Source organism: Myotis nattereri, assembly GCF_964212035.1.
Source record: "Myotis nattereri genome assembly, chromosome: X".
Taxonomy (NCBI): Eukaryota; Metazoa; Chordata; class Mammalia; order Chiroptera; family Vespertilionidae; genus Myotis; species Myotis nattereri.
The window spans coordinates 143,101,381-143,228,757 of NC_138078.1; the positions used below are offsets into that span (position 1 = coordinate 143,101,381).

Genomic DNA, 127,377 nt, shown 5'->3' on the forward strand with positions numbered 1-127,377 from the left:
GCCTGTTTTATTTTTAGTTAAAATCGTCTTTACTAGAGAAGGACCCGGTTTCGTTCACGCCCGTGAAACTTCCCAGGACGTGAACTCCCAGAAGTACCTTTGAGAAACTGCGCGCGGGGCTTTTCTGCGCATGCGCGACGCATCTGCTGGGCGGGGCCTCGGGGCTAATGACGCCGCGCCGGGAGCCTTGTGACGCAGTTGCGCGCTGAGGTTGGGAGACACCGCCTGGAGCCCAGCCCGCCCTCTTCCGCTAAGGCCTCCGGCATGGAAACATCTGAACCACGTGCCGGAAACCAGCTCACGCCGACGCCGCCGCGCCACTCCTTGTCTTTCGGCGCCGAGCTGCCACGCATGTCATCGCGAGACCAACTCGCCGAAATGGCCGCGTCCACTCAAGGTAAGGACGGGCACGCGCGCCGCCGGCGTCGCGGGAGCCGCCTTCCTCGGCTGAGGAAGCAGGAGGCTCCACAGCCCGGCAGAGCTCCCCCGGGAGCCCTAACAGCGCAGGGACGGGGTGGGTGCCCGGGGTTTGCCCCTGTCCCGGCCGTTCCCAGGGTCCGGCCAAGGTCAGGCGCCAGACAGGGGCTGATCGGCCCCGGGTGTTGCCTCCTGTTGGGCTCAGACTTCCGGCGCCGCCCCCAAAACCTAAGCCCTGAGACATTCCGTCCCTGTTCCGTCCCTGTTCTCCGTAGGTCCGGCACTTTGAGACTAAGGCGGCTTATTTCTCCCTTTGAACGCTCATGTCAAACCCCTGGCAAGTGTTTTTCTGTGTGCAAGGCGCCTACCCTGGCGCTGTTGATGATTTTTAAAGAGTAGTATCCTTGGGATGGTACTTTGAAATAGTCTTTTCTTTAGTCTGCGTAAAGGAAGATTCCCAAGAATATAATACGCAGGGGAACACGTCTTTAAATCATGCTCTTGCCCTACTTTGACTACTTCATAGTCATAGTCAATTCAGTACTTGCTTACAAGATTCAAGTACTAAACAGAGCCATGGAACAGACAATCTCAGGGAAAGGGAGTTGGAGTGGGTGGAAAGAGATTAACCAAAGAATTTCTATGCATAACGCATGGACGCAGCATCTGTAATACTTTAAACAAATATAAAAAAATATTTTTATTGATTTCAGAGAGAAAGGGAGAAGGAGAGAGAGATAGAAACATCAGTGCAGAGAGAGAATCATTGATTGGCTGCCTCCTGCACGCCCCACACTGGGGATCTAGCTCACAACCCTGGCATGTGTCCTGACTGGGAATCGAACTGTGACCTCCTGGTTCATAGGTCAATGCTCAACCACTGAGCCACACCATCCAGGCTAAAAATAAAAATTTAAAAATCAATTATATAAACTTAAAATTACATAAATTATGCCCTGGCTGGTGTGGCTTAGTGGATAGAGTGTCTACCTGTGGACTGAAGTGTCCCCAGTTCAATTCCGGTCAAGGGCACTTGCCTAGGTTGCAGGCGCGATCACCAGTGGGGGGTGTGCAGGAGGCAGCCGATCAATAAGTCTCTCCCATCATTGTTTCTATCTCTCTCTCCCTCTCCCTTCCTCTCTGAAACCAATTTTAAAAATTACATAAATGATGTTAAAACAAAGACAGTGAAAATAGTCAAAACTTATCACTTTATTATTTGCCATGTTTTACTGTTATTTATCTCTTAAGGCTATTTACATTTATTGTATCTATGTGATGGAAATGGCAGTATGGTGCACTACTGTATCTCTTCCCAAACTGTGTTCAGTGATGTCACAATTCAGTGATGTCACACTCACAGTGAGTGAATACACCAAGGAAATGGGCACACACTACAAATCAGCCCTCCCCCCAAACTGTTTGTTAAACATTTATAAACACACCACTGAATATAGATGACTAAGGGATTGCAATGCACAATCTAATTATTTTCCTGCAGAGCAGTCTGCCCTTACTCACTTCAAATGTGTAGTTTGATCAAGTATTTGCACCTAGGAAATTATTGCCAGAAATTTTGAGGTTGATATCATGAATTTCGATCTTTATCATAGTGATCATCACGTAACACGGTGATCACTGATTTCCCCCAGTGCTTAGCAGTGTTTGTTGAATGACTGAAGTTGTGTGAACTAAATGGCTCTAATTTGATCCCCCTTTTGACTGGAGCCCCTTTTGAGCTAAGGGGCTTGGTAAAATTACATGAAAGCAAAACTCAAAACTCACTCTTACTTTCAGTTTTATTTAACAAAGGGAAAGAGTTTTTTCAGCATAGCAGTAATGTCTTCTTTCTTTTTTCTTTAAATATATTTTTATTGCTTTCAGAGATGGAGAGAGAAACATCAATGATGAGAGAGAATCATTGATTGGCTGCCTCCTGCACGCCCCCCTACTGACAATCAAGCCTGAATCCCGGGCATGCGCCCTGACGTGGAATCGAACCACAAGCTCCTGGTTAATAAGTCAAAACTCAACCACTGAGCAACGCTGGCTGAGCAGCAGTAATGTTTTCTTATGTTAGAAAAAGGTTTTTCATTTAACTACTTGTGAGGCCATAGACAGCCCAGTTCTTCAAACATCCATACTTTAGATCTGGGGAATTGGGATCCATCATGAATTAATTCTTGAATTGTATTTTGTGTATGATAGCTAAGGTAAGGGTTGAGGGTTTCGATTTTACAGACACCTAATAGGTCTAATACAGTTTGCTGAAGAGTTTCATTACCCATTTAATTACCTTGGTGCCATGTTTCAAAAATCAAATGACTGTATGTGTATCCTTAGGTCAGTTTTACAGTCAAATATGGTAGCTTTGTAAGTCTTGAAATTCTTTGACTTTTGTTCTTTTCCCCCCAAAATTGCTTTGGTCACTTATGGCTCTTTGTGTTTTCCTAAATGGTTGCAGCAACATCTTCCATTCCACGTGCTTTCTTTTTTTTCTTTTTTTTATATTTTATTGATTTTTTACAGAGAAGAAGGGAGAGAGATAGAGAGTCAGAAACATCGATGAGAGAGAAACATCGACCAGCTGCCTCCTGCACATCCCCCACTGGGGATGTGCCCGCAACACAGGTACATGCCCTTGACCGGAATCGAACCTGGGACCCTTCAGTCCGCAGGCTGACGCTCTATCCACTGAGCCAAACCGCTTTCGGCTCCACGTGCTTTCTTTTCACTGTGACTTTGACATTCCTTCTGAGACAGGCTAGTAAGCCAGGATACACCCAATAGGGAAACTGAAACAGATAGTTAAACAGCAGTTTGCAGCCATCTAGTAATTTCTATCTTCCCTAAACCAGGGACACTAAGAGTAAATGGTTTACATTTCTCGCCCCCCCCCCCCCGAGGGAAAATAGCTTAAACCACCCTACTCACGGAGACAGCAGGAATCCAAATTAGTGCCATTTGCCAACCACACCCAAGGACAGATGGAGTTGAGACTAAATCTCTTTTGGTACATCAGCATAAAGCTGATGAGTATTCTATTGAGATCCTCCCCTAAATGTCGAGCCTTTAAAACCCCTCAAAAATAAAGGTCCACTCCCCCACTCCCTTCTTCCCCTGCAGGCATGCATCTCCTAAACTCAACCAGACCTCATTTCTTGTCTCCTTGAAGGAAAGATTTCGATCAAGAGACAAAATGCAGAGAAGCAAGCAAGAATTTATTGACCGAAGCAGAAACACGCTTAGGACAGTGGAAGGGCATAAAGAAGCAACAGGAGAGTCTAGGCTGGGCTGCTTTAACTCACAGGGAAGTCAGAGAAAGGGGGGCCTTGGAGACAGGTTCAGGGGTTAGCCCAGGACAAGCTGTCGCTGCCCACTGCTCCCCTGGTTGTAAATGTCATGAGGTCCCTTAGAGATTAGGGGATACATGCCTGTGGGGGAAAGAGGGGAAGGGAATGGCACAGGCATGGTCCCAGGAGGGAGAGCACCCTGGGACTGAGTTTCTGCTGCCCATTGCATCCCTGGTTGTAAGTCTCATGGGCTCCCTTATATGTTTGGGCATACGTGGCAGGGCATAAGGGGTGGGGAGGGGGAGCACACAGGAACCTTAATTTTCAGGAGTTAAGGGTTGGGCATTTAGGGGAGGTCTTAGGGGTGGATCAATAGAATATTCATCAGCTTTATGCTGACATACCAAAATGAGTTTCTCTTAATTTATCTGTCCTTGGGTGTGACTTGCAAATGGCACTAGTTGGATTTCTGTCATCTGTCTCGCTGAGTAGGGTGACTTAAGCTATTTATTCTCTGGTTGGGGAGAAGTGTCTTTGGTTTAGGGAAGATAGGATTTACTCGGTGGCTGTAAACTGCTATGTAACTACTACCTGTCTTAGTTTCTCCTATTCCACTTGTCCTGGAATTTTCCTAGCTTCTTACTATTCTATATCACTAAGTGACCCCACAAGGCTTGCAACCAGGGCAGTGAGGGGTAGTGGCATTTCATCCCAAGCAAACCCCCCTGAACCTGTCTCCAAGGCCTCCTTCTCTCTGACTTTTTAGAGAGCTAAAGCAACCCAGCCTAGGCTCATTTCCCCACCCAGTACTCCTCCTGTTATCCTAAGCCCTTCCTTGTCCCCATCTTTAATAAACATCCTCTAAAATTCACCTGGACTCCTGAAACGTTTCCATCATGAAGTTAAGAAACCACACACTACTGGCTGACTCTGGGCAGACCCTTAGGCCAGGTCCCCTTTCTGGTAACACTTCCATTGAGTTGATGGGGTCTGTATTCCCTCTTGAATCTGAGCGCGAGTTTGTGGCTGATCCAACAGGATGCAGTGGACGTAACACTGTTTGGCTTCTGAGGCTAGGCCTTAAATGGTCATTCTGCCCACCACTCAGACTCCCTTGTTCTCTCACTTTCTCCTTTGCAACAGGCATCCTTGAACCCTGACACCATGCTCTAAGGCAGTCCAAACTAACCACATAGAGGGGCAGCCTGTGTGTGTGACTGTAGTAGATGATTTCAGACCCCTGCCTGTCAGTCTTGTATTTGAAGCCTCATACATCATGCAACTGGCATGTGCTGTGATGCTGCGCCCAGTCTTAATGCCTGCTCTACAGAGTCTGAGAGCACAATCAATGATTGTTTTGCTCCATGAAGTTTTGGGGGTAATTTGTTTTATAGTCATAGTAACTGGAACAGAACGCTGGGCCCTTTGCATCTTCATATTCATTTTCGAAGCAGTTTGTCAATCTTATATAATAAAAGCCTAATATGCTAAATGTCTGGTTGTCCAGTGACTGGTAGACTGTTCAACCAATCAAAGCGTAATCCTACTATATAAAAAGCCTGGGGCTGTCACAACCGAAACAACTGGATGGAGAACCCAATGGCGGGCTGCGTGGGGTGACAAGGTTGGCATGGGGTTAGTGAGGGACGACCAAACGACTGAACAGCAGGCTGTGTGGGGCGACCAGGCCGGCAGCAGGGGGCAGTTGGGGTGACCAGGTTGGCAGGGGGGGCAGTTGGGGGTGACCAGGTCGGCAGGGGGGGCAGTTGGGGGTGACCAGGCTGGCAGGGGGGGCAATAAGGGGTGACCAGGCTGGCAGGGGGGAGAGTTAGGGGCAACCAGGCTGGCATGGGGGGCAGTTGGGGGGACCAGGTCAGCAGGGGGGCAGTTGAGGGTGACCAGGCCAGCAGAAGGGGGCAGTTGGAGGCGACTAGGCTGGCGGCGGGGGCAGGGGGCAGTAAGGTGTGATCAGGCCGGCCGGGGGGGCAGTAAAGGGGCGACCAGGTCGGCAGGGGGGTAGTAAGGGGCAACCAGGCCAGCAGGGGGGAAGTTGGGGGTGACCAGGCCAGCAGCGGGGAAGTTGGGGGTGACCAGGCCAGCAGGGGGGGCAGTTGGGGGCGACCAGGCCGGCAGGCAGAGGCAGTTAGGGGCGATCAGGCTGGCAGGGGGGGGGCAGTTAGGGGCGATAAGGCAGGCAGGCAGGTGAGCAGTTAGGAACCAGCGGTCCTTATTGTGAGAGGGATGTCCGACTACCGGTTTAGGCCTGATCCTAGGGACTGGGCCTAAACTGGCTGAGGGGACTCCCCCCCCCACCCCCCCGGACAAAATTTGTGCACCAGGCCTCTAGTATGTTAAGGCCGCTCAACTGCTCGCTAAGATGTGCACTGATCACCGGGGGCAGACGCTCCTACCTGTAGGTTAGCTTGCTGCTGGGCCAATCGGGACTGAGCGAGATGGGCTGGACATGCCCCGAAGCCCTCCTGTGGTCCCTCCCGGACTGGCCAACCTCCCGCATCCCTCCCTGGCTTGCCGGCCCCTATCTGCCCCGATCGGTCCCGATTGGGACTGGGCGAGACTGGGCTGGACATGCCCTGGAGCCCTCCCACGGTCCCTCCCCAGCCCCGATCATGCACTGGTGGGGTCTCTTGGCCTGGCCTGCACCCTCGCAGTCTGGAACCCCTTAGGGATGTCAGAGAGCCGGTTTTGGCCCGATCCCACAGGCCACTCCCCTTGGGAGGATGCCAGAGGCAGGGCTCATGGCTGGTGAGCACTGCTGGGGCAGCCCGAGCTGGAGATCCACATAATACTCAGAATCTAGCAATTTGTGGGCCATTGAATATTATTGAGTTACTCCTGAAAAGGAGAAGAAAATGAAGGAAATCCATTTAATTTAGAATGCATTATTAAGTATTATTAGCAGTTTTTCCTATGTCTTTTTGGTGGTCTTTTTAAAAATATATTTTTATTGATTTCAGAGAGGAAGAGAAAGATAGAAACATCAATAATGAGAGAGAATCATTGATCGGCCACCACCTCCACGCCCCCTACTGGAGATCGAGCCTGAAACCTGGGCATGTGTCCTTGACCGAAATTGAACTGGGGACCCTTCAGTCCTCAGGCAGACGCTCTATCCACTGAACCAAACCAGCTAGGGCTTTTTGGTGGTTTTTAAATTCTAGAGGAAAAACTAGAGTTACTGACTTTAAATCGTCTAGGTTGTTTTCCTCTAGGACAAATATTATTTGTTGATTTCAGTCAGATTTTCAAGAATTGCCAGTCAGAATTTCAGAACTAATTTACTATTGAAAATAGAATAATATTGGGAGGTTCTTATTCCAACTACGTCTTTTTAAATCTCTTAATCTAGTTAGGAATGGTAGTAATTTATTGTAAAAGTGGCCATGTTCTTATTCACTATCTTCATTCTTGTAGGTCATTTTGAGTCACTGGACCTTGCAGAATATGCTAAGAAGCAGCCATGGTGGCGCAAGCTGTTCGGGCAGGAAACTGGGCCCTCCGCTGAAAAATACAGCGTTGCAACCCAGCTGTTAATTGGAGGTGTCACTGGATGGTGAGTGATGTGAAAGGTGGCCGGTGCCTTTGCATGTTTTAATATCGTGGTGATGGGAATCACCTCCTTTAGCCAATAAAAGCACATTGGCTTCTGTGAAATCGATCACTTAATGTGTAGCATTTATCAAAACATGTTAAAGTGTGATTTAATGGTTATACAAAGTATTTACTACATGCCATATAATCATTTCCTTCTCACAACTCTGAAATCAGTACTGTTATTATTTATCCTCATGTCCCCTAGTTTTAGTGAGAAGTAATTGACATATATCACTATATAAGTTTAAGGTGTATAGTATGATGCCTTGATTTACATATATTGTGAAATGATTAGCACAGTAGGTTTGGTTAACATCCATTATTTTATATAGATACAATAAAAAAGAGGAAAAAGTCTCCTTGTGATGAGAACTCTTAGGATTGGCTCTCTTAATAACTCTCCTATTTATCATACAGCGGTGTTAACTCTAGTCATCATGTACGTTACATCCCTGGTACTTATTTGTCTTATAACTACAAGTTAGTATCTTTGGACCACCTTCTTCCAATTCCCCCTCCCCCTGCTCTCTATCTTTTCCTTTTTTCTTTCCTTTTTTTGTTGTTAATCCTCACCCCAGGATATTTTTCCCCCATTGATTTTTTAAAAAATATTTTTATTGATTTCAGAGAGGAAGGGTGAGGGCGATAGAGATAGAAGCATCAATGATGAGAGGGAATCATTGATCGGCACGTGCCTCCTGCACGTTGGACTGAGCCCGCAACCGAGGCATGTGCTCCCGACCAGAATGAACCTGGGACCCTTCGGTCTGCAGGCCGACGTTCTAGCCACTGAGCCAAACCGGCTAGGGCTCCTGCATTGATTTTTTAGAGAGAGTGGAAGGGAGGGGGAGAAACAGAGAGAGAGAAACATCGATGTGAGACCCATCGATTGGCTGCCTCCCCCATGTGCCCTGACTGGGGCAGGGATCGAGCCTGCAACCCAGGTACGTGCCCTTGACTAAAATCGAACCTACGGCCCTTCAGTCAGTGGGCTGACACTAACCACTGAGCAAACCAGGTAGAGCTCTCTTTTTCTAGGATTCCACATATAAAGGAGATCATACAGTATTTGTTTTTCTTTGTCTGACTTATTTCACTTAGCATAATGCCCTGTGGGTCCATCCATGTTGTTGTAAATGGTAAGATTTTCTCAAATTTTTAAGGCTAAATGACATATCATATCATATATATATGATATATATATATCATTTCATATATATAATTATTTTAAATATTTCATTATATATATATATATATATATATCAGAACTTTTTGTGTATTTAACAGCCTGTCGACTTGTCTGATGGTGGTTTGGTTTTTGTAGGTGCACAGGTTTCATATTCCAGAAGGTTGGAAAATTGGCTGCAACAGCTGTGGGAGGAGGTTTTTTTCTCCTTCAGGTCTGTATGTGAAATATTCCTCGGTGTTTGGAAATTCTGCTTGCCCATTAGGGATGTGGTATAAGGAGCTGTAATGTAACCCTGCCAATATTACACTAGAATAGTCTTTGCACTTATATACATGTACTATTTGAAATGCCAGCAACCTTTGAGTCAGACTTCATCAATTACTAGTTGCATTTTATTTTCTCACTTATAATATGGCCATATAAGTACCTATTTCTCTCTCTCACTCTAACCATGGAAACACCACCAGCCAGGGCTCTAACTTAAAACCTTTTAGAGAGGGGTAAGTGTATAAATAAAGTAAAAGAATTGCCAGGAGTCATTGAAGGGCTGTTTATTGAATTCTGGTGCCAGGCATAGGGCCTTGCACATAGGGTGGATGCCAAGTAGATGTTGAGTGAATATCATTGTCATACAAAGTCCTGGATGGCAAATGTCTCAATAAATGGAGTCAGAAGGGTTTTCGATAAAGCACTTCAGTGATTTATCCTGACAAAAAGAAAGAATGAGCCTATGTTTCCTATTTCTTGCTGTTGTTGAAACTATAGATTGCAAACCACACTGGCTACATCAAAATTGACTGGCAACGAGTAGAGAAGGACATGAAGAAGGCCAAGGAACAGTTGAAGATCCGCAAGAGCAACCACTTACCTACAGAGGTGAAAAGCAAAGCCGAGGAGGTGCGTCTGGTTTGATTTATGTGAAGTATGTGAAGGGTGCAGACAGTTTTGTGTGTCCAAAAATGGGCTTAGACATCTATTTGTCAACTTTGGATGGAATAGCTTCACCTCAGACATTTTTAAAAAATATATATTTTTATTGATTTCAGAGAGGAAGGGAGAGAGAGAAAGATAAACATTAATGCTGAGCAAGAATCATTGATCGGCTACCTCCTACACACCTAAACTGGGGATTGAGCCCACAACCTGGGCATGTGCCCTGACCGGGAATTGAACCATGATCTCCTTGTTCATAGGTCAGTGCTCAACCACTGAGCCACACTGGCTGGGCTCAGGCATTTCTTTTAATTCTCACCTGGGGACATGCTTAGAGAGGGAGGGAGGGAGAGAGGGAGAGGAGTGTGGGGGACAGAAATGAGAGAGAGAGAGAGAGAGAGAGAGAGAGAGAGAGAGAGAGAGAGAGAAACATCAATCAATCAGTTGTCTTCCAGAGAGAGAGAGAGAGAGAGAGACAGAGAGAGAGAGAGAGAGACAGAAACATCAATCAATCAGTTGTCTTCCATACATGCCGACTGGGAATCGAACCCACAACCTTTCAGTGCATAGGATGACACTTGAGCAACTGAGCCACTCCAGCCAGGCCAGAGTCCTTTTTTTGCAAAGCTGGGCAATTGAAGTGTTTGGTGACTTGTCAGTGAGTGAGAATGCAAAGTGATATGTACATGAGTCCATCATCTCTTGAACTAGTTCTTGTAGGGATGGGGGCAATGCAGCCAGTGAGGAGGATAATAAGGATGCAGATGGTACAGCCAATACAATCATTTTTTGTGTCCATGCAAAAAATGGACACATTTTTTTGTCCCCTCCCAGCCTCCGCCACCCCCCGGCACTTGCCCTCACCTCCCCCCCACCCCCCGCAGTTTCTTGCATCTATTGGTTGTGCTTATATGCATGCATGCTGGTATATGAAAACAGTTATTTTTATTGAGTTAAAGATTTTTTTTTAATTCAAGAAAAATGATCTTTAATGTCTAGCCTTGGGGGTGGCAACCTTTTTTTGTAAAGGGCCAATGGTAAATATTTTCAGCTTTGTAAGCCATGTGGTTACAAATACTGAACTCCACCGTGTAGCACGAAAATAACCATAAGTGATATTCAGACAAAGTGGGTGCAGCTTTGATGTGATGGAACTTGATTTTAAAGCACGCAGCCAGCTGGATTTGACCCATGGGTGTGGTTTGCACAAAACCAGTTTAGGTTATATTGGCTGGCACTGGAGAACAGGAAAAAAATTTTCCTTTTTAAAAGGATGTGTTTTGCTACTGCTTTATTAGCCTGGCTGGTGTGGTTCAGTGGTTGAGGGTCGACCTATGAACCAGGAGGTCACGGTTTGATTCCCAGTCAAGGCACATGCCCGGGTTGTAGGCTGGATCCTCAGTAGGGGGCATGCAGGAGGCAGCCGATTATTGATTATCTCTCATCATTGATGTTTCTATCTCCCTCTCCCTTCCTCTCTGAAATCAATAAAAATATATTTGAAAAAGAGAAATATGTTAGATGTCCCCAAGTAATAATTACAGTGAACTGTAGAGAAATAAATGGCTGGCACCTTCCATAGCCTGGAGCAATGGAGTTCTGGATTCACAGAGAAAGGGGAAGGATTTATGACTTAGGAGTAAACTGAATTAGGCCTTGTCTTTGAGGCACTCACACTCTAGTAGCAGTGACAGGAGAAAGTCATGTAATCAAATAGAATAGGTGGTAGTAGGTGAACTTGGGTTAAATGTTGGCAGATTGAACATAGCATTTCTCTGCTTCCTTCTGAAATATACCTAAATGACAGTAATAAAATAAAAGTGGTTAAACCCACAAGGACCAAGGGAACAGGAGAGGAATATCAGTAGACAGCAAATGTCAGCAAATTTGGGGGAGTTGGAAAGCACGTAGCTGAGTGGTAAATGACTTAGCAGACTAGAAAAAGGCTGAACACCGTTCCGCATAGCCAGGTATATGAAGACAGTTTTTTTTTAATTGAGTTAAAGATTATTTATTTATTTATTTATTTATTCAAAATTTATTTATATATTGTTTAAGGTATTACAAATAGTAGTACATATGTCTCCTTTTTCCCCCATTGACCCTCTCCCCCCCCGACCCTCCCCTACCCCCCAGCACTTGCCCTCAACCCCCTCTGCAGTGTCTTGCATCTATTGGTTGTGTTTATATGCATACATACAGGTATACGAAGACAGTTTTTTTTAATTGAGTTAAAGATATTTTTAATTTTTCAAGAAAAGTGATCTTTGATAATGTTACATGCAATAAACATTAATATCTCAAGAAAAATGATTTCAAATATACTGTTGCATGCATTAAACACCCATTATTCAAGAAAAACATTCTTAAATATAATAATACTAGAGGCTCGGTGCACGAAATTCGTGCATGGGTAGGGTCCCTAGGCCTGGCAGTGATCAGGGCCGATCTGCGGGGCAACTGGTCGGCGATCGGGGGGCGGGGGGAGGGCCTGCTGGTACCCACCTTGGCCGGCCTGAGCGTCTGCCCCTGGTGGTCAGTGCACGTCAGCGACTGGTCGTTTCACCGGTCGTTCAGCCATTCGGTCAATTTGCATATTAGGCTTTTATTATATAAGACTAGAGGGTGGGGTCTGGCTAGGCCTGTGGGGAAGAGGAGGTGGTGGGAGGTTGGCTGGCGGGCCCCACCCCCAATTGGGGTAGGGGAGCCGATTGCGGTTGGGACTGGCATGGGAGGGGCTGTGGGCAGTGGGCCCGCCAGCCCAGCCCCTGATTGGTGTGGGGGGGCGATTAGGGGCGGAGCTTGCTGGAGGGAGGGTCTGTGGGCTGATTGGGGTGGTGGAGGCTGATGGGGGGGCAGTACTGGCTGTGGGGAGGGGCAGTGAGCCGGCCAGCCCCGCCCCTGAATGGGGTTGGGAGGCCGATCAGGGGCCAGTGGCCTGAGGGAGGGGCCATGGGTGGTTGGCCAGCCAGCCCTGCCCCTGATTGGAGTGGGGGGGCTGATCGGGGGCAGAGCTGGCTGAGGGGAAGGGCCATGGGCCCATCAGGGTGGTAGGGACCCACCAGGCCCCACCCCCAGATCAGGCCAGTTTGCTTTAAAAAATATAGTTGAAAGTATCACACTTTTCCCTCTTTTCCCCCCATTGACCCCTTCTAGCCCACCCCCGCCCCAGGCCTTCACCACCCTATTGTCTGTGTCCATTGGGTTATGCATATATGCATACAAGTTCTTTGGTTGGTCACTTCCCACCCTCCCACCTTCCCACACCTTCCATCTGAGATTCCTCAGCCCATGAACACTTTTTAAAAATGTTTTTATTCAAAGAGAGGAAGGGAAAAGGAGATAGAAACATCAATGATGAGAGGGAATCATTGATTAGCTGCCTCTTGCACGTCCCCTACTGGGGATTGAGCTCGCAACCAGGGTATGTGCCCTGACAGGGAATTGAACTATGACCTCTTGGTTCATGGGTCCATGCCCAACCACCGAGCCATACCAGCCAGGCCCCATGAACACTTTTTTTCAAAATATATTTTTTTATTGATTTCAGAGAGGAAGGGAGAGGGAGAGATAGAAACATCAATGCTGAGAGAGAATAATGGATAGTCTGCCCTGGACTGGAATTGAACCTGGGACCCTTCAGTCCTCAGGCCAATGCTTGTCCACTGAGCCAAACCAGCTAGGGCCCCTTGAACACTTTTGAAGGTGGTGGTTCTACTTGGAAGAAAGTTCTCTTACCAACATTCTGAAGTGGAGATTATAGAACACAGACGTGGGAGCTTCAGATGAGTAGGAACTAACTTGACTGGATGTAGGAAGCTTTGGGAATTTAAGAAAATAAGGACCTCATCTCTTAGTCATCCTCTGATATAGTGAAGTGTGAGAATAAGAATACATAGCATCTCCTTGAGAGATGGTCTCAGAGGGGTATGGGTGGATAGATGGACAGATGGATGGATAGGATGAATGTATAGAAAAATTTGGAGTTGAGATTCAGAGTGAACAGCCTCCACTGGATAGCAGGTATTGAAGAGAGTGGAAGGAGTGAAATTGGAAATCTTGAAATTTGGAAATTGCTCTAACCAGTTTATTGAATACAGCTCTGCTCTTTCCCCATAACTGCCCCCATGAACTCCGTCCTTCCCTGTCCCTGTGTGAACTTTTGGGCGGATTTCTTAGCTCTCTTCCTAAAGACAGAGTCCACTGGTGGGGGAGGCAGCCAGTTGATGTGTCTCACATCGATGTTGCTCTCTCGTCTCTCCCCCTCCCTTCCGCTCTCACTTGACTTCTCCTCAGCCTCTATATGACCAGTTATGTGGTCACACAAAGTCCTGTCTTGAAAACATCTGTTGAATTTGATCACTGTGCACTAGCACCCCTGCTACCACCTTGATCCAAACACCTACCATCTCACCTGATCTGTGTCCTACTTCCTACTGGGCTCCCTGTAGTCTTATTCTCCCCACAGCAGCCAGGGCTCTTTTTCACATGCAGGTCCATTTATAGCTTCTCTTACCCTGTGGGTAAAGTACAAACTACTCAACAGATGAGTGGATTGACATTGTCAAGATGGCAAAGATAACAGAGACAATCTCTATATCGTGATGGCGAACCTTTTTTTGTTTTTTTCTTCAGAATATATTTTATTGATTTTTTACAGAGAGGAAGGGAGAGGGATAGAGAGTCAGAAACATCCATGAGAGAGAAACATCGATCAGCTGCCTCCTGCACATCTCCCACTGGGGATGTGCCCACAACCAAAGTACATGCCCTTGACCAGAACCGAACCCGGGACCTTTCAGTCTGCAGGCCGACGCTCTATCCACTGAGCCAAACCGGCTAGGGCGATGGTGAACCTTTTGAGCTCGGCGTGTCAGCATTTTGAAAAACCCTCACTTAACTCTGGTGCCGTGTCACATATAGAAATTTTTTGATATTTGCAACCATAGTAAAACAAAGACTTATATTTTTGATATTTATTTTACATATTTAAATGCCATTTAACAGAAAAATCAATTAAAAAAATGAGTTTGCATGTCACCTCTGATGCGTGTTGTAGGTTCGCCATCACTGCTCTATATATATAAAAGCGTAAGATGCAAATCGACTGGACAGTGGAGCAACTGGTCGGCTATGTTGTGCACTGACCATCGGGGCAGATGCTCAACACAGGAGCTGTCCCCAGCCTGCAGGCCCTAATCACCCGATTGGGAACTGGGGGTGGGTGGTGGCAGATGCGGGCAGCGCCAGGGCCCAGTCGCCCCCCACACACAGGGCTACCGGTGGCAGTGGCAGGCGGGGCCAGCTGCCACAGCCGGGGAAGATCAGTCCTGATCTCAGGCCAGGCCTATGGACCCCTTCCTGCGCATGAATTCCATGCGCCGGGCCTCTAGTTTCTAATAATAGTAAGATCCTTAGCAAAATAGCTTATTGCCTGTCTCTTGTTTCCCAGGTGGTGTTGTTTGTGAAGAAGAATGTTCTAGTGACTGGTGGATTTTTCGGAGGCTTTCTGCTTGGCATGGCATCCTAAGGAGGACCTCCTCTCTACCGTTATTCCCGGTTTCTGTACCTAAACCAGCCTCTACACTCCATCATAGGACATCAAGTCTCCTCCTCTTCTCCTGTGCCTTCTTCCCTGCTCTAGCATATCTGAATGGCTTCTATAGGCATCTGTTGATACGAACTGATAATGACCCTACTGTGAGCCTCATGACAACAACGGAAGATACAATAGACCACCTGTCCTCCCAGAACACTCCCCACTTGACTGAGCTGTAGGTCAGGAACGTTCCTTTCCCCCCGACATAAGATACTTACTAGCACAGTGCAGTATAGCTCACTGTGGAGGATGAGTGGATCTTCAAAGGTGCCCCAAACTTGAATTAGAACAGGAATAACAAGCACATAGATACCTTAGTATGTGCGGCATGGAAAGGAACTGAATACATTTGCATTTAAGCATGAAAGATTTTTGGTGTCTACTTTCTTTTTTAGTTGGTTTTGGATTACAGAAAGGTATTTATAACTGTTAAAATTATCCTGACAAAATGGTGGGATAAACAGTATAATTGAAACATTATGAATGTAGAATGAACTTGTGCTAAACATATGTTGAACTGAAGATAGGGTGTTTGGTGGGACAAAGTTTAGGGAAATCAACCAATAGATACATCATTGGATAATCAGACTTAATGAATCATTTTGGGGCATTAAGATGTTATCCGGGGATGGGGGGTTTCCACCATACAGGATAATACGTCTCATGGCTATTCCCAAAGCGTTTATTTATGGTCAAATAAATGACTTTAGCTGGGAGGAGGAAGCTCTTGGATTTTTATTTCATACAAACAGTTTTAAGCTTTGAAATGTGAAGTATTTACTTCTTGACAAAGCATTACGGGTAGTTAGCTCCTCGGTGCCAGTTGTTTCTTTATCCAGTTAGTATAAAATACGTTAATGTTTGAACCAGTTTTAAAGAGGTAGCATCCTTGTCCTGGCCAGTTTGACTGGCAGCAGTTCTCAACCTGTGGGTCGCGACCCCTTTGGCGGTCGAACGACCCTTTCACAGGGGTCGCCTAAGACCATCCTGCATATCAGGTATTTACATGACGATTCATCACAGTAGCAACATGACAGTTATGAAGTAGCAACGAAAATAATTTTATGGTTGGGTCACAACATGAGGAACTGTATTTAAAGGGCCAAAAGGTTGAGAACCACTGGGTTAGAGTGTCAGCCCATGGACTGAAGGGACCCAGGTTCGATTCCAATCAAGGGCATGTACCTGGGTTGCATGCTCGATCCCCAGGCCTGATAGGGGCAAGTGTTGGAGGCAACCAATGGATGGGTCTCTCTCACATTGATGTTGCTCTCTCTCTGTCTCTCCCCCTCCCACTCTCTCTAAAAATCAATGGAAAAATATCCTTGGTTGAAGGTGCACAATAAAATGAAAAGGTAGCATCCCAGGTATTCAGAATTGAGAATGGTGGCAATAACATGTGAAATCAATTATTTCCATCATGAAATGTAAACTGCTGTCTCATGACTCTGACTCTTAGACTTATTCTTTAAAATAAAAGTTCAGCCCTAGCCAGTTTGGCTCAGTGGATAGAGCATCAGCCTACGGACTGGAAGGTCCCGGGTTCGATTCCTACCAGGGGCACATGCCTGGGTTGTGAGCTCGATCCCTCCCAGTGGGGGACATGCAGGAGGCAGCTGATCAGTGATTCTCATCATTGATGTTTCTATCTATCTCCCTTCCTCTCTGAAATCAATAAAAAGTATATTAAAAAAAAGTTTATAGACAAACATAGGCTTAGAGTCTTAGTGCACTTTGCTGTAATGGTCTGATATCACATCTGCAGCCCTATCTAGAATATCTGCTTCTAGAGGGCAAGGTTTGTGTGTTCACCATTATACCACGGAGCCTAGCACTTAATAGGTACCATTTGCTGAATATATGAGTAATGACCTCATACAAAGGTATCTGGAAAAGGGGCTGATGCAAAGACTTGAGAATTTCTTTTTCTATTTTTGTTTTTTAAAGAATTAAGACTTTATGAATTCTGAGAATACAGAAAACTTGGAATTTGTTTTTTTTTTTAATATATTTTTATTGATTTCAGAGCGTAAGGGAGAGGGAGAGATAGGAACATTAATGATGAGAGAGAATTGATCGGCTGCCTCCTGCACACCCCCTACCAGGGATGGAGCCCACAACCTGGGCTTATGCTCTTGACCAGAATCAACCTGGGACCCTTTAGTCTGCAGGCTGATGCCCTATCACTGAGCCAAACCAGCTAGGGCTGGAATTTGTTTTTAAACTTGCAGTTACGGGCGCCCAGCTAGCTCAGTCGGTAGAGCATGAGACTCTTAAACTTGCAGTTAATCCCTTGCAAAGTGTATGTTTTTAAGGCCTTTCTTTTAAAATGTTTGCCTTTTAAATTACCTTGGGAATGGTATATTGAATGTGGAAATTGTAGCTACCCATGGATTTGTGGAATTTTTTAGAATTCATCCATCTGCTCCACTCATCTGCTGATGGGCACTTAGGCTGTTTCCAAATCGTGGCTATTGTAAATTGTGCTGCTATGAACATAGGGGTGCATATATTCTTTCTGATGGGTGCATTTTTCTCACATTACGGTAGTACTTTATGGCAGCTTAAGTTATTTTGCTTGCAATGTTTATGAATTGTCCTCGGTAGTAATACTATGAGCCTCTTTGTTGCATATTTTTATACAAGAACTTAAAATATTTTCACTTTTTATTATGGAAACTTTCAAATATATATGAAAGTAGAGAAAATGATACACTTGATCCCCTGTGTATCCATCACCCACCTACAATGATAATCAAATTAGAGCTCGTTTTATGATTTATTTTGAAATAAATGCCAAATGTGTCATTTTATATTTTAGTATGTATCTCTAAAAGGTAAGAACTCTTTAAAAACCATAAATCCAATATCCTATTATATAAAAAACTAATAATCGCTTAATAGCATCAAATATGTAGTCACTGTTCAAAATTCCCTCTCAAGTTTTACATTTGGTTTGTTTGAATCAATGCATATAAGACATCCAGTTGGATGTCTCAAGTCTCAGTCTTATATGCTCTTTTTATTTTGACTTCCAGTATATTTATTGAAGACACGGTTATTTGTTCCCTAGTTCCCCACATTCTGATGCCTGGGTACCCGGGTTATGCCAAATATGGCAAGTCTGAAGCCTTTCATGACTACCCATGTGACTCACACAGACGAATGGAATAGTGACTATAAAACCTAACTGAAGTGCCCTGTGCACCTTTGGGTTGCATTTGGGGAAAGTGGCCACTGAATGCCTCTCCAGTAATCTGTGGGTTGCCTTTTGTCCATCTATTTTTTTATCTGATTATCAGTGATGACAACAAAGGTTAGCAGGTTGGTCTAAGCTGCTTTGAGTGGGTTATAATCTACACTAATAAAAGAGAAACATGGTAATTGGCATACGACCGCTACCCTTCCCATTGGCTAATCAGCGAGATATGCAAATTAACTGTCAGCCAAGATAGCGGCCGGCAGCCAGGCAGCTTGAAACTAACATGAGGCTTGCTTGCCTCAGTGACGGAGGAAACCAAGGTTCCCTGCCTGCCGCTGCAGGCCTCTGAGCCTGCAGTTTCAAACATTGTAACAAATACCGCCGGACTTCAGCCAGCAGATTCACAACATTGTATGCAAAGGCCAGAAACCTACTTTCAGTTGCTCCTGGACTGGAAGCCAAGAGCTGGAGCCAAGCCTCAAGCTAAAGCTGGCCCAGAATAAAAAAAAAAAAAAAAAAAAAGGAAAAAAGGAGTGTTTGGGAGTTCAGTCACCCCCAGCCTGAAAACAGCCCTCAGCCCCTCACCCAGACTGGCCAGGCACCCCAGTGGGGACCCCCACCCTGAAGGGTGTGTGACCAGCTGCAAACAGCCATCATCCCCTCACCCAGGCTGGCCAGGCACCCCAGTGGGGACCCCCACCCTGATCCAGGACACCCTTCAGGGCAAACCAGCCGGCCCCAACCCATGCACCACGCCTCTATCCTATATAGTAAAAGGGTAATATGCCTCCCAGCACTGGGATCAGTGGAGCCGAGAGGCCTCCCGGCACCGGGATCAGCATGACGGGGCAGCGCCCAAACACCCTGATCGGCCCTGCTCTGTGTGTGACAGTGTGCGGCACCCCAATCTCCTGATTGGCCCTGCTCTGTGGGTGATAGAGGGCGGCGCCCCAACCCCCTTATCCGCCCTGCTCTGTATGTGACAGGGGACGGTGCCCCAACTCCCCTATCGGACCTACTCTGTGAGTGACAGGGGGGAGCTCCTCAACCCCCTGATGGTCCCTGCTCTGTGCGTGACAGGAGGGAGCTCCCCAACCCCCTGATGGGCCCTGCTCTGTGCATGACGGTACGGAGCCCCAACCCCCCGATGGGCCCTGCTATGTGTGTGACAGGGGGCAGTGCTCCAACCCCCGGATTGGCCCTGCTCTGTGCGTGACAGGGGGTTGCGCCGCAACCTCCCCATCGACCCTGTCTTGAGTGTGACAGGGGGTGGTGCCCCAACCCCCCAATCGGCCCTGCTCTGAGCCCGACCAGGGGCTGCACCTAGGGATTGGGCCTGCCCTCTGCCACCCGGGAGCAGGCCTAAGCCAGCAGGTCGTTATCTCCCGAGGGGTCCCAGACTGCTAGAGGGCACAGGCCGGGCTGAGGGACCCCCCCCCCAAGTGCACGAATTTCGTGCACTGGGCCTCTAGTAGTAGATAATAGACTGAAATAAGATCTATAGATATTTTAAAAATATTTTTATTGATTTCAGAGAGGAAGGGAGAGGGAGTGAGAGATAGAAACATCATTGATGAGAGAGAATCATTGTTCGTCTGCCTCCTGCACACCCCACACTGGGGATTGAGCCCACAACCTGAGCAGTGCTTTGGTTGGGAATTGAACCATGACTTCCTGGTTCATAGGTTGATGCTCAACTACTGCGCCACACTGGCTGGGCAATAGGTCTTCTTAAAGTATATTCCCAGCTGTCTGCTTCTGGGACCCCGAGGGGCATGGTTGAGGGCAATATTCCATGTGGGCCTCATCCTGCTGCTATGAGAATGGCCTTGAGTGGGCCACCACGTGGCTGTGCAGAGCTGGTGCAGGGTTGAACCTGGCAGCACTCTGGCACACATCTTGCATTTCCCCTGAGCTGAGTCGCCAGTGAAGCAGGCTTGGGCATCTGGGGGAGCCTCTAAATTGAGGCTCTCTTGCCAGCACCTTTGCTTCAGGTGGTGAAATGGGAGATAAGGATTTCCTTCCGAAGAAGAGCTGCCACCCCTTCATGTAAAACCAAAATACCAGGACCGGGCTACTGCAACTGTGAATGCACTATTTTCATTTGACTAGTGAGGCCTGTTTAGCGAGGCGCTTATTTTTCTCCAGTACCCAGAGTCCAATAATGTGCTGAGCGTTCTTTTTTGGGGTGGGGAGCGGAGGACGGGGAGACAGCAGTTTTTCCTTGGCTTATTGAGGGATTCAGAGTGTTCTGTGTGGTTCCGCCCCAGCAACTTGACTTTGAACATGTTTATAGTTTTGTCGCCCCCTGCTGGCAGGAACGTGTAACGCCGCACTCAGGGCTTCTCAACCTGTAGCTTGACCCCAATTGGGAGGCTATCCTCTGGCACTTAGCGAAGTAGGTATCAGCACTAAACATCCACACCTGGTGGCCGGAGCTCCAACGAGGCTCATCTCCCCTTGGCTCCTCACTCCGCGGCATCCTCACCACTCTGGGCCATCCTTTGACCCAGCATTCCTCCTGCGATGGAACCGGGTAGGATGAGGACTTGGGGCTGGATACAGTAGAGCTATAATGCTTGAGTCCCTTCTCCCCCAAGTTCTTCCTGACGTCAGAGGAGAGAGGAGAGGGATCCAGGGGCGTTTTCGCTTTACAAGGCTACGTTCAGGCTCAACAAATATTCAGGATGTTTTCTTTCTGCTTAAGGAGAGACGCCTCAGTGCTTGACACTGTTTTAGCTCACCGGATTCTTGCCTGAGCCTCCCTGTTGTCATGTCACTGTCATTGTGATAACATACTAATAAGATTTTGCTCCTGCTTCCCTATTTGGTTCAATCTCTCACCACTCAGCCTAGGACCGTTAAGCAACAGGACAGAGGGGCGGGGCTTGACTTCCTTGCCTGGTCTATTACTTGGGTGAAAGCCCTGCCTACTGGGTGCTGGCAGAAGACAGGAGGTGATTAAAGTTGGAAGACATTATTTTTGTTTGTTTCAAATGTTTTATTATTTTTAATTGGGTAGGGAGGCATATTCTTTTTTAAATTTGTTTTTATTGATTTCAGAGAGAGGAAGGGAGAGAGAGAGAGAGAAACATCAATGATGAGAATCATTGATCAGCTGCCTCCTGCACGCCCCCTCCTGGGGATGGAGCCCATAACCGAGGCATGTGCCCTGACTGGGAATCGGACTGTGACCTCCTGTTTCATGGGTCCATGTTCAACCACTGAGCCACGCTGGCCAGGCCAGCCTGAGTTTTTCACATGCCTCAAGTGTTTCTAATAAGCAGCCAAGGTTGAAAACTACTGAAATACAGAGTGGGAAGCTGGTGCTAATACAATTATAGTTCTGCTGTTAAAAGTGAATACTTGTGCCCTAGCTGGCTTAGCTCAGTGGATAGAGCGTCAGCCTGCAGAGTGAAGGGACCCAGGTTCGATTCCAGTCAAGGGCATATGTTTGGATTGTGGGCTCAGCCGACCAATGATTCTCTCTTATCATTGATGTTTCTATCTCTCCCTCTCCCTATCCCTCTGAAATCAATAAACAAAAATACAAAAATAATAAAAGTGACTACTTGTCTGGTGTTGCTCAGTTGGTTGCACATGGGAACCATCCCCAGTAGGGGGCGTGTAGGAGGCAGCCAATCAATCCTGATGTTTCTCTCCCTCTCCCTTTCTCTCTCCAAAATAAATAAATAAATAAATAAATAAATAAGTGATTACTTAATGGACCCTTTAAAGCTTTTTAAGTTAAATGCCATACAACTTCAGGTGCTGAACATAAGTGTAGTATTACAGTGTATTAAATGTTACAGGGATAGTGTGGCGTGGATGCAGGGAAGAGCACTGGCCCTCTAGCACAGTGGTTCTCAACCTTGGCTGCACATTAGAATCACGTGGCAATCTTTTTCAAATCCTGATTTCTGGGCCTCATCCTCCGGAAATTCTGTTTCTTTGTTACTAATGTTGTGGCCCCATCCCATAACGAAGAAACAGAATTTCCGGGGGATGAGGCCCAGAAATCAGGATTTGAAAAAGATTCCCAGGTGATTCTAATGTGCAGCTAAGGTTGAGAACCACTGCAGCATAATGGCAAGGCAGGGCCTTTTGTCCCCAGGGGATGCTACAGCTATTAGGTGAAAGGTTGTGGGATATTCGTAGGGCATCAACATATAGCCCCACATATCCATTACAGAGGGAAAACAACTTTCCAGCGCAGAGGTCTGTCATTCACTACTTAACCAAGTGATTAAACTTATCATCACTAAGAGCCCATTTACAAGCTTTTCAGCCTCTAAAATGCGGGATGAGATCATAGTTCTTACCTTCCCAGTTCTTCCCTGAAGACAGATTCAGTGCAAATCATGGTCCCTAACACATAAAAAACACTCAGTAACTAAACTTCTCTGGTGGCTATTTGATTTTTCTGTCATAATAGCTAAGAAGAATAAGAGTTCAATCAGTGCCTGCCAATAGATGTTGACTTAAACCGAGACAGGACTAAATTTAAAAGATAGGAAGGAACAATTGATTTGAAGCTTTCAAATCCCTAAATAAAGTAATATACTTTAGGAAAAATATTTATTTTTTATTGCTTTTAGGAAAAAAAAACTTAAAAGTTTGAAACGAGTAATTAACTCAATAAAAATGATTTTATAATAAAGCATAGAAAAGCAATCTATTTGATCATGGGATTCCTAATGGAAATCCCAGCACCACCATCAATTGACCATTTTAAATGTAATTTAGACTTGTATATGATATAAACATAGTTTTAAAATGTTTTATTCAATTGTTTCAGTACTGCTTGGCCGGCATGGCTCAGTGGTTGAGCATCACCTAGGTACCAGGAAGTCACAGTTTGATTCCTGGTCAGGGTGCATGCCGGGGTTGTGTGCTCGATCCCCAGTAGGGGGCATGCAGGAGGCAGCTGATCAATGATTCTCATCACTGATGTTTTTGTCTCTCCCTCTCCTTCCCTCTCTGAAATCAATAAATTGTTTCACTACGAACACAAAGGTTCATTTGGATGATTTTATGAACTTGTAGCACTGTTAACCTGGTATGTGGGCCAGACATCTCTAAGGCACCATTTCTCCAAGTCTCTCTGGAGAACATTCACCCTGAGAGATGCTGTCCGAAGAGTGGGTTCGCTGGCTATACTTCGAAAAGTACTGCATACAATAGTCCTTGCAAAGAATCATAATTCACATTAGCATATGAAAAGCTCTGAAATCTTACAGGAAAGAAACCTGTTTACTTGTGTGCAACATAAGAGCTCCAATTTCAGGAGCACCAGGCTGCTCTTTGATAGCCTGGAAAAACCATGTGGGGGACCAGAAGAGAAGGATGTAGCTTTTATTTATTTTTTTAAATATATTTTTATTGCCAAAACCGGTTTGGCTCAGTGGATAGAGCGTCGGCCTGTGGACTGAAGGGTCCCAGGTTCGATTCCGGTCGAGGGCATGTACCTGGGTTGCGGGCACATCCCCAGTACGAGATGTGCAGGAAGCAGCTGATCGATGTTTCTCTCTCATCGATGTTTCTCTCTCTCTCCCTTCCTCTCTGTAAAAAATCAATAAAATATATTAAAAATATATATATATTTTTATTGATTTCAGAGAGGAAGGGAGAAGGAGAGATAAAAACATCAATGATGAGAGAGAATTATTGATCGGCTGCCTCCTGCACGCCCCCTACTGGGGATCGAGCCTGCAACCTGTGCACGTGCCCTGACTGGGAATCAAACCTTGATTTCCTGGTTTATAGGTCAACACTCAACCACTGAGCCATGCCGGCAGGCCAGGACATAGCCTTTATTACTTGCACATGGGGAAGACCCAATGGCTGCCTGTCGGGTAAGTTTCCCAACCCTGCCAGGGTCAGGTGGGGGCTTATTTAGCAGAGGGGAGGGGGTGCCATGCTTTGGAATAGCTTGAGTGCAGGCCAAGGACAAACAGGGGCTGCCGAGACTTGTTGGCTGTCAAGGACGTGGGAAGACACCTGGGTCTGTGCTGCTCTGTTTCTTGTGGCCACCAGCCAGGCAAACAATGTTGAACTGACTGGGGGCAGGGCGGGGGGAATTGGGCTATAGCCTTGCATGACCCCACACTGGGTCTAACCTAGCATGCCCCAGACATATCTGAACACAGAAGACTTTCCCCCCTATGATAGCAATTCCTAGAAACACTTTGGGGAATGGTGCTTTAAAGAACAGTTGGTCTCAGATAATAATGGCATTTGCACATCAGGGATAGACTATCTCAGTCCATCCACAGCAATGCAGGCTTTGTCTAGCATGCTGGAAGAGGCGAGGAAGGATCCTTGTATGGACTGAATGTTTGTGCACCCCAAAGTTCACATTTGAAATTCTAACCCCCAATGTAATGGTATTTGGCTGTGGGGCCTTTGGAAAGTGATTAGTTTATGGGGGTGGAGCCCTCATGAAGGGTTAATACCCTTATGAAAGAGGCCCCACAGAGCCCCCTCTCCCCTCCCACCACATGAAGACACAGTGAGAAGGCAGCCATCTACGAATAAGGAAGCAGGCTCTCGCCGGATACTGAATCTGTGGTTCCTTGGCCTTGGCCTTCCAGCTGCCAGAACTATGAAAAAGAAATGCCTTGTCTGTGGTATTTTGTCATAGCAGCTTGGACTAAGATTAGGTGCCTATCAGAATTTGTTTCTACTCTTGCTTAGAAAGTAACCTTTTTCTTGTTTGGTTGGGGGGAAGGGAGGAAAGCAAATGGCCTGTTTGATACTGGCCACCCCCCATCCACTGTAAGAAGTCACTAATAGTCCTAGCCAGTTTGGCTCAGTGGATAGAGTGTCAGCCTGTGAACTGAAGGGTCCTAGGTTTGATTCTGATCAAGGGCATGTACCTCGGTTGTAGGCTCGGTCCCCGGCCCCAGTTGGGGCGTGAATGGGAGGCAACCAACGGATATTTCTCTCTTTCTCTCTCGTTCTCTCCCACTCTAAAAATCAATGGTAAACATATCAGGTGAGGATTAACCACACACAAACACAAAGAAGTCACTGACAACTGTCAACAGGTTTCCTTTGGCAGCCTTATATTAACACCAGGACCTGCTGTAATCAGTTTTGATCATAAGAATATAAAGAGTAGCCAAAACCGGTTTGGCTCGGTGGATGGAGCGTCGGCCTGTGGACTGAGAGGTCCCAGGTTCGATTCCGGTTGGGGGCATGTGCCTGGGTTGCGGGCGCATCCCCAGTGGAGGATGTGCAGGAGGCAGCTGATCGGTGTTTCTCTCCCATCGATGTTTCTAGCTCTCTAGCTCTCTCCCTTCCTCTCTGTAGAAGATCGATAAAGTATATTAAAAAAAAAAAAAGCCGAAACCGGTTTGGCTCAGTGGATAGAGTGTCGGCCTGCGGACTGAAGGGTCCCAGGTTCGATTCCGGTCAAGGGCATGTACCTGGGTTGCGGGCACATCCCCAGTGGGAGATGTGCAGGAGGCAGCTGATCGATGTTTCTCTCTTATCGATGTTTCTAACTCTCTATCTCTCTCCCTTCCTCTCTGTAAAAAATCAATAATAAAAAAAAAAGAATATAAAGAGTAGATAAACCACCTAAGAATTCTAATTCAGTTGCTGCCTGCCTGACTTCCAGTAAAGTTCTCTCATGATAAATTAGGGGTCATTAAAAAGAAGAATCATTTCTATGCCTTTTCTACCACTCACTCACTAAGTATGACATGCCTTCTGGACAGGCACTGTGACGGGGATGCAAAAGCAGAAAGAAATGCTCTTTCTTGCATTTGGGAAGACATTTTGCTTTAAATTATTGAAAATACTAGAGGCCTGGTGCATGGATTCGTACACCAGTGGGGTCCCTTGGCCTGGCCTGCACTCTCTTACAATCTGGGACCCCTCAGGGGATGTTGGACTGCCGGTTTCTGCCAGGCCGAGGGACCCCACTGGTGCAAGAATCTGTGCACCAGGCCAGTTTCGGCCTGATCCCTGAAGGCCAGGCTGAGGGACCCCACCGGTGCATGAATCCGTGCACTGGGCCTCTAGTATGCATATAAGATCTTTGGTTAATCTCTCCCCACCCCACTTCCCTCTGAGATTCACCAGTCTGTTCCATGTTTCCATGCCTGTGTGTTGAGTGTCTGCCCCCTGGTGGTCAGTGTGCATCATAGTTACTGGTTGGTCACTTAGGCTTTTATATATATAGAAAACGGGAATGGGGTTGGGTTAGAGAAACCTTTGAATTTAGCATGTAATCTATCAACGATGTCACAGGAGAGATGTTTTCACCAAACACTTGGCTACTAGTGATTGAACTCAATCTTCTCCAGCCCCTCTTCCCTTCCCCAGAAATTGGCTGTGGGCATGGGGGTGGGGACTAAAAGTTCCAACCCTCTAATCACGTGGTTCCCATGGCAACCGGCCCCCAGCCATGGGTTACCTAGGAGCTTTCCTCATTAAAAGTCACCTCATTAATGTAATAAGATATCTTTATCTTGCGTATCACTTAGGAAATTCCAAAGGTTTTAGGAGGTTTGTGTCTGGAATGGAGACAAAAACCAAATATATATTTCCTGTGAGTGATGATATCACAGTACCAAACCAAAATTTTTTCACATAACAGGTTTATTTTAGCAGCTCAGTTTTATTACATTCTACATATTTGTTTAATATATTTCTATCTGTTCTGCATAGATGGCATATTTATTAACTTTTATAGTTGACTTTTTCATTTGCTATTTGCTGCTACCTGGCCTGAAGAGTCAGGAGGATAAATAGAACTCGCTTGGTGGAAAGGTGGTGCAGCATTGAACTTCTCCGCAGAACTTTACTTTGATGTGGACTTCAGCTTTTCTTCCTCTTCTTTTTCAAATCCTGAACAGACGAGAGATCTTCCCTTGGGATAGCGAGCACAACACTTACGAAGTTCTTGGATGACAGCCTGACACTTAGATTCCATGTAGTTGTTGGCTGAAAAACAGACAGGCAGAATCTAGTCATGATCTCATAGGACTAAGGCACAGGGAGTTGGGGGGTTAGATCAATGCTTCCCACTCCTTTTTACTTTACTGTATGTACAGACCTGGAAGAAAGAGGATATATTAAAGTCCATGGAATTCTTCCTGAGTTAGAGACCAGGAAGAAAAGTATGATTTACAGAGTGGTCAAAAGGTATTTTTCTATATAATTTTCTTTTCTTTTAAAAAATGTATGTATTTTTATTGATTTCAGAGAGGGAGAAGGAGAGATAGAAACATCAATGATGAGAGAGTATCATTGATCGGCTGCCTCCTGCACACTCCCCACTGGGGATCAAGCCTGCAACCTGGACGTGGTGCCCTGACCAGGAATCAAACTGTGAGCTTCTGGTTCATAGGTTGACCTCAAAGCTCAACCAACTGGGCTCATTTTCCTTAAGGTTGAGTTAATAGTTCATGTTCCTTGGTCACTAACTCCTTTACAATTTGGTGAATTAGAAAAATGCGCATATGAAAAATGCATTTTGCATACAGTTTAACGTGGCTACTAGAAGCTTCCCTACCAAGTCTATGCATCAGAGGTTTGAAACTGCAGCCTGAGTCAACCCTTTTTTACAGTTGTGAGCTAATACTGGTTTTTACATTTTTAAAGGGTTGTAATTTGCCTCTCCTCTTTCCCTCTCTCTCTCCAACAAAGACCTCCTGGCCTCCAAAGCCTAAACTATTTCCTGTTTGGACCTTTATAGAAAACATTTGCAGACCCGGCTATACATAGATCCTAAGTCAAGGAGGACTTGACCTAACGGTTCTAAATCATCTTCAATTGACTTGGGTCCCTCGATACTAAATTGGACTGCATGGGAGTTAGCCTGTGATAGGAAAGACAATTCTGATCACCCAGAGTATAGTGGAGTTGCTGAGTCCAGGCTCGTAGCCAGATCAGTGGGATTCAAACCCTCACTGTACCCCTTACTAGTTGTGTGACCCTGGGCAAGTTATGTAACTTCTGTGTTGATTTCCACATCTGTAAAATGGAGGTCATGGTAACATCTACCTCATGGATGAAATGATCAAATGACTTAATATGGTTAAAGCCCTTTTGGCTATAACTGTCATCCAGGGAATGATTAATTCGAACTCTTAGTCCTTCCAGCCCTCAACCCTCCCACACTGTGGCAAGGGGTATAACTAGTTCTAACTTGATTCTTGTTCTCCCTAAGTCAGTAGTTCTCAACCTTCCTAATCTCTCGACCCTTTAATACAGTTCCTCATGTTGTGGTGACCCCCAACCATAAAATTATTTCCATTGCTACTTCTTAACTGTAATTTTGCCACTGTTATGAATCTTAATGTAAATATCTGATATGCAGGATGTATTTTCATTGTTACAAATTGAACATAATTAAAGCATAGTGATTAATCACAAAAACAATATGTAATTATATATTCAATATGTGTTTTCCGATGGTCTTAGGCGACCCCTGTGAAAGGGTCGTTCGACCCCCAAAGGGGTCGCCACCCACAGGTTAAGAACCGCTGCCCTAAGTCATGGGTTGCTAGTTCAAATCAGTTAATTTATTTGGAAGAAATTAATTGTGAAAAAGATTTTTCATTTCTCTTAAATTTGGAGAAAGGGATGAATAAAATGGCATTGTTATAAACACTTTAGATTAAAAGATTTTACAGATAATATTGCTTACATCATAAAATGGAAAGTTCAAGAATGAATAGACATTAAAAAGAGAAAATATACAAACAAGGATTTTCTTTGATGTTGAGTCTTTGGGGGAACTCAACATTTTCCCTTCCTACCTTTCTCTATTTTCATGGGTATCCATCTCTATTATTGTACTTTAAAAATGGAAAAATGATCAAAAAGTCAGTTTTCAAATTCACATCGTTTTGATGCTTTTTTTCATTTGTTCTGCCAATAATCATTTACTGATTAAAAAAAAAAGAAATCCTCTGGCATTTGTTCAAACATATTGGCTGATTTAAAACCAAATAGACAAATCACATCACATAGACTTTAGTTGAAATTCACTTTTACCTTTAAAAGTTAGTTGCTAAGTTTGGCAGCCTGAATTCCAATTGCATTTTCAACACCCCCCCCCCCCATTCTAACCTGACTGCTTTTAAAAAGTGAGTTATTAGGCAGTTAAGTATAATCAACCTATTTTAAAACTAGTCTTTTTTTTTTATAAGGATTTTGCTCAGCTTAGTAATTCTCAACTCTGCCTGCACATTAAAATCACGTGGTCAGCTTCTTAGGTCCCTCTGCGCAGACCCCACTCACTGGAAGTCTGATTTCATTGTTCTGGGCAAGTTTTTAAAGCTTCCCATGTGATTTTACTATACACCCAAAATTGTAAACCACAAGGTCAGATCACATCACTTTTTATTTTCTATATCTTCAATTGTACAGTGAGAAAGATCTTCAGGCTACATTAATTACAGAAATATTCTATTCTGAGAGGAGTTAATATAGTTTGCTGATAAAGAGAACAATTGGTCGCTTGTAGTTGGTTCACAGATAAAGTGGAAACTATGTAAAAAGCATTGAACATAGTACCTTGTAAACATTTCTGTATTTCACAGGCTTGTTTCTGGCACGGATCCTTCTGCAGCATATCCAGTAAACTAAAATAAGAAAAATGATTTTTATTTTGTCTTTTATTTTTAAGGACTTTAAAGCCCCTCCAGGAGGAATTTTCTTCAGAGACAAGCAGTATGCCCTTCCAATTGTTGGAAGACTGTTACACTGAAAAATACTCTTCCCATTCATAGGTGAATCAACTGTATTTTTTATAATAGCCATTTCATTTGATTTGAAAGATATAAGTAGCTTTACATGGGAAAAAGACCCTTGAATTCAATAAATTCATCCTGAATATTGTAAACCAATGTTGGACTAGAGGAGCCGACGCCGCAGCCTGAAGGACCCGCCCACTGCCCACTCTGTCATTGACAGAACTACCCTTGGCAATGATCAAGCTCCTTGAGCCTTTCCCCTTATTATTAATGTGTAAACTGGGGATCATACCTACCTCAAAGCATTGGTGGAAGAATTAAAAGTATACGACGTGCATAGAATAGTGCCTGGAAGGCAGTAAGGACTCGCTACGTGGTAGCTATTGTTCCTGAGATTTTTAAAAAGCAAAACTAAGGGTTGTTGTTTTTTTTTGCATATAAACTGTTATAACTATTTTAACTCAGGAAATTATCAGGCAGTAAATGGTTTCTTAGGGATCAGCAATATTTGGCCCTGAGATAAATGCTAGTTTAGCAGCTAAAAATTTTTTTTGAGCTCTTACAGAAAAGACTTATTTAACATATCTGTAACCAGAGAATAATCTTAAGTGCCCACTATTTTGATTATTAGCAACATCTAAGAATTTGAAGACACAATTTCAGAAAGAAAAAGGGCCAGGAGCCTTTGTAGCTAATTTCATTAATGCAAATAACCTCTTTTTTTCTCTTAGAGCTCCCTAAATTCTTAGTAGATCCAAGTTAGGTCAGTACTGGGATGGGAAACACTGGAGCAAAACCCAAGATATTTACAGGATGGGAGAAGGAAAGGCAGGTGAATTGCTGCAGGGCAAAGAAACGACCAATAGATGTTGATGCTGCTAGGAGCTGCTCTCTTCTCTCTAAATCAGTACCAAGTCCTTGGTGATCAGAGCATCTGTTGTGTAGCAGGTGCTGACTTTTGTGGGATTCATCAGATCCCAGTTCCGGCTGATGATGTCCATTAAAGGTTCTATGGCAATTTCCAAAGGAGTCAATTTCAAGTTACGAATCCTGACTAAGGGCTTTTGTTGACTCGCTTTCTGCCTGTGTAACCCCCTCTCTGCAGTTCCACTTGCGGCGTTCTTCATGACCCTTCCTAAACTTCTGTGTTCTTGAGCAGTTTTTCAACCCACTCCCTCCCCCAGGCCCACAGGTGGGTGCACTGCAGTGGTGGATGAAGTGATTGCCATATACTGAACAGAACAGAGGAGCATTTCTTCCTAGAATCCCAGCACCTGGAAAAAAATAGATCATTAAAATCACCACAGCCGGACAGAGTGAAAAAGAAGAGAGAGAGAGACAGTGGAGAAACAAAAATACGTACCAGGTTAATCATCAGGCAAAAGCTTAAGCAACAGCTCCTGTACTCCCCTGACCTGTCAGAAAAAGAAAAGTTTATAGAGTACTCTGTTACAAGAGTCCCAATATGATGGAAAATGATTAAGCAACATGTGTACCATTAAATGATGCTGGATCTGCCACAAGCGAGAGTTGTTATCCATGTAGCGCTGCTCAGGGTAGAGTTGCCACATGAGAGGTAGCTGGGAGGTAAGAAGGTGACTTGGCCTAACTGCGTCACCTAAGGGAACCTGAACTTGCTGGATTCGTGCCCTTAGGAAACTCGTCCCCTGATGGAAAGAAATGATCAAAAATAAAACCAAAGACTTTCAGGATACTGTGACTAGTCAGAAACCAAGTTGATTGAAAGCAAAATCAAAAAAGAAATAAGCAAAACGTAAAGTTACCTGTTCCACGACGGCCACCCACGTGCGCTGGTATTCGTCTCGGTAGATACCCTCTTGGTGAACCCAGAGGCGATCGGGTGGAGCCCCCACATCCTCTCCTGCCATTCTGGGCTTTGAGTTCCAATTCTAGCCCTGCTTTTCTCCACCTAAGCCTGCAGCACCCGTGCACAGGACACAGGTGTGACTTTTGGGGTTTGAATGAACTCACCAGTGAGCCAGGTGACCTGGTACTAGCAACCACCAACCAGAACCAAACTTCATATATGTCTACGTGCACAGTCTAAATAGAACCAAGGCCATCTGAAGCTCCCTGCAAGGCACTGAAGTGACACTCAGGCAGAGCCCTGGGTTGCCTACAAAGCACTCAAGAATTTAGTTAGGTAAGGAGTTCTGTGGAAATGTAGGACTAGCATTACAGGAAGCTGGGCAGTGGTCTCAAGCTTGCATTCACAAAGCAGTATCTGACGAAGTGAAGTTAGCAACAGAATATGCGTAGGAGTGTGCCTAAGGACACACTTATTTGGGCAGGAATGCGTTATGAAAGACAGATGAACGCCCCACTGACTGAGAAGGTGAATCATGTGCATGGCTTTCTAAATTGAAATTAAAAGTTTGTTTTCAGAGCAAACGACCTATTTATCAGTTTACTTAGAAAGGTATCGCAGCTGGGCATTTCCAGAAGGGGGTATGCGTATTAGGGAGAATATTTAAGGTAGCTTCATGGAATTTCTGAGCTGCAAGAGGCTTTGGGACCATGGCGATTTGGAGCTGAGTGAAAGAAAATGATAATTATCCACCTAGGTTCTTGTTTCATCTTAGTAATGCTTTTCAGGATGTCACAGGAGTGCATTTTTCCATACAAGTGTGGGTTTAAATTATGATTTCCCGAGTCGGAAACCCAGAAAAGTCCCTCTGTCCTTCGAGAGGTATAAAGGAATCCCACCTCCTGGACCAACTCTTCACATCGGGCAAACTGGGCTCGAAACCCATACATCCTCTGCCCAGCCCTGGATCTCACTTCAGGGCCTCACAATAACTTCGCCTGCCCTTGGCATTTTGTATCGCACAGTTTTCACTGTGTTTCTACTTTTGGCAGAGCACAGGTACAACACTGGGGGATCTCCCCACAAAACACAGGCCTCCTATTCCAATTGGGTTGCCATTAGGTGGGAAAGGAACCCCAGCACAGCTTGGGAAGTTGTTAAACCCTCCAGTGAGACTGTCCGGAGCAAATGAGATGCCAGAACACAGAATGAAGCAGCCCAGGACAAAGTGAGCCAGAAAGGATTAATTGAGCTGAACCAAGCCCTTTGTTCAGAACAATAATCTGAGTCTGATGTTTTTCTAAACACTGTTAGTTTACCTTCCCTTAAAAGGAAAGTAGAAAATATCTTTTATAGATTTAAGAAAGGGTCTGATTTTAGTGAATAATTTAACATCATAGTTGCTTTGCCCAGTGTACTCTGACTGAGTCCATTGTCAGCTCCTGTCTTATAGGGCTCTTTCATTTCAAATTTCCTGTCTTACATGGTTCCCTCATTTCAAATTCACCTAAAGTGAAACCCCTTCTCCTTAACCAAATTCTGATTTCTCTCAATGGCAACACCACCCATCCTGTTCCTGCAGAAATTTACTAGTTGTCTTGAACCCCTTCATCTGCTTCAGTTGCTGCATGCTATCTGTCACCAATTCTAGGAAGAACCACTACCACTGTATTTGAGATAAACTTTCTCCCAAACACCGGCTAATTTTAGCTCTATATCCTTGATTTTGCTCTCCACTTGCCTAAAATGCCTCCTCAGGCCTCTCTACCTCAGTACTATTATGGCCGAGGGCAAGTGTCTGCCTTTTCCATGAAAACTTCTTGCCTCCCTATGACTACTATAGCTTTTAAGTCTAAACTCATATTTTAGCCTCTAATTATATATTTCTTTGCATATTTGCTCTGCTTATTTCACAAGTCCTGGCTCTCCCCAAATGCACTACTTTAAGCTCTTCAGTAGCACGAATGATACAGTACTGGGCACCCCAAGTCTCAAATACTAGTCAAATAGATAATCATTGTTCTGCCTCTCCTCTTCCCCGGGGCTTTGGGAAGGAGTGATATAAACAAAAACCCAGTAAATGCTAATGTCAAAAGAAAATATATTAAAGTCTGGATTTCAAGTACAAAAGAAGTAAGTGTGGCTACTTTTTTTTTTTTTAAGTAGAAACCAAGTGTTAATGGGTTTCAGTACCATCTCAACTTCACAGATAGGTTGTAGCAACAACCAACATTATTGACATTTAAGTTTGTTTTGGAAAGCGAAATTTTACTGGTTACACTGACGTGAAAAGGAAATAATTCCAGTGGGCAAACAAATTGGAGATGATGATCTGAGTTACTATGAATCACTACAAAGAGGCCTATGAGTCATTACAAAATATGCTCGAAAGGCAGCATGATGTGCTGTTGAGACCCAAAGGCCAATATGCTGGGCATCAGCATGCGACTCCGGACTTGCTTACGCTACTTACTACTCAGAGAGCATGAAGGCCCAGTAAAAGGCGACTGCAGTGATCAAGGGACTGAGAAGCCATCACGTGAACATTAACCAACATCCTCAACAGAGAACAGCAAAAGCAAAGGCTGAGTGAGAGGGATTAAGATCAAAGCCCACAAAATCACAGGTTGTATGAATGGGACACCATTTCTCTAAATGTGATTCTTGGAACACGTGCCCCTAACTTTTTCCTTGGTCCAATAAATTTGGGAATCTGATAGCGTCATAAAGCATGTTAACACATGTAAAAGCTCTGGCAAGTTATGTAGTATAGAAACTTTATGTCGTTTAACATTTCCCAAATTTATTTGACTAGAGAGCATTTCTCTGCACATAAAACTTGCTCACAAAATTCAGGACCCCTTGAACTAGGACAAATCTCTTAAAACCTCAAGATAAGCTTAGGTAAAAGGTGCGCTACAATACACAGAACATAAACTTGTTCCACTCAACTCAAGGAATACTCCAGCTGCAAATTCAAATACATTTAAAAAGTGTTTATATAGCTTTATCATCCATGAAGGCACTAAAAGAGATTGTCCCCATGGAGGTCACCTTAATGCCACAATCGGAGACCACACTGGCCTAGAGAGACTATTTATTAGTAAGGGGTTCTGTAAATTAATTATGTTTTAAATGGATGATATAAAATATAGAAGGCTTCCTTAGGTAGTAATCTAAGTAAAACCATTATTTTTCCTTTACAGAATAGATTATTTTGTGTCTTTAAAAAAAAGGAGTTTGCTTTAATTTCCAGGTGTTTTAACAGTTTTTAAACATTAATCAGTTAAATACACTTATTTCATTTGAAATCAATTAATGAACTCATCCAATTATAATAGATGAGGATACCAAGAACATATATACCTGGAATCAGACTGGCCTGTGTATAAATCCTGGTTTTGCCACTTACTAGCTGTGTGACCTCAGTTAAATTTTCTACACTTGTTTTCTGATTTGTAAAATGAGAATTAAAGAACATATTGATTAGAATAGTCAGCAATTATTTAGCACTTCCTATGTGTTTCATATACATTGACACTTTTAATTTTCATAATCACCTGATTAGATTAATACTATTTTTCCCCCCACTTAAAGATGAGGGAAGTAGCCCTGCTCTGGTGGGCAGCAGGTTCGATTCCTAGTCAGAGCACATACCCAGGTTGTGGGTTCCGTCCCAGGTTGGGGCGCACACAGGAGGCAACCAAATGATGTTTCTCTCTCTCTCTCTCAAATCAATAAAAACATATCCTCAGGTGAGGGTTATTTAAAAAAAAAAAGATAAGAGAAGGCACAGAGAAGTTAGGTAACTTGCTTGAGGCCACACTGCTAGGAAGTTGCAGAGCCGGATTCCAAATTGGGGCAGTTTACACAAAGTCTGTAAGTGCTTAGTAGATCGTCTAGCACAGTGGTTCTCAACCTGTGGGTCCCAACCCCTTTGGTGGTGGAAGGACCCTTTCACAGGGGTCGCCTAAGACCATCCTGCATATCAGATATTTACATTACGATTCATAACAGTAGCAACATTACAGTTATGAAGTAGCAACGAAAATAATTTTATGGTTGGGTCACAACATGAGGAACTGTATTTAAAGGGCCAGAAGGTTGAGAACCACTGGGCTAGCACATATTAAGCTTGCCATACATGTTATTAAACGTTTAGGGCTATAAAATGAAGCCATGAGCATTATAAAAGTTAGAGAATGCCATTCTAGATTATGAGATTAACATCAACAAACAAAGGGTTTGTTTTTTTTCTTTTTGAAGGTGCCTAAAGACAATTTATAAACTCAAAATATCCCATCACTGAACATAATCACAGCCACTCTCGCCCCATCAGGGCAGAGCATACTAGCCACGAACAGTAATTGAAAATATGTGGTGCAAAATCGAAACTTAAGCGAAAATTTACGTGGGTCCAATGTAATTGCACACTTGAAATTTCTCCCGAGCTTCATCATTATCAAAATGAATCACGGAAAGTTGTGCCATGTGATCCTGAAGCATTAGGTAAAAATGGAGGTTGCTGGCATACATACCACAGATAGTTCTACTGGATGAGGGCCCTATCTGTGGAAAGACGTGGGTTGGAACTGACTAGGGAGAAAAGAGCAAAGCATCAACACCTCTTCAGGTAGCACCTTGGGAATGTTCCCTTTCCAGTACTGCCATGTCTACCTGGCTTCCAAACTCCACAGCGAATAGATAGAAAGCGAGATCAAACAAACAGAAACACCGATGGGCTGTGGAGGTGGCTCGGCATAGATTTTTCTTTGATTTTTGAACCGTTCCCCAAATCCCCTGTAATTCCTAACCTTGGGAGTTGAAAGATCGCTACTTTCAACCCATGGCACATTTGGCATACGGCGAAAGAAAATTACTTTTACCTATCATTTCACCATGTCTGAGAGCGTCCAGACAAGGGAACCGAGGAAACTCGTAGAGTGGATAACTACTGTGATACACCCGACCTTGAATAAAACCTGAAGTCCCCCATTCCCCTTCCCTAGAACAAATAGTTAACATTCTTTGCAGAGAGTAGCAGCAGCCAAGTTTGAGAGTGATACTTTTTCAGATACAGTATAGCACTGTTTCTGCAAGAGGTTACTCACATGAATATAATGTTTCTTGGGCTAATTAATCCGCCTCGGGATCAGCGAGGCTAAAACTTCCAGGTCCCCCACCTCGGGTCAGTCAAGCGGGGATCAGGACGTGAGCCAGGGGCGAGCAGAGGGGCATCTGGGGCCGAGGTCACCCGAACCGAAGTTTCCAGGCAAGGGCCGGCAAGCGGAAGTGGTCCAGGGAAGAGTGGGACAAAATTCAGGGGCCGCAACTTGGAAACAAAACGAAATAAAACCTTAACTATCTTAGGACGGAATTTCCCAAAGAGCGTCCCACTGGCTCGAGAGGCTGACCCGCGCGGCGGAGCTGCCTCAGGGTTGTCCCTGGAGCGTGTAGGCCGCGTCAGCGGGCGGGCAAAATGGGCGCCGGCGCTCCCGAGGCGCCTGCCCCGCAGCCCGGGCGCCGCTCACAGACCGCGTCCGCCTGCGGCCCTGGAGCACCGCCTCCCAGCCGCCCCTGCGTCCCGGCCTCCCGGCCTGAACCCCTTCCCGCGGCCGGCCACAGCCCTCTGCCCCGACGGCCACGCCTGCCCTAACCGGCGCGGGCGTTTCCCAGGTGCCGCTGGGCCGCCCCGCCCCCGCCCAAGCTCCGCCCCGCCCAAGCTCCGCCCCCGCCCAAGCTCCGCCTCCGCTCCACACGCCCGCCCCGCCCGCGCTCCCTAAGCTCCGCGCCCGCCCCGCCCCGCCCGCGCTCCCCAAGCCCCGCCCCCGCGGAACCCGCTTGCTGGAGCTCAGGGTTGGTCAGGCCTAAGAGGGCCCTAGCCGGACGTGGGCAGGGTCGGACCAAGATGGCGATGCAGGTGGTGCAAGCGGTGCAGGCGGTTCATCTGGAGTCGGATGCTTTCCTAGTTTGTCTCAACCATGCTCTGAGCACAGAGAAGGAGGAGGTGATGGGACTGTGCATAGGGGAGGTGAGTAGGTCAGTGAGTTAGCCTGGCCGGAACCTTGATGAGCAGCCCAGCGTGTCCTTGGGGTCGGTGTTAGCAGCGCCCAGGGCTGCGGAGGCCACAGGCACCCTGGCTTTGATCCTGGGACAGATCCTTTGGATGGTCCTGTCGCGGAGTTTCGGTATCCTCGGGTTGCTTGAAGCTTGGTTAACCTCCCAGCACCCCCCAGCGTTCCGGCTAAGCTAGGGGTTGGGGAGAGCTTTTTTCTCGACTAATTCCTGGCCTCTTCTGTAAATCTGGAAGTTATCACCCCATTGATCAAACCTGAAAGTCAGGCCAGAAAGACAGTATAGCACAATAGGACATCAGTGTATTAAGACGCTACTGACCACTGTTAGGGCAGCTGCAATCTTTCCTCTAGGATGCATTTTAATTGTATCAAAGAACCTAAGAGAGGAGAGGGTTTCAAAGACACAAAAGTTTCTGCAGCGATAAAGTGTTGCAGAGGAGCGAAAGAGGATGAGGAAATAGAGCTTAGTTGCTTACAATCCGAAGTAAAAATTCTCCAGTTTTTCATGCTCGCATGCCCTATTTTTCGTATAATCTGTATCATGTACATCAAATAAGCGTACTGTGATCAATAATGTTTTCTCCTCTTTCTCACTCTAGTTGAATGATGACACCAGGTAAGACAATGTTTGTTTACTCGTGTCTTTTGGTCTATATGCCATTATTAACTCAGAGTTATGACAAGCTTGGCAATATTGGTTAGGGATTGTATTTTAAATTACCACAATCAGTCTGGAGCTCCTTCAATGATACACTTTGAATAGCTTCCCAAACCTAAAGATTGGTTTCCAGCTAACTTCCTAGTAGGAGGATTTTCAGTTGATATATCTGTGACCTTATGTGAAAAATGTGGTTTAGGGAAACAAGATCATGAGTGAACGTGTGAACTCTCTTACAGATAGAATTCTGTTGACTGATATGGTGCTGCTATTTTCCATTTCCTTGCTTGATATGTTTTTATGTTCTGTCTCCCCTAAAATGACAGTGAGATACTAGTCATTTTCTTTGTGGCAGATAATGTGCATATTAAGAGACGTTTCCCCCTATTGACCCATTCCTTCATCTAAACTCACTCTTCCATTTCCATGGCTTTCCGCTTCCTGCTGCTGAACCCTACAGTGATCTCAGAGACCTCCAGTAGCTTGGATGCTTTGAAGTTTTAACTTAAGCCTAGAAGCATAGCAGAATGTATACTCTCATGCCCACCTCTTTAATACCAAGGATACTAGGAGTTTAGCTTTGCCCATGAAAACTTTATACGCTCAGCCACATATGCATGCGTGTCAGACTGCTTCTCACAGCTTTACCTTCAGTTTACTTTCCTTCTTCCTTTGTCTCTGCTAAGGTTTTATTGTTCCCTTTTTTTCTAATTTATCCCCAAAAGGAGTGACTCCAAATTTACATATACTGGAACTGAAATGCGCACAGTCGCTGAAAAGGTATGTGTGCTTGAATTTGCATGATGGAGACTTGCAGTTGGGGAGGGATTTCTGTGCTCTGTTTGATGAACTCAGCCAAGGATCGATTCCTTTTGTGTAGGACCGCATTTGTGGCTGAGTGGCGTGTTCTCTCTAGTTAAATCTACTCACTAGGAATGGGACCAATTTTCTGTTCTTTGTAGCGAATTTTTACTATTTGATCAAGATGAGTAATCACTGTCAGCTTTCCTCCTTGCTGACATCTGTCTGTTTTTCTGGCTGACTCATGTCATTGTTATCTTTTTATCCTGAGTCCGAATATCTACTCAGGCAAAACCTTCTCTCCTTACAGGCAAACTATCCAAAGCTCATAGTTCTTAGTCTACCTTGACTTTCTCTTTTCTGGTTTGTTCTAGTCATATGGTCTAGTATAATGCTTCTCAACCTAATCATTGTATAGGAACAGTTAATTTTCCCCCATTATGGTGCAGGCCAGTGCTTGTGTAAAAGACAATAACAAAATTATGTCCTCTCCTCTGCCAAGCAGATGATAGAGGTGATAAAAGCTATAGGGCAACAACTCCATCTACTTATTAACTCTACTAGAGGTCTGGTGCACTAAATTCATGCACTGGGGGGGGGTGTCCCTCAGCCCAGCCTGACCCTCTCTCAATCCAGGACTGCTGACTCCTAACCACTCACCTGCCTGGATGCCTGATTGCCCCAAACCACTCTGCCTGCCAGCCTGATAACTCCCTAAACACACCCCTGCCAGCATGATTGACACCTAACTGTTCCCCTGCTGGCGTGATCACCCCCAACTGCCCTCTCCTGCAGGCCTGGTCCCCCCCAACTGCCCTCCTCTTCAGGCCTAGTCCCCCCCAACTGCCCTCCCCTACCAGCCATCTTGTGACAATAGGGGTGGCCATCTTGTGACAACATGGGGACAACCATCTTGTGGCAACCGTCTTGTGATGACGTGGGGCAGCCATCTTGTGATGACATGGGGTGGCCATCTTGTGATGGCCATCTTGTGACATCACGGGGGTGGCCATCTTGTGATGTGAGGGCATGAGGGTCAATTTGCATATTGCCACTTTATTATATAGGATATACAAAATTCATCGTGTTAACCACTTGGCGTTCTTTCTTCCTATATGAAGGAAAGAAGTTCATTCCCTACCCAGAGCTACAGTTTCTTCAAGGACCTTGCTTATGAAATACCCTGTCTTGCCATAGCCAGTTGGCCTGCGAACTGAAAGGTCCCAGGTTCGATTCCAGTCAGGGCACATGCCCAGGTTGTGGGATCGATCCCCAATAGGGGGGCTTGCATGAGGCAGCTCGTCAATGATTCTTTCTCATCGTTGATGTTTCTATCTCTCTCTCCCTCTTCCTTCCTCTCTGATACCAATAAAAGTATATATATATATATTTTTTAATATATTTTATTGATTTTTTACAGAGAGGAAGGGAGAGGGATAGAAAGTTAGAAACATCGATGAGAGGGAAACATCGATCAGCTGCCTCCTGCACACCCCCTATTGGAAATGTGCCCGCAACCAAGGTACATGCCCATGACTGGAATCGAACCTGGGACCCTTCTGTCCGCAGGCCGACGCTCTATCCACTGAGCCAAACCAGTTAGGGCAATAAAAGTATATTTAAAAAAAGAAATACATTGTCTTTCTTCTGTGTCTTCAACCTTCTGTCATCTGGCTCTTTTCCCTTGGGATACAAATGTGCTTACATCACTCTCATTTTCAGAAGGGACAGAAAAATCACTTCTTGATCATCTATCTCCCTGTAATCATTCCTCTCACATCCTTCCTTTAAGAGCCAGCCCTTATTTACCTTCTCCATTCAAACCCACCAAAATCTGCTTTCCAGTTCTGCCTCTCCAGCCCCCTTCTCATTGCTACATCTCTGGATTGTTTCTTGGTGCATCTCTTAATCTTTCAGTTCGGAACTCAGAACTCCTATGAGGGTTTTTGTTTGTTTTGTTTTTGCGGTATCTCCATATTCCTCCCCTTCCTTATTCTTTTTGGACTCTTCCTCCCCTGCCTATTCATTCATTATTCTCCAAGTTTCTGCCTTGGCCTCCTTCTCTTCCCACAATGTTTTTTTTTATTTATATTTTTATTGATTTCAGAGAGGAAGGGAGGGAGAGAGAGAGAAACATCAGTGAGGAGAGAGAATCATTAATTGGCTATCTCCTGCATGCTCCACACTGGGGATCGAGCCCACAACCCGGGAATGTGTCCTGACCAGGAATTGAACCCTGACCTCCTGGTTCATAGGCCAATACTCAACCACTAAGCCATGTCAGCTGGGCTTGCCAGAATGTTTTCTTAGGCAACATCACCTCTCCTGTGGCTTTAGTTGCAACAGACATTGAGGTTAGAGAGATCTGTCTTCAGATCCTTTCTCTGATACTTACTGTGTGACTTTGGGTACATTACTTAACATCCTCGAGCTTCTCATTCTTTATGTGTAAAACAGAGATAGTGATCATCACCAACCTCATAGAGTTGTTGGGAAAGTTGGATTTGCGTAATGTAAGTAAAACACTCACCTATAAAATGGGCATAGCAATAGTACTAACCTCACTGGGTCATTGGGAGAATTAATTTAATACATGAAAAGCCCTTTTACAAGTGCCTGACACATGGCAGGTAGCCAATAAATATTGGCTATTTTGACTGTTGTTGTTAACCAGTAGATGCTAGTTAGTATAAATTATTCCAGGCTCTAGAATGTCATAGTCAACTGTCTAGTGGACATCCAAGTTTAGCTAAACATGGGCATCTTTTAAAATGTAATATAATAATAGAGGAATATGCAAATTAGCCTGGACACCACAATGTCATGACCAATCTACAAGCAGCAGAGAGCTACGGGAGGGCGGGGCAGTAGGCAGAGAGCTACAGGAGGGCATGGCAGCGAGGTAGGAGCGGTGGAGAGCTACCAGCAGTGGTGGGCGGGGTGGCCAGCTGAGGCAAGCGGCAGCGAGCTACTCGCGCACGGACTCGTGCACATTGAAAGGACATTAATTAGAAGAAATATTTTAAAGGCCAGGGAGGGACCCCAGGAGGGCTCCAGGGCATGTCCAGCCCGTCTTGCCCAGTTCCCTTCGGCCATACCCCAGCAGCAAGCTAACCTACTGGTTGGTGCATCTGCCCTCTGGTGGTCAGTGTGCATGATAGCAACTGGTAGAATGGTTGAACAAATGGTCGGACACTTAGCATATTAGGCTTTTATTATATAGGATATTTATTGATTTCAGAGAGGAAGAGAGAGGGAGGGAGAAAGATAGAAACATCAATGAAGAGACAGTTATTGATTGGCTGCCTCCTCCATGCCCCCACTGGGGATTGAGCCCACAACCCAGGCATGTGCCCTGGCTGGAATCAAACCATGACCTCCTGGTTCATAGTTCAATGCTCAACCACTGAGACACACTAGCTGGGCTAAACACAGGCATCTTAAACTAACATGTTCAAAACTGAACCTTTTCTCTTCCTCAAACCCTTCAACATCCCTGCTGCCACAGTAGTTCCCAAGCCCTGACTCACCCAGTAATCTTTAAAAAATCCTGAGGTGGTTCAGTTGGTCTGGGGTGTGACCTGGGCAGCAGAATTTGGAAAAGCTATCCAGGTGATTCTTTTTTTTTAAATTTTGTTTTATTGCTTAAAGTATTACAAAGAGTATTACATATGTTTCCTTGCCCCCCCACCTTGACCTTTCCCCGGCCTCCCCTACCCCCCAGTGTCTTGTGTCCATTGGTTATGCTTATATGCATGCATACAAGTCCTCCGGTTGATCTCTTACCCCCCTGCCTCCTGCCCCCCAACCCTCCCCGGCCTTCTCGCTGTAGTTTGCCAGTCTGTTCGAGGCTGCTCTGCCTCTGTATCTATTTTTGTTCATCAGTTTATAATGGTCTTTATTATCCATAAATGAGTGAGATCATGTGGTAGTTTTCTTTCTTTGACTGGCTTATTTCACTTAGCATAATGCTCTATCCAGGTGATTCTTATGTGCAGCCAAGTTTGGTAACCACTGCCTGCCATTGAGAGCCATAAACCTAAATTGCTTTCATATTTGTTTCCAATGCTTCATCCCAATTACTGCTACCTTATTTATTTGAGGTCCTCATCACTTCTTTCTTCGATTTCTGTGCTAGCCTCTCCATTAGTTTCCTTGATCCGAGTCTCTCTCGATGCTAGTCCTTTCTTACTGCTTAGGATGTAATCTTTTGAGAACATAAGTCTGATATACCTCTGCTTAAAATCCTTAGGATGAAGTCCCATTAGTGAAGCATTCAGGGCCTCTCATTTCTGTTTATGTCCTTACTAGAGGCCCAGTGCATGACATTCATGCACTAGGGGGGGCAGTCCCTCAGCCCAGCCTGCACCCTCTTAGCACTTCCCCAGAGGGGAAGCTGTGAGCCTGGCTGTGAGCCTGGCTTCTGCCTGAGTGGTGCTCCCCCTGTGGGAGCACACTGACCACCAGGGGGCAACTCCTGCATTGAGTGTCTGCCCCCTGGTGGTCAGTGCACATCATAGTGACTGGTTGTTCTGCTGTTTGGTCGATTTGCATGTTAGGGTTTTATTCTATAGGATACTAGTGGCCTGGCGCACAAAATTTGTGCACGGGTGTGTGTGTGTGTGTGTGTGTGTGTGTGTGTGTGTTCCCTCAGCCCAGCCTGCACCCTTTCCAATCGGGGACCCCTTGGGGGATGTCAGATTGCTGGGTTAGGCCTCGAGGAGGCTGCGGATCAGACCCTGCTTTTCTCTCTCTCCGGGCCTCACCAGCAGCTGTGGTAGCTGCTAATCAGCCCCGCCTCTCTCTCTCCCTGAGAGGTGAGCAGTTCAGCCCGCTTGCCAGTCCCCACGCACCAGAGCCTGCTGCGTGCGCAGCCTGGTGTTCAGTCGTTTTGTTCGTTACAGACCCTGGGTTTTTATATATTAGGACTAGTGACCCGGTGCATGAAATTCGTGCATATTTAAAAGGAATTAATTAGAGAAAATATTTTTTTAAAATATATGTTTTATTAATTTTTTACAGAGAGGAAGGGAGAGGGATAGAGAGTTAGAAACATCGATGAGAGAGAAACATCGATCAGCTGCCTCCTGCACACCCCCTACTGGGGATGTGCCCGCAACCAAGGTACATGCCCTTGACCGGAATCGAACCTGGGACCTTTCAGTCCACAGGCTGATGCTCTATCCACTGAGCCAAACTGGTTACGGCATAGAGGAAATATTTTAATATTGCTATTTGCCCTTTCTCTATAATAAAAGTATGAGAGATAAAAGGAAATGAGTACAATGTATATGAAAATAATACATAATTCTATTAATAAATAGACAATAATAAAATATAACAACAACAAACTCATGATATAAAAACAACACTGAGGCAAATAATGACTGATAAAGTGATTAAACTTATTCTAATATCTCCCTGTATACCACATTAAGAGTAAAAACACTTTCAGAGTGCTTGACTAATTTCCCTTGGGATAAAGTATTTACAACTTTAACTTTAACATCACATGCTCTTTGAACTTGAGAGAAAGGAACATATAACTGACCATGTGTGAAAACGGGTTCAGGTAGGAATATGCCTACTCTGTCTAGAGTTTGTCCTTGTGATTTATTAATAGTCATTGCAAATGCTGGCATCACAGGAAACTGTCGTCGAATCAATTTAAATGGGAGGCCAGTGTCAGATGGGGACAAATCAATTCTTGGAATCAGAACAACCTCTCCCTCTACAGATCCGGTTAATACTTCAGCTTCAATAATGTTAGGTAGTAATCTTTTGATAATAAATCTGGTACCATTACAAAGACCCCATTTACTATTGAGATTTCTCAATAGCATGATGATTGCACCCACTTTCAATTTTAATTTATGACACGGCATTCCCGAAGGAGTAATACTATTGAGAAATTTGATGGGAAAATTTTCCTTTTCAGCATCATCTGTTGAGTCAATGGAATCATCACTCAAATATGTGTGAAAATCTCCATCAAGTATATCCAAAATTTCTTCATTTAAGTTTTGAACATGCTCATTTTTTGGATAAAGAATTGCACGTTTAGATATTTTTTTAATATTATCTATAGATATACTATTTCCAAAGGTGGCTTCAATAATAGATCCGTTACAAATCATTTCATGGGGGATTTCAATAATATCCGTTCCTAAATGAAAACTGCTATCAAGTTTGCCATCCCCAAGTTTTACTAACCATTCACTATAAGCAGAATCCTCTGATCTCATATTTGTTGTAAGAGACAACTTTCTGAAACATTCCCAAACATTGCAGTACTTTAAACTTGTTTGTACTATGGCCGATCCCATAGCATGCGGTACAATACTGAGACATTGTCGAAAATCCCCTCAAGGAGATTTTCCACCAAATGCAACATTCAAATTCATAATTTCTCTTAGTAATCTGTCTATGGCGTTTATAGCATGACTGGACGCCATGGTGCATTCATCAATAATGAGAAATTGGGCCTTTTTAATAGCAACTTCGCTCTTTACATCGAGTCTAGAAATTGAAGTTTCATTTAATGGAATTGGTAATTTGTATTGGGAATGAAAGGTTCTTCCACCAAGAAGTAAATTTGCAGCAATTCCTGTAGACGCTGTGGGTAAAACAGTACCACCACGACCTCTAATATAATGTGTTAAAACTTTATACAGATATGTTTTTCCACTATCACCTGGACCATCCAAGAAAAAGCATTTGGGGTGTGCAGTTTGATCTTCGATGGCTGAAGTTATAGTCTGAAAGGCTGCCAACTGTTCATCATTCAGAGAATTTATCAAAACCTCTGCCCTTTGTTGCTCGTACAATTGATCACATGTATTTGCCTTCGTTAATAAAGGATAGTCCGGAAGTTTGAAATGTGAACATTTCATTCCATGCCATGTGAATACCTCCTGAACTTCGTGAAGGGCATGCGTTTCACAGTTTACACAGGCACCTTCTCTTCGGTGTAATTTCCAACAGAAATCTTCAATAAAATGAGATTTATTCTCATCCCATAATTTGTCTGCAGCAGAAGGATATCCAAACACACATATATATGCAAAAAGTTGCCGTAGTTGTTTGGGCATATTAAGGATGATTGCATCGTCAATCATATCTTTCCAGATAGTATCACCAAGTAATAATCCCCGGTGTTTAGCAGCTTCACGAAATGTATCATAAGTTACACCTCCTACAGTTCGCAGATCCTCAAAACTTACCGCACCTTTTACATGCAGAAGCAAAAGTCTAAGGTAATATCGTTCTGGTTCTCTAAAGCTCACAGTCAACAGTCTACCTAATACTTTATTCCCACCCTTTCGGTGTTTTGTCCACAAAGAATTAGTAAACACATAATGCTGTGGGATCTCCCAATAATAATAATTACGTGCATCAGAGTCTTCTCTATTCAATAAGAACCAAGCCATCAAAGTCGAGTTATGCCTTTTAGCCCTATCTAAAACTTCAGCAAAATCATCTGCATGAAAATATAAATTCTGATCATTTGGCAAATGAATAGCTAATCTTGTGATTGCATGAGATTGGTCATGCATTTGCATTCCAAAAAGTCTCCAAACAGCCTCAGGAGCGCTCACATACCTGGAGTCAGTGAAGTCCTGTACTTCGTCATGATTGATAATATTTTTTTCAGAAATTTGAATATTTGCACAGTCGTGCCCTTTATAGATGTATTTAAATAGATATTTGACACTTCTGATTGATGCACAGACTTCAACATTTATATGACAGTTATATTTGAGGACACAAATACGGGTTATAAGGGACAATCCAAGTATTATCAACAATTTTATTTCGAATAGAAATGGTGCTACGAGATCTTCGTTTGTATTTGGGATATCCATCAATATTTCCAATGGTCGCATTTTGAAATTCTTTCGGATATCCCTTTGAACATTTTCCATTTTCCATACATGGACTACTGGGATTTTGCATTCCACATGGTCCATGTACCATATTTGATTTTATAATTTGAAAAAGTCGAGGACACTGGTTGTCATCTGGAATTTCTGCCTTAACTATACAATGTCATCTTCTGAACCTAATTTGGACTCATTATCTAATATCAATAATATGTGAGCATGAGGCAGTCCGCGTTTCTGAAATTCAGTGACATGAATCTTAGCGATTACTTTGCCAAATAAATGGAATTTACAGACATTCATTTAAAAGAGCGTTCAGCTTAATATTAAAAACTCTGGCTACCAAGTCAGGTCTGTTTTCAACTTTTTGCCAGCGTTGTAAATTGTTTGTAATATCTGCCCATTTGGGGTTGCATGTCATGGTTATGAATAAATTGGGCTTGCCATACTTCGTTACAATTGCCATAGCATCCTGATATCGCTGCTGCATATTTCTGGGACTACCCTCAAAAGATGATGGAAGTATTATCATTTTACCAATCGGCACATTGTCATTTTCAGATCTAGATTTGAGATAATCCATCAAACCACTATATTTTTCAACTCTCAACTTAGATTGGTTTGCTTTAATGAAATTTATCTGATTGGCCTCCATTTTTTAATACGAATCCACAATAAACTGTTGAGTTAATTTTCCTGCATTTAAAATAGGATTGAACGTGTCCCTCACAGAGAGATGAAATCCATAATACTGCATTTGTGTGACTCGTGTCCTTACATTTTGTCTAGTATTATTGTCAATTACATTGTTGTCTCTGAGTCTCAATGCAATATCTGTTCCCGAGCCTTTTTCACCATGTGGAAAAAGAATAGGATATGTCATTGCATCTAATGTAGGAAACAGGATATTGATTTGTTTCATTTTTGTGGTACTTGGATTATTAGGATCTGGTTTACAATGAATGAGCAAGTCCCTTTCAAAAGGAGGTTCTCCATCTTCGTTTCTGAATATGACAGCAACTTTGGTTACACGGGGAGAATTATATCTACCCGGGTCACTGTTACGCTCATATTTAATCGCCATTGTTACCTCTGTGGGAGCAATATCTTTTGCTGCTGCTTCAGATTGGGCTTCCTTTTCTACTTCATGTAGCATCTTGTACAATTTTGTTAATTCATTGATTTCATGCATGAGGTTGTTGATGTTGATCATGAGTTTTTCTGAGCAGCCCTAGTTTTCTGGCATTCCTAATCTTTTACTTGTAGCTTCGGCTGTATCCAAAATATAGAGTTGAGCAAACTTCTGAGAAACACCATCCGAAGGGTGTAAAGTTCCAGTACGGTGATAAACTTGTCCATGTATTCTAAAACAGTATGGCCCATATCCTGATGGCGATGCAATATTAGCACCCATGGAAGCAAAAGCAAAAGAACTATTTATGGATCGAATATTTTCCATAAAATTTTTACTGTCAGAATCTTCGTTTGTCATTAATCTTTTTAAATATACGGGTAATCTGGAAAATGTATATCATTTGGACAGACTTTCCCTTTGCTACAACATCGAGTAAACTTCCCATCGGATGGTTTTTCATCTGAGAAATTTAGGGATACGCAAAATTCACATCTCACAGTCATTCCACCACAACTATGTTCGAGAATTGCATCCTCATGTACTCCATTTTCGCGGAGAAGGCAGTTCCTACCGGTATTGGTAGTACTTGTTGACTGTTCTCTAGACATAGTCTGTCATCGCCACCGCCTTCTTTCAACTTCAAAGGCATGTTGGTCTTTAGACATTTTCTGTTGAAGACGCCTCTGTTTTTCAGCTTCAGAGTGACGTTTTTCCAGTAGCTATTCTTCAGATACATTCTGTTGCAGATGCTGCCTTCTTTGAAGATCAGACGCACGTTGCTCCGCAGACATTTTCTGTCGATAATGCCGACACCTTTCGGCTGCAGAGCTACCTTGTATCAACTGTTTTTCTTTGGACATAGTCCTACCTGTCTACTGACACGGTCTGAGATGCAGGTGAATGAGAGTCCTGCCTGTCAGGCCACTGAGAGCTGTGCAACTGACGGCTGATTCTGGATGATTCTGTGGGGGTGGGACTTCCTCCTTCCGACTGTCAGTTTCCGAAACTGTCATGAGGAAGCTGACATGACAGAGGAGCCACGCTGTCCCTGCTGCTGCTGGGGTCGAAAGCCTGAGGGCTATATGTGGGCGGGGCCGGTGGCAGATCTGTGCATTAGCACCTGCCAGCCACTTATGCCCGTGGGAGGGCCGTTGGTGGGTGTGGCCATTGGCGGATCGGTGCATTAGCACCCGCCAACCCGGGATCCCCACGGTAAGGCCATTTGTGGGCGTCGCCATTGGCAGATGGGTGCATTAGCAACTGCCAACCCGGGATCCCCACGGGAAGGCCGTTTGTGGGCGCAGCCGATGTCTGATCGGTGCATTAGCACCTGCCAGCCACGGATCCCCACGGGAGGGCCGTTTGTGGGTATAGCCAGTGGCTGATGGGTGCATTAGCACCTGCCAACCCGGGATCCCAGCGGGCAGGCCGTTTGTGGGTGCAGCCTGTGGCTGATCAGTGCATTAGCCCCCGCCAACCCGGGATTCCCACGTGAAGGCCGTTTGTGGGCGTGGCCAGTGGCGATTGGTGCATTAGCACCCGCCAACCTGGGATCCCCATGGGAAGGCCGTTTGTGGGTGTGGCCAGTGGAAGATCAGTGCATTAGCACCTGTCAACCCGGAATCCCCAGGGAAAGGCCGTTTGTGGGTGTGGCCAGTGGCGGATCAGTGCATTAGCACCCGCCAACCCGGGATCCCAGTGGGCGGGCCGTTTGTGGGTGCAGCTGGTGGCTGATCAGTGCATTAGCACCCGCCAATCCGGGATCCCCACGGTAAGGCCGTTTGTGGGCGTCGCCATTGGCAGATGGGTGCATTAGCACCTGCCAACCCGGGATCCCCACGGGAAGGCCGTTTGTGGGCGCAGCCGGTGTCTGATCAGTGCATTAGCACCTGCCAGCCACGGATCCCCACGGGAGGGCCGTTTGTGGGTATAGCCAGTGGCTGATGGGTGCATTAGCACCTGCCAACCTGGGATCCCAGCGCGCAGGCCGTTTGTGGGTGCAGCCGGTGGCTGATCAGTGCATTAGCCCCCGCCAACCCGGGATCCCCACAGGAAGGCCGTTTGTGGGCGTGGCCAGTGGCGATTGGTGCATTAGCACCCGCCAACCTGGGATCCCCATGGGAAGGCCGTTTGTGGGTGTGGCCAGTGGAAGATCAGTGCATTAGCACCTGTCAACCCGGAATCCCCAGGAAAAGGCCGTTTGTGGGTGTGGCCAGTGGCGGATCAGTGCATTAGCACCCGCCAACCCGGGATCCCCACGGTAAGGCCGTTTGTGGGCGTCGCCATTGGCAGATGGGTGCATTAGCACCTGCCAACCCGGGATCCCCACGGGAAGGCCGTTTGTGGGCGGAGCCGGTGTCTGATCGGTGCATTAGCACCTGTCAGCCACGGATCCCCACGGGAGGGCCGTTTGTGGGTATAGCCAGTGGCTGATGGGTGCATTAGCACCTGCCAACCTGGGATCCCAGCGGGCAGGCCGTTTGTATGTGCAGCCTGTGGCTGATCAGTGCATTAGCCCCCGCCAACCCGGGATCCCCACGGGAAGGCCGTTTGTGGGCGTGGCCAGTGGCGATTGGTGCATTAGCACCTGCCAACCCGGGATCCCCATGGGAAGGCTGTTTGTGGGTGTGGCCAGTGGTGGATCAGTGCATTAGCACCTGCCAACCCGGGATCCCCAGGGAAAGGCCGTTTGTGGGTGTGGCCAGTGGTGGATCAGTGCATTAGCACCCGCCAACCCGGGATCCCAGCGGGCAGGCCGTTTGTGGGTGCAGCCGGTGGCTGATCAGTGCATTAGCACCCGCCAACCCGGGATCCCCACGGGAAGGCCGTTTGTGGGCGTGGCCAGTGGCGATTGGTGCATTAGCACCCGCCAACCTGGGATCCCCATGGGAAGGCCGTTTGTGGGTGTGGCCAGTGGAAGATCAGTGCATTAGCACCTGTCAACCCGGAATCCCCAGGGAAAGGCCGTTTGTGGGTGTGGCCAGTGGCGGATCAGTGCATTAGCACCCGCCAACCCGGGATCCCCACGGTAAGGCCGTTTGTGGGCGTCGCCATTGGCAGATGGGTGCATTAGCACCCGCCAACCCGGGATCCCCACGGGAAGGCCGTTTGTGGGCGCAGCCGGTGTCTGATCGGTGCATTAGCACCTGCCAGCCACGGATCCCCACGGGAGGGCCGTTTGTGGGTATAGCCAGTGGCTGATGGGTGCATTAGCACCTGCCAACCTGGGATCCCAGCGGGCAGGCCGTTTGTGGGTGCAGCCTGTGGCTGATCAGTGCATTAGCCCCCGCCAACCCGGGATCCCCACGGGAAGGCCGTTTGTGGGCGTGGCCAGTGGCGATTGGTGCATTAGCACCTGCCAACCCGGGATCCCCCTGGGAAGGCCGTTTGTGGGTGTGGCCACTGGAAGATCAGTGCATTAGCACCTGCCAACCCGGAATCCCCAGGGAAAGGCCGTTTGTGGGTATGGCCAGTGGTGGATCAGTGCATTAGCACCCGCCAACCCGGGATCCCAGCGGGCAGGCCGTTTGTGGGTGCAGCCGGTGTCTGATCAGTGCATTAGCACCCGCCAACCCGGGATCCCCACGGGAAGGCCGTTTGTGGGCGCAGCCGGTGTCTGATGGGTGCATTAGCACCCGCCAGCCACGGATCCCCACGGGAAGGCCGTTTGTGGGTATAGCCAGTGGCTGATCAGTGCATTAGCACTTGCCAACACGGGATCCCCACGGGAAGGCCGTTTGTGGGTGTGGCCAGTGGCTGATCAGTGCATTAGCACCTGCCAACCAGGGATCCCAGCGGGCAGGCCGTTTGTGGGTGCAGCCGGTGGCTGATCAGTGCATTAGCACCCGCCAACCCGGGATCCCCACGGTAAGGCCATTTGTGGGCGTCGCCATTGGCAGATGGGTGCATTAGCAACCGCCAACCCGGGATCCCCACGGGAGGGCCGTTTGTGGGTGTGGCCAGTGGAAGATCAGTGCATTAGCACCTGCCAACCCGGGATCCCAGCGCGCAGGCCGTTTGTGGGTGCAGCCGGTGGCTGATCAGTGCATTAGCACCCGCCAACCCGGGATCCCCACGGGAAGGCCATTTGTGGGTGTGGCCAGTGGCGATTGGTGCATTAGCACTTGCCAACCCGGGATCCCCATGGGAAGGCCGTTTGTGGGTGTGGCCACTGGAAGATCAGTGCATTAGCACCTGCCAACCCGGAATCCCCAGGGGAGGGCCGTTTGTGGGTGTGGCTAGTGGCGGATCAGTGCATTAGCACCTGCCAACCCGGGATCCCCAGGGGAAGGCGGTTTGTGGGTGTGGCCAGTGGCGGATCAGTGCATTAGCACCTGCCAACCCGGGATCCCCAGGGGAAGGCCGTTTGTGGGTGTGGCCAGTGGTGGATCAGTGCATTAGCACCTGCCAACCCGGGATCCCCACGAGAAGGCCGTTTGTGGGTGTGGCCTGTGGCGGATCAGTGCATTAGCAGCTGCCAACCCGGAATCCCCACGGGAAGGCCGTTTGTGGGTGTGGCCAGTGGCAGATCAGTGCATTAGCACCCGCCAACCTGGGATCCCCATGGGAAGGCCGTTTGTGGGTGTGGCCAGTGGAAGATCAGTGCATTAGCACCTGTCAACCCGGAATCCCCAGGGAAAGGCCGTTTGTGGGTGTGGCCAGTGGCGGATCAGTGCATTAGCACCCGCCAACCCGGGATCCCCACGGTAAGGCCGTTTGTGGGCGTCGCCATTGGCAGATGGGTGCATTAGCACCCGCCAACCCGGGATCCCCACGGGAAGGCCGTTTGTGGGCGCAGCCGGTGTCTGATCGGTGCATTAGCACCTGCCAGCCACGGATCCCCACGGGAGGGCCGTTTGTGGGTATAGCCAGTGACTGATGGGTGCATTAGCACCTGCCAACCTGGGATCCCAGCGGGCAGGCCGTTTGTGGGTGCAGCCGGTGGCTGATCAGTGCATTAGCCCCCTCCAACCCGGGATCCCCACGGGAAGGCCGTTTGTGGGCGTGGCCAGTGGTGGATCAGTGCATTAGCACCCGCCAACCCGGGATCCCAGCGGGCAGGCCGTTTGTGGGTGCAGCCGGTGTCTGATCAGTGCATTAGCACCCGCCAACCCGGGATCCCCACGGGAAGGCCGTTTGTGGGCGCAGCCGGTGTCTGATGGGTGCATTAGCACCCGCCAGCCACGGATCCTCACGGGAAGGCCGTTTGTGGGTATAGCCAGTGACTGATCAGTGCATTAGCACCTGCCAACCCGGGATCCCCAGGGGAAGGCCGTTTGTGGGTGTGGCCAGTGGTGGATCAGTGCATTAGCACCTGCCAACCCGGGAGCCCCACGAGAAGGCCGTTTGTGGGCGCAGCCAGTGGCTGATCAGTGCATCAGTACCTGCCAGCCATGCATCCCTGCCTGAGGGCCGTTTGTGGGCGTGTCTGGTGGCAGATCGCTGTGGTCCCGCTGGCCAGCCCTGGGTCTGGTCCCATACGGGCTGCCTGCCTGCCGCCCCGGTCACAGATAGCAGGTCCGGATGGCAGGGGGGCAGGCGGGATGGCGCTGTCCCGCCCTGCCTGTAGTATGCAAATTAGCCGCCATCTTGGTTGGCAGTTAATTTGCATATCATCCTGATTAGCCAATGGGAAGTGTGTGGGAGGTACGGTTAATTACCATGTTTGTCTATTATTAGATAGGATTTCTTTTTTTTTTTTTTTTTTTTTAAATATATTTTATTGATTTTTTACAGAGAGAAAGGGAGAGAGATAGAGAGTCAGAAACATCGATGAGAGAGAAACATCGATCAGCTGCCTCCTGCACAACCCCCACTGGGGATGTGCCCGCAACCCAGGTACATGCCCTTGACCGGAATCGAACCTGGGACCCTTCAGTCCGCAGGCCGACGCTCTATCCACTGAGCCAAACCGGTTTCGGCTATTATTAGATAGGATTTCTTTACATGGATCTAAGTTCTAACCATGGTAAATTATGTCGGTTTCCACATTATGCTCTGCTGTTTCACTCCTTGTATCTGCTGGTGGTTATGCATGGACTGCTTCCCTCTTCTCCGCTTGGTTAACAACTTATCCCTGGCAGTTCAGCCTGGGTGCCACTTGCCTCCTTTAAGTAGCCTGCCCTGACCTGTAGGCTAGGTTAAATAGCCTCCTCTGTGCTACCCTAGCTCCTTGAGCATATCTATTACAGTGCTTATATGCTGTTGTGGAGTTGTTTCCCTGTCTCTCTTCCTGGATGTCACTACTGTATCCTGTTTATCATTGTACACTTAGGCTACTCTGTATTGCCTCCCATATAGTATATACTCAATAAATACATATTGTATGAATGAATGTATGTCCTCTACAATAGGGAATTAGTGTTATGTGCCCATTACCCATGGAAAGCCACGCCAGAGGATGCAAACTTTCTGGAAAGGGCCAGATGGAAAATATTTTTAGTTCTGTGGGCCATGTGGTCTCTGTTGCAGTTATTCAGCTCTGCCATTGTAGCACAAAAGCAGCTGCAATACATAAATGAATGGACGTGGTCAGATTTGGCCCAAAGCAGCCCAGGCAGGCCATAGTTTGCCAACCCTTGATCTATACCAAGACACAGGAACAAAAGGAACTGGTTTCAGTATCTTAATTCCAAGACTGAAAAGGTGTAGGGGCCGATCTAGCCAAACTGGAATATCTTACTACTTACATGACTATGACCATAACAGTCTTCCTCTGGCCCTTCAGCTACCTGTGGCTTTCAGGGACACCTGTTAGTCCTTTGTAGCCTTTATTTATGCTTATTTTATTTTGTTTTTCATCTATTCCTGGCCTGGTCTTGCCATTCTATCCTGAATTTCTTTTGCTCACTCTTCTTGGATACTGCAGCCATTTCTGACTAGAGACAAAAAAAATATTCACCCTTGGCATCAGCTCCTACTAAAGTGCATTTCCAATCTTAATGACATAATTTTATTTTTCAAGAGTCTATTCCCTTATCTTAAATTCTGTGTCAGTTTGTACCATCCAAATACAGTGGAACCTCGGTTCTCGAACTCAGTTTGTTCCAGAAGGCTGCTCGAGAAGTGATTTGTTCAAAAACTGAATCATTTCACCCATTAGAAATAGAATTAATCTGTTCTAGACCCCCAAATGATTCCTTGTTGTAACCTTTCTTATATACGGTACATGTCTAATTTACTGTTTAATCTACAAATAAACACTTCTTTTCTTAAGTTTATCGAACCACCCCTACTAGCCTTAAAGGAATCACTTTTAGCATTTGGTCCAGGGATGTCTTTGAGGTCAGCATGCAGCATCTTTGCTTGTTCACATATCACTGCCTCCCAAGTGCTGCCCCTGGCTAACTGCTTTTCCTTTATCCAAATCAACAACAGTTTTCCTACCTCTTCCATTGCCTGTGGTCAGTTTCTTTCACATCCTTAGCAACATTGGCACTCTTGATGGCCGCTTTATGTTTTAAAATTTTGCTCATCATTGATTTCTCCAGCAACAAAAGCATTTTTTCCTTTGTTGCCTGAGAGAGATGCTTTTGGTCATGCTGAGTTATAAGCTTGAAAGGATTGTTAGTGGAAGTTTGGTTTGACAAGGGAGACCTTTTCTCTGAACAACTTGGTCCAGAACCGAATGTTGGAAATGGGAGAGGTTCGAGAAACGAGGTTTGACTGTAGATATTAAACTTCACGAGAATTCAGGGACCTTATCTTTTTAGTTAGTGTTGGCATGGCATATCTTTTCCATTCTTTTATGTTTAGCCTTTCTGTGTATTAATATTTACAGTGTGTCTTATTAGGAACATATAGTTTTGATAATCCAGCCTGATAATCTTTTTAATTGGAGTATTTAGTCCAGTTACCTTTGTTGTAATGATTGATATATGTGGGTTATTGCTCCATCTTTTTGCTTTCTATTTGACCCACTTTGGTTTGTTCTTTCCTGTTCTTGCCTTCTTTTGGATTCATTAACTGTATTTTATTGTTCCGCTTTGATCCTCCATTAATTAGTTATAACCTTTTACTTTCCTTTTAGTGCTTATCCTACATATTATAATATATATTCTTGACTTGTTAGTCTAATAAAAATGGATATATTTTTTTTTACTATTTCTCTGCTAATACTAGAATCTAAGAACACTTTAATTTCATTTACACCCTCCCACCTTTTGGATTATTGCTGTCATGCATTTTAATTCTATGGATATTTTACACACCACATGACATTATTATTACTGTTTTGTACAATTAGTATTCATTTACATTTACACACATATTTTACTCTTTACAGTGTTCTTTATTCTTTCCTTCATAGCTGGGATTTTCTTTCTTCCTGAAGAACTCTCTTTAGTATTTCTGTGCTGATAATGAATTCTCTCAACTTTTTTGCATATACACGTATCTGTATTTTGCCTTCAATTCTGAAGGTTGTATTCATTCTCTTTAGGCTTTGATTGTTTCTGTTGAAAAGTCAGCTCTTTTTTCTTTTTTAAAAATTAAATTTATTTGGGTGACATTGGTTAATGCAATTATGTAGATCTTAAGAGTACATTTCTATGATACATCATCTGTATATTGCATTGTGTGTCCACCACCCAAAGTCAAGTTTCCTTTCATCACCATATTTTTTACCCTCTTTACCCTTTACTACCCCTCACCTCCCTTCCCTCTGGTAGCCACCATACTATTATCGGTTTCTATGAGTTTTTTGTTTGTTTCTCTTGTTTCTTCATTTGTTGCTTTCAGTTTTATATCCCACATGAATGAAATATGGTTCTTGAATTTTTCTGACTTATTTTGCTTTGAATGATATTCTCAAGACCCAGCCATGTTGTTGCAAATGTCAGTATTTCATTTTTTCTTATGGCTGAGTAGTATTCTATTGTATATATGTACTATATTTTTATCCAATCATCTATTGAGGGACGCTTTGGTTCTTTTCATGTCTTGGTCACCATGAATAATGCTATAATGAACATAGGGATGTATATATCTTTGCAAATAAATGTTTTCAATTTTTTTGCGTAGATACTCAGGAGAGGGATTACTGGGGCATATAGTAACTCTATTCTTAATTTTTTGAGGAACATCCATACTGTTTACTTTTTTAAGAAATATGTTTTTATTTATTTCAGAGAGAGGAAGGGAGAGGGAGAGATGGAAAAATCAATGATGAGAGAGAATCACTTGGCTGCCTCCTGCACGCCCCCTACTGGGGGTTGAGCCTGCAACCTGGGCATATGCCCTGACCAGGAATTGAACTATGACCTCCTGGTTCATAGCTTCATGTCAACCACTGAGCCACACCGGCTGGGCCATACTGTTTTCCATAGTGGCTGTACCAGTATACATTCCCACCAGCAGTGAATATGGGTTCCTTTCTCTCAACATCCTCTCCTACATTTGTTATTACTTATCTTGTTGATAATAGCCATTTTAACAGATGTGAGGTGGTACAATGGAGAAAAAAAAGCCTCTTCAATAAATGGTTCTGGGAAGCCTGGCCTGTGTTTTGAAGTGGTTAGATAGAGTGTGGGCCCCATGCACCAAAGGATTGCAGGTTCGATCCCCAGTCCCCCTGGGGGTGCATGTGGGAGGCAACCCATCAGTGTGTCTCTCCCACATTGATGTTTCTTTCTCTCTCTCTCTCTCTCCCCACTTCCACTTGCTCTAAGAATCAATGGGGAAAATATCCTCAGGAGGGAGGTTTAACAAAAAATAAAAATTAAAAAAATGAATGGTGTTGGGATCAAAGACCTAAATATAAGATCTGAAATAATAAACTACACAGAAAGAAAACATAGGTTCTAAACTTATGGACTTTGGTCTTAGAAAAGATTTTATGAATTTGACCCCAAAGGCAAAGAAAGTAAAAACAAAACAAACAAACAAAAATGAATGGGACTATCAAACTCAAAAGCTTCTGCACAACAAAAGAAACCACCAATAAGACAAAAAGGCAACCAACTGAATAGGAGACGATATTTGCAAACAATAGCTCCAACAAGGTGTTAATATCCAAAAACTGGAAAGAACTCATCCAACTTAACAGCAAAATAATTATCCAATTAAAAAATTGGCAGAGGACCTGAACAGATACTTCTCACAAGAAGACATACAAAATGGCCAACAGATATATGAAGAGGTGCTTGACTCACTAGCTATTAGGGAAATGCAAATCAAAACTACAATGAAAAGTCAGTTCTTTTTCTTGTCGCTCCTTCGAAGGTCAAGTGTCTTTCTGTCTCTGCTTTTGATTTTCCATATTGTGTACTCTGTGCCTGCCAGACACTGTATGGTCACTGGGGTAAAAACATAACTAAAACATGTTCCCTGCTCTTAGGATCTTACATTCTAGTAGAGGAGGAAATTGTGTCAACCAAGAGAACACAACATGACATAAACTCTAGCAAAGATGTGTATTTGTATTATTAAAAAACATATGACAAGGGAGAATGATCAGTTCTTTATAGGATGAGCATTTAAAGGCTCATCAAAGGGAATTTAAAGGCTATGAGAGAGTTCACCAGGTAGACAAAGGCATGAAAGGGGACCACATTTCAAGCTCAATAGCCACATGTGCATAATGGCTGCTGTATTGCACTGTGTAGGTCTGTAGCTTACTCAAAAATCTCCTCTTAGATTTTACCCATGTCCCTGCAACGTCTGGCAATGCCACACCCATCTTTCCCCCTGAAACTTTTGAACCATTTCATTGTTCTGGTTTTGACTCCTCTGTCTTCCTTCCTGGCTCCTCTTATTGTACTCCATCCAAAATGTGGGTACCTCCCTTGATTTAGGCCTGGACCTCTGGGGTGTCTCTCCACACTATTCCTTGCTTTTATTTGCATCCTCTCATCCCAGATCAACTCATCGGAAAACACGCTCATCTTCCTTCCTTCCTTCCGTCCTGATCCTTGCTAAACTTAGATCTGCCTCCTGTTTCACCATTCAACTTTAAAACTTCAGAGTCATCCTTGACACTGTCCTGTCTTCTATCACCCATGGCCCATAAGCTCCCAAATCTTGTGGATTCTTCCCTCTTAATGAATCTCAAATCTCTTTCTTCCATCTCTGCCATATAGTTAATCCAGTACGTTATCATCCCTTCATGTCCAGGCGATCTGAAATATTTTCCTTTGTCCGGTTCATCCTGCAGGTCATGGGTTGGCATTTGAGGTCCCGCACATTTTTACTTTAACCTTCTTTCTCAGCCTTACTATCTGCCATTCCATCTCAAGTTTTCTCTTTAAATCAGTTGGCCAACTTGTCTCCCAAACATATCACCCACATGCATTTGAAATCTTAAGAAATTCTATCTATGCACACACACACACATGCACGCACACACACAAACACATGCGTGTGCACACACACAGCAGTCAGGAAATATGAACGCTCATCTGCCTTTTCTATGAAGATTTTTTTTAATCTAAGTGACTCCTTTCCTTTGACCTTCTGTAGCATTAATTTACTGCATTATTCTATAATGTAGTGAATTAATATACTTGCTCAACCAGACTGTTAGCATTTTAAACATTTGAATTTTCAGCACTGTGAAAATTGTCTTCTTTTGTGTGTCTCACACATAGTTGTGAATCAGATGATTTTAAGTTGATCATTCAAAAAGCCCTTCCTTGATGTAAATATTAGCTTTAGTATTTTTTTGTTTTGAAATGTATATGGTGAGGTTAGATGTCTTTTATTTGAAACATTCCATCATTCGCGGGGAGAATATCAGTTTTCTAAAATGGAATCTTTAACCTGATAATGTAATACAATGCAATTCTATAATTGCAGAGGGAGATATTATTGGAGAGAGACAGAAGTAAACATTTTTGTGGATTTTTCCTTAGGTTGACACCGTCAGAATTGTTCACATCCATTCTGTCATCATCTTGCGACGTTCTGATAAGAGGAAGGACCGAGTGGAAATTTCGCCAGAGCAGCTATCTGCGGCCTCAACAGAGGCGGAGATATCCTTATTGGTTGATGAGAAGTTGTTGTTTTTTAAAAAATATATTTTATTGATTTTTTACAGAGAGGAAGGGAGAGGGATAGTTACAGAGAGTTAGAAACATCGATGAGAGAGAAACATCGATCAGCTGCCTCATGCACACCCCCTACTGGGAATGTGCCTGCAACCAAGGTACATGCCCTTGACTGGAATTGAACCTGGGACCCTTCAGTCTGCAGGCCAATGCTCTATCCACTGAGCCAAACTGGTCAGGGCTTGATGAGAAGTTTTTATGTGCTCTGGGGCTTCTAAGCCAGGTCCCTCTGTTTGCTACCTTAGCCTGCTTTAGAAGGAGGTTTCACAGGTTTTCTTCCTGGTGACTCCCAGTTTTCATATTTGCCCCTTAGATCCAATTGCTTGGTTAATCAGAATTTAAAAAAAAAATTAAAAAATATTTTTATTGATTTCAGAGAGGAAGGGAGAGGGAGAGAGAGAGAGAGAGAGAGAGAGAGAGAGAGAGAGAGAGAGAGAGAGAGAGAAACATCAATGATGAGAGAGAATCATTGATTGGCTGCCTCCTACATGCCCCACACTGGGGATGGAGCCTGCAACCGGGCATGTGCCCTGACCAGGAAGCAAACCTCCTTGTTCATAGGTCGAGGCTCAACCATTGAGCCACACTGGCTGGGTGGTTAATCAGAATTTTTGTCCACTTCTCCTTTTGTATGGCTTTTATTGAAGAATTAGAAATTTCTAACATTCCTTCTCTTAAATGCCCAAAGATCCCAAGGTCAAATCCTATGACAATGAACTCCATGAGGAGTCCCTTCGTCCTCCTCCCCCCACCCCTCTTCAGTCCCTTATACCCTGCTTCCCCAGTTTTCCTAGTATCATTTAATTTCTAGGCTTTTTACTATCTTGGTCTATGTTGTTTGGAAACATTCTCTTTTGAGGCTCCCTCTCAAAAGAAAAAATGCAATGCTCACCCTGGCTGGTTTGGCTCAGTAGCTAGAATGTCAGCTTGTGGACTGAAGGGTCGCAGGTTCGATTCCAGCCAAGGGCACATGCCCTGTTGCAGGCTCGATCCATGATTCTCTCTCATCATTAATATTTCTATCTCTCTCTCCCTCTCCCTTCCTCTCTGAACTCAATAAAAATATTATTTAAAAAAAATTTTTTAAAAAAATGCAATGTTGAGAACTGAATGCAATATTCCATGTGAAATACGACCAAAGAATGGTCAAATGGGACATTTGCTTCCTATGATCTGGACTCCATACCTCATCTAGTCTCCTCACGAAGAGACTGTGCTGATCAGTGGTCTGTGGAATACTCCAGAGGGACCCTCTGGATATGCAAGAGTTTTTCCCTCTACTGCTCTCTTCCCAGTCCTCCGCCCTGTCAACTCTACCTGCTGGACTGTCTGATCCATCTCCTAAGCCCAGGGAGCCGGCTGAGCTGCACCTCAGTTCCCCTTCCTGCTCTGTGGCCTGGACATTCTCTCAAGGGCTCACCTTGTTTGTTTCCCATTTGTTGGCCTTCCTGTTTCATATAATCCAGCTTGTTTGCTTGTCTCAGGCAGGAGATAAGTCCAGTCCCTGTTCTTCCGTTTGAGCCAGAAGCAGAAAGCCCATTCATTGGTATTCGAGCAAACAAAGACAAACTCACCCCAAATAAAATTCCCAGAAAAGATGTGTGTTGCTTGTGATTATGGATTGTTACTTCAAACTGAAAGGAGTCTATTCTCAAAGTGGGAGAGGAATGGCTGGACACATTGTTGCGTGTTAATGTACTGACATGACTGTGAGTGTCTATCAAGTATTTACTCCGTGCCAGGCAAGATGCTCCTTGCTTGGATTACCTCATTTACTCTTCACTGTGTGAGCTGGACTCCCCCATCTGCAGCTGAAGAAATGAGCTTAGAGCAGTTAAGTAATTTTCCTTGGCGACTGAAAAATAAAAAGATAACTTAAAAAGTATTCTTTCTTAGACTCAGTCGTATAAAAAAGTGTTATCGTCTTTTAATGTAATTTGCAGGGAAGTGAGCCAGCATTTTACACTTTAGCAGCAATAGTCTTTTTTTTTTCAAATATATTTTATTCATTTTTTACAGAGAGGAAGGGAGAGGGATAGAGAGTTAGAAACATCGATGAGAGAGAAACATCGATCAGCTGCCTCCTGCACATCTCCTACTGGGGATGTGCCCGCAACCCAGGTACATGCCCTTGACCGGAATCGAACCTGGGACCCTTCAGTCCGCAGGCCGACGCTCTATCCACTGAGCCAAACCGGCCAAGGGCTCTGAGTTGGGTTCTTATCTCAAGTTAGAGCCTCAGAATTATAGGCAAATTTTATTTCCAGAACGAAGGAGGAAAAGATTCCTTTGGGGGCTATTTCTAGACAAATGGGGAGACGGAACTAGGCTCATTTGATCTCTGCACATGTGACAGGCACCTCACACAGACACCAGAGGGAGAGGGCTGTCCCCCCTCGAGTCTTGTCTTCTCAAAGAAATGAATTTAAATGAGAAAACTGCAGATGATTGCATTGTGATAAAGCTAATTTATTGAAGCAATTCAAGCAAGCGAACTTATTAAAGAAGCAAGGCGAGCAAATCCCTTTCATTTCTACCAGCTGGGAGCACAGATGGGCTTTTCCGGCTAACCCGGAAAAGTGAGTACCTGGCAAGGGTTCTAGGCGTTATATGCCCTCCTGTCTATAGGTTACAAAGATTCTCTTGTTGAATATCTTGGTTTAGATTGATTCTCAAGGTCCCTTTTAACTTTGTTGTGGCCTTCCCAGAATTCATGAGAAGCACGGGGCAATTTTATCTTCCAAGCCCTGAGACTCCTGGCTTCTCTGCTTAGGGAGTAAAACGGTCCTTTCTTTCCTTTCCCCTTCCCCCCTCCTTTCCTGCATTCCTTCCTTAGGGAGGCTTTTAACCATTTGCTCTCAAGTGTCCTTGGCCGGGGAAGATAATTGCTTGTTATTTGCAGGCCAGCTGCAAATTGCCCACAAGCTTTGACCTTGTTTGAACTTTCCTGTCTCAGTTTCCCTATTCCTTCTGCCCTGCAATTTTCCTAGCTTCTTACTATCCTGTAACAAATCACCCTGGTTGCTATTGTTGACATGGGTAGTGTGCCAGAGAGAAAGCAAATAAATTTTTAAAATCTTGTATTTTTCAAAAATGGGAGTAGGATGGAGCGAGCAAGAGAGAGAGGTTAAAACAGTACAGTGGGGCCTTGACTGACGAGTGTCCCGACTAACGAGTTTTTTGAGATACCAGCTGTCTCTCAGCCGATTTTTTGCATTGAGTTGATAGAGTAATTTGAGTTAACGAGCTCCTTAACGAGCTGAGTCTCAGAACGAATTAAACTCGTAAGTCAAGGCCCCACTGTACTCCAGTTAATGTAAGCAACTTCCAAAGATTTAGAAAAGTTTTTCCAGATAGCGCAGTGATAAGTATTTCAGTGATCAAACATTAGCTAAGGAGAATGTAACTATATACAATAATGGGAACTGAGTGGATTTCAGAGAGAGAGAGAGAGAGACTCCTTTGTTTTTAAATGGGAAGTCTGGGAAATTCTGGGTATCAACCTTACTTCATTCTTTATTGACATTAAATTGTAAACGGTTTGTTTTCAACCTCAGGATGCTTTCTGAGCCCTTGTCAGCATCACTGCTTTTATTCCCACAAGTTGAAAATACCTTGACAGACACACAGGTTGGCTGAACTAACAGGTCGTCCCATGAGAGTGGTGGGCTGGTATCACTCCCATCCTCATATAACTGTTTGGCCTTCACATGTTGGTAAGTATGGGCTTGCAGTGTTTATTGTTCTTAGACATGAATATGATTTTCCTTTTCCATTATGTGAGCTAATGGTTGCTTTCAAGCAAAATTTAACTATCCTTAAACAGGTGTCCTAATTTTTATTGTGCTATGTTTTAAAAGTAATGATTTACATCATGTTGAGTATTTTTAATAGAGATAAAATTTCAGCACTCCATCTTGAATGAGCGACACTGTAGTCAGACAACCAAGTCAAAGTGTCAGGTAGACAATTGCATATATGATTCTGGAGTTTGGGGTAGAAGTCTGGGACTAGAGTTTATTGGGGGTGAGTTGGGAGTGGTTAGTGTAGAGATGAGGTATGAAGCTGTGGAACAGGATGAAATCCCCCAGGGAGTGAGTAATAGCCCTTGGTATGCCACTATGTCAGGAGTGGGAAGATGGGAAGGATCCAACAAGATCAGAGACTGGAAAAGATCAGCCACGAAGGTAAGAGGACAGAGGGGAAGAGTGGGAGTGGGAGGCCAAGTGAAGACAGTTTTAAGGAGGGAACAATCGGGTAAATTGAGGGCCAGGAATAGATCATTGGTGATCTTGATAAAAGCACTTTGGGTGGGATGGTATGGACAGTAATCCTTTTCAGACTCAGATAGCCGTTCTTCAACAATGCTTCAGGAATGCTTATGAAATATCTTTGATGTGCTAGGCTTTGTGCTAAAAAATCTTGCAATTTTAAAAATACAAAGCCCTGTGAATATAGGGATGATGTTTATTCTTATTTAACAGACTAGGGGCTCAGTGCACCAATTTGTGCAGCTTGAAAGAAACTGTGGGCCGTGAGGCTGTGGTGGGCACAGGGGTGGGTCTTGGCACCCCTGCCCGGTCCCTCCCACCATGGTCCCCGGTCTCCTGTCTGCTGCAGCCCACTCCCATCACGGTGGCTGCCATGCACTGAAGGCGCTGGCCCTGCTCACTCCCATTTGACCCAGTGATCCCACTTCTAGGAATATATCCCAAGAAACCAGAAACACCAATCAGAAAGGATGCATGCACCCCTATGTTCATAGCAGCACAATTCACCAGAGCTAAGATTTGGAAACAGCCTAAGTGCCCATCAGCAGATGAGTGGATTAGAAAACTGTGGTACATCTACACAATGGAATGCTATGCTGCTGTAAAAAAGAAGGAACTCTTGCCATTTGCAACAGCATGGATGGAACTGGACAGCATTATGCTAAGTGAAATAAGCCAGTCAGAGAAAGATAAATATCACATGATCTCACTCATTTGTGGATTATAATGAACAACATAGACTGATGAACAACAACAGATCCAAAGACAGAGAAACAGCGATCAGACTATCAATCCCCAGAGGGAAAGTAGGGGAGAGTGGGGGTAAGGGGAAGAGATCAACCAAAGGACTTGTATGCATGCACATAAGCCAAACCAATGGACACGGACAACAGGAGGATGAGAGCATGGGGGAGGGAAGTTGGGGGTTAATGGGGGGATGAGGACACATTTGTAATACCTTAACCAATAAAGAAATTAAAGATTAAAAAAAAGATAATGCAAAAAAAAAAGAATTTCCTCTGTAATAGGTCTATGCTTCTGTTTTTTAGTATCAAGTCTAATATATTCACTTCCCCAGAAGCTATCCATCAAAAAATTTATTCTAGGAAATCTTTTTTAAAAATATATTTTTATTGATTTCAGAGAGAAAGGTAGAGAGAGAGAGACAGAAACATCAATGATGAGAGAGAATCATTGACCGGCTGCCTCCTGCACGCCCCCCACTGGGGGTCGAGCCTACAACCCAGTCATGTGCCCTGACTGGGAATCAAAATGTGACCGCCTGGTTCATAGGTCAATAGTCAACCACTGAGTCATGGTGGCTGGACTCTAGGAAATCTTTTTGTTTCTTTCCAGTGCCCTCCTTTCTCTTTGGGTCCCCTAGAAGCAATTATCAAGTTTTGGGGGCTAATTTAAGTTTTCCATTTTTCTTTTTCTATGCTACGTTTCATAGGAGGGCTAGTCTTGGGGTAGGCAGCCTAGAGTTATTAATAAGTTTTCTAATTTAATTGCAGACATCCCATAGTATTTTTCTGACCTAGTGAAATATTAATACTTTGACAACCATATTGTACTGAGGATATATTCCTTTTCTGCCTATAGAATCTGAATCTTGGGAGGATTGTATACCACTTTTAAATCTTTATGACTATGAGATACTGACAGCAGATTTTGATTTTTATTTACAGATGTTCGCACACAAGCCATGTACCAGATGATGGATCAAGGCTTTGTAGGACTTATTTTTTCCTGTTTCATAGAAGATAAAAACACAAAGGTATTGTGTGTGTGTGCCTGCATATGCGTGTGTGCATGCAGAATAGAGAAAAATCTTTTTGAAATTTCAATAGGGTGGCCAGGGAAGGTTTCAATGAGAAAGGTCATTGAGTCAGGACCTGAAGAAAGTGAAGGAGCAAGTCTTGTGGATTTCTTGGGGGAAGAGCGTTCCAGGCAGAGGAAATAGCCAGTGCAAAGAACCTGAGGTGAGTGTGTCATGTTCAAGGGAGTCATTGTGTCTGCAGCAGAGTGAGGAAGACCGTGACCACATGTCCCCATATGCCTCTGTCAGCCCCAGTTTTACCCCAATATCCCCATCTCCTATGCAGTTGATTTACTTCTTGGAAGAGTTCTGGTTTGGATGATAACTCATTTGGTTATCCTACCATGAGGTCTGAAAGATAACAGGGACCAGATCTTGTAAGGCCTTGACTTGGAGTTGAGAAGCCACGAGAGAAGTGATTTTCAACCTTTTTTTAATTTCATGGCACACATTAACTACTAAAATTCTGTGGCACACCAAAAAATATATTTTTTTGCTGATCTGACAAATAAAATAGATATAATTTTGATCATTCATACCAAATAGCTATTGTTGTGTTGGCTATTGTCATTTTTAAAAATATATGTATATTTTTTGTCCTAGCTAGTTTGGCTCAGTGAATAGAGCATCGGCCTGTGGACTGAAGGGTTCTGGGTTCGATTCTGGTCAAGGACACATGCCTGGGTTGCAGGCTCAACCCCCGGTGGGAGGCAAGTGGGAAGCATATATATATATATATTGATTTCAGAGAGGAAGGGAGAGAGAGATAGAAACATCAATGATGAGAGATAATCACTTATGGGCTGCCTCCTGCACGTCTCCTACTGGGGATCGAGCCCGCAACCCAGGCATGTGCCCTGACCAAGAATTGAATCATGTTCTCTTGGTTCATAGGTTAATGCTTAACCACTGAGCCATGCCAGCTGGGCAGCTTTTGTCATTTTTTATTTGAATTCTAAGGGAAAAGAGGTCAGTGCCTAGTCAGATATTGCATGTTTTAAAAATCCTTGCAGCACACCAGAGTGCCGTGGCACACCAGTTGAAAATCACTGCACTAGAGGGTGATTTTATGTTTGAACTAGTGGCCCAGTGCATGAAATTCATGCACATTAAAAGGGAATTAATTAGAGGAAATATTTTTTTTTAAAATATATTTTATTGATTTTTCACAGAGAGGAAGGGAGAGAGATAGAAAGTTAGAAACATCAATGAGAGAGAAACATCGATCAGCTGCCTCCCGCACATCTCCCACTGGGGATGTGCCCGCAACCCAGGCACATGCCCTTGACCGGAATCGAACCTGGGACCCTTCAGTCCGCAGGCCGACGCTCTATCCACTGAGCCAAACCGGTTTCGGCGAGAGGAAATATTTTAATATTGCTATTCGTCCTTTCTCTATAACAGAAGTGTCTGGCTGGCCCTATCCCCATCGGGCGACAACAAGACTTGGCTGGCCCCATGCCCGTCAAGCCCTGCCGGGCGGGGGACGCAGCCTCACATCCCGGCACCAGGGCAGGGGGCACAGCCTCAGGTCCCCCGGCTCCAGGGCAGGGGGTGCAGCCTCAGGTGCCCCAGCCCAGGTGCCAGGGCAGGGGCGTGGCTTCAGGTCCCACATCAAGCCCCGCCAGGCAGGGGGCACAGCCTCAGGTCCCCACCCCAGCCCGGTGCCACACAGCCTCAGGTCCCTGCTGATTTGCATGATGGCATGATGACTATTTGCATATTAGCCTTTTATTACGATGATGGGAAATTTTTGGTTACACTGTTAATAATAATTTGCATAAGGTTTGCATAAGCATTAGGGTGGGATTGGTGGGGGGGAGCTATGGAATCCATGGATCCATGAAAGAAGTTAAGAAGATATTACAGTAATCTAGCAAGAAATGATGGAGGTTTGACCATAGTGGTAGGAATGGAGGCAATGTGAAGTGTCCAGATTCTGAATATATTTTGATGGCTAATAACAGTAACAAGTGCTACCATTTATCTTATTGTATGGCACATACTTATTAGGTGTTTTACATAAGTACGCTCTAACCCTGATAACAAGCCAATGAGGATCCATTATTATCCGTATTTTATGGATGAGTACACTGAAGCTCAGAGATGTTAAGCAATTTGATCAATGGCTAGTCTTGCCACTCTCTGTTTAGAGTGCTTCTGTTTGAATTTTATGTTCATGTTAAGAGATTTTGCTAGATGTCCATTCAAACAAAAAGAAAATTACTTTTTAACATTGTTGGTATGAATTTTGCCAACAATATCAAGTGAGTCCTATCATTAGCTCATCAGTTATATTCTCAGAATCTATGTTAACAATGAATATTCTTCATAAAATCACCTTGAAAAAATATTTTTATTGATTTCAGAGAAGAAGGGAGAGAGAGATAGAAATGTTAATGATGAGAGAGAATCACTGATCGGCTGTCTCCTGCACAGCCCCCACTGAATCGAGCCCACAACCCAGGCATATGACCTGACCAGAATCAAACCATGATCTCCTAGTTCATAGGTCAACAATCAAACACTAAGCCATGTTGGCTGGGCCATAAAATCACGTTTCCACAAAGTGAAGTTCAGTATTTTGAACTTTATACTTTATTTGAAATGCTTTTGGTTTTGTCATCATAAATTTATTTGTTGTCATTATAAATGGCTATTGAATAAGTGTGTTGGTTTCCAACAGAGCAGTCTGAATATTCTGGTTCTTAGCTTCTTGGTTCTCATGTTTGTGAGCAGTTCTCTACTATCATATGAGCAGATGTTTGATTGTGGCCACTGTGTGTTTTGTTTTGTTTTTTTTTCAAATGAGAACTTTTTTTTACTTCAAGAGAAATGATTTTAGATATAATAATGTTACATGCAATAAACATTAATATTTTAAGAAAAACAATCTTAAATGTAATACATGCAATAAACAATATCTCACAAAAATGATTTTAAATATAATAATGTTACATACAGTAAACACCAATTACTCGAGAAAAACTACCTTAAATATAATATTACATGCAATAAACATTAATATTTCAAGAAAAAAAGGATTTTAAGTATAATAATATTACCAAAACTGTACTAACATAGTATGATATCAAAAAAGTTGTAGGAAATATTAAAAATCTGCAAATAACAGGTTTACTTCTATTATATTCTAAAATATTACTTTCCCCCTCTGGTTCTATTTTTGTTCATCAGTTTATGTTGTTCATTATATTCCACAAATGAGTGAGACCATGTGATATTTATCTTTCTCCGACTGACTTATTTCACTTAGCATGATGCTCTCCAGGTCCATCCATGTGATTGTGGTCACTGTGTGTTGAGTTGGTTACATGATACTTACAGAAGCTGATTTATGGCATATTCCATCTCTGTGATCTCTTTTAACCTTCCACTTTCAGAGTGCTCTTTGAACTTGAGGTTAGAGTCCACAGCATTGCTATACCTTTTTCAAAATTAATCCTTCTCTGTGTGACCTATCTTTCTTTTTTATTTATTTATTTATTTGTAGACTGGCCGGGTACTCTACACTTGCTTTCAATCCATTCAGGCCCAAAAGAGCTCAGAGTAAGTATGGCAGAGATGTACGTATGTATTGATGGGCTAATTTCTAGTCCAGGACATTGATTGTTTTGTTTCTTTTTAAATATATTTCTTTATTGATTTCAGAGAGGAAGGAAGAGGGAGAGAGAGATAGAAACATCAATGATGAGAGAGAATCATTGATTGGCTGCCTCCTGCATGCCCCCTACTGGGGATTGAGCCCGCAACCCAGGTATGTGCCCTTGGCTGGAATTGAACCTGGGACCCTTCTGTCCGCAGGCCAACGCTCTATCCACTGAGCCAAACTGGCTAGGGTGATTGTTTTGTTTATTTTCGTTGTTAATCCTCACCTGAGGATATTTTTTCCATTGATTTTTTTGATTTTTTGGGAGTGGAAGGGACGGGGAGAGACACAGAAAGAGAAACCTTGATGTGAGAGAGGCACATTGATTGGTTGCCTCCCGCATGCCTCCTGATCAGGGCCAGGGATTGAGCCTGCAACCGAGGTACACTCCATGGACCAGAATCGAACCTGGGACCCTTCAGTCCATGGGCTCACACTCTATCCAGCAAGCCAAAAACAGTTAGGGCTGTTTTGTTTCATTTTATTTCTCTCACCGGTAAGACTAAGAATTCTATAGTCTACTTATTTCCACTAACATCTCTGTGAGGAGTTAGAATCTCTTTAGCATCTTGGGTATTGGGGACCTAGAAAACTAGGGTCATACAAGCAGTCTTTTAATTGCAATTACACCCTCACAGTCCTGTCTGTCATTTCTTTTTTTAAAAAAATATATATATTTTTATTGAATTCAGAGAGGAAGGGAGAGGGAGAGAGAGATAGAAAATCAATGATGAGATCGGCTGCCTCCTGCATACCCCTTACTGGGGATCGAGCCCGCAACCTGGGCACATGCCCCGACTGGGAATCAAACCAGTGATGTCCTGGTTCAGAGGTCTCCACTCAACCCTGTGCCACGCTGGCTGGGCCTGTCCGGCATTTCTTGTATCTCTTCTGAGTTGCACTGTTACTTTTCCTTTTTCTGGTGAATTGTAAATCAAAGACCAACTATGCGGAGTACTATAGATTTGTATAGACTATTGTCTTTGCTGTGCCATAAACTTAACTGTAGAATTACGGTATCTCATTTCAATGTTTGCATTGGTTAGCTTCCTCATTTAAATTCAATTAAACCTAAATTAGAAAAAATCTTAATTTAATATCTGCTATATGCCAAGCATCAGGGTAGGCACTGAGGATGCAAAGATGAAAGTCAGGCTGATTATCTAACTGGGAAACAGAAGCAAAGAATGTTTTAAATTTTTTCTTATAATAATTGTTATTATTAAAGCATTGTAGCATTGTTTGAAATAGCAAAAAATTGGAAGAAACATGTCTGTCAGTGGAAAAAAACAGATAAAGAAAAGGTGATATGTGTATATGTATGAATATATACCATTTTCAGCAACATGGATGGACCTGGAGAACATTATGTTAAATGAAATAAGCCAGACACAGAAAGGCAAATCTTACATGCTCTCATTTACATGTGCAATCTAAAATAGTCAAACTCATAGAAGCAGGGAGTAGAATGGTGGTTGTTAGGGGTGGGGTGGTGGAGGAGAAAATGAGGAAGTGTTGGTAAAAGGATACAAAATTTCAGGATGAATTCTAGAGACCTAATGTACAACAGGATAACTACAGTTAAAACTATTATATTACATACTTGAAATTTGCTAATAAAGTAAATCTTAGTGTTCTCATGACAAAAAACGATAACTGTGAGGTGATGAATATGTTGATTAGCTTGAGCATGGTAATCATTTCACAGTGTATATATATCAAAATATCAATTTGTAAACCTTAAATATATATAACTAGAGGCCCAGTGCACGAGATTCGTGCACTGGGGGTGTGTCCCTCAACCAGCCCGTGCCCTGTTGCAGTCCAGGAGCCCTCGGGATGTCTGACTGCCGTGGAGGCACTCACCAGCCATGAGCCTGGCTTCTGGGCTTCTGGCTGAGTGGTGGTCCCCCTGTGGGAGTGCACTGACCACCAGGGTGCAGCTCCTGCATTGAGCATCTGCCCCCTGGTGGTCAGTGCGCGTCATAGCAACCCATTGTTCTGCTGTTCAGTTGATTTGCATATTACCCTTTTATTATATAAGATTCCTATTTGTCAATTATACCTCAAAAAGCTTGAGACAGACAAACAAAAACGGACTTGAATTGATTGTCTTGCAGGTATGAGAGAATTGAAATCCCAATCCATATTGTACCTCATGTGAGCATTGGAAAAGTGTGCCTTGAATCAGCAGTTGAGCTGCCCAAGATCCTGTGCCAAGAAGAGCAGGATGCATATAGGAGGATCCACAGGTAGAAAGCTTCCTCACTTCTCTTCTCCACTTCTAAGGGCCAGTCCCTATTGTCCTCTTCTCTCCTTTCATCTTAGCAGCTCAACTCTTTCCTTTTACCTCTCTGTGGAGCATGCTTCGTAGCAGTCTCCAATCATAAAGTTTCTCACACTGTCTGATAACAATCTCATTAACATTTGTTTATCTCTTGCAGCACTTTGGATCTTCCAAGCGCAAAGACACTTTTTGGGTTGTAAAAAAATAATAAACTGCAATATCTTAGCCCTGATGCCAAGTACTGGGTCTTGCCCAATAAATGTATACTAAGTGAAGGCTTCAATGAGAGACAGTAATTTCAAAATTATCTCTTTGAGCCCTGGCCAGTTGCTCAGTGGTTAGAATATTAGCCTGTGGACCAAAGGGTCACAGGTTTTATTCCCAGTCAAGGGCACATGCCTTGGTTGCAGGATCCGCCCCTGACTCCAGTTGGGGCTTGAGCGGAAGGCAATAAATTGATATGTCTCTCTCACATTGATGTTTCTCTCTGTCTCTGCCTCTCTTTCTCTCTTGCGCGCTCTCTCTCTCCATTCTCCCTCCCTTCCACTCTGTCTAAAAATCAGTGAAAAATATCATCTGGTGAGGACTTTAAAAAAATATCTCTTTGAATTATATTCAAGTTCTGAATAAAGTCATGTCTCAAAAATCATGCAAAATTTAACCATAATGTGAATTTAAATTATACATATTCATCTAGTCCAGATTGCAGAGATCTGGCACAGTGTATCATTTTGGTATAGAGTCCATGACCATTTTGTTTTCCCTCCACTGCTGCTTTGTTGCTAACCTAAACTATTTTATCCCTTTAGTCTTACACATCTGGACTCAGTAACCAAGATCCATAATGGCTCAGGTAAGATCTTTTTCTTGTTTATAGGCAGTGATCCACCTCTGGAATACTCAGCTGACAGAAGCAAATTTAGTTGAAGTGACTGAAGTGATTGGTACAAGTTATCCTCCCGTTTCCTTTCCCAAAAGCTTTGCCAATCATTAATCCTGCTCTCATCTTTTCTATCAAATGCCTTAGACCAGTGGTTCTCAACCTTCCTGATGCTGCGACCCTTTAATATAGGTCCTCATGTTGTGGTGACCCCCAACCATAAAATTATTTTCGTTGCTACTTCATCACTGTAATGTTGCTACTGTTATGAATCATCATGTAAATATCTGATATGCAGGATGTATTTTCATTGTTACAAACTGAACATAATTAAATCATAGTGATTAATCACAAAACAATATGTAATTATATATGTGTTTTCCGATGGGCTTAGGCGACCCCTGTGAAAGGGTCATTCGACCCCCAAAGGGGTTGCGACCCAGAAGTTGGCAACCCACAGGTTGAGAACCGCTGCCTTATACCCTCAGATAATAGAAGTGCTGCCTAAAGTAAGACTGGAGAAAAGACAGGAACAAGTTTTATGAGAGACTCCCCCTCAGGGGTATGCTGGTACATGTATAATAACCAATTCTCAGCGAGGCGGAGGTCCCTGATTTGGTGTGTTTGCCAGTTTCCATGGTATAATAGCTCTTCATGGCTGATTTCAAATAACTAATATGGCTTCAATCCGGTAACAAACTTTTTGAAATGTCAACAGTTGGCTCTCATGAGCTGGTTGAAGTTGGTTCTAGCATACCACTACCAGCCTATGATGGTGGGTGGGAATCAAAAGAGTTGGATAGAAACACAGACAGAAAGACAGATGAAAGGGAGGGCACAAGGAAGGAAATTGTTTCATGCCAATAAATATAGAAGGAATCCCTATACAAGGCCAAGAAACAGCAAACTCAATACAATGTACAAAATTACCTTTCCCCAACATACACAGCTACCCACCCACATTTCCTCTCTAGTCCTGAGTCACAGTCCATTCTGTGCAGTCTTCCCCAGTGGCTGACAAAGTCACCAGTGAGGAAGAAGGGGAGGCTTTTAAGTGTTACAGGTAATTACTTTGAGAGGAAAAGGGAGAGATGGCTTAGTGCAGTGGTCGGCAAACTGCGACTCGCGAGCCACATGCAGCTCTTTGGCCCCTTGAGTGTGGCTCTTCCACAAAATCCACGTGCGGGCACGCACGTACAGTGCGATTGAAATTTCGTGGCCCATGCGCAGAAGTGGGTATTTTGTGGAAGAGCCACACTCAAGGGGCCAAAGAGCCGCATGTGGCTCGCGAGCCACAGTTTGCTGACCACTGGCTTAGTGTATTGGTCCCATCATTTCTATCTAAGGGAATAAAGAGCTGGTCATTTTCCGCTCTCTGCTTAGCTAGGCTTCCCTCTGGCCCATGCGTCCAGGGGTGTTCAGGAATGCCTCAGAATAGGTAACCTTGGCTCAGCTATTCTGCCTTTCCTCTGGATGGCCGTACAAAATTGTCTGCCAGTCCTACTTATTGTACTTTTTCTACTTCCTCCTCCAACCCCTTCTTTCTGCGTTCACAGTTGGGGGGTGGGCTGCTGGGGGTGGCATATTACTCATCTGTGTTTTTCCTATTGAAGTGTTTACCAAGAACCTGTGCAGTCAGATGTCAGCAGTCAGTGGACCTCTCCTACAGTGGTTGGAGGACAGACTGGAGCAAAACCAACATCATTTGCAGGAGTTGGAACAAGAAAAGGAAGAGCTTCTGCAAGAACTTTCTTCTCTAGAATAAAGTGGAAGACAAAATGAAGTAAGAAACTTTTTTTTCAATGGTCTGAAAATTCACACACCTCATGTATAGGCAAACAGGGAGCAACTCTTTTTATATCACAGTGGATGAGTTTTATGCATGGAATAAACACAGGACATCTTCCTAAAAGTTTCATTGGGGCTTAATGAACCCTCTCCCTTTAACTGGCCTACAAAGAGCATTACAAGATGACTTAAGGAGACTATGAAAGGGTTTTCTTTTTAAAAAAATATATTTTATTGATTTTTTACAGAGAAGAACGGAGAGGGATAGAGAGTTAGAAACATCGATGAAAGAGATCGATCAGCTGCCTCCTGCCGGCCCCCCAGTGGGGATGTGCCCACAACCAAGGCACATGCCCTTGACCGGAATCGAACCCGGGACCCCTGAGTCCGCAGGCAGACGCTCTATCCACTGAGCCAAACCGGTTCGGTTGCTCCAGCCTTTTCAAAAAACCTTTCACCCGAACCGGTTTGGCTCAGTGGATAGAGCATCAGCCTACGGACTCAGGGGTCCCGGGTTCGATTCCGGTCAAGGGCATGTGCCTTGGTTGCCGGCACATCCCCACTGGGGGGCGTGCAGGAGGCAGCTGATCAATCTCTCTCATTGATGTTTCTAACTCTCTATCCCTCTCCCTTCTTCTCTGTAAAAAATCAATAAAATATATTTTTTAAAAAAGGCTGTAGCAGGTGTATTGGCAAGGACAACCTGTAATAACATGTCTGAGGGATATATATATATATATATATTTTTTTTTTGCTTAAAGTATTACAAAGAGTATTACATATGTCTCCTTTTTATCCCCCCGCCCATGACAATCCCCTGGCCTCCCCTACCCCCCAGTGTCTTATGTCCATTGGTTATGCTTATATGCATGCATACAAGTCCTTTGGTTGATCTCTTACCCAACCCCCTCCTGCCCTCCCACTCTCCCCGGCCTTCCTGCTGTAGTTTGACAGTCTGTTCGAGGCAGCTCTGCCTCTGTATCTATTTTTGTTCATAAGTTTATAATGGTCTTTGTTATCCAGAAATGAGTGAGATCATGTGGTATTTTCCTTCATTGACTGGCTTATTTCACTTAGCATAATGCTCTCCAGTTCCATCCATGCTGTTGCAAATGGTAAGAGTTCCTTCTTTTTTACAGCAGCATAGTATTCCATCATGTAGATGTACCACAGTTTTCTAATCCATTCATGGCACTTAGGCTGTTTCCAGATCTTAGCTATGGTGAATTGTGCTGCTATGAACATAGGGGTGCATATATCTTTTCTGACTGGTGTTTCTGGTTTCTTGGGATATATTCCTAGGAGTGGGATCACAGGGTCAAATGGGAGTTCCATTTGTAGTTTTTTGAGGAAGCTCCATACTGTCTTCCATAGTGGCTGCACCAGTCTGCATTCCCACCAGCAGTGCACAAGTGTTCCTTTTTCTCCACATCCTTTCCAGCACTTGTCGTTTGTTGATTTGTTGATAATAGCCAGTCTGACAGGTGTGAGATGGTACCTCATTGTTGTTTTGATTTGCATCTCTCGGATGATTAGTGACTTTGAGCATGTTTTCATATGTCTCTTGGCTTTCTGAATGTCCTCTTTTGAAAGGTGTCTATTGAGGTCCTTTGCCCATTTTTTGATTGGATTGTTTATCTTCCTTTTGTTAAGTTGTATGAGTTCCCTATAAATTTTGGAGATTAGGCCCTTATCAGATATGACATTGGCAAATATGTTTTCCCATGCAGTGGGTTTTCTTGTTGTTTTGTTGATGGTTTCTTTTGCTGTGCAGAAGCTTTTTATTTTGATGTAGTCCCATTTGTTTATTTTCTCTTTAGTTTCCAATGCCCTAGGAGCTGTATCAGTGAAGAAATTGCTTCGGCATATGTCTGAGATTTTGTTGCCTTTGGATTCTTCTAGTATTTGTATGGTTTCCCATCATATATTTAAGTCCTTTATCCATTTTGAGTTTATTTTTGTGTATGGTGTAAGTTGGTGGTCTAGTTTCATTTTCTTGCATGTATCTGTCCAATTTTCCCAACACCATTTATTGAAGAGACTATCTTGACTCCATTGTATGCTCTTGCCTCCTTTGTCAAATATTAATTGAGCATATTGGTTGGGGCTGATTTCTGGGCTCTCTATTCTATTCCATTGATCTATATGTCTGTTCTTGTGCCAGTACCAGGCAGTTTTGAGAACAGTGGCTTTGTAATACAGCTTGATATCTGGTATTGAGATCCCACCTACTTTGTTCTTTCACAGGATCGCTGTAGCTATTCGGGGTCGTTTTTTATTCCAGATGAATTTTTGGAGAGTACGTTCTAGGTCTGTGAAATATGCCATTGGTATTTTAATGGGAAGTGCATTGAATTTATAGATTGCTTTGGGCAGTATGGACATTTTAATGATGTTGATTCTACCAATCCAAGAACATGGTATGTTCTTCCATCTCTTTATGTCTTCCTCTATCTCTTTTTTCAACGTCCTGTAGTTTTCGGAGTAGAGGTCTTTTACCTCTTCAGTTAAGTTTATTCCTAGGTAGCTTAATTTTTTTGGTGTGATGGTAAATGGGATTGCTTTTTTAGTCTCTCTTTATGCACATTCACTATTGGAGTATAGAAATGCCATAGATTTCTTGGCGTTAATTTTGTATCCTGCTACATTGCCAAATTCTTTTATTAAGTTGCTGGGGTCCAACCCCAGCGGGTCCAGGGGTCCCCAAAGGTGTGGACGGAGTCGGCGAAGAAGGAATGACACGGTGACAGCGTTCAGTTGATCAGCAGCCTAGCCAGGATCTCCAGCCAAGTTCTGGTCTCGATCTCCAGAGAGGTTCTGCTTAGGATCTCCAGCCAGGTTCTGTGTCCATGTTCTCTTGCTAGGTTCTCCAGGTTCTCCAGCCAGGTTCTGTAGCCAAGTTCCCTCGCTAGGTTCTCCAGCCAGGTTCTGTCCAGGTTCTCCAGCCAGGTTCAGTAGCCATGTTCCCTCGCTAAGTTCTCCAGCCAGGTTCAGTCACCAGGTTCTAGTCAGGTTCTCTTGCCAATTTCTGTAGTCAGGTTCAGTCCAGGATCTTTTGCCATGTTCTCTCGCTAGGTTCTGTCTCTAGGTTCTGAGGCCAGTTTCTGCCCAGGATCTTTTGCCATGTTCTCTCCAGCAAAGTTCTGTCTCTAGAGAACATTCTGTGTAGGTTCTGTGCCAATTTCTGTCTCTCTCTCTCTGTCTCTTGCTGTCTTGTTACATCTGTATTTATACCAGTTGATTCAATCCTATCAATCTCTATTACAAAGGTTAGGGCGTTTCTTATCTCCATTCCAGGGAGTAAAGATTAAGTAGGGCGTTTCTTATCTCCATTCCAGGGAGTAAAGATTAAGTAGCTTAAGCACGATTGTTCATAGTTAAAGTGATTAATTACCCGCCTGGCACTTAGTTGAGAGGTTTTATTCCCTCCCTAACTTCAGGGGAAAATCCCTACCTGGGGAAACAACCTTTCTCAGAGACCTTAGTTAAAGAATATAGTGCCAAGAAGGTGAGCAAACACATTAAGAACAGTATGCCATATATGCCAGGTCCCTTGAAACAGCAAGCATGGACCGGCTCCCGGCATTAAGTCTAATAGTTTATTGATGGAGTCTTTAGGGTTTTTTAAGTATATCATGTCATCTGCAAATAAGGACAGTTTTACTTCTTCTTTTCCAATTTGGATGCCTTTTATTTCTTCTTCTTGTCTAATTGCAATGGCTAACACTTCCAGTACTATGACGAACAGGAGTGGTGAGAGTGGGCATCCCTGTCTTGTTCCTGTTCTTAGGGCAAATGGTGTTAGTTTTTGTCCATTGAGTATGATGTTGGCTGTGGGCCTGTCATATATGGCTTTTATTATGTTGAGGTATGATCCTTCAATTCCCACCTTGCTGACAGTTTTTATCAAAAATGGGTGTTGAATTTTGTCAAACGCTTTTTCTGCATCAATTGATATGACTATGTGGTTTTTTTCTTTCAATTTGTTTATGTGATGTATCACGTTTATTGATTTGCGGATATTGTACCATCCTTGCATCTCTGGGATAAATCCTACTTGGTCGTGGTGTATGATTTTTCTGATGTACTGCTGGATCCGATTTGCTAAGATTTTGTTGAGGATTTTGGCATCTATGTTCATGAGGGATATTGGCCTGTAATTCCCTTTCATTGTGCTGTCTTTACCTGGTTTTGGTATTAGGGTGATGCTGGCCTCATAGAATGAGCTTGGAAGTGTTCCTTCCTCTTGGATTTTTTGTAGTAGTCTGAGGAGGATAGGTATTAGTTCTTCCTTGAATGTTTGGTAAAACTCCCCTGTGAAGCCGTCTGGTCCTGGGCTTTTGTTTGCTGGAAGCTTTTTGATGACTGCTTCAATTTCTTCCATAGTTATTGGCCTATTGAGATTTTTAGATTCTTCCTGATCAAGTTTTGGAATGTTGTATTTTTCTAGGAATATGTCCATTTCCTCCAGGTTGTCTCGTTTGTTGGAGTAGAGTTGTCCATAGTATTTTTTAACAATCATTTGTATTTCTGTGGGATCTGTTGTTATTTCGCCTCTATCATTTATGATTTTGTTGATTTGGGTCCTTTCTCTTTGCTTCTTGGTGAGCCTGGCTAGAGGTTTGTCAATCTTGTTTATCCTTTCAAAGAACCAGCTCTTTGTTTCATTGATTTTCTGTATTGTTTTTTTGGTCTCTATGTCATTTATTTCTGCTCTAATCTTTATTATCTCCTTCCTTCTGCTCACTCTGGGGTTTTCTTGTTGCTCTCTTTCTAATTCTTTGAGCTGTAGATTCAGATGATTTACTACCATTTTTTCTTGTTTGTTGAGATAGGCCTGTAGAGCTATAAACTTCCCTCTCAGGACTGCTTTCATTACATCCCAAAGGTTTTGGATTGTTGTGTTTTCATTGTCATTCGTTTCCAGGATGTTTTTAATTTCTTCTTTGATCTCATTGGTAACCCAATCAATATTTAATAACATGCTATTCAGCTACCAAGTGTTTGAGTATTTTGAGTTGTTTTTATTATAGTTTATTTCTAATATTATGGCCTTGTGATCCGAGAAGATGCTTGGTATGATTTCAATCTTCTTGAATTTGGGGAGACTTTGTTTGTGACCCAATATGTGGTCTATTTTTGAAGATGTCCCATGAGCACTTGAGAAGAAAGTATATTTTGTGGCTTTGGGGTGAAGTGTTCTGAAGATGTCGATTAAGTCCATCTGATCTAGTGAGTCATTTAGGATTGCTGTTTCTTTGCTGATTTTTTGTCTAGCGGATTTATCCAGTGATGTCAGTGGTGTATTAAAGTCCCCTACTATGATTGTATTGTTGTCGATCTCTCTCCTGATATCTTCCAGGAGTTTTCTTATGTATGTGGGTGCTCCTGCATTGGGTGCATATATGTTTATCAGGGTTATATCCTCTTGTTGTATTGATCCCTTTAGTATTATGAAGTGGCCTTTCTTATCTCTTGTTATGGCCTTCACTTTGAGGTCTATTTTGTCTGATACCCCAGCTTTTTTTTTCATTTCCATTTGCCTGAAAGATATTTTTCCATCCCTTCACTTTCAGTCTGTGTGAGTTCCTTCTAATGAGGTGGGTCTCTTGTAGACAGCACATATATGGGTCATGTTTTTTTATCCATTCAGCCACTCGATGTCTTTTGATTGGACCATTTAGTCCATTTACGTTTAAAGTTATTATTGAAAGGTACTTGTTTGTAGCCATTTCTATTTTTTTGTGTGGCTGTTTTCTTTCTGGGCTTTTTAGTTCTTCTTTTTACACCAGTCCCTTTAGCATTTCTTGCATTGCTGGCTTGGTGGTGATAAACTCCCTTAGCCTTTTTTTGTCTGTGGAGCTTCTTATTTCCCCTTCAATTTTGAATGATAGCCTTGCTGGATAGAGTATTCTTGGATTCAGTCCTTTGCTTTGCATCACTTTGTAAATTTCTGTCCATTCTTTTCTGGCCTGATGTGTTTCTGTTGAGAAATCATTTGATAATCTGATGGGGGATCCTTTGTAGGTAACTCTCTGTTTCTCTCTTGCAGCCTTTAAGATTCTCTCTTTGTCTTGTACATTTGCCATCGTTATTATGACGTGTCTTGGTGTGGGTCTTTTGGGGTTCATCTTGCCTGGGACTCTCTGTACTTGTGTAACTTTTTTCTTCCCCATATCTGGGAAGTTTTCTGACATTATTTCTTCAAATAGATTTTCTAATCCTTGCTGCTCTTCTTGTCCTTCTTGCAGCCCTATTATGCGTATGTTACTTCGTTTCATGTTGTCCCGAAGCTCCCTTAGGCTCTCCTCCTGCTTTTTAATTTTTTTCTCCAGTTGCTGTTCAGATTGAGCTTGTTTCTCTGCCTTATCTTCTAATTCACTAATTCGGTCCTCTGCTTCTTCTAGTCTGCTATTGAAACTTTCCATGGTATTTTTGATTGTAGCTATATCACTTTTCATTGCTTCCTGATTCTTGCATAGGTTGTTGATTTTCTCATCCATCCGGTGAATGAATTGTACAACCATTATTCTGAATTCTTTTTCTGTCATGTTGCATGCTTCAACTTCATTAATTTCCTTTCTTGGAGACTCCTCATTGTCTTTCCTCTGGGTGTTGTTTCGTCTCTTCATTCTGATTATCTCCTGATGGTTCAAATGTCGAGTTGTGTGGGCCTGGGCCGTGTGCAGTGGGAGCCTCCCACCACCCTAGTGTCACTGAAGAGCTCTGACACTAAGATGTGTGGTTGTTGTGGGTTGGTGGGAACCAGGCTCGCTCAGAGTCAGTGTTGTCAGCGCTCAATGTGGCCTCGTACGCGCCCTTAGAATCAGGGACCCTGCCTGCACCGTGCTGAAACAGAGAACCCCCTGGAGCGTGTTGAAAACCAGGGCCCCCTAGTGTGTGCCAGGAGTCTGAGTTCCCCAAGAATCCAGTATCAGAGTGTCTGTTGCTTCGCACGACCTTGCCTTGAGAATTAGGGTCCCTGTGTGCCCTTGCACCAGGAATTGGAGTCACTGGCTCTTAGTATGAATGCACAGGAAATCAGGATCTCAGGTGCAGGTGATAAGAAACACAGTCAAGTCACTGGTGCTTGGTGCTGCCTCCTGCCCAGAGAATCGGGGTCCCTGGGCCTGTGATATGCGGGACAAATTCCCGGTGTTCGCGCAATTGCTCCCAGCCCAGGGCTCAGAAGCCGGCAGTGCGCATAGGCTCAGTTCCTGGGGTTCGCACGTTTGCTCCCAGCCCAGGACTCCTGAACCCGGCCCTACGCGGGATCAGTTCCAAGGTGCTCGCGCACTTCCAGGCTAAAGTTCCTGGAGCGCTGGGGCCCCTGCAAGGGGTGGGTCTATCAGTTAGTTACTCTGGCGCTGCCCGCAAGCCTGCGGGAAGGGGGGATGGGCTCTGTTACTCACGGATCTGCCGCGGGGATTTCTGAACTTTTGGTGTCTGCAGGTCTGTAGTTGTGGTCACAGGTCTCTGTCCCCGGTGGCTGCAGGGTCCTGGTATGCGTCTGAGATCAGACTGGGTGGTGCTAAGGCCAGGATTCTAGTCTTCAGCAGCTCTGTTTCCCAAGATGGCGTGGTCGCCGTGCCTGTGCTGGCCTCCCAGGAGTGTCCGCACAGGGAGCGGGACTCCGCCGCCTAAGACTGCCCGGTTTAGCAGCCCCTTAGAAGACCTGCAGAATCTAACTGTCCCTAGCTCATACACACACACCACACACGTCCACACCCTCCTCTATCACTTCCTTGCGCTCTCACACTCTCTCCCTCCCTACCTTCCTGCTGGTCGCCATTTCCCACTCCCTGGGTATCTGAGGGATATATTTTAAATGCTTATTTTCTCCTTGTTTAACTTGGAAATATTTATTTTCGTTTTCAGATACACTCACTCCCTAGAACAAGTTGAAGGAAGAATAGTATTTAATGTTTGAGTTTTGTAGTTATGATGTTGCACAAGTAAACAAGTACACAGTGATTATGTCTTCCTTCTTGATCTCTGAAATATGTATTCTTTTTTTTTCTTAGTGCAGGATTTAATTGAAATATGTATTCTGAGATACCTATCCAAGTGGAATCTACATTGGTGTCTTTCTAACCCAATAGATGAGTTTTAGCATATTTGAAGTAAAATTGTATCAAGCAGATTCTATTTACCTAAGAATTTCCATCTATCCTATCTAATAAAAGAGAAACATGGTAATTGGCGTACGACCGCTACCCTTCCCATTGGCTAATCAGGGAGATATGCAAATTAACTGCCAGCCAAGATGGCGGCCGGCAGCCAGGCAGCTTGAAACTAACATGAGGCTTGCTTCTTTCAGTGACGGAGGAAACCAGCGTTCCCCGCCTGCCGCTGCAGGCCTCTGAGCCTGCAGTTTGAAACATTTTAACAAATATACCCAGAAACCAGCTTTCAGCAAGCTGGGATCTCAGAGCTGGAGTCAGAGCTGGAGTTATACATTATTTCGAACCGAAACAAACCAGATACCTACTTTCAGCAGGGGAGGCCTAAGAGCTGGAGCCTCAGAGATAAAGCTGGCCCAGAATTAAAAAAGAAAAAAGAAAAAAAGGAGTGGTTGGGAGCTTCTGTCACCCGCCAGCCTGAAAACAGCCCTCAGCCCCTCACCCAGACTGGCCAGGCACCCCAGTGGGGACCCCCACCCTGGTCCAGGACACCCTTCAGGGAAAACCAGCCAGCCCCACCCATGCATCAGGCCTCTATTCTATATAGTAAAAGGGTAATATGCCTCCCAGCACCGGGATCAGTGGAGCCAAGAGGCCTCCCGGCACCAGGATCAGCATGACAGGGGGCAGCGCCCAAACCCCCTGATCGCCCTGCATCTCTGTGTGTGACAGGGGGTGGGGCCACAACCTCCCTATCTGCCCTGCTCTGTTTGTGACAGGGGAAGGTGCCCCAACCTCCTGATCAGCCCTGCTCTGTGCCTGATACGGGGGAGCTCCGCAACCTCTGATCGCCCTGCGGCTCTGTGTGTGACAGGGTGCGGCGCCCCAACCCGCGCCGCCCCCCCCCCACGGGCCCTGCTCTGTGTGTGACAGGGTAGAGCCATAACCTCCCCATCGGCCCTGCCCTGAGTGTGAGAGTGGCGGCACCCCAACCCCCTGATCAACCCTGCTCTGTGGGTGATAGAGGGCGGCGCCACAACCCCCCCCCCCCCACCCGCCACAGGCCCTGCTTTGAGTGTGATGGGGTAGAGCCATAACCTCCCCATCAGCCCTGCTCTGTGTGTGACAGGGGAGAGCTCCTCAACCCCCTGATCGGCCCTGCTGTGTGCGTGACAGGGGGGAGCTCCCCAACCCCCTGATGGTCCCTGCTCTGTGTGTGACGGGGGGGGGCTCCCCAACCCCCCTGATGGGCCCTGCTCCATGCGTGAGAGGGTAAGGAGCCCCAACCCCCCTGATGGGCCCTGCTCTGTGCGTGACAGGGGGTGGCGCCGCAACCTCCCCATCGGCCCTGCCTTGAGTGTGACGGGGGTGGTGCCCCAACCCTCCAATTGGCCCTACCCTGAGCGTGACTGGGGGTAGCATTGCAACCTCCCGATCCGCCCTGCTCTGTGCATGACAGGGGGCGGCGCCCCAACTCCCCAGTCGGCCTGCTCTGAGCCCGACCAGGGGCTGCACCAAGGGATTGGGCCTGCCCTCTGCCACCCGGGAGCAGGCCTAAGCCAGCAGGTCGTTATTTCCCGAGGGGTCCCAGACTGCGAGAGGGCACGGGCCGGGCTGAGGGACCCCCCCCTTCCCCTCCGAGTGCACAAATTTTTGTGCACCGGGCCTCTAGTCTATATATAAAAGCCTAAGTGACTGGCCAACTGGCTGGTAGCTATGACATGCACTAACCATCAGGAGGCAGACGCTCAACGCAGAAGCAGGAACCACAGGCATGGGAACGTGGGACAGACTGATGAATCTGGCGATCGATCACAGGGCCCCCAGATTGATTGCCCAGCAGAGGGAGGCCCCGCCCACCTGGCCAGGGCTCTACGATCGATCTCTGCACAGAGGGCCAGGTAGCCTGGGCCTCCTTCTTTGGGGTGATCCATTGCAGGGCCCCCAGATCAATCGCCCAGCAAAGGGAGGGCCCCCCCACCCCAATTGATCTCCCCGCCGGCCAGTGGCCTGGGCCTCCCTCTTTAGGGAGATCGATTGTGGAGCCCCCCCATCGATCACCCCACAGAAGGTGGCCTGGACCTCCCTCTGCGGGGCGATCATGGGGCAATGGCGGGCCACCCCAACTAATTGCTTTGCACTCACCTTGGCTGGCCTGGCACCAGTGCATGTCATAGCGTGGTCATCCAGAAGTTCATCCTGACAGTCGTTCTGCTGTTTGGTTGTTCGGTTGATATGCATATTACGCTTTTATTATTATAGATTAGAGGCCCATTGCACAAATTCGTGCACCAGTGGGGTTCCTTGGCCTGGCCTGTGGGGATCAGGTCAAAACCGGCTCTCCAACATCCCCTGAATGGTACTGGATTGCAAGAGGACGCAGGCCAAGCTGAGGGACCTCACTGGTGCATGAATTGCACTGGGCCTCTAGTTATAATATAAATGTGTTTTTCCAGAAATATTTAGGATTTAGGAGATAACAAAAACGATACTTTAAAATGTTCTGTTGCACCCTAACCTGTTTGGCTCAGTGGGTACAGCATCAGCCTGTGGACTGAAGGGTCCTAGGTTCGATCTGGTCAAGGGCACATGCCTGGGTTGAGGGCTCCATCCCCAGTGTGGGGTGTGCAGGAAGCAGCTGATCAATGATTGTCTCTCATCATTGATGTTTCTGTCTCTCCCTCTCCCTTCCTCTCTGAAATCAATAAAATATATTTTTTTTAAATGTTCTGTTACATTATTCTTATGTAACCACAAATGTGGTCTTCAGAAAAGAGCCAAGCCTATTGCATACTGGAAATAAAAGGGGGAACTGGAGGAGGTAGAAAGAAAGTAAACAAAAAGAGCCCTAATCCCAACAACAACAAAGTGTTGTTTTTTGTTTTTGTTTCTTATTTCTTCTTAGGTTATTGTTTTTCATGTTTCAAAGTATAGTCCAGAACCATCTGCACCAGAATTACTTGGAGGTCAAACTTCATTTCTAGGGGTGGGGCCCAGAAATTGTCATGAACTCCCCAGCTGACCCTAAGGCATGCTGAAGTTTGAAAACCACTACACTAGGGCATATGCAGTATAAACACTTTATTTTCCCTAGTTTCTCACAGCCACAATTCTTCTCCCTCTTTTTGTCTCCCTATAGGAAAAAATGAAAATATCCAAGTGTAAAATTAATTAAGCTAAATCAATTTTGAAGAAAAAGTGGGAAGACTCACATTACTTGATTGAAGACTTACTATAAAACAAGAGTAATGAGATGGTAAGGTATATGCCCAACTGATTTTGACAAAGTTATGAAAGCAATTCAGTAAAGGAAGGATATTCTTTTTAACAAATGATGCTGAAGTAATTGGAAGGCAGCTATGCTCACCACTATACCACCAACACAAGCTGATGCTGGAGTAATTGGACACCCAAAGGCAAAAAATGAACTTTGGCATAAAATGCAAACCTTATACAAAAATCAACATAACTATATCATGAACTTATATGTAAAAAATTTAGAAATAAAATCATGGAAAAATCTTCAGGATCTTGGACTAGGCAACAAGTTCTCAGCCTCCACCCTCAAAGCACAATCCTAAAAGGAGAAATTGATATATTGGACTTCATCAAAATGAAAAACTTTTGCTTCAGAAAAAATTTAAGAGGAAGAAATTGAGACTTATTTGCAAATCATATATCTGATCAATCTAGAACATATAACAGTAAAAACAAACAATCCAGTTGCAAAAGATGTGAATAGGCTAAATGAATTTCACTAAAGAGGATAAATGGATAGCAAGTAAGCACATGGAAAGATGTTGAACTTAATTAGTCATCAGAGAATGCAAATTAAAATCACAATGATGTATTTCTACACATTTATCAGAATGCTTAAAAGAAAAGATATTGAAAATATCATGCTGTTGAACATATAAACTGGATTTCTCAACCTTGGCTGATAGAAATGAAAAATGAAATTTTAATAAAGTTAAACATACATGTACCATATGACCCAGCAGTTGAACTCATGTACATTTATTACAGAGATATGAAAAACTATGTTGGCAAGAAAACTTATACACAAATCTTCTTAGTGTCTTTCTTTGTAATAGCTCAAAACTGGAAGCAACCCAGATGTCCTCCAATTGAGTGGTTAAACCAACCATCCATACTATGGAATACTACTATTCAATGTATAGGAATAGACTATTGACACACACAACTTGAATGGACCTCAAGGGTATCATGGTGAATTAAAAAAGTCTCAAAAGGTCACATAGGTATGATTGATTTATATAACATTCTTGAAATGACAAAATTATAGAAACAGATTAATGGTGACCAGGAATAGGGACTGGAGGGGTATGGGATATGTGTGACTATTAAGGGATAACACAAGCAGTTCCTTTGTGGTGATGGAACAATTCTGTGTCATGATTGTGGTGTTGATTAAATGAATTCAAATATGTGCTAAAACTACACATACCCACAAATGAATGCATGTAAAATCTGAATAAGTTCTGCAATATGATAAGGAGTATTGTACCATTGTATCATGTGAAACTGGGTACAGTCTGCAGTCTAATAAAGAGTATTATACCATTTTCAATATGTTGGTTTGGTTTTTGTGGGGGTTTTTTGTTTGTTTTTAAATAGATTTTATTGGTTTTTTACAGAGAGGAAGGGAGAGAGGGACAGAGAATTAGAAACATCGATGAGAGAGAAACATCAATCAGCTGCCTCCTGCACATCCCCCACTGAGGATGTGCCCGCAACCGAGGTACATGCCCCTGACCGGAATCGAACCCAGAACCCTTGAGTCCGCAGGCCGACACTCTATCCACTGAGCCAAAACAGTCAGGGCTGGTTTTTGTTTTTAATCTTTATTGTTGAGAACACTACAGATGTCCTCCTTTTTCCTCCCCATTATCCCCCTCCACCTGGTTCCTGCCCCACCCCTCCCTATTCTTTGTGTCCATAGGTAATGCATATATGCATATGTTTTTTGGTTAATCTCTTCCTACCCACCCTCTGCTTCCCTCTGAGATTTGTGAGCCTGTTCCATGTTTCCATGCCTCTGGTTCTATTTTATTCATCAGTTTATTTTGTTCATTAGATTCCTTGTTTGTTTATTTTTATTTTTAGATTCAGTTGTCAATAGCTAGATATTCATTGCTATTTTATTATTCATATTTTTTATCTTTTTCTTCTTCCTCTTCTTAAAGAATACCCTTCAACATTTCATGTAATACTGGTTTGGTAGTGATGAACTCCTTTAGCTTTTTCTTGTCTGAGAAGCTCTTTATCTGACCTTCAATTCTAAATGATACCTTTGCCGGGTAGAGTAATCTTGGTTGTTGTTCCTTGCTATTCATCACTTTGAATATTTCTTGCCACTCCCTTCTGGCCTGCAAAGTTTCTGGTGAGAAATCAGCTGACAGTCATATGGGTGCTCCCTTGTAGGTAACTAACTGCTTTTCTCTTATTGCTTTTAAGATTCTCTCTTTATGATATGTTTTGGTGTGGGCCTATTTGGGTTCCTCTTGTTTAGGACCCTCTGCACTTCCTGGACTTGTAAGTCTATTTCTTTTACCAGGTAGGGTGGTCCGGGCAGAATCCAGGAGAGACTGATTTGTGTGGCTCTGGAGCACGGGCCATTCCCCCACTTCACACGAGTCTGCCCTGCATCCCGCCCCCTCACTAGCCCCACCCTCCTGATTCCTGGTGTCCCTGCCTGCTGAGCTCAGGCTTTTGAGTAGGTCCAGACAGAATCTAGGAGAGAAAGTTGTGTGGCTCTAGGGCAGCGGTTCTCAACCTGTGGGTCGCGACCCCTTTGGCAGTCGAACGACCCTTTCACAGGGGTCGCCTAAGACCATCCTTCATATCAGATATTTACATTACGATTCATAACAGTAGCAACATTACAGTTATGAAGTAGCAACGAAAATAATTTTATGGTTGGGTCACAACATGAGGAACTGTATTTAAAGGGCCAGAAGGTTGAGAACCACTGCTCTAGGGCAAGGGCCATCTTTCCCTCACATGCCTGACTGAAACCACCATGTCTCTGCAGAGCCCTAACTTCACATGGCCAAATTTTGGTCTGTTGGGATCTGATGAACTCTGCTGGCTTCACCTAGCTGACTCCCTGAGACCCTGTCCCATCAAAAAGGTCTGCGTGTACCTGGTGAGTGTTTGCTGGCCTTAGTGTACCCCGGGACTTTTGCTGAGTGGTCTCAGACCCAGTACTGGCACAGAGTTTGAATCTGTATCAATCTGGTGAACACCACTTGGCCCTACCTGGTAAACATAGATGTTAAAATCCTCAACAAAATATGGAGTATACTGAATCTAGCAATGCATTAAAAAGGATCATACACTATGATCAGATGCAATTTTTTCCTGGGGTGCAAGTTTGGTACAATACCCCCCAAATCAATTAACATTACACATCACGTAAACGAATGAGTGATAAGAATCCTATTATCAGATCATATTAATTGGTGCAGAAAAAGCATTTGATAAAATCCAGCACCCATTAAGATAAAAACGCTCAGCAAAGTGGGAACAGAGGGAACGCATCTCAACATAATACAAGCCATATATTACAATCCTACAGTTATCATACTCAATGGGGAAAACTAAAAGCATTTCCCGGAAGATCAGAGCAAGACAGAGATTTTCACTTTCACCACTCTTATCAACAGAGAACTGAAAGTCCACAGCTATCAGAAAGAAGAAGAAATAAAAGGCATCCAAATTGGAAAGGAAGAAGGAAAACTCATTATTTGCAAATGACAATGATGCAGTATATAGTGAATCCTAAAGTTTCCACCAAAAACTACTAGAACTGATAAATTCAGTAAAGTAGCAGGATACAAAATAAATATCCAGAAATTGGTTGCATTTTTATACACCAATAATGAACTATCAGAAAGGGAAACTAAGAAGACAATATATTCACAATAGCTTCAAAAAAATAAAATAGGATACCTAGGAATATATTTAATCAATGAGATAAAAGATTTGTACTCAGAAAATTATTATTTCAAATATTTTTTTTTGCCCTAGCCTGTTTGGCTCAGTGGATAGAGCGTTAGCCTGCAGACCAAACGGTCCTGGGTTCGATTCCAGTCAAGGGCACGTACCTCGGTTGCAGGCTCCTCCCCGGCCCAGGCCCATGCAGGAGGCAACCAATTGATGTGTTTCTCTCACATTGATATATCTCTCTGTCTTTCCCTCTCTCTTCCACTCCACTGAAAAATCAATGGAAAAATATCCTCAGGTGAGGATTTAAAATTTTTTTTATTGATTTTAGAGAGAGAGGACGGGAGACAGAGAGAGAAGAAACATTGATCAGCTGCCTCCTGCATGCCCCCCAGCGGGGATCACACTTGCAACCTGGGCATGAGCCCTGATGTGGAATTAAACAAGCAACCTCTTGGTGCATGGGGTGATGCTCAACAACTAAGCTACACCAGCCAGGGCTATACTCAAAGAACCCAAATAGACACTTTTAAAAAGAGGACATACAGAAGGCCTAGAGATATGAAAAGATGCTCAAAGTCACTAATCATCCGAGAGATGCAAATCAAAACAACGAGGGACCATGTTACACCTATCAGAATGGCTATCATCAACAAATCAACAAACGACAAGTGCTGGTGAGAATGTGGAGAAAAAGGAACCCTCGTGCACTGCTAATGGAAATGCAGACTGGTGCAGCCACTGTGGAACACAGTATGAAGTTTCCTCAAAAAATTAAAAATGGAACTCCCATTTGACCCAGTGATCCCACTTCTAGGAATATATCCCAAGAAATCAGAAACACCAATCAGAAAGGATGTATGCACCCCTATGTTCATAGCAGCACAATTCACCATAGCTAAGATGTTGGAAACAGCCTAAGTGCCCATCTATAGATGAATGGATTAGAAAACTGTGGTACATCTACACGATGGAATACTATGCTGCTGTAAAAAAGGAGGAGCTCTTACCATTTGCAACAGCATGGATGGACCTGGAGAGCATTATGCTAAGTAAAATAAGCCAGTCAGAGAAAGAAAAATACCACATGATCTCACTCATTTGTGGAATATAATGAACAACATAAACTGATGAACAAAAATAGAGCCATAGGAAAAATAAATTTAGAATATAATAGAAATAAGCCTGTTTGTTGCAGATTTTTAAAAATATATATTTTATTGATATTTTACAGAGAAGAAGGGCAAGGGACAGAGAGCCATAAACATCAATGAGAGAGAAACATCCATCAGCTGCCTCCTGCACGCTCTCCGCTGGGGATGTACCCGCAACCAAGGCACATGCCCCTGACCAGAATCGAACCTGGGACCCCCTAATCCGCAGGCCGACGCTCCATCTACTGAGCCAAACTGGTCAGGGCTATTTGCAAATTTTTAATATTTCCTACAACTTTTGTGATATTATACTATGTTAGTACAGTTTTGGTATTATATTTAAAATCTTTTTTCTTAAAATAGTAATGTTTATTGCAGGTAATGTTATTATATTTAAAATTGTTTTTCTTAAAATATTAATATTATTGCATGTAACATTATTATATTTAATCATTTTTCTTTTTAAAAAAATATATTTTATTGATTTTTTACAGAGAGGAAGGGAGAGGGATAGACAGTTAGAAACATTGATGAGAGAGAAACATCGATCAGCTGCCTCCTGCACACTCCCTACTGGGTATGTGCCCGCAACCAAGGTATGTACCCTTGACCTGACTCAAACCCTGGACCCTTCAGTCCACAGGCTGATGCTCTATCCACTGAGCCAAACTGGTTACAGCTAAAATCGTTTTTTTTGAAATATTAATGTTTGTTGCATGTAAATGGCTATTTTGTATCTATAATCTGGTAATAGATTTATTTTGTATATTGTAAAAAATAAATTAATTAAAAAATAAGTTAAAATTTTTAAAAAAGAAAGTAAAGCATAGGGGCCCAACCAGCATGTCTCAATGGTTGAGCGTTGACCTATGTACCAGGAAGTCACAGTTGGATTCCTGGTCAGGGCACATGGCCAGGTTTTAGGCTCAATCCCCAGTAGGAGGCATGTAGAAGGCAGCCGATCAATGATTCCTTCTCATCATTGATGTTTCTATCTCTCCCTCTTCCTTCCTCTCTGAAATCAATAAAAATATATTTAAAAATAAATAAAGTAGTGAAGGAATTCTTACCATTTGCCACAGCATGGATGAAACTGGAGAGCATCATGCTAAGTGAAATAAGCCAGTCAGTGAAAGAAAAAGAAAAAATACCACATGATCTCACTCATTTATGGATAATAAAGACCATTATAAACTAATGAACAAAAATAGATACAGAGGCAGAGAAGCATCGAACAGACTGTCAAACTACAGCGGGAAAGCTGAGGAGGGTTGTGGGGGGAGGTAAGAGATCAACCAAAGGACTTGTATGCATGCATATAAGCATAACCAATGGATGCAAGACACTGGGAGGGGGTTGAGGGCATGTGTGGTGGTGGGGGGCCAAAGGATGGGGGATGGGGGAAGGGGTAGGGGTAGGGGAGGCCGGGGGAAGGTCAATGGGGGAAAAAAAGGAGACATATGTACTACTAATTGTAATACTTATAAAATTTAATAAATAAATAAATAAATAAAGTAAAGCATAGGGAATGTTGTCAGTAATATTGTGATAACTTTGTATGGTACCAGTTGGATACTGGAAGTATTAAGGGGAAACCTATGTAAAGTGTATGATTGTCTAACCACTAATCTGTACACCCAAAATCGATATAAAATAATATTGCAAGTAAACTAATTGAAAAACAATTTACTTTTTTTGAATTTTTTCTGAACACATACATTTTATGTTCAAACCAGGGTAGGCATAACTTCGTGTAAGAAGGTGAACTGAACACTTCAATACAATTTCTTATAGATGAAAAATTCACACTTCCAACATATGTACAAAATAAAGAATTTAAAGGTCATTGTTACATTTAGTATTTGCAATTTTGTATGTATGCTGGCCAAGTATATAAGAATATTTTCAAGAAAATTTTACTCAGAACATTTACCTTGATAGAGCATATTTTGTGCCACAAAATAAGTTTCAATTCACTGAAATCATCAGAAATATGTTCTTTGCAACAAAAGCAGTGCTTAACTCTAAATGCCTATATTATTAAAAGACAAGAATCTTAAGTAAGTCAGCTATCCTACCTTAAGAAACCTGAAAATAAAGAGCAAAAGAAAGTGAAAGCAAGCAGAAGACAGGGAATAATATAGATAAGAAGAGAAATAAATGGAATATTAGACAGACTATAGAGAAAAATCAACGAAACCTAAAGGGAGATGATCAATAAAATTGATAACTTTCTGGCCAGACCTATCAAGATAAAAATGAGACGACTTAAATATTCCCAATATCAAGAACCTCAGAAGTAACATCACTACTGATTACGCAGGCATTCAAAGGATAACAAAGGAATACTGTTAAACAAACTGTAAGGACTGGTATATCTGATGCTGAATGAGGACATCACCTCAGGCAGGATATAGCTCCCATAATGTGTGATCGAAGCCTCCCTCACAAAGGATTCCCTAAGTACTATCACGTGACCACTTCCAGAGCTTTCCTCTGGAGCCCCCCTCCCCCAAATATCCCCCTTCGTCATCCTATTCATTCCATGGTGTTGATTGTGTTTTGAGTGTGTACTAAGCAAAGGTTCTACGGTGGCCTCTCAGGAACTGCCCCGCCCTAGGCCTCGTTCTGGGACCCATGGCCATCTTTCCCAGTTTCCCTGCAGAAACATGTCTCCCGCCACACATTTGAAAATCCCACGTCATAAGGCAGCAGGTCTGCCTCGGTCTGTGAAAAGGTAACCAAGGTGCAAGCTGACTGCAGGTCAGGCCTTTCTTTCGTCACTGTAGGGGCCTCACCCGTTGCCAGGGGGTGTGGTCCGTTGCTCAGTCCGGCCCCGCCGCCACCTCCCGCTCAGTCGGCGGACAGGAAGAGGAGGAGCCACACTTCAGCAGCCATCGCCCTCGTGGCCGGCCGTCTACGACGCACACATGGGTTCATCTGTGTCCAAGGCTGCCCTCGAAGCGACCAAGGATGAGCTCGTGGAACCAGACTCGAGACACCTAGATGGTGAGTAGAAGGTCCAGTGGGGACGACTCACCAGACTAAAGTAGGAGGAGTAGGAAGTCTAGTGATCTGAGGGCCTCTAAATGGCGGGTGGGTTGTACCCCACTCCCCTCCCCTCCCCCTCCCGGCTTTCCGCTCCCCGCTCCCCGCTCCTCGCCGCTGTAGGACTGGTTACCTTTGATTGGGCCTAGAAGAGAACTACTGGACTTTTAAACTCCAAACTAGAAGTTATTCAAGTAGCTTAGGGCACAAGAGGTGGGGGAATAACAACACAGGCTTCTGCGAAAAGTCTCAATTCCAAAGGCCACCCCAGGCCCCATGACATTCAGTGGGTCTTCTGAAATAAAGGGAGGAAAAGTTTATCAAGCAGATCTTCCCTGCCAGGCTGCTGTGGCTCAGTGGTTGAGAATCCACCCATGAACCAGGAGGCCATGGTTGGATTCCCCGTCAGGCACATCCTCGGTTTCCGGTTCCACCCCTAGTACGGGCCGTGGGGAGGCAGCTGACCAATGAGTCTCATCATTGATGTTTCTATCTCCCTCTCCCTTCTCTCTGAAATAAATTTTAAAAAACCTATTAAGATCTCTTACCCCTTAAGACAGCATGGAGGGACCTGGGGAGCATTATGCTAAGCAAAATAAACCAGTTAGAGAAAGAGAAGTATGATACAATGTTACTTTTATGTGGAATCTAATGAAGAAGTGAAACTGATGTACTACAAAACAGATCCAGAGACATTGAAACAGGTAACAGACTGATGTATTTCAGAAGGGGTGGGGGAAGAGAGCAAACAAAGAATTTATATGCGTATATGCATAGCCCACGGAAAAACAATGGTGCCTGGAAGGCCTGGGGAGAGCGCCTGGGGAGGTCAAATGGGAGGGGGAAAGAAGGAGACATTTGTAATACTCTCAACAATAAAGTTTAAAAAGTTTTGAAAAAAAGCAGATCTTCCCATAGGCAATCCTAATTTAAGTTTCATGAATAGGCTTTAGGGTTTCCATGGCAACCTTTTTTGAGTTCCCTGTGAATGTTTCCAGGGGAAAGAATTTTGATTCTTACAGTTAGCTTTTGCTCAAAGACAGAAGAGATCTCCCCACTCCCTATTGTTTGAGTCCATTGTGAGTAGGGACTTTATAAATATTATGTGCTGTTGGCTATATACATAAATCCTACTGCTTTTAAAACCTTCATAACTGACTCATTCTTTTGATCACCTCTTATTTTGGTATTTTTGGTATTTTCCTTTAAAACTCCATTGACTTAATATGTATTTGCCTTCTGAAATGTTATCTGATCCTCATGACAATGTATATGTATCACAGCAACTAACAGTTCACTAAGTGAAACAAGTTAATTTTCTTTGTATATATATAGTAGAGGCTCATTTCAGGAATTTGTGTATGAGTGGGGTCCTGCCAGCCAGCCTGGCCCAATCGGGGAGGATCCGGGCTGGGCCTGTTGGGAGGAGGAGATGGCGGGAGCCCCTGCCCCCCTGGTCAGGACCCCATCAGGGCCGGGCTGGCTGGGGAAAGGGCCCGCCATGATTGGGGTTGGGGGGCCGATTGGGGGCCAGCGACCTGGGAGAGGGGCCATGGGTCTTTGGCTGGCCGGCCCTACCCCTTATTGGGGTGAGGGGCTGATCTGGGGCGGGGGAGCTACAGGAGGTTGGCTGGCTGGCCCCGCCCTCCATTGAGGTGGGGTGTGTGACCAGGGGTGGGGCCTTCAGGGGGAGGGGCTGCAGGAGGTTGGCTGGCTGGCTCCGCCCCCCCATTGAGGTGGGGGGTGTGACCAGGGGTGGGGCCTTCAGGGGGAGGGGCTGCAGGAGGTTGACTGGCCAGCCCCACCCCCCATTGAGGAGGGGGTGTGACTAGGGGTGGGGCGGCCAGGGGGAGGGGCTGCAGGAGGTTGGCCGGCCAGCCCCACCCCCATTGAGGTGGGGGGGTGTGGCCAGGGGTGGGGCCGCCAGATGAAGGGGCTGCAGGAGGTTGGCTGGCCAGCCCCGCCCCCTATTGGGGTGGGGAGGCTGGCCTGGGGGAGGGGCTGCAAGCTGATCATGGGGGTGAGGGCCCATGGGGGGCGTGGCCGGCTGGGGGAGGGGCTGCAGGAGGTTGGCTGGCTGGCTCCGCCCCCCCATTGAGGAGGGGGTGTGACTAGGGGTGGGGCGGCCAGGGGGAGGGGCTGCAGGAGGTTGGCCGGCCAGCCCCACCCCCATTGAGGTGGGGGTGTGTGGCCAGGGGTGGGGCCGCCAGATGAAGGGGCTGCAGGAGGTTGGCCAGCCCGCCCCCCGCCCCCTATTGTGGGGTGGGGGTCAGGGGCGGGGTTGTCCAGGGGGAAGGGCTACAGGGCTATCAGGGTGGTGGGGGCCATCAGGGGCGTGGCCAGCGAGGGGAGGGACTGCAGGAAGTTGGCTGGCCAGCCCCGCCCCCTACTGAGGTGGGGGGTGCGATCATGGGTGACCTCTCACATGATGTTTCTCTGTCTTTCCCTCTCCCTCTCTCTTCTACTCGCCCCAAAAAATCAATGGAAAAATACCCTCGGGTAATAATTAAAAAAATAAAAGGTCAGATGTAAAGTGACACTGCAGACACTGCAGACACTGCCATGAACCTTCATGGTATGACACTTTCCTTAAGAGAGGCAGTATCTCCCTAGCCTGTTTTGCTCAGTGGAGAGAACTGAAGGGTCCCAGGTTCTATCCCAGTTGGGGGCACATGCCTGGGTTGCGGGCTCAGTCCAACATGTAGGAGGCAGCCAATCAATGATTCCTTCTTATACTTGATGTTTCTTTTTCTTTTTTTATAATTGATGTTTCTATCTATCTCTTCCTCTCTGAAATAATCTATATATTTTATTTAATAATATATATTAAATATATATTTAATAATATATATATATTTAAAAAAAAGAGGCAGTATGACATAATGATTAATGTCTTGGTGTCCGAGGTCAAACAAACCTGATTCCAAAGCCCAGCCCTGCGATTTAAGTATTTGTATGTCCGTTACTTACCTTCTTTTTTAAAAAAATATTGATTTCAGAGAGGAAGGGAGAGGAAGAGAGAGATAGAAACATCAATGATAAGAGAGAATCATTGATCAGCTGCCTCCTGCACCCCCCTACTGGAGATTGAGCCCGCAACCCAGGCATGTGCCCTTGACCGGAATCAAACCCGGGACCCTTTGGTCCTCAGGCTGACACTCTATCCACTGAGGCAAACCAGTTAGGGCTGTTAGTTTACCTTCTTGAGTCCTATTCACTCAACAATTATTTACCATAACCCGTTAGATAGCAACGACTGTGCTGGGTCTCAGGAATATAGTGGTGACCAAATCGGACACAGTCCCTACCATCATCAAGTATATAGAGCAATAGGATAGACAGGCATTAAATGTCATGTAATATATCATTACAAATTGATACTTATAATGCAGAAAATGTTCTGTATTCCCTTTGTTAGTTCTCTGAGGTTTGATTGCATCTGTATTTCCAGTAAAGCTAACGATTTTGGTTTTGAAAGTTAGTTCTCAGCCTGCATTGTAATGCTTGTCACTGTCTTCTAATTTAGATCTCATTCACTACATTAACGCATCAAACATGGGTGTCAAACGCCTGGCAGATGTTCTTTCTCAGAAGGCGAAGAGCAGCAGCTGGGTAGTAGTGTTCAAGGCCCTGGTGACTGTTCATCACCTTATGGTACATGGAAACGAGGTGAGTGTGGTGTTTATACAATGGTAGTCTTTTCCAACTGCAGAAATGTTCTTGGTTTGGCAAAGGCTTAACCACCTTTTACTTTCAACTGTGACAAGTAGGGGAAGTAATAACCGTGGGTATTAGAAAAAATGATTTTTTTTCATTTTTTGCATATAGCTATCTTTGTAATCAGTATTTGAGGTACATACTATTACTTTAGCTACTGGATAAAAAAGTGGACAATAGATTGGATATTTCACTCAATTCTTTAGATGATTTAGACCAGTGGTTCTCAACCTTCTGGCCCTTTAAATACAGTTCCTCATGTTGTGACCCCAACCATAAAATTATTTTCATTGCTACTTCATAACTATAATGTTGCTACTGTTATGAATCATAATGTAAATATCTGATATGCAGGATGGTCTTAGGCGACCCCTGTGAAAGGGTCATTCGACTGCCAAAGGGGTCGCGACCTACAGGTTGAGAACCGCTGATTTAGACCAAAAAAGAGAAAGCCCTCAAAGATGTATTGTTACACATCTGACAAAGGGTTAATATCCAAAATATATAAGGAACTTAACAAAAGGAAGACAAAGAATTAAAAAATGGGCCAAGGACCTAAATAGACATTTGTACAAAGGGGACATACAGATGGCCAAGAGACATATGAAAATAGCTTAAAGTCACTGATCATCTGAGAGATGCAAATTAAAACGACAATGAGGTATCACCTCACACCTGTCAGAATGCCTGTCATCAACAAATCAACAAATGACAAGTGCTGGCAAGGATGTAGAGAAAAGGGAACCCTCGTACACTGCTGGTGGGAATGCAGACTGGTGCAGCCACTATGAAAACAATATGGAGTTTCCTCAAAAAATTAAATATGGAACTGCCATTTGATCCCACTTTTGGGGATATATCCTAAGAATCCCAAAACACTAATCAGAAAGAATGTATGCACCCCTGTGTTCATAGCAGCATAATTTACAATAGCTAAGATCTGGAAACAGCCCAAATGCCCATCATTAGATTAGTGGATAAAAAAAGCCATAGTACATTTATACCATAGAATACTATGCAGGATCTCTTACCCTTTGAGACAGCATGGAGGGACCTGGAGAGTATTATGCTAAGCAAAATAAGCCAGTCAGAGAAAGACAAGTTTCACATGAAATCACTCATATATGGAATCTAAAGAACAAAATAAACTGATGAACAAAATAGATCCAGAGATGTAGAAGCATAGAACAGACTGCGGAATCTCAGAGGGAAGGTAGGAGTGGGTGAGAAGAGAGCAACCAAAGAACTTGTATGCATATATGCATAGCCCATGGACACAGACAATAGGGTGGTAAAGGCCTGGAGCCGGGTGGGGGTGGGTTAGAGGGAATCAATGAGGGGAAAAAGGGACATATGTAATACTTTCAACAATAAAGATTTTTTTAATAAATGTATTTCTACCTAACTGCTTTACTTTACCAGGAGAAACTCGATACCTGAGTATATTACATCACCTGTTCACCTCACATACAACACTCTTTGTATTTTATAGAACAACTGAAGTGTTCTATAACAAATTATTTTCTACTTCAAATTAACATTTTATCTCAGTAAGCTTTGCATTAAAAAATTAGGATTTAGCCCCATCTGGTTTGGCTCAGTGGACAGAGCATCGGCCTGTGGACTGAAGGGTCCCAGGTTCGATTCCAGTCAAGGGTACATGCCTGGGTTGCGGGCTCGATCCCCAGTGTAGGGTGTGCAGGGGGCAGCCAATCAATGATTCTCTCTCATCATTGATGTTTTTCTCTCTCTCCCTTTCCCTTCCTCTCTGAAGTCATTAAAAATTTTTTTAAAAAAAATTAGGATTTAGAAATTTCCTGGATTTTGAAACTTATTATAAAGCAACAGTAATTGCATAATATGGTGTTGATAAAAATAGAGCATTTTTATAAATGGAACTCAGTAGAGAGAGCTCAGAAGTAGAACTCTGCTTGTATGGGAGCTTGGGGGAATGTATGGAATTTAAAATAAAGTCTTTGGTACAAATAACATTCATATAGAGAAAATAGAATGAGATCTTTATTTTAATCCTTATACCAAAATAAATTCCACATGAAGGAAATATCTATATATGCAAAACCCTAAATTTTAAAATCAAAGAAAATGTAGGAGAATATGGTGATGACCTTTTAGTAGGGAAGACACCATAAAGTTGGAATAAGATTTTATATATTACAGACAAAAGATTGATATTCAGAATGCATTATCCATAAGAAAAGGGCAGTACAATGCAATAATGAACAAAAAAAACCGAACAGAATTTATAGAAAAGGAAACCAGAATGGCTGATAACCATCAGAGAACATGCTCAGAGAAGCAAAATTGAAAATGCATGGCAGCATTAAGAGTTGTGAAGACCTTAAGAAAATGTTAGATGACATGTAAATATTAGTTGTTGCAGTTTATCACTGTCAAAGGAAAGCATTGAGACATGTTTAGTAAAACTGAAAATGCCCAGCGACCGAGCAAGCCCACTACTCATAGCATATCCTATCTAATAAAGAAGGAATATGCTAATTGAACATCAGGCCCTCACAAAGATGGCAGCGCCCACAGCCAATAAAGGGAATATACTAATTGACTGCCACACCCTTAAAGATGGCGGCACCCAGTCCTCTCAGCCCCATGGGGGCAGCAGGCATGCAGCAAGGCCGGGCCCGCCCCTAGGAGGGTCCAGCTGCTCTGCACATCTGCCCCTGGAATCCCCTCAGCTGCCCAGCCGACACCCGAGGCACAGGCAAGCCTTAGATGGCGGCTTCCCAGCCGCCCAGGGTCAGCCTGAGGCGCAGGCAAGCCTCGGATGGCAGCTGCCCAGCCGCCCAGGGCTGCCCAAGGCTCAGGTAACTAAGGCCGGCCATGGCTTGTGCTGCTGGCAGTGGCAGCAACAGAGGTGTGATGGGGGCATCGCCTTCCCCTGATCGCCGGGTTGCCTCCCACCCCTAAGGGCTCCTGGACTGTGAGAGGGGGCAGGCCGGGCTGCGGGACTCCTCCCTCCAGTGCATGAATTGTCATGCACCTGTCCTCTAGTTTATAATATTTAGAAAGAAGAAATCATCCCAATAGCAATCATAGGGAACAGATAACCAAAATGAGGTGCATTTATACAATGAAATACTACACTGCACGAAATACAATCTATACCAACGAGGCTAGATCTCAAAAAGCAATGCTAACAGAGGAAGCAAGTTACAAAATGGTAGAGTAATAATATCATTTATATAAGTTTTTAAAATGCACTTAATATTTTCCATGGAATAAATAATATATGACACTATAAAGGAAATAGACTAAAGATAGCACATTAAAATCACAATACAGGTATCTTCAGGTAGGAGAAGGAAATTGACCTGAAGGATGAGGCTAAAGGGCATTTTTAACTTTATCTGTAATACTTTAATCCTCTTATTTTAAAAATAGACTTGAAGAAACAAATATGTCAGAAAGCAGTTGTCATTTCTGGGTAGTGGGGTGGGGTACACAGATGTATAAAAATTTTATTTTTCTGTAAATTAAAGTATTAAGTGATTTACTGTTAATTAAAATAATCAATTCTGTAATTAAGTAAATGTTCCAAAAATCAAAAAGGGGGAATGGCTAGATAGAAAGTCTTGGGGGTGGGGGGAAGCATGCGTATACACATGAGCTTTGCTGTTTAATCCTTTATGTACTTGGGAGGTATATGCACAGAGGACAACACTGCAGGCCCTTATGCTGTGTAGCTCAGGATATGATCCTGCTCACCTTAATGCTCATGAAGTATATAGAAGCTGTAGGATAGAATTATGTTAAGAATTCATTCCCAATGACAAAATCATTAATGAACTCTATTTGTGGACAAACTAATTTTTGGATTTGGCACATTTGTTTGACAGCGTTTTATCCGTCACCTTGCTTCTCGAAGCTCTTTGTTTACTTTACACAGCTTCCTGGATAACAGTGTCGTAGAAGGTAAGATGGTTCTTTTATGGAAATATTTCTATGTGGCCTGGCCAGCGTGGCTCAGTGGTTGAGCAGCGACCTGTGAACCAGGAGGTCAGGGTTCGAGTCCCGGTCAGGGCCCCTGCTCAGGTTACAGGCTCATTCCCCAGTGTGGGGCGTGCAGGAGGCAGCAGCCGATCAATGATTCTCTCTCATCATTGATGTTTCTTTCTCTCTCTCCCTCTTCCTTCCTCTCTAACATCAATAAAAATATGTAAAAAAAAATAAAATATTTCTACGTGGCAAGGAGGGAAAAGTTCTGAAAATCATGCATGTTTAAGAAAATGGTTTTAGCCGTAACCGGTTTGGCTCAGTGGATAGAGCGTTGGCCTATGGACTGAAGGGTCCTGGGTTCGATTCCAGTCAAAGGCATGTACCTTAGTTGCGGGCACATCTCCAGTAGGGGGTGTGCAGGAGGCAGCTGATGGATGTTTCTCTCTCATTGATGTTTCTCTCTATCCCTCTCCCTTCCTCTCTGTAAAAAATCAATAAAATATATTTTTTAAAAAAGAAAATGGTTCTAAATTATAAAGGGTGTGGTGTGTTACACATTTTATAATGGTAAATAATTTCTAAATTCATTGGTACAAAATATTTGAATACTTACTAAGAATAACAGAATATGCTACGTGCTAAAGTCAGAGGAAACTGAATTGTCCACTATTTACTCAGTAAGGCCTTCGTTGCTCAGTCTTCCAAAAATCGTGGCACAACCCTATGTCCCCTCTCTGCCTGAGTTTTATCCTTTCCACTTCTCACTAGCCATCTCTGCGTTTTTCTTTTCTTTTGCTTGTCTATGAGTCCTACATTGGAACATAAGCACCATGAGGACAGGGATTTTTGTTTATTTTTTTTTCACTGCTGAACTTCCAACATCTAGAATAGTGCCTGGCTCAGTTGGCAGTTGAATGGATAAATAAATTGAATAAATGAATCAGGGTATGTTTGAGCCTGGCCAGCATGGCTCAGTGTTTGAGCGCCAACCTATGAACCAGAGGGTCATGGTTTGATATGCCCAGGTTGCAGGCTTGATCCCCAGTGTGGGGCATGTAGGAGGCAGCCAATCAATGATTCTCTCTCATTGATGTTTCTATATTTCTCTCCTCCCTTCCTCTCTGAAATCAGTAAAAATATATATATTTTTTAAAAAGGTATGTTTGGAAGTTGAGTAGTGAGAAGTTGAGTTTCCTTCATGGCCCCTTTTTCTCTATTTTGCCTATGAAGTAGGGAACAAGGTCATTTTCTGCATGGAGGGAGGGTAGGGAAGGGATGACTACAATGAGATGGGGAGTTTTAGAAAAATGCTAAGAATTTACAATAGTTTTTGTAGAAATGTGAAAAAAATCGATAAAGTTTAATTATTTCCTCTGTTCAGGAATGTCACCATCAGCACCACATCATGAGGTTATATCAAGGCTTTGAGGAAATAAAATATAATCAGTAGAAATTTGAGGAATATTGGACTAGATGATTAATAAAGGCTATTCTAGCTTTTGTACTTTAAAGATAATTGTTGAGGTATATGGGTGAATGTGGAATAAGAGGTCTTTGCATTTATTGACATACTAGAGGCCCAGTGCACGAATTCATGTATGGGTTGGGTCCGGCTGGCCTGGTTCCAATCAGGGGGGATCAGGAGGAAGAGATGGTGGGACGTTGGCCAGCCGGCCCGCCCAGATCGGGGGCCGGTTAGGGCCCCCGATCTTGGCTGGGCCAGCCATGGGGAGGGGCTGTGGGCAGTGGGCTGGCCACCCCCGCCCCTGAACGGGGTGGGTGGGGAGTGCCCATCAGGGGCCAGCGGCCTGGGGGAGGGGCCATGGGTTGTTGGCCAGCTGGCCCTGCCCCTGATTGGGGTGGGGGGCTGATCTGGGGTGGGGCTGGGTGGGGGGAGGGGCTTCAGGAGATTGGCCCGCCATCCCTGCCCCCTGTTGAGGTGGGGGGGGGGTGATCAGGGCTGGGGCTGGCTGGAGAAGAGGGGCTGCAGGCTGATCAGGGTGGTGGGGGCCCATTGGGGGTGTGGCTGGCTGAGGGGAGGAGCTGCAGGAAGTTGGCTGGCCAGCCCTGCTCCCTATTGGGGTAGGGGCGGTGCTATCAGAGGTGGGCCTATCGTGGTGGGGCAGGCTGATTGGGGGCTGGGCTGGCGGGAGGTGGGAAGGGTGGGGGTGTTTGGCGGCAGGCCCCACTTTTGATTGTGGTGGGAGAGTCCGATCAGGGGCAGGCTAGCAGTGGGGAGGGGCCATGAAGTTGGCCGCTGACCCCACCCCCTGACTGGGCCAGTTTGCTGGCCACAGTGGGCATCATAGTGACCAGTTGTTAGGTTAAGGTTATTATGGCCATTAGGGTAGCTGCCTTTATATATATATATATAGATATTGCAAATGGTTAATATTGGATATTGCAAATGGTTAATATTGGTTAAATTAGAAATAATGAAAATATTTTCCTTTTAGGCTACGCCATGTCCACCTTTATCAGACGATACAGCAGGTTTTTGAATGAAAAGTCACTCGCATATAGACTGATCGGATATGATGTCACCAAAACCAAGAGAGGGTCAGTAAATATCATTAGTTTGTAAGCAAGAAATACAGAAATACATATGTGCTCTAATATGTAGTTTGTAAAAACGACAACTATATTTCAAGATGTTGATGTCATAGTGCTTCTAAAACTCTTAATTATTAATGTTATAAATTTCTTTGATCTTTTATAGGCTGGATGGCTTCATGAGAAATATGAATACTAAAGACCTGCTAAACACACTTCCAGTTATTCAAACTCAGTTTGACGCTCTTCTTGGTTTTAATGTAAGAGCTTTATAAATCCTTTATCAAAATATTGGTAAACTAGAGTCCCGATGCACAAAATTTGTGCACTGGGTGGGGGGTGTCCCTCAGCCCAACCTGCACCCTCTCCAATCTGGGGCCCTTCGGGGGATGTCCGACATCCCTCTCAAAATCCAGGACTGCTGGCTCCTAACCACTCACCTGCCTGCCTGCCTGCCTGCCTGCCTGCCTGCCTGATTCCCCTTACTTCTTTTGCCTGCCTGCCTGATCAGCCCCTAACTGCTCCCCTGCTGCCTGACTGATGCCTAACTGTTCCCCTGCTGGCCCGATCGCCCCAACTGCCCTCCCCTGCTGGCCATCTTATGGTGGCCATCTTGTGGCGACATGAGGGTGCAAGGGCCACCTAGGCTTTTATTAGTATAGATGGCATTGTTTGTAGGTGGGGGAAGAAATTTTTTTTAACTGTGGTGATAATTGATTACTCTTTTACTTAATTTCCAGGCAAATGCAAATGAACTAACTAATCGTATAATACATGCTGCTTTCATGCTCCTCTTTAAGGATTCTCTTCGCCTCTTTGCAGCCTATAATGAGGGAATTCTCAATGTGCTAGGTAGGCTAAAGAATAAACATTACATACTTTTAAAAACTGGTAAAACAGTTTATTTGTAAAAATCTTTACGTCTATATTTACACTCATTTGTTTTATTTTTTTCCTGTTTTTTTACTTTTTATTTTATTATTTTTTTATTTTTTAGAAATCTTTATTGTTGAAAGTATTACATATGTAACCTCCCCCCCCATTGACACCCTCCAGCCCACGTCCACCCCCCACCCCAGGCCCTCATCACCCCATTGTCTGCAGCCATGGGTTATGCATATATGCATACAAGTAGACTCATTTGTTTTAGGTTCAAAATAGAGGATACTTGCATGATCATATATATTTTTAAATAATGAGACATTATATTGTTCTTTTGATTAAAAATTTGCTTAATTAGCCACAGAACTTTTCAGTATTTTTATGTGCTAACTGACATTTTCGAGAAATTTACTAGGGAATCAACATGGGTTGCCATCTTTCTGCATTAAGGCCCACTCCACCAAGGTCAAAAATACAGTTCTGATTTTTCTAGGAAAATAATAAGTAATTGTTTTTTTTAATACAGGCATATATTTCTTAGTCTTTTCATGAATTATCTGTCATTATTTCACCCTAGTGAATTATTATTTCATAGGAAGGGTTCTCCAGACTTCATTGATGAGAATTTGAGATTTTTCTTACACTTAAAAGTACCTAGCACATTTATAGAGTTATAAAAGAGTGGGAAGCACAGCCTCTTCCCTGAGAGAATTCAAAATGATTACATACTAGAAGCTGTAGAAATTGAATCTAAATTATCCAAAAAAAACTCTATGCTATTAAATTCTAGATGTGCCCAGCTGGTGTGGCTCAGTGGTTGAACATTGACCTATGAACCAGGAGGTCATGGTTCAATTCCCAGTCAAAGCACATGCCCGGGTTGTGGGCTCGAGCCCCAGTAGACAGCTGATCATGATTCTCTCATCATTGATGTTTCTCTCTCTCCCTATTCCTTCCTCTCTCTGAAAACAATAAAAACATCTTTTTAACAATTCTAGGTGTATTTTCAGCACCAGTGTTTGGCAGGCAGTAGTTACCCCATAAAAATCTTTTAAATATATATATTGAGTAGTGTTGTTTTTTTAAAACAAAAAATAACTGGATTAAAACTATAATTATTTTGCCCATGAAGTCCTGGGAGGGGGGGCGAGTGTGGGGTGGAGGGGGTCAATGGGAAAAAAGGGAGGGGGCATCTGCAATACTTTAAAAATAAAGATACATCTTTTTAAAACTATTAAGTATAAGTTAAATTCACATCCAAAATCAGCTTAAAATAGTATCATTAGAATGGAGTGAAACTTGAAAATTCCTAAGTTATTGGCTCCTTCATGGCAATTTTTTTCTATTTTTAGACAAGTTCTTTCACATGACGAAGCGCCAGTGCAATGAAAGTCTGGACATGTATATCCAGTTCCTTGCAGGATCAACCAAATTTGAACAGTTCCTGAAGGTTGCAGAGGTATACAACTCTTTCTATCCAAGGCTTTTCTATTTTCTATATTAGTTTAATATCCAACATAACTTTCCCCTCCTACTACCACCACCACCACACAAACACACAGAAATTCGTATTAGTTTTAACTGTTTTGTAAACAGTAAAACTAAAAAAAAAAGCTAACATTAAGTCCCTCAAATGTACTATCCAAATGCACTTGTGCACAATAGTAATCTTACAAGGATTTCTTTAAAAAAATTACATGTATATATTGATTTCAGAGAGGAGGGGAGTGGGATAGAGAGATAGAAACATCAATGATGAGAATCATCAATCATGAGAATCATCTATATATAATGTGTACTTTTCCCCCTTTATGTGACTTCAGCAAGCTGGAATCGACCAGAACAACATTCCATATCTTGCTCAGGTCAGTGTATCTCTCCTATGTATTTAAATGACTTCTCCATCTTTATCTTTGTATGTTTGTTATGTTAATCATAATCTGAGACTCCATCCTTTGCCATCCTATATAATAGTAGAGGAATATGCAAATTAGCCAGGATGCTTTAATGTCATGACCAAACAGTAGGGACCTCAGGCCACAGCTCCCGCCCCAGCACTGGGCCACAAGACCTCAGGCCATGCCCCCTGCCCTGGCACTGGGCCGAGAGACCTTAGGCCAGTGGTTCTCAATCTTCCTAATGCCGTGACCCTTTAATACAGTTCCTCATGTTGTGGTGACCTCCAACTATAAAATTATTTTCGTTGCTACCTCATAACTGTAATTTTGCTACTGTTATGAATCGTGATGTAAATATCTGATATGCAGGATGTATTTAGGCGACCCCTGTGAAAGGGCCGTTCGACCCCCAAAGGGGTCACGACCCACAGGTTGAGAACCGCTGCCTTAGGCCATGCCCCCGACCCCAGCGCCGGGCTGGGGGACCTCAGGCTGTGCCCTCTGCCTGGCAAGGCTTGATGGGGGACCTCAGGCCACGGCCTCCGCCCCAATGCCAGGCTGTGGGACCTCAGGCCACACCCCCCGCCCAGCAGGGCTTGAGAGGGGACCTCAGGCCATGCCTCCCCTACCCCAGTGCTGGGTCGGGGAACCTCAGGCTGTGACCCCCGCCCTGTGGGGCTTGACAGGGGACCTGAGACTGCACCTGTCACCCAGCGCCGGGCTGGGGGACCTGAGGCTGTGCCCCCCACCTGAAGGGGCTTGATGGGGGTGGGGCTGGCCGGGTCTGGGTCTCACCCAGTGAGGGTGGGGCTGGCCAGGTCTGGGTGTCCTGCGTTTTCGAAGTGCGTGTAGGTGGTGGGTGGGGACTTGACTCTGGGTCCCGCGGTGCACCCCAGACTCTGACAGGAGGGAGATTTTCATATACATTTTACTAATTTTCTTTCATCTCTGACACTTCTATTATAGAGAAAGGGCAAATAGCAATATTAAAATATTTCCTCTAATTAATTCCCTTTTAATGTGCACGAATTTCATGCTCCGGGCCACTAGTGTACCTATATGTGTTTTCATTTCCCCATGAATAACATATGTATATACCAACAATTTTCAGCCTTTTTAATTTCATGACACACATAAACTAATTACTAAAATTCTGTGGCACACCAAAAAATATATTTTTGGTTGATCTGACAAAAAAAAGGTATAATTTTGATTCATTCACATCGGATGGCTATTGCTGTGTTGGCTGTTGTTATTTTTTTAAATTTGACAATCCAAGGGAAAAGAAGTCAGTGCTCCAAACAAAACAGTCAGGTATTGGCATGTTTTAAAAATTGTGGCACACCAGTTGAAAATCACTGGTATATACGCATAAACTTAGGTCTTCTGAATAGGTCTGTGAGCTGTTGGTCTTATAAAGAGGCTGTTCCCCGTTGAGTGCTAAATGGTGACTCATAGTATAACAACTAAACTATGTGTTTTTTTGTTGTTAATTCTCACCCAACGACATTTATCATTGACTAGAATCCCAGTGCATGAAATTCGTGCACTTGCGGGGGGGGGGGGCGGTCCCTTAGCCTGGCCTGCGCCCTCTTGCAATCTGGGAGGCCTCGGTGGATGTCCGACTGCTGGCTTAGGTCCGCTTGTGGCTGAGCGGTGCTCCCCTTGTGGTTAATAATAAACATACAGAGAGATAAACCTATAATTTCAGTAAAGGTGAATGCTGTGAAGAAAAATCAAACATAGTGAGGGTAAAGAGACTTGGTAGGTACTGTTCTATATAGGATAGTCAAGGAAATCTCTGTTGAGGGGGTAACATTCCAGCAGAGGCCAGAAACTGCGATTAAATTTGCTAAAATGAGTGAGATCCTCTCTCTTTTTTTTTCCTTTCTCTAGCTCTCAGTTTCTTTCTCTCCCCTTCACCCTCTTTTCCTTAATGTTATACTTAAATTTATTTTATGATCTGGTGATTCATGAAGGAACCACAAATAATAAATGATTTCAAGCCCAATGTCTTCTCCAAAGGGGATAGATATTTTAGCAGTTCTTTGATCATTTAAAAAAAATTTTATTGATATTTTACAGAGAGGAAGGGAGAAGGATAGAGAGTTAAAAATATTGATGAGAGAGAAACATCGATCAGCTGCCTCCCGCACACCCTCTACTGGGGATGTGCCTGCAACCAAGGTACGTGTCCTTGACCGGAATCGAACCCGGGACACTTCAGTACACAGGCCAATGCTCTGTCCACTGAGCCAAACCGGTTAGGGCAGTTCTTTGATCATTTTAAGAAGCTTTTTTTTTTTCCTGTTGTTTTTAAAAAATGTACATAAAAGCAGTTTGAAAATCTGATTTGCTAACAAGAGATCACTTTTTAAAAGCTATACTTTTATTGATTTCAGAGAGGAAGGGACAGGGAGAGAGAGATAGAAACATCAACGATGAGAGAGAATTATTGATTGGCTGCCTCCTGCATACCTCCTACTGTGTATTGAACCTACAACCTGGCATGTGCCCTGACTGGGAATCGAACTGTGACCTTCTGGTTCACAGGTCGATGCTCAACTGCTGAGTCACATCAGCTGGGCCCAAGAGGTCACTTTTAATAATGAATTTATTTATAGCAATTCGTTAGCTTTAATGAATTTGCTACACAGGTGTCCTAATTTTTCTTCAAAACCTTTTAATGATATAGGAGAGTATGAATTTACTAAAAAAAAAAAAACTGTCAGTAAATAACTCTTTCACAATAACTTCCTTTTTAGGCACCCAACAGTTTACTTGAAGCACTAAAACAGCACTTAGCTTCATTGGACGAGAAAAATGACGTTTTTCCTCCTTACAGGTAAGTTAATAAATGTCTCAGTATAGGTTAATTTTGTTTTCCTCTAAATAATTTCCCTCATTTTAACAACATGAGAGTGACTAAATAAATTATGGGCTTTGAATATGATGGAATATTATGAAGTGATTTTAAGTTATAATACAGAATAGCGTTTTTCAGTCTTTTGTGGGATTCCATCCTCTTCACAAGGGTGATTGCTTCCCAAAGGAATGTTTTTTATTACACTGAGTGAGTCTCAAAGTCAAAGGTTGGGACTGGATTAGCCACCTCTTTTGAATAATTTGATTTCCTCCCTTAAGGGCTTCCCTAGTGAGAATAACTGTTATAGACAATTATTTAATGGTATAGCAAACTGTTTATGCATAAAACAGTATTCATAATAACATTCAAGGCATATATGCATATATACACATAGACACACGTGCACCCCTCCATATATGCATATACATACGCATTGAATAATACAGATTTTCGGTATACCACTTGGAACTCTTCCCATGAGCTATTTCTGAGTGGAAAATTCTGGTTGATTTCAATTTTCTTTTTGGTACTTTTCAGTGTTGTCCAAAATTTCTGTGAGGGGCATGCATTATGCATTCATTCCTCTTTAGGTTATGTTGATTGTAATTGATTTATATTACCACCTTCTATTAGACAACAGGTCTGTTGACTATTTCTTAATTATCTCTTCATCACAGTTAGATGTGTAGTTAGTATACGGTTGGATGGATTGATAGACGAATGGCTAGATGGATGAATTAAAGAAATGTAGATTCAGTTGGGTAGTTTATACTGTATGTCATTCTATTTATTCTCATGTGCCTCATCTTTCTTGTGATCTCTTAAGTCTCCAGCACTCATTGATTCACTCCATCTCAAAGAGTTCAATTATGAAAGTTTCATCAAGGCAAAATTGGTTTTCAGGTAATATAGTGTATGATTATGTAATATACTATGATTATATTGTTTGAATGTCAGTAATAATTGAGGACAGGATTACTCCAACAGTAGAATCTTTAATTTTTCCACTGCATAACCACCTACTAGGTCTGCTGCCTCTTTAACCTAGCAATTTCACTTCTAGGAACTTATCTAATATTAATCTATATATTTATCACATATATATATATTCAGAGTTTTGAAATGATGAATGCACAAGGATATCCATTGCAGCATTGTAATAGCAAAATGACTATGAATAAGGGCCTTGTTTTTATGTACTGAAATGGAATGATATCCAAGATTTATTGTTAAATGGAATATGAGCAAGATGTGAAACAAAGTATAGTATGCTACCATCTTTGTTTTTCAAAACAGAAAGAGAATATATGTTTATCATTTCTATATACAATAAATGAATAAAATACCCTTTCTCCAAGCAGAACTTAGTGGCTCAAGATAAGAGATGGGTGAAAGAGTCTTCACTGTATACTATTTTGTAATTTTTGAATTTTGTACATGCAAATGATTACTAATTAAAATAAAAATTTTGCAAAGAAACACATAAATACATACATACAGTGTGATATATTGTAATTTCCTTTTAAAAATATTTTTATTGATTTCAGAGAGGAAGGGAGAGTGAAAAAGAGATAGAAACACCAATGATGAGAGAGAATCATTGATCGGCTGCCTCCTGCATGCCCCCTACTGGGTATCAAGCCCGCAACCTGGGCATATGCCCTTGACCGAAATCAAACCTGGGACCCTTCAGTCCGCAGACTGATGCTCTATCCACTGAGCAAAACCGGCTAAGGCATACTGTAACTTCTTAAGTCTAGTTTGCTTTATAATTTACGGGTGTACTAGATACAGTTCATACCAGTTTACAAGAGCCCATTGGTAAAATTTCACGAATTTTGTAAGCTGTTTGATGTCACATTAGTCACTTGAAATTGGCCATGATAGAAATATTTACACCACAGGAATAGACAAACACTACAAAACAGGCCTTTTTTTCTGGAGAGCTTGTTGCTATACATTTACTCATATGACTGCTCATAATCAACCATATTCTATATTTTTTAAAATTTTGTTTTATTGCTTAAAATATTACAAAGAGTGGTCCATATGTCTCTCTCTCTTTTTTTTCCCCTTGACCTTCCCCTGGCCTCCCCTACCCCCAGTGTCTTGTGTCCATTGGTGATGCTTCTATGCATGCATACAAGCCCTTTGGTTGATCTCTCAAACCCCTCCCCCACCCAACCCTCCCCGGCCTTCCTGCTGTAGTTTGACAGTCTGTTCGATGCTGCTCTGCCTCTGTATCTATTTTTGTTCATCAGTTTATAATGGTCTTTATTATCCATAAATGAGTGAGATCATGTGGTATTTTTCTTTCTCTGACTGGCTTATTTCACTTAGCATAATGCTCTCCAGTTCCATCCATGCTGTTGCAAATGGTAAGAATTCCTTTTTACAGCAGCATAATATTCCATTGTGTATATGAACCACAGTTTTCTAATCCATTCATCCGATGATGGGCACTTACGTTGTTTCCAGATCTTAGCTATGGTAAATTGTGCTGCTATGAACATAGGGATGCATATATCCTTTCTGATTGGTGTTTCTGGTTTCTTGGGATATATTCCTAGGAGTGGGATTACTGGGTCAAATGGGAGTTCCATTTTTAACTTTTTGAGGAAACTCCATACGGTCTTCCATAGTGGCTGCACCAGTCTGCATTCCCACCAGCAGTGCACGAGTGTTCCTTTTTCTCCGCATCCTCTCCAGCACTTGTCGTTTGTTGATTTGTTGATGATAGCCATTCTGACAGGTGGCTATCCATATTTTATTTTTTAATGGGTGATTGTATTTCAATAATGTTACTTGATCCTTTAGACACAAATCCATGTAATAATGAGCTATATTATCGTAAGGTTTATATGCATCTGAATTATAGTTCTTAATTTAATGAAAATATTTAAACTGTATCGATTTTAAATGTTTTTCTTTTTCTTTTGTGCATATTCTCAATGGATACACCTGAAATTTCAATGGTGAGTTTAACCCAAACTATGATGAATGTAAGTCCTTTGAGTCAAACCACATATATAGCAAAAACTATACATTTGCGTCATTTCCAAAAGAATGACTATTTTTCTGAGTCCCTATGGTTTAGGAATCATTAGTGTTTACAGCAGATATTACAAACATAGTGGTTAACAAGCTGTGGATTCAGTCTGCTGTGGATGTGAATCCCAAGTAGAGTAAAGGGGGAGTAGAGGAGCTACTCCCACGCTATTATAAAGACCTACTAGAGGCCCAGTGCATGGAATTTGTGCATGGTGGGGGGGAGGTTCCCTCAGCCCAGCCTGCACCCTCTCCAATCCAGGACCCCTTGGGGGATGTCTGACTGCCGGTTTAGGCCCAACCCCTATGGGATCGGGCCTAAACCAGCAGTCGGACATCCTTCTCGCAATCTGGGATCATTGGTTCCTAACCGCTCACCTGCCTGCCTGCCTGATTGCCCTTAACCACTCTTCCTGCCTGCCTCATTGCCCCTAACTTCTCTGCCTGTCTGCCTAATCAACTCTAACTGCCTCTGCCTGCCTGCCTGATTGCCCCTAACCACCTCTGCCTGCTTGCCTGATCACCCCTAATTGCTCCCCTGCTGGCCTGATTGCACCCAATTGCTCCCCCCTGCTGGCCTGGTTGCCCCCAACTGTCCTCCCCACCAGCCTGGTAGCCCCCAACTGCCCTCCCCTGTTGGCCTGATTGCCCCTAACTGCCTCTGCCTTGGCCTCCACCACCATGGCTTTGTCCAGAAGGAAGTCAGACATCTGGAAGATGGTCAGTTGACCTGGTCTAATTAGCATATTGCCCTTTTATTAGTATAGATGGGCCTGATTACCAACAGACCCAAACTGGTGATCTCCACACATGCTACCCTGAGCACTTGGCCCCGGTTGCTTAACACTCATTGCTTGAACTAGTTCTGTTGAAAATTGTGTGGCTAGCTGAAACCATGTTTTCTCTCTTTTTAAAAAATATTTTTATTGATTTCAGAGAGAAAGGGAGAGGGAGAGAGGTATAGAAACATTAATGATGAGAGAGACTCATTGATCGGCTGCCTCCTGCACACCCCACACTGGGGATCGAGCCCGCAACTTGAGCATATGCCCAATTACTAAGAAAGGTGTGTTAATAGTTCCCCTATTTGCTTTTGAATTACTTTAAGTACTTTAAATAGTTAGGGAATACAAATCAGGCTTTTGTACCCACCAAACCACTAAAATGGTTCTTGTCAAAGTCACCAGTGACATCCATATTGCAAAATCCAATGGTAATTTCTCAGTTTTCATCTTACTGGGATGCCTCAACAGCATTGGACATAATTCATCACTTCCTCATCTTTGATACACGTTCTTCAGTTTGCCTCTTGGTTTTCTTATCAGACTCTTGGCTTCTTTTTATAAAGACTTTTTTTTCACGGATTCATCCTTGTTTCTCTTTATCTATAATTTACTCATTTCCTAAATGACCTTAAGTACCATTCACATGGTAAGAACTCCCTAATTAGTATCTCCAGCTACAGCCATTCCTCCTGAATTCCAGAACTGCATTTCTTTCTTTTTTTAAAACATATTTTATTGATTTTTTACAGAGAGGAAGAGAGAGGGATAGAGAGCTAGAAACATTGATGAGAGAGAAACATCATCAGCTGCCTCCTACACACCTCCTACTGGGGATGTGCCCGCAACTAAGGTACATGCCCTTGACTGGAATCGAACCTGGGACCTTTCAGTCTGCAGGCCAACGCTCTATCCACTGAGCCAAACCAGTTAGGGCTTCTTTCTTTTTTAAATATCATTATTGATTCCAGAGAGGAAGGGAGAGGGAGAAAGAGATAGAAACATCAATGATGAGAGAAAAATCATTGATCGGCTGCCTCCTGCACGCCCCACATTGAGGATTGGGCCTGAAACCCGAACCGTGACCTCCTGGTTCATAGATCAACACTCAACCACTGAGCCATGCCAGCTGGGCCAGAATTGTATTTCTTCAGTGGTTTCACTTGAATGTGTGACAGGGGTTCAAAATTCAATATATCCCAAACTAAGCTCCTGATACCCTACCCCAAACTTGCTTTTTCCATCTCAGTTAATGACTAACTCCTTTGATCATTCTGATGCTAGGTATATTGGCCTCTTCACTATTCTTTAAACACACTAACCACTCTACTTCCCTTGGAGCCTTTGTTCATGCTGTTCCTTCTGCTGGATTTACACGGTTCAGTCTTTCATACCCTTCAGTTCTTTACTTAAAAGTCCCTTTCTCAGTGAGCCTTTCCTATCTGAAATTTAAGTATTCCACCCGGCCAATGTGGCTCAGTGGTTGAACATCGACCTCTAAGCCAGTAGGTCATGGTTCAATTCCCAGTCAGGGCACATTCCCTGGGTTGCAGGCTCGATCCCCAGTGGAGGCGTGCAGGAGGCAGCTGATTAGTGATTCTCTCATCATTGATGTTTGTCTCTCTCCATCTCCCTTCCTCTCTGAAATCAATAAAAATATATTTAAAAAATGAAATTTAAGTATCCCCACCCTCCAGCACATATCATGCCCCTTTCCCTGATATTTTTTCTTTTGCATTTATCACACTCTAACATAGTATGTGCTTTATTTGTCTTGGTTATTTTCTGTCTCCAAGTAGAATGAAAACTATACCAAGACAGGGCTTTTTATCTTTTTTACTCACTGCTGTATCTTTTCCACCTAGTTAATACAGGGTCTGGCAGACAAGAGATGCTCAATTAAAATGTATTTAATGAATAATTTAACATGACTTTATTTTTATACTCACCAACCTAATAATTTGAGGTCCTGTTAGTTTGTAATGGAAAGGTACATATAAGTAATTAGTGTATTGATATAAATTTGCTTTAGAGTTTCACCTAATTTCTGTCTTTTATTTTCAGGTTATTTTGTCTACATGATATGTTACAACCAATATTACCATCATAAGGTCACAAACATATTAAAACCAGACATCGTCATGGAGCAAGCACAGAAAACAAGCTGGATGACTCATTTCCTAACCTTGTAGAAAGTACACGTGAATTAATTAATTAATATTTTTACATATATATATAATTTTAAAATACATTTTAAGAAAAAGTATTCACACAAAAATAATGTTAGATTTGTGTTTGTTTTGTAAAACAGATTTTAAACTTGAAGAAATCCCAGTCAACAAGTAAGTTTTTATTTAAAAAAAGATAGCCAATAAGTATGTGTGAGAGGAAGGCACACATGAGAGTAACAATGAGAAAAATAGTTATTTTTGATTTAGATATAGGAATAATTTGTTATAAAACTCTATAGTATGTGAGTTTTTACTTAAAGTAGGAAATTTATTGGTTATATACTAACCCAATTTTTGTAGGTAAAGTTCTTGGTTAAAGTATTCTGTATTGCGTGGTTCTCCTTCTACCCCTCTGACAATCCCTTTATGGTTCATGTAAAGGATCTTTTTCTAATTATGTCTTAAATATTGGCATTCTTCATAGTTCTTTGTATTTTTGGTTCTTTTCTTTATTATATAGACTCTATTGAATCAGTAATACTCATATTTTATTTTATAAACAAAGACAATAAAACTACCAGACTAGCATCACATGATAATCAAAATTATTTCATTGAGTTAATAGCTACATTTTCAGCACCCCCAGCAGACACATGGAAACCAAAGGAAGGCAGGAAAAAATATTAACAATATTAATAATGTGGATTGTAAGGTTAAAAGCACTAACAGAATAAAGAGGGATATCATTTAATGATAAAAGGCACTATCTATGGGGCTAGAAGTTTTGTTTGTTTTTTTTAAAATATATTTTATTGATTTTTTACAGAGAGGAAGGGAGAGAGATAGAGAGTTAGAAACATCGATGAGAGAGAAACATTGATCAGCTGCCTCCTGCACATCTCCTACTGGGGATGTGCCCGCAACCCAGGTACATGCCCTTGACCGGAATCGAACCTGGGACCTTTCAGTCCGCAAGCCAGCGCTCTATCCACTGAGCCAAACCGGTTTCGGCGGGGGCTAGAAGTTTTAATAGCTTATACACAAAGCTAAATACATAAAGCTGAGATTATTAGAAATACATGGAGAAGGATGCAGTAGTAATGGGTGATTGCAAACCACCTCATTCATTATTAGATCAAATAGACAAAACACAAGTAAGGACACAGAAGAACTTGAATAATACATAGTAAGTAAAATAATAAACTTAGTTGTGCACATACACAGAAACGCAGAATGTTCATTTTCTTCCAAGCATTCATAAAGAAAAGCTTAACTAAACACTCAACAGTTTTACAGGCTACATTTTCTCATAATCCAATCAAATTAGAAATAATAAATAGTTAACATGACAATCTTAACTACTAATAAATTTTAAAATATAATCCTTTTGCCAAAGAGGGAACCAAAAGAAAGTTATCTACTATGTAGAGGCAATGAAAAAGAGTACTCTTTACCAAAGCTAATGGACCACTGTGAAAGATAAACTCAGAATTTTATCAATGTTCAAAAAAGAGAAATTAACAATAATATAGTTTTTATAGTAAGAAAATAGATATAAAATAAATATGTATTAGGATGATAATATTTATAAAAATAAAATCTTAAGTTTATAAAATTGCAAACAAAAACTAATAAACCTAAAACATTTCTTTGTAAAGTTCAATAGAATGAACTCCTCTGATTAAACAGAAAGAGAATGTAAAAGTCTATAACATGAGGAATAAGAGAGCTGATGTAGGAGAGATTAAAATATAAGTGAATACTCTGCAACTGTTTGGCAACAACATAGTTGAAAATCTAGAGAAAATTGATGATTTCCAAGCAAAATAGAAATGACAAATTCATCTGAGAAGAAGTGGAAGCATACAGACAGCAATCATCACGTTTGAGAAAAAGGGAAGATCTACAATTCAATGTATGAAATGATGTAACTTTAATATCAAAGTACAGCAAAGAGAGGAAGCTGCTGATCAATCTCATTTATTATAGATGTCAGAATTCTACATAAAATATTCCCAAATAAAATCCAGGAATATATTTTAAAATTCCACTACCTGTACAGACTGCTTCTTTTCTCTTGGAGCATGCCAAGTGAAACACCCTGAACTGTTGTCATGGAAGTGATATAATGAAAAGTGATTTGTCTTGGACGTGTTTTGGAGGTAGAATTGATAGCACTGGGTATTAGAGGTGAGGGGGAAAGAGAGATTAAGGGATTGGTGCTTAGGTTTTTGGCTTACACTATTATAGGGATGATGGTGTCACATATTGGGATGAGAAAGATTGGAAGAGAAAGAGTTTTAAGTTGAATTAAGTTTCATTTTGACATGATTAACATATGTATTAGACATCCAAGAAGCAGGTAGACATATGAATCTGAATATTAAGGTTGGAGATAAAAATTTGTGAGTTAGACTTAAATGTAAGTCGTGAAACCATAAAAATCCTAGAAGAAACCATAGGCAGCAAAATCTCAGACATCCCTTGTAGCAGTGTTTGCTGATACATCTTAGGGCAAGGGAAAAAACTTAAAAATGGAACTTCATCAAAATAAAACTCTTCTGCACACCTAAAGAAACCATCTAGAAAATGAAAAGGGAGCCCGCTGTATGGGAGAACATATTTGCCAATGATGCATCTGATAAGTGGTTAATTTCCAAAATATATAAAGAACCCATACAAGAGGAAGACGAACAGTCCAATTAAAAACTGAGCAAAGGACCAAAATAGACATTGCTCCAAAGATGACATAAAGATGGCAAAGAGATAATGAAAAAATGCTCAGTCACTAATCATCAGAGAGATACAAATTAAAATGACAATGAGGTATCACCTCAAGGTATATGGCAGGTGCCAGTATGGCTATCATCAACAAATGACAAGTGCTGGCAAGGATGTGGAGAAAAGGGAACCCTAGTACATTGTTGGTGGGAATTCAGACTGGTGCAGCCACTATGGAAAACAGTATGGAGTTTCCTCAAAAAATTAAAGTGGAACTCCCATTTAACCCAGTGATCCCACTTCTAGGAATATATCCTAAGAAGTCTGAAACACCAATCAGAAAGAACGTATGCAACCCTATGTTCATAGTAGTGTTATTTATAATAGCTAAGATCTGGAAACAGCCAAAGTGCCCATCAGTAGATGAGTGGATAAAAAAGCTGTGATACATTTACACAACGGAATACTATCTATAATAATAAAAGCGTAATATGCTAATTAGACCGGACAGCTGAACGACCTTCCAGATGTCCTGGACGAAGCCAGGACTGCAAGGGCTGAGGCAAGCCATCACACCAGCAAGGGCTGAGCCCCTTGCACAAATTTCGCATGCATCGGGCCTCTAGAACAGCTATAAAAAAGAAGGATCTCTTACTCTTTGAGACAGCATGGAGGGACCTGGAGATGGTTATACTAAGCGAAATGAGCCAGTCAGAGAAAGACAAGTATCACATGATCTCACTTATATGTGGAATCTAACAAAATAGATCCAGAGTCATTGAAGCATGCAACAGACTGATGAATTCCAGAGGGAAGGGGGGTGGGAAGAGATTAACCAAAGAGCTTGACAGTAGTGCAGTGAAGGCCTGCGGAAGGGGCGGGAGCAAGGTGGAGGGAGTCAATGCGGGGGGGAAAAAGGGGACATCTGTAATACTTTCAACAATAAAGATAAATTTTAAAAATGTGTGAGTTGTAAATGTAGTAGTTAAAGCCATAAGACTAAATTAACTCATCTTGTTAGAGAATAAAGAGGATAATGGTAGATCCAGAATTGAACTTTCAAAACATCCTAAAATTGAAGAGGTTGAATAGAGCAGGCGTGTGTCAAGGATTGAGGAAAAGAAAATACAAACAATGGATCAGGAATAAATGTAGCACTGGACCTTTAAATAATAACACTGGAAGCTGGAAGACAACACTTCAACCTTTTAAAAATTTTTAGTGAAATTTACTTCCAATCTAAAATTCTTTTCTCAGCCCTGGCCGGTGTGGCTCAGTTGGTTTGAGCTTCATCCTGTGCACCAAAAGGTGGCAAGTTTGATTCCCTGTGATGGCACATACCCAGGTTGTGGGTTCCATTCCCATGGGGATGAGTGTGGGAAGGGCAACTGATGGGTATTTCACATCAATGTCTCTCTCTCTCTCTCTCTCTCTCTCTCTCTCTCTCTGTCTCGCTCTCGCTCTTGCTCTCGCTCTCTCCCTCCCTTTTCCTCCCCCCTCCCTTACTTTCTCAATGGAAAAAAAATATCCTCAGGTGAGGATTAACAACAACAAAAAGTTCAGAAAAACTAATTTAAAAAATAAAATAAAAATCTGTACTCAGATAAGCTCTCAACCAAATGCAAGAGATAAACATGTTCAGACACCCAAAATCTTTGTTAAAAATCCTATTGTGCACCTTTGCTCAGGAAGCTCCTACAGGGTGTGCTCCAGCAAACTGGAAAAGTAAGCTAAGAAAGAGGAACACATGAGGTTCAGGGAACCAGAGCCAGCCTTTCTTAAGTGAGAGGCGAAGGGAAGTCACAATACAACAATGATGGAGGTCCCAGGGCGACATTTATACAGCAGCCAGTTTAGATTGGAACAGAAGGATATAGAGTCCCAGGACAGATGTGTTCGAGAAAAAGTTGATAAGGCTAATAAACTTAACCACTGGTATAGAGTAGGCTCCTAGTCCTGCCATTAATTAACTGTAGGATCTTTAGCAACGTAATTGCCTTCTCTGAGACTCAGTTTGGTCTTCCATAAAATGAGAATTTATATTACTAACTTCACACGGTTGTTATGAAAATTAAATGATAAATTTAAGATTGTGAAAACATCTAATAGAGCCTGGCAAGAAGAGATGTCCAATAAGAGTTTGTTTCCTTTTCTTTCTATTTATTCTTTTATTTATACATAATATTTTCTTTATGGCATCATTTTTCTCATAACTAATAACTCTAATGCTGCGAAGTAGATAGGGAAGCATTGTTTATCCCCAATTACAAATAAGGAGGTTGAGTTATCTAATCAAGGTTATACAGCAGGGGTGGGGAACGTCCATATAAGGCCCGAGAAATCATGTGGTCTGGTCCTGCCAAGGCATTAGGGGTGAGTTAATGAAAGGTTTGGCCAAATACAGCCGGCTAATTTTTAAACTGATAATTTTGCATGGCCCTCGAATGATGGCATAAATATCCAAATGGCCCTTGGCAGAAAAAAGATTCCCCACCCCTGTTATTAAGCTAGTGAATAGCCTGGTGGGGCTCAGAATTCAGTGCTTGTGCCCTTTTGACCCCCCATTGTGCAGACTCCTCGTTTTTATTTTCTCGAACACTATTAAAATAGTTTAGACTAAAATGTATCCATTCAAGTCACTTTATTGATGGGAAACTGCTTCTATGGAATTTTAATCTGGCATTCTCTAGCATACTTAAACGGAAACATTTAGTTTGTAATGATAACATAATTTCATATAGAAAATAGCCAGCGGCCTTTTTTTTGGCTGTTTGTGACGCCTTCCTATTATCTCTTACCTGTTGGTAAGCATAAATATTGTCTCAAAGGATATATCCTGGCTAGATGTTTAAATGCTAGGTTTGTCATTCTCCCAGATGGGCTGATTTATAAACCCCACTTTATTTATTTTTGTTAAATTCTTTATTCTTTAAAGTATGACATATGTCTCCTCCCCCGCCCCAGTCCCAGGTTATTTTTTTAAAATGTATCTTTATTGTTGCAAGTATTACAGATGCCCCCTCCTTTTCCCCCTCCCCCCTGTCCTCGCCCCCTCCCGGGCCTACAGCACTATTGTCTGTGTCCATGTGTTATGCATATATGTTCTTTGGTGAATCTCTTCCCGCTCCCCCGCCACTTCCCTCTGAGATTCCTCAGTCTGTTCCATGCTTCCTTAACTCTGTCTCTATTTTATAAATCCCACTTTAGATCTGACATGAGTTGCCATCAATCTTCAGAGGTGGAGTTTACTGAGAGACTAAACTGGCAGTTGACTATGGAGGACTACCACTACACATCGGACCTTTGGGATCCTGTTTCAGTTTCTCCCATCCTCCACGTGGTAAAATGTGTGATGTATTATTACCTTGCATTTTTCTTTTCAATTAGTTTGATATCTATGAATAACCTAGCATAGACATTTGGATGAAGGATGTGGGCAGAGAAAGACACGCTTTCTTTTTCCTCAGTTTTAATGTGTTGTGCTAACATTTGTTGTAGACATATGAAACTAACTGTCTCATCAGTTAAAATGTGAAAATTCAAATTTAGGGCTTCCATAAGGTTCGTGGTTCTCTCCCCATCACAGAATCTTCACTTCAACGACTTAGCTTCACACTTATTGAGCACTGACTAGGTATCAGGGAGTGTGCTGAGAGATAAAGATATAGGAGCTGTAGCAAGAAAGGCCTTGCATCAAATAGAGGCATTGAATATTATAAGTGCTAAGGTGGAATACTTTAGAGGGCGGGTTGGTTAACTTCATAAAGGAGCTGGACATGAGGCAAAAGGAGATGAGGTGAATTGACAGTTGTTGATCGGCAAATGGGGCATTCTAAGCGGAGGGAGCAGTGTGAGCAAAGGCAGGAAACTCTATGAGCTATTCAGAGAACTGTAAGTAATTTTACGTGGCTATAATATAATGCATGATGGGTGCAACAAGAGATAAGGCTAGAGTGTTTAACAGGCCAGATCTTGTGCAGGAGTTTGGGTTTTATCTTATAAGCAGTGGGGAGCCAAAGCTATTACATGATCACTTTTGTGTGTGTGTGTGTGTGTGTGTGTGTGTGTGTGTGTGTGTGTGTCTGTGTGTAAATATATCTTTATTGATTTCAGAGAGGAAGAGAGAGGGAGAGAGAGATAGAAACATCAATGATGAGAGAGAATCATTGATCGGCTGCCTCCTGCACGCCCCACACTGGGGATTGAGCCCGCAATCTGGGCATGGGGAATTGAACCATGACCTCCTGGTTCAGAGGTTGATGTTCAACCATTGAGCCACTCCAGCTAGGCATCACTTTTATGTTTTTGAAAGATTAGTCTAGGAGGAGTGTGAAAGATGGGGAATAGGGAAATATGATACAGATTGGGCAACTCAGAAATCTTTTCAAGTCATTCAAACAAGAGATCTAGGGTGGCCAGGTCTAGAATGCTATAGTGGTGGCAGTAGATGGAAAGAAAGAGATTTGAGAGATAGATATACAGATAGACTTGACAGGAATTGTTAATAGATTGAAAGTTGAAATAAGAGTCTCCAATAAAATTCAAAAATCTCTGGAAAACAAGTTTTTCTTTAAGTTTGCAACAAAATCTTTTGGCTGGAAAACTTTACCTAAATTATAATGAGGCTATAGTCATTATTTCACTAAGTGTAATTATTCATACATGAATTTTGGATTTGCATTTTGCTAAAGAAATATTAATGTGTTTGATTACAGGGTGCTAGACTAGCTCCCTTGGGGTGTTACTAAATTTGATTACAGGGTGCTAGACTAGCTCCCTTGGGGTGTTACTAATATGTTCTATGTGTAATTTGTAATCATCTTTCTAAAATACAAAACATTCTGAATTCCAAAACACATTTGTCCCCAAGGACTTAAAGGATGTGGAGCAGTGGATTGTTGTGAGTATTCAATGAGGTAATACACATAAACTGCTTCGAATGGTGCCTAGGTCACAGTAAGTGCTCCATGAATATTCACTAGCAGTATGATGATGGTGATGGTGACAATGATGGTGATTTTGTGACACAGTACTCCCACCCACTAGTTTATGAAACACAGAACATTAAATTAAATCTCCTCAGCACCCAGAGAGGGATGTGGAAGTAGGAAGGCAAGGAGAATAAGCACTCCCCCTAACAATAATGAAGATGCTCTGGGGCAGTGGTCGGCAAACTCATTAGTCAACAGAGCCAAATATCAACAGTACAATGATTGAAATTTATTTTGAGATCCAAATTTCTTAAACTTAAACTATGTAGGTAGGTACATTGTTATTAACTTAATTAGGGTACTCCTAAGGCTTAGGAAGAGCCACACTCAAGGGGCCAAAGAGCCACATGTGGCTCGTGAGCTGCAGTTTGCTGACCATGGCTCTGGGGGATTGTGAAAATGCTGGGCATACTTCCTTGACTGAATTTTCTAGAACCTTGCTACACTTTCTTTTTCTCAAGCTTCAACATGCATGTGACTCACGGGGGTGGGTGGGTGGTGGGTAGTGGTGGTGGTGGTGGTGATTGAGATTCCCCATTTCTGGCCAGCTCCCAACTGATGTTGATGCTTTGGGTCCATGGATCAGACTCTGAGTAGTAAGTGTCTGTTAATAAAGCACAAGTTGTGAGAATAGAAATTATTTATGAGACATTTACCAATTTGGTTTAGATAATATATATCAAAAATGGAGAAAAATGTTTATAGCAGAATGAGGAGCCAAGGTACAAGAATATTTTGGGAAAGATCTGAAAGATTGATAGTAATAATGTATTTTTAAATGTATTTTTATTGATTTTAGAGAGAAAGGAAGAGGGAGAGAGAGAGAGAAATATCAGTGATGAGAGAGAATTATTGATCAGCTTCCTCCTGCACGCCCCACACTGGGGATCGAGCCTGCAACCTGGGCATAAGTGCCCTGACCGGGAATCGAACCATGACCTCCTGGTTCATAGGTCAATGCTCAACCACTGAGCCACGCTGGCCAAGATTAAACATGTATTTTTGCCTCTTTGTTCAAGTCCTTCTGGCCAGTCTCTAGCACTCTGGGATAAGTCTAAGGTCAAAGACCACTGCTGTCTCTCATATTACATCACTTAGCAGTACACAAAGAGACGAAGACCAGGATTAAAGTTGTGACTGGTATAGACAAGGAGGCTAAATCAGGGTTGAAAGCCAGGCATAATTTGACATCACACTCGTAGCACTAAATACTGTATGTCACTACTTTTTGTCTGCTGTGATGAAAGCCAAATTCTCTTTATTTTTCACATTATCTCATATACCCAACTGATGTTATAACCAAAGACTGGAAGGAACATTGAAAAATTAAGAAGGTTTTATTTGTTGGAGGTAGTGAGATTGTGGTTGACAATTTTGTTTTGTTTTGTTTACTAATGTTATTATCTTATTTATACAGCATGAACAGGAGAGTCATAACTATTTCTTTATTATCTAAAAGGCCATATTTCTCTTGGGTGTGTAATGTTGTCCAAGCAAATTCCCACTCCTCAGGGAAATTGAGCTCCTGTGAAGTCTGCTGATTTCCAACACAACATACCAGTAATTAGAAGTCCTTAAAACTCCTAAATTTCTTATGCTCAGGGAAAGACCATTGTTCTGTTTAGGAACTATTTGCTATATTTTTCCTCAATATTAAATAGATAGAATGTTTTCTGTATCTTATAATATTTCTTATTGAATATAAGTAGAAACTGTACTATATAGTAACTGACACTTTGCTTCAAGGTGCCAGTCCCAGTACCCAGTCCAGTGAATTCAGAGCAAGAGCCTATGTATGGAGTGGTAAGAAAAAACCTTTTAATATATCAAAAGTGGGAGATAGAGTAAAAACTCCCCATGGCTTGCACTAACAGAAAACAACATGATCCTATATAATAAAAGGCTAATATGCAAAATGACCAAATGTCATTATGACCAGTCGCTATGATGTGCACTGACCACCAGGGGGCAGACGCTCAACACAGGAGCTGCCCCCTGGTGGTCAGTGTACTCCCACAGGGGGAGTGCTGCTCAGCCAGAAGCCGGGCTCATAGATGGCAAACGCAGCAGCAGTGGCAGGAGCTTCTCCTGCCTCCACGGCAGCGCTAATGATGTCTGATTGCTCGCTTAGGCGGGGAGCAGACCTAACCCGTCAGTCAGACATCCCCCAGGACTCCCAGAGTGCGAGAGGGCACAGGCCAGGCTGAGGGATCCCTCTGAGTGCATGAATTTTATGCACTGGGCCTCTAGTGTGTGTGTGTGTATATATATATAATTTAAAATGGAAGGTAATTCATCCATATCCTTTCCTTACATTGGAAAAAGAAATAGCCCTCTTTTTCTTTGTATTTTTAAAAATATGTTTGTATTGATTTCAGAAAGGAAGGGAAAGGGTGAGAGAGAGAGAGAAACATCAGTGATGAGAGAGAATCATTGATCATCTGCATCCTGCATGCCCCACACTGGGGATCAAGCCCACGACCTGTGCATGTGCCCTAGTAGGGAATTGAACTGTGACCTCCTGGTTCATAGGTCAGTGCTCAACCATTGAATCACAACAGTTGGGCTATATAGCCCTCTTTTTCACAAAGGCACTGTGAAATAGCTAAATGGAATAGAGAAAGCGACCCTAGAAATGTGGAAGAGGAGGGATGTGTGTAAGTGGAAAACTGTTCCAGAATTAATAGATAACCCAAAATAGGAATAACTAATATGCACATAATAGAGATTCAAGTATAACTGAATTTACATTCTTGGTTTTTACCAAGAGTTAGGAGCTACTGTTTGCTGCCGTATTTCCTTTCTTTTTGCAAAGGGTTTTTTGTTCTTTGATTTTGTTTTGTTTAACTTGCCATTTGCTGTTTGGGGTCACTTCCGCTTTGCATCAAGCAGGTAAAAAGTAAGTGGACATTAATAAGGCTGATTTTTTTCTTATTGTGCAAGACTTCCATGGGAGAAATTATTAATACAGGTGGAATATCTGGCATTTTTCTGATTTTGAGCTTTTTATCCACCTTTTCTCTAACTAATTTTAGTCTGTTATTTCTGTTCTGCCTGTTTGACGCTGTTTTCATAATTTAGAATTTTTCTTTACATAGTTAAACATTGTTTGCAGTCACCAGTTCTCCTTTTTATAGCTGTGATGCATTGCATCAATTTCATGGGATGTAACACAGATAATGGAAGCTCTGAAGTCATCCAGTCCACAAATCTCACCACCAATTCACTCAACTTATGTTTTTGTTGTTGATGTCAATTTGGAAAAATGTAAAAAATACAGGAAAGTAGACAGGATAACAGACATCTGTACTTCAGCATCTTGAATTACCAAATGTTCACCTTTTTATTACAATTTTTTTCAGATCATTTGAAAATGAAATTTAAA

General features: G+C 43.5%; 4 protein-coding genes across 6 annotated transcripts; 2 read left to right on the forward strand and 2 right to left on the reverse strand.

Moving 5' to 3' along the window:
* Positions 1–203: 203 nt before the first annotated feature.
* Positions 204–16,384, forward strand: FUNDC2 (FUN14 domain containing 2). The gene is made up of 5 exons (XM_081115385.1): positions 204–397; positions 7,143–7,281; positions 8,647–8,722; positions 9,277–9,408; positions 14,897–16,384. Exons 1-5 carry the CDS (start codon positions 265–267, stop codon positions 14,972–14,974), a joined length of 558 nt encoding a protein of 185 aa, XP_080971511.1. The 5' UTR covers positions 204–264; the 3' UTR covers positions 14,975–16,384.
* Positions 16,385–26,837: 10,453 nt separating this feature from the next.
* CMC4 (C-X9-C motif containing 4) lies at positions 26,838–37,412 on the reverse strand. Of its 3 annotated transcripts, XM_081081222.1 has the most exons (4): positions 31,323–31,365; positions 30,770–31,233; positions 29,781–29,848; positions 26,838–27,200 (listed from the first exon to the last, which is right to left on the reverse strand). In XM_081081222.1, the coding sequence occupies exons 3-4, from the start codon at positions 29,836–29,838 to the stop codon at positions 27,058–27,060; spliced, it is 201 nt and encodes a 66-aa protein (XP_080937348.1). In that variant the 5' UTR covers positions 29,839–29,848; positions 30,770–31,233; positions 31,323–31,365; the 3' UTR covers positions 26,838–27,057. The 3 variants fall into 3 exon arrangements, with proteins under 3 accessions (XP_080937348.1, XP_080937349.1, XP_080937347.1); XM_081081223.1 differs by lacking the exons at positions 30,770–31,233; positions 31,323–31,365 and adding an exon at positions 37,144–37,412; XM_081081221.1 differs by lacking the exons at positions 30,770–31,233; positions 31,323–31,365 and adding an exon at positions 36,899–37,409.
* On the reverse strand, positions 30,770–31,895 carry MTCP1 (mature T cell proliferation 1). The gene is made up of 4 exons (XM_081081220.1): positions 31,744–31,895; positions 31,456–31,626; positions 31,323–31,374; positions 30,770–31,233 (listed from the first exon to the last, which is right to left on the reverse strand). The coding sequence occupies exons 1-3, from the start codon at positions 31,846–31,848 to the stop codon at positions 31,327–31,329; spliced, it is 324 nt and encodes a 107-aa protein (XP_080937346.1). The 5' UTR covers positions 31,849–31,895; the 3' UTR covers positions 30,770–31,233; positions 31,323–31,326.
* Positions 37,413–37,622: 210 nt separating the features above from the next.
* BRCC3 (BRCA1/BRCA2-containing complex subunit 3) lies at positions 37,623–87,806 on the forward strand. Its single transcript, XM_081081537.1, has 11 exons — positions 37,623–37,818; positions 38,464–38,480; positions 39,248–39,302; positions 60,191–60,304; positions 64,008–64,101; positions 66,345–66,433; positions 69,987–70,042; positions 72,263–72,394; positions 73,239–73,282; positions 74,923–75,092; positions 86,360–87,806. The coding sequence occupies exons 1-10, from the start codon at positions 37,696–37,698 to the stop codon at positions 75,072–75,074; spliced, it is 876 nt and encodes a 291-aa protein (XP_080937663.1). The 5' UTR covers positions 37,623–37,695; the 3' UTR covers positions 75,075–75,092; positions 86,360–87,806.
* Positions 87,807–127,377: the final 39,571 nt, after the last annotated feature.

What these genes read in the sequence shown, in the direction of transcription:
- FUNDC2 (XM_081115385.1), top strand. Translation starts at nt 265, where the DNA reads ATGGAAACATCTGAACCACGTGCCGGAAACCAGCTCACGCCGACGCCG. An exon ending in AATGGCCGCGTCCACTCAAG is followed by an intron (nt 398 to 7,142) that starts GTAAGGACGGGC and finishes TCATTCTTGTAG; the next exon opens with GTCATTTTGAGTCACTGGAC. An exon ending in GAGGTTTTTTTCTCCTTCAG is followed by an intron (nt 8,723 to 9,276) that starts GTCTGTATGTGA and finishes TTGAAACTATAG; the next exon opens with ATTGCAAACCACACTGGCTA.
- CMC4 (XM_081081223.1), bottom strand. Translation starts at nt 29,838, where the DNA reads ATGCTGCAGAAGGATCCGTGCCAGAAACAAGCCTGTGAAATACAGAAA. An exon ending in AATACAGAAATGTTTACAAG is followed by an intron (nt 27,201 to 29,780) that starts GTACTATGTTCA and finishes TCTGTTTTTCAG; the next exon opens with CCAACAACTACATGGAATCT.
- MTCP1 (XM_081081220.1), bottom strand. Translation starts at nt 31,848, where the DNA reads ATGGCAGGAGAGGATGTGGGGGCTCCACCCGATCGCCTCTGGGTTCAC. An exon ending in GGGTGGCCGTCGTGGAACAG is followed by an intron (nt 31,627 to 31,743) that starts GTAACTTTACGT and finishes TCTTTCCATCAG; the next exon opens with GGGACGAGTTTCCTAAGGGC. An exon ending in AGATCCAGCATCATTTAATG is followed by an intron (nt 31,375 to 31,455) that starts GTACACATGTTG and finishes TTTTTCTGACAG; the next exon opens with GTCAGGGGAGTACAGGAGCT.
- BRCC3 (XM_081081537.1), top strand. Translation starts at nt 37,696, where the DNA reads ATGGCGATGCAGGTGGTGCAAGCGGTGCAGGCGGTTCATCTGGAGTCG. An exon ending in TGTTTGGCCTTCACATGTTG is followed by an intron (nt 64,102 to 66,344) that starts GTAAGTATGGGC and finishes TTTTATTTACAG; the next exon opens with ATGTTCGCACACAAGCCATG. An exon ending in TAGAAGATAAAAACACAAAG is followed by an intron (nt 66,434 to 69,986) that starts GTATTGTGTGTG and finishes ATTTATTTGTAG; the next exon opens with ACTGGCCGGGTACTCTACAC.